The following is a 116,281-nucleotide window of genomic DNA, read 5'->3' as shown; positions in this document are numbered from 1 at the left end:
GAGGTTTTCGGAGCGCTCAGTTTCCATGTCGTGCTTTCAAAACGCTCTCAGGTTTCACGTCTGTGGTGGTAAACAACGCCTTCACTAATGCATTTAGAGGAACCCGCAATTCAGTCAGGTTTTATTGCTTGTCCATGAGCGCTAAGGTGCAGAGGAGAGAGATAAGCAAGAGGGAAGAAACTCGACAAATTACACAGCTTTTTGGTCAGATGCTATCTGTGCAGCCTCAGCCACAAAGACCCCCATTGTACCTCCAGCTGCAACCCTGTGTGTGCTTATCATAAAACATCAGCACTAGGAGGTGGTGGTTAACTTACCCCAGCGCTAATGCCCCCCACACTGCCCTGGGAACCTGGAGGCCATTGTACTTCACCTTGACGCAGAGTTTGGTGAAAGCGAGATGGGACAAAAAGCCTTGCGGGTTTCTCATGCTGCGGCTTTGTAGTGCTCCATCAGCGAAACAGAGGACGGGGCCGACCGCAGAAAGTAGGCTACAGGTAAACTGCGCTCAGAACAAAGGGAACAAAACGGGAATTGTACATTTGAATGGCCAAACATCCATGCATTTGACATATGAAGCCTGTGGTTAGAGACAGAGCAGCAGGATCTCATGTCACATCACCAGCACAACAGACAGACCGTGTTTACCCCCGAAACCAATTTTTTATCATTCTGCCTTTAAAGGAACAGTCTCATATTTTGGGAAATGCACTAATATCTTAGCATAAACATTGGGAGAATGTGGTAACAACTAGCCTGACGCAATGACATTGCTGGCTTCCCTGCTTCCAGTCTCTATGCTAGGCTAGGCTAGGCTAGGTTAGGATAACAGTCTTCTGGCTGTAGCGTTACAACTAAAGAAATAGCTTGATATTTTAGGAAATGTGCTCGCTGAGAGTTATCAGTAGTTGACGAGGTCAATACCACTTTCATGTCTGTATGATAAATAGGTCATGTTGCTGGAACTAGCAGCCAGTTAGCTTAGCTTTGCACAGAGAGAAAAAGGTAGCCTGGCTCTGTGCAAAGTTAACAAAAGCTTTCCGGCCCCTGTTTGTTTAATCAGTTCAAAAGCTAAAGTGTAGAATTTATAAGCTGTGGTTTTACAGGCCGTTTTGTGCCAGTCTATTTCTTGGCCGGGTGGGGGGACTTCCTGGATTTCTACACTTTGGATTTAAAGGTGCCAGTTGGCAGATTTATTGGGCTAAGCTAACCGTCTCCTGGTTATTACTTTAATAAATGGACAAACATGAGACCAGTTTGGTGTGACTCTCAGCAAGAAAGCAAATAAGCAAATTTCTCAAAATGCTGAACTATTCCATTAAGATTAGACCTCTTCATTGTCAAAGCTACATCATTTTTGTACCTTCTATGTTTGCTGCAGCTGCGTTTGTAATATGAATGAACCAGCCTTAATTTAAAACTGAGGGCATGTATTTGAGCAGAATTTAAAATAGCACTCTGTATTCCCGGGCTGGAACTTAATAAAAAGTGCTTCACTGACTTCACTGATGTACACAAATAGAAAGAACATCCTCTCCAGTGTTCATTGTGTTCCAATTGGAGACTAGCTGGCCAGAGGGCGTGATAGATCGACTGCTGTTGGGTTTCATCCAGTCATCAAACTCAGTGCCAGATCCACTTATACAACCTGGAGTGGAGATTGATCCTCATCCTCTTAAACTTTCAACTACAGCTTTAAAAAAAACTGTGACTGAAATATATATCTTTGTATTGTCTGATGGGGGTTTTGCATGGAGGAGTGTTGAAAGGCTGTTTCACATAGCGAGCATGCCGTGCTCAGAGTCATTTCCACCTGTCCTAATCCGAACGCTGCTGGGCTTTGAACTTGGGCTTCATGTGATGTCCTAATCCAGCAAAACATGCTGCCACGAGAGAGCTCGTAATCTCTCTCCTGTTGAATGTTTGAGTCACTCTGGCAAGGAATTAGCAGTGAATGTTCATGCAAGTGCTTCACAAAAACTGAATGGCGGAAAATCTGGATGGAAAATAGTGAAATAAAGTTATGAACATGCATCAGAGAGCAACAACACACATAGAGGCGACGCATCAGCACCTTAAACCGTGCAGAAGACATGCATTCAGTCATTAAAGCAGATTACAGACCTACTACAACTCCTCAGTGAGCCTTGTTCATTGATCTGAAATCCTCAGTTTGCCATTCATAAAAACAACAGCGTGCTGCATGTGTGTCTCAAGCTGCACCAGCACTCTGCACAGAGGAGGGTGGACGGGTGCACTAACTCAAGTGGGCCAAATGCTTTTTTGGGAAAGTACCACAGAAACACAATCACTGTTGGCTCCTAACTTGGTTGAACCAGTAAAACATTTTTATAGTTTGCTTGTGAATTTTTATACACACATGTAATCCAGAAAGATACAGATTTGTGAGTTGTTTTTGTGGGAAAACAGCAAGTCTCCATATGTTAAATGCTTCGCTGGGAAAACTGAAGTTGTCATAATGAGTTTTAGTTTCAGATGCACAATCGCTCTTTATGTCAAATCAACAAGCTGCGGCATTAATAATGTGGTGTGGGTTTGATAAACAAATTGCATTAAGTGAATATGAACCTCATGTTATCACACAATGCAGAGTCCCACTTACATCAGTTTAAGTTCTCCATTGTCTGGATGAGGGTGCACCAGCTCCTTAGACAATAGCTCCTCTCTGAAACCAGGGAAACCTCACCACAGTATGGGTCAAAGGAGTCCTATTGTCCTATCTTCTATTGTCCTGCTGGAGTAGCCTGCAAACAGAACACTGTCAGCCTTTGTCTTTGTCTGGATCAGCTGTGCAGTGCTTTTTTTTTCATGCTCTGAGGAGTCCCATGTGGCTGCCATGCCCTAGATGTCACCATAATAAAGTTAAGGACACTGCTGTTACAGTTGATAATGGATAGGCAAATATGTTTCACCAGTTGAATGCTGGGAAATTGGAGGGTTCAGCGTATGTGCGGGCCTGAGTGCTTTTCCTCGCGTCCCTCAGTGGTGTCCCTGTGATTTCATTTGCTCACTGTAGAGGTCTGAAAGACCTAATGACAGAGTGTGGGAATAACGTGTTTACCAGCTCATGACGAGCTGATTATTGTGTGTGAGTGCGTCTCTGTGAATGTCATTAACACCGATCATGTTCCATAAGTAGTATAAGATGTATTCACACAGTCAAAATCTTACTGAAGCAAAAGTACAAAAATATCAAAAGCTAAATATTTCATGTTTTGAAAGGAAAAGTACTCATTATGCAAAATTGCCTTTATATAGTTTCATATTATTATGTAGAAAACTAAAAAGTACAATATTTCCCTCTTAAATCTAATGGAGTATAGAATATAAGATCTTTTACTGAAGTCAAACTGCCTCTGTGACTATTTTAAAAAGTCCTGTGTTGAAATTTCTGCTTGAGAAAAAATAAAATATCAAAAGGAAAAGTATTCAAAATGCAGAATGCTCCTTTTCAGACGTTTATATTGTCACAAATATTAAAATATTGGATCATTAGTATATAAGTATCATTGTCATATTGCCGCTGAAGCAAAGTTTAAATGGGAGTAGTAAAAAATAGAAAAACTCAAGTAAAGAACAAGCACCTCAAAACTGTGCTTGAGCACAGTACACGAGTAAATGTACTTAGTTACTTTCCACCACTGCAGTAAAGACCAAAGGGACCATGTAGGAACACAGTAGTGATTTTCAGCCAGTTACCAGACAGGACCAGCTTCCACACTTTATTAGAATTGTTATGTAACAACACCTCCAATTGGCCCGCTTAAAAATTCCAAATTTAAACTGGCCATCCGATTGGACGACGCCACGAAAGGGGGAAGTGGAGGGGGCGGGGTTTCGACTGAGTCGGGAGATTCGTCCATCTACCTACAGATTGTCGCGCCGCCAACCGGGACCACGTAGGAGTACGTTACTTTTTTGTTTGTATTTTGACTGTTTCAGCGTCGAATTGAAGCTCGGAAATGATGGGAAATGAATGAACATCAGAGGTTTATTTTTGGTGGGGTCTGCCTGATGAAGAAATGCACACTGAAGGGCGTTTACCGTGTTTTTTCCAGTGTGTTTTTCCTAACAGGTAGTGAGCCTCAGCGGTCAGTCAGCGTAGCGCTAAAAGGAGACTGAATATCCCGCTTTGTAATCTCTTGACAGCCCTTTTAACCCATATTTGGACGGACGGAGGCTTTTAACGAACACCCGGCTCTTCCCAGAAACATGGACAACGTGTTTGTTGTGTCATTTCGGAGTATTTCTTGATTTTGTAACAGGTAGGTTTCGGTGTTGTTCACATTTACAGCCCCAGCAACAACCTGTCGTCCGCCTGGTTAGCTAGTATTTGTCAACAGCTGCCCGTAGTAACAGCGCCAAGGGGGGATTTTCTCCCTTAAAACGACGGGAGAATTGAAGCAGATTGGTCGTTTTGCTGTATTTGTGTCACGTCTTAAGACTTTGGCATGTTATCCTGGCTGTGTATATTTAGCTTATGGCTTAATTCATGATGGCTGGTGCGCTTTTATTACAGCGCAAACCTGGATGTCTTGTGCACTTTCCCCTCACAGAGAGCCACGAATTCCGCTTTTACTCGACACGCACGTCTCGTTTTTTTCCGCCTTATGTGTGAATAATATTACAGAAATGTCACCTGTCAGGCATTTTATTTAAATTTGTGATCCAGGGTGGCTAAATAATTAACGAAAAGCCTCGACTGTGCCCACTTTTAGCCAAATGCACTCTCCCTTAATTGAAATCAAATATTAGATGAGCCATAAACATCAACTGGAAAATCAGTATAAGACTCCTGTCTGGTTTATTCATCTCAGTGTGTTTTATTTTTCAGGCCCCCTCCTTAATATTTGTCATAGTTTCAGGGTTTATAGTGATCTCCAGATAGTTATAATTTGTGAATAGCATCCCTCAGTCAGAGTCAGGAGATGCTGGGCTGTCCTTGGTTGACCAGGCTCATCATAAATTCATGGACTTGGAGCTTTGATGTGACGTTTAATGCCTATAGTATCTTCCCAAAAATGCATTTCACGTGTTGTCCTGTGGCTGTTTTTGGTCATGGTGCTGATATTTGGCTGCACTTGGACGTCCAGCTTACATTCTGGGTATGAATCTGTGATATTTGTCTCTGGGACCTGCGGGGACAGTCTGTTTCTTGCCTCTGTTGGACTGCATGTATTTCACTAACTTGTGCACTTTGTGTTTAGATTTCCGCCTCTGATGGACGTGAAGAAGGAGGACGGTGTGGATTAGGATCTTTTTCCTTTTCCTTTTTCTTTTTCTTTTTTTTTTTTGGCTCCGTCCTCCTCACCCCCATGTGGTCTCTAAAGGACTTCTTCCTCCTCTGCTGTTTGAAATGAAATGATGGCAGCACGTTGGAGTGATTCACCACAGGACAATGAAGAGAGTAAACGCAGAGCCGTAACTCCGTCTTGCGAGGTAGGTCTTTGGATGGGGATGTGTCTGGGTCCCAGACTGTTGGGGTTCACTGTGCAGTCTGTGTTTTTTTGCAAGCGTGCTTGGTTGTGTAGCGTGCATCTGCTGACATATTAGATAAGTAGATTGTGTGACCTTTGACAGTGTTGCAGACAGTAGTTATAATCCTAAATTGGTGTGCACTTTTGCCGGATTCCTTATGGAGCGTCTATTTTTGACACAATACGAGCCTTGTGCTACTTGACTTGAGTGGAAAACGCTTGCCTGTAATTCATTAGTTGTAGCCTTCACCTGGAAACATCTGACGCACCGATGAAAACCACCGGACTAATTAGCGACTGTGACTTCATCAGCGCTGTTTCAAAGGTGTTGTCAAAACTTGCGACGTGCTGCAGAAGTTGCAAAGTGTGTCGTGCACTCAGAGGGAAGCAGAGTGAGTGTGAGCTAAGTGTTGCGCAGCACATCGCATCTGCCAGCGCTCGGGGTGACTAAGTTCATTTTTTCCCCACTCTGACAACTGTTAAAGTGCACAAAGAGAGTTTTATACTTGCTGCGCTAATCTTACTGGGTCTTTTGTGGGTCTGCATGCCAACCTCTTATAAATGGCACATTGTAAAGCTCATCCTTTTCCTCTTAGGGTAGCTTCAGTGGTTACATCATCATAATCATCATCAGAGTCCAGCTAGGCTTGATGCATGTCATAACAGCATTGCAGCGGTGGCATGTTTTGGATTAATCCGTCATCAGAAAATGGCAACACACAAATCTGTGTGTGTGTGTGTGTATGTGTAATCCTCTTACAATGTCAGAACTAGCCGAGGATGGACGACATGAATCTTTGGGACAGAGGTAAAGCAGCAACCGAACGGTGCCGGAGTTTCTGAAACAGCTGACAGAGCACAGGACGCAGATGTTTGTTTAAAAAGGTCTTCGGGAGAAGTTTGAGCAGGATTAACGTTCGTCAGAGATGAGTTGTTTCAGGCAGTTTGGTCGTGGTACCGTCAGGTCAAGAAAGCCGATGAAGTCAGGCAGAGTCTCTGAGATGAAAAGACAGGACTGAGCAGTTTTCTGTCTTCTCTTCAGGCTGCTTAAAGTGCAACTGCAATGTGGTTTTCCTCACATCCGTCTCTGCAATCTAATTAATGTTTCCCGTAACATCACTTAACTCTCCATCGCTGAGCAAAACTGCATCCACCACAGCCTACCAGAATCCCAGCTGTTGAGCAGAAGCATCAAAAATACATCAATTACTCCCCAACACGAGCTGCTTCTCCGCTCACTTCTTAGACTGTGATGCTTTGGTTAGCGTCAAGTCAGCTAAACCCACAGAGGACGCCTGATTTTTAAGGATTTTTTCGGCTCTGTTGGTTGAAAATAGGCACAAGAAAGATGTGCAGAAGGACTGCAAATCAAAAAAACACTTTGCAGGTGCATGGTTGCACACCGAATCACCACGATGCCTTGATAGAAAGTGAAATCAGTTTGTTAATAACCTGAAGAGCAGATCAGTTTTGGCACCATGTCTGCAGCTGTGAGTCACCTGTGAGTCAGCGCTGATTGTTTGCAGCTCTGGGTTTGGCACAGGAGCGAGGCGGGTCTTTATCTGCCTGATGCCTCCTGCAACACAAACACAAATCTCACCCCAACTTTCAAGCTTCACTGCTTATGAACTGCTCTCCCCCCCGGGGTCTAATGCGAGTTGAGACCCCAGGCGGGACGAGGCTCCCCACTCCTCTGCATCATCTCGGCTCGCTAATGAGGGAGATTGCAAGGGGTGTCTTCTCTGAGACCACCCCCATCCCCCTTACAGACGTACACATACAGACAACATACAGACAACCAACCACGCCCTGCTGCCGCCAAGGCGAGGGCAGCAGCGCTGTGGTAATTTAGGCACAGCTGCCCCCGTCATTAAGAGAAAAACACCCCACGTGTATAATGTCTGCTTCTCTCTCTCTCTCTGCCTCATTCACATTCTCTACCTCGCTTGACCTCCTGTCACACTGATGCTAGCAGTTAGGAAGCAGCTGAGGCTCAGATCTATGCATTGTAGAGGAAGACAACTGAAAAAAGATTGATGAACAAAGTGACTTTCTTGCTGCAGCCACTTTGTTTTCATTATCAATTCATCTGCCATTAAATGTTGAAAAATCGGGGACATTTGTGCAACATCTGCAGCTGAAACTGAGGAATTTTGGGCCTTTTTGATTGAAAAACATGAGTAGAGTGGCTGGCTCTACAGCTGCAGTTGCTGTGGACAGTTAGCTTTAAATTAAATAATTTACACCTTGACTGAGATCTCGTCTCTGCTGTTGTGTTTACTTTCAGAATGGGATGCCAGCTTTTTTCAAGCATGCCATGAAATGATTATTTTATCGTATTAATTGAGTAAAAATGCGCCCATTTCCTCAATTTCCAGCTTCTCCAGTGTGAGGAGTTGCAGCTTTTCTCGGTTTTATGTCATCATAAACTAATATCTTTGGATTTTGGACCAAACGTGACATTTGGGCGATCAAACGATGAATGGATTGATCAAACAAAATGAAAATCGATTAGGAAATAATCACAAGTTGCAGCTCTGAATGGGAGTCAGTATACACTCCCTCCATCTCTTCCCCACTCAGTCTCAGTTTTAGGTTTTCAGTTTCAATCAGCAAAGCCTCTAATATAAACTTTTTGTTGTCAGGGCACATAGAAAAGAAAAACAGTGGATAAAGGAAAGGGGAGCTGTAAAGAAAAACAGCATTTATTGATCACATCACGTTGGGGCGGATGAGACCGTTGGTGGTGCTGTGAGTGCTGGTGATGCTCTGTGCTTGGCTCTGAATATAGCCCCTCCCTACTCCATAAACCTCTGCTCTTTTTTTTTTTTTTTCCTCCCCCGTCCACATGCTTGTCTTTCACCCGTCCTCTATTCCCGCGTGTTTTTAGTGGTGCTATATTTAACCCGTGGAAAGATGAATGCTGTGTGTGTCGGAGAGGGAAAAATGGAATCACTGTACTGGAATCGGCGTCCGTTTTCTGCTCTTACAAGCAGTGAGCATGTGAGCGTTGGTCGGGACGGTGTCATTTCAGGGGCCGGGGAATGCGACGGTGGTCAGTTTGTCCCATTTGAGAGCTCGTTTTTTCTGTGGAAACTTGAAAACCTCCACATACAGTAAACCCAGCTGGTGTCAAAAAGCAGCTAACATTTCCAGCATCACATCCCAGCCCTCATTAATCTCACTATGATCTCACTTTTTAAAGTCTGACGGTTTATTTTAGTCTTTGCGAGGAAACAAAAAAAAAAAACTGCTGCAGGAGAGATTACAGTGTCTCCAAAAGGAAATGACCTCCACGTTTATCAGCGTTTAGAGCCGTGGCAGTTCATCAATCAGAGCGACGACGAAACCATTTTCATTTGCATACATTTGAAAAGCAAATGTGTGTCGTGCAGCACATCAGGGCTCTTTCCCATTCAGCAAACAAGACGCTGACCTGGACGTGACCTGGATTCTGTTTTAGCACATGCACCCACTGAGCCAAAGCGTTTCGGGAATAACAAGCAGCATGCTATATGAAGGGTTTCCCCGGTTTGGAAACGCCAGATCTGCCCGACAGTTATCGTCAAACTGAAACCGGAGTACGTGTTTTGGCATCTGTTATCGGAATCAAACTTCCCAGCTATTGTGGCTATTTTTTCCTGGAAAAGACGAAAAGGGAAATCTGTACGTTCGCCACATCGGACTCAAGGTCACCCGAACTGTGTGTGCATTTGTGTGTCGGGCGGCCCCCTTATCTCTTTCCTCTCGTGGAGAGGTGACGCTCACGCTCGGCACGGCTCCTCGTGTCACCCTCTAGTCGTCTAAAACACCCAGATTGGCTGCAGTCACACTAGATGCCATTATTCCACTGGCCACAGGAATGGGTGGATGATTGATGGATGGATGCTTGCAGGAAGAGGGCAGGGGTGTCGATGCAGATGAGAGTTTAACCACTGGAAAAAATGCCTTTTTTCTTTTGCTGCCCGTCTTTTTTAGCTCTCTCTTTTGCCAATTGGCTCAATGTTCCAGCCTCTTCTGCCTGGATGCCCCCGTCCCTCCGAAAAATAAAGGGAGGGCAGAGGAAGATGGTGAGAGTCTGGGGGGAGGTGGGGAGGGGTCTCAGACACAGGCAGACAGGCAGAACAGAACCAGTCTAATGCTCAGTGAGGCTGAGACGCTATCCATTACACATGCCCAAGGCACATCCGTCAAAACACTCGCCAGCTATCGGCCTCTATCTTTGGCTCCAAGACATGACAGACAACAGCCATGAGTGTGTGTGTGTGTGTGTGTGTGTGTGTGTGTGTGTGTGTGTTACCATACTAATACCATCTGCATACCTAATTTCTTAAGGTGGTATTTATCATCCTTCACAAATTTAGTGATGCACTGTGTATTGACTGGCAGATAATAAATACAGTGTAGACCACATCCATTTCACCGTACGTTTCACATGATTTGCCTTCTTTCAGCCTGTCCCTCCAGTGTTTTCCTGTGACTCCTGTTACTTTTTTACTCTGCACAAAACCACGTGTGGACGAGCGGCATTTGTTTTTCATCGTCCCTTATATAACAGGGTGTTATCAGGACATATCTTCACCCCGCGATGTTAGTGTGGGCTTTGAGGTCTTGGCAGGAAACCACATTATTTCCTGTCAGCGTCAGCAGTGGAAACGAACAAGGGCACCCTGATGAAGGAATGATTTCATGAATGGATGGCAGAGAAGCCACGGAATGGCAGGGCCACTCTGTTTTTGGAGCTCCCGTCTTCTCCGATTAGCGGTGGAAGCCTCTCGAGTTCAAGACTTAAAGTGAGTCATTTATGACAGTAAATATAATTCCCCCAAATTGACCACAACTGCTTTATTGTAGGCCGGCAGTTATTGCTAGAAAAACCACTGGGTTTATGTCGTCTTAGAAAACGCCAACATGCTGTCAGTTAAAATTCTCAAATCTTGGGTTATTTGGATCCAAGAATCCTAAAATATAATTGTACACAGATTTGGAGTCTTAGAAATGTAAACTTTGATTATTTTCAGAGCTCTCGAGACGGTCGAAAGAGTATCCGACAGGTAGGAGTGTGGAAAGGGAAATGCCAGCAACAAATTTTTGAGTCCCTCGGTGCTAATGGGAAGATCACTACTTCTGAAACCAAGAGATTCAACAGTATATCCTGCTTTTCTCAGTTTTCTATTATTGGAAATGTTTGCATTTTGGATAGCTGGTTCATAGAACAAGCAAGTTGAAGACATAATGTTGCGTTCTGGGAGACTGTGATGGGCTTTTCCAGCATTTTCAGTCAACAGATTCATCAATAATGATGATAATCTTTAGCTCAAGCTCTAAAAATAGCAGATTGAATCCCACCAACAGCTGATGGACACTTAACTCCCACCTGCAGTCTGAATGAACTGGACTGCACTGCTGTGGAAAAAGCTGTTGACTGAAATGTCTAATAACTGTTCTTCTTCACTGGATTTAATAACCCAGCTCCTCTGTCACCCCCCCCCCCCCCAATAAGCTTCAGGTCCCCACATGACTGTCATGGAGTTACATTTCTCAGCCTGACGTCAGTGCGATGATGTAACCTCGAACATCTTTAAAACATGCATGCGCTCTCTGTTGTTTTGAATGCTGGGGGACTGGCTGACCACGAGATCCATAACTCAGAATTGATTGGATTATATTGGCTTCGGCGTGGGGGTAGGGCACATGCTTTTACTTGGCTTGTGATGGGGGAGTTTTGCAGCCGCAGCTTGTGCACATGTTGCTGCATGATGTCACAGGGGTTTATTGTATGGATGTTATTCACAGACACTTGTATCTTATTAGGTTTTCATGTATCTCCACATGAGATGTATTTCCAGCACGAGGTCATTTGGACTGAAGTGAAAACTTGCAAGCAAATCGTTTTTGAGAAGAGAAAGCAAGTCCTCTTTTACACACCGCATCATGGGTATTTTATAGATTCAATCATAATGTTTTGATGCTTTTTCATCTCATTTGAAAAGTAGTTTATGATATTGGAACATCGGCATGCTTTAGCCGATTTGTTGGATTTGCCTGGTCGACATGTTTTGTGTCGCTGTAGCAGATCTCGGTAGATTTGCTTGTATTAATCCCTTTGACTTCTTAAGCATTTGTGATGTTTTGTAAGTGTAAGATAGCAAAATGGGGACTTGATGTGCTTCATTTTGCCAAGAGAAATCTGGCACTCCGCAGACAGCTGGGCGGTTTGGACTGACGTCACGCTCTAAGCGTCTTGGGTCTTTGTGAATTTGTCTTGGTCATGTCTTACATGTTTTTCCCTCCATGTGATGAATGCAAAAACGAGGTTTTTGATTTGTCCTGCTGAGGCTGTCTGACAACAGCCAAGACGTCCTTCTTAACTTCAGTATGAGAATAATCACAATTTCCAGTGAATCATTCACACCGAGGGTCTGGCCTCACAAGTTAAAGGAAGCACAGAGGTGTTTTGTTGATCATGGGGAAACACTAGGTGGGTTAACAGTTATGGAGGGCAAGCAGAGGAGAGTCCCCACCCCATCTGGTCTGTTGATAGTGTGTTGTGGGGCCGAGGTTTGCCATGTCTAGTCACTCAGTATGGCCTGTGGGACATGGCTGACCTTTCTGACCAGACTGTGTGCGTAGCCTCCCGACCTGACAAAGAGTCTGGTGTCTCTATTATCACTCAAGTTGTCTTTACTCTCCTACTTGTGATATATCTTTATCTGATATATGTTTACAGTTTTGCACAGAAATACTTTGCATGACAGTAAGACTGCTGCTGAATGAAAGCTTACAGCTACATGTTGCTGAATGCATGTAATTACTAGCCTTGTCACAGTGGTTTTAGATGACCTTATCCATAGTGTCTATTGAGCTTTTGTGGTTAGTTGATCTCTGTGTTTGGAGAATCAGAAAAAAGGCTGGAGTGACACAACGTACTAAAGGATTATTAAAAATGTATGGGCATCTTTAACGCCACTTCAGGCGTCTCCTTGCTCCGAAGTGATTATGGCATTTCTCATTTGAAGTGAGCTCAGAGCATCTCACTGATGATGCCGCCTTACAGCTAATGCCACAATCACAACCATCTGGACATCATACAACATCAAAGGGTGGAAGGAACATAAACAATCCCAGACAACTATTTACTGGCATCCAGTAGTTTCCTAATTCTCCCTTCGTGCATTTCCGGCATATTTTCTTCCCTCAAAAGCTTGATTTCTTTGACATCCCACGGAGAGAGGAAGTCTTTAACTTGATGTGCATTTACTTACTGAAAGAGAGTCGGCTTGAGTCTTTGCTTTGCAGTGGTGGTGGGGGGGCTGCGGCACACCTCTTGCCTTCTGTCGGGGAGTCTTCCCTCTGCAAAGAAGGGTGATGTTTTTTTTTTTGCAGAGTAATGAAATAAATAACTCAGACGGGACAGAGTCCCGCATTGCCGGCAAAGTGAAGGTTTGGGGTGAGAGGCAGAGAGCTCACACAGCCCTCTGCAGATTTTCACAGGATCACAGAGATGGCTTAAAACCTCTTGAGGCGCTCAAAGCCTCAGGTGCATTTTCACTTTAATGAGAGACCTTTGCCTTTCCCCCGGCTGTGTGCAGGAGAGTCAGACAGAGGAGAGGGAAATCCGCTCTTCATCGTCTGTCCTGCATTGCGGCCTGATGCGTGATGATTTAGAGTGAGCCTTTGCAGCTCCGACTCTCAGGCTGCCTCAGCCTGGTACTGCTGCAGAGACGAGCACCGGCAGGCACAGCCAGCTGGGAAGAGGCACCGTCACAGGAAGACACGCAGAGGGAATCAAAGAGAGGCAGCGTTACCAATACGCAAAGGCAGATGACAAGAAAAAGTACATCGTCTTTTAGTCTTCTCCTCCAGCGGTCAGTCTGCAGTCTGCTGCGTAAGCATAGTGACGCCTCTCCTGGATCCCTCTCTCACGAAGGAGGCTGATTTTTTTTGGTGCTCAGATAATCCCCTGAGTTTTTGCGCTGCACCAGTCATTAACATACTGTTAATGAGGCGCGGCTGGGGCGATGGCCACGGCAGATAGGACGCCCGCTGGGCTCGCAGATGGGCACGGAGATGCACCCTTCGCCTTCTGCTGACGATTCCCTCTCGCCTCCTTGCACCCTCCTCTCCGTCAAGGTGGCATCGAGGAGCGTCGCTGCCAGCAGGGCGCCGCCGGGCACAGCGGGGTTTGGTACACACAGCTGAGGGGCAGGTGTTTGGGCGACTTGGATTTCTTCAGTGCAGAGTAAAAAATGGCTCATCTTAAAGTCCTCGATTGTATGATCAACAACAACTGGAGTCTGATCTGTGATCTGTACTGCGCCTGGAACAATCAGGTCAGTTTTCTCTTTGCTTTTAAGCATTTTATTGGAGGACTGACTGGACAGGTAGGGGAGTACTTTGTTTTTTAACATTATTTTGTCATCTGTAGCCTTTTATTAATGGTAACTGTTAAGTCTGCAACATAGCTTCCTTTGCTGAAATCAGCTGCAGATGTTGCAATATGCATCCTAACCATTAGGCCTCTGCAATGCCCCATTAGTTTCTTATCATAAGGCAAACTGGCAACTGTCAGGACATCAGAATAATAACCTCCTGGCTGCATGACAGCCTCTCTAAACACCAGAGGTATCCTGAGGTACCCCCTTACAGAGGTAGTCATAAAGTAATAATATTGTAAAGCTTCAGCAGCTGGATGTGCAACAGGTTTTTCTACACTTTTCTACCTTTTAGTGACCCCTCCTCACCCTTTTTATGAGCTTCCTCCCCGTCCACTGTTTCTCTGTGGAGATCTCCAGGAAAGGCATCCCTGACATCTCGTGTATTAATAGCCAGCATTCATTCAGTAGTGCAGTGTGGAACTGGAGACTCTGGAGTGCGAGGCATGCTGACCTCTGAGTGTCCCTCCTCTTGCAGACAGAGTGCCTCATGCAGCCTCGGGTGGCCCGAGACCAAACTTGATTTTAGAAAATCAGTCTTATCGGGTTATTTAATGAAGATCCTCGGACTGAGCTCTCTCTGTCTGTTGGCTCCAGTTCAAATCGACTTTGTTGTATTAAATGACTTCATTTAAACGTCTCTATTGAAACAAGTGTAAGTGCGTCGAAAAAGTGGTGAAATTATTCATGCCGCCGGCAGTTTGGAAAGCTGCTACTTTTGGATCAAAGGCCGGCTGGTAAAATCTAGTGGAGGATGTTCCTTGTTAATGTGACGGGATGTTAAGCGCAAGGGTGCAAAGTTCAAAGCCTGTCTATGTTCAGAAAATGGCGTACACGCCTGTGAATCTGAGCTATGAATGTGGACGTTCTCTCGGTCATACAGTGCTCTTTGTGGTTCGTTCTTGTGTGTATCCATTTGTCTCTATATGCACAGAAGTCAACTTGGCACCCGTACTAACGCTTCATATCTCTGACATGCCTTTTTGGCGTTCTCCCTGGAAACTCGCACAGACAGCTCATTGTTTCGTGCATTTTTTCCCCTCTCCCCTTTTTCGTTTTGCCATGGAATGCCTGATGTGAGGAGTAAAGAAGTCTTGCCGTGTCAAGCATTGCGGTGGAGCTGCTCTCTGGTATGCCCCTTCCCCTAATTTAATTTTAGCAGTGCTGAAAATTGTTTGCGTCTCAAGCCGAACTGATAGGCCTCTGTTTCCAGAGAGCCTCTGCTGTTCGAGGCGCTGAAAACGGCCTTTGTGCGCCAGTAGCACAGCACAGAGGCCTCATGAAATATTTACAGGCCAACACCTGGTGTGAGACGGAGAGAGAGGAGCCAGGGAATCAACAATACTGCCACCAATAACAGCCAGGCCACAGCTCTGTTAACATGCTGCCCTGACCAAAATATTTGGTTTGTTATCGTTTGAGCTTTAGCAATCCCATGAACGGCAGCATTCGTTTATGTCTCAGTGGAACAACAACAGTCACCAAATGATTAGTTGATTAATGGATTAGTCCATCAGCAGAATGCTGATTGTCAGCTGTTTTCATAATTAATTACTTGTTTCTGTTGGTTTTTCAGAAAAAATAGTGAAAACAGTACCAAACTTCTTCAATGAGAGGGTCCGCTGCTTGTCTTGGCGACATCATTGTAAATTGAATATCTTTAGGTTTTAGACTTTAGACCTCTGTAAAACCTTTTGGCCTTGGAAATGTTTTCGTTTTTTCACCTTTTTGTCACATCAGATTAAATGATAATAATCGTTAGTTGCAGCCCAAAAACTAGAACTCCCCAAGAAACAAAGGTCATATCATTCTGCCCTAACAGATAAAATCTCATCCAGGTTTTTGACTGATTGATCCCTCATTCAGAAAACTATGCCTCTATTTTAGCAGAAAATTTGATCAATATAAGACTTTCCAAGGGTAGCATTATCAAGCAACAGCATTTCAAAGTTCCTGTTGTGGAGGATGTTCTTTATAGCTAAAACAGTCATAGCCGGGGTCAGTCCAGCCCTGGTTGTTGTGTGTGTTCGTGGATATGTCTGAGTGTCCCCACTTTGTTCTGACGAGTAGTTTTGACACGACGCTGGGGGGTTAAACAGGAGACTCGGGGTCTCAGAGGGTACACTGTCACGACCCCACTCTGTCAAAAACCTCAAAGAGCAACCAGGATTAATAATTCATAGATGAGGAAACCAATTATACAGGGCTTCTCTCGCATCTGGGTGGGGGGACCCTGGGGACTCTAATTGGCCCACCTGCTCTCTGTCTCTGAAGGGTTGTCGGGCCGAGGTGGCTGGCTGGATGTGAGGGTGTTGTGTGTGTGTCCTCTTTGTTTCGGCGCCTCTGGCTCTGAGCTTTTGAGGTGGGGGGATGGCCTCCTCGCTGGTGCATCGGTCGCCACTTCAACTGACATCCCTGTAGTGATGGACCACACCCAGCACAGCGGGAAGGGTTCACATGTGCCCTGCAGTGCTTTTTTTAAATCTAAGATATAATTATTATAAATTAATAAAGCATTATAATAGGAGGGTTGTATGTAGTGGTTTCTTCATTGTTATTTAATTTGTAGAATATTTCTTTGACTAATCTGTTACGTGTTTCTGAAGCTGAAACAATTAATGAATTCATAATTTCAGTCATTTTTTAAGCTGTAGCTCCAGCATCTCAAATGAGAGGATTTGCCGGTTTTCTTCGTCATGTTGTTACGAATTGTGTATTTTTTGGTGTTGGAATTTTGGTCGAACATAGCAAGACAATTTGTAGATGTTAGCTTGGATTTAGGAAGTTTTGATGAGCATTTTTTCACTATTTTCCAACAGTTTAAAGAGTAAACGATGAGTGGATTAATCAATATAATCAACAATAAAAATAATCATCAGTTGCTAATTGCTTTATCTATAAATGGCCAGTAACTTGTGACCTACCCAACAACCAAAAACCCAAAAGTATTCAGCTGACAGTGAAATATATTCTGTATTGATAGATTAATAATCTGAATGTTTCCATCAGTAACGCGACAGAGAGTCATCTCGACGTCTTTGCTCTGACGAAGACTTTCCCAAACTTGCTGCCTTCAGCCTTTTCTGAAGCAAAGTGCGTCTCCCTGACAGTCAGCCATCCCTTCGATATCCTCCATTGTTCCCGTGTTTGTGGCGTGTTGAGGATGATGTCACGGTAGTGTCATGCAGCGTTGCTGTGGCGATCAGCTAAGAATCCTGCCTATACTGATGGGGCACTAAAGCTGAGTCGAGAAAAGTACCTGGTACCAAAAGTGAGTTCAGCTGAGCCGTATGATGCAGTGGAAATACGACTTTGGTCTTCTGTGGTAGCATAGGTAATATCTTCCAGTTCTGGATTGAGATTTATGTTATTTTGGGTTCTGGGAAGTTTTTTTCTATATTATATAGACTGAATATTAGTGATTATTGGAGAAAGTAAGCTTCTAATTACTACATATCTAAAATAATTGTTTATTGCTTCCCTCAGCAAAACTAAACTAGCATAGCGCACTGACATGCACTGGAAATACACTGGAGTAGAAAGCCACCCTCGGGCTCTTTGTACTCTTGTAGCAAACCCTTCTTTGGACGGTGATTTGGGCCTCTGATGTGCATCAGCCCACTTTTGTCTGGTTTCTCTCTGTCTGTCTGTCCCTTTCTCCCCTCTCTCCTTCCATCTCCATTTCTCCTTTGTGGAGAGGAATTCCAGGCTGTTGGCCCACACAATCGCCCGCCCATTAGCATATGAAAGCAGCCGAGGGGCAGCGAGCGAGGCGGGAAAAAGGGAGGGAAGGGGAGTCATAAAACTTCTAAATCAGTACCAAGCAGACATCCGAACTTTAATCAGCCTCATGCTGGCACTTCTGCTAATGTGGCACCTATTTCCCTTAAGGAAGTCCTTTATACCTTAATGCAAAAAGACATTATTCTGTGTTGGACTGTTCTGTCTCACAGTTCCAGCTTGTCACTGCTAACTGACAAGCTTATCTCGTCAGCCCCGGGCAATGACGTGCTTGTCTTCAGCCCAAGATGTACGGGCTTTGAGGGTGAAGTTGCTGCTCCTTATACTCTTCTCTCAGGCACAAAATCAATCAATCTAAAAGATTTGCTCTCTTGAGATCTTAATGTGGGCCCAAATGAGCTAAACACGTGTGAGGTGGACGAATCTGAAATTACATATCCATAAAAGTGTTTTCAGGTCATTTTTGGTGTCATTTGGTAAAAAGTGAGGCTGACCTGGTTATTCTGCTGAGTCTCAGCAGTTTGAACCTCTGTTCTGTCCTCAGACTCTGTATGATGAGTGCTGTATTTCGTTATAGCAGAGCACACAATTTAAAAGTACTGATTCATGCATTTAAAGCAGTGCTATTTTTAAGCCTTTATCCACCAGAACAGAGGAAAAGATGCTTTTTGAAGTGAGAGCAGCTCGCTGTTGGCCAGACCGTGAAGCATGTGTTGTGTCAGTGAGTTAGGATGTACTGAGGCATGAAACTATGAAGTAATACCTCCCACTGAGACATGTTAATGTTTGCACACAGAGGGTAGATTTATCTCGAGATAGCTAAACCTCTGACCTGCACCTCTAAGCATTTTGACAGGATCGTACTACAAGCAGCAATCAGCTGTCACTGATTTGGTTCATTTATATTTTACAATGACTTCAAGCAGATGATGCGTTATGTAAACACTTCGATCCAGAAGAAATCTAAATGAATGTGAAGTCTGGGGTAGGAAAACAACAAAAATATTAGGATACCAGATATTGTGCTGAGCACCTTTTGATGAATCAGCTTGTAGTTTTTACTCGACTTCAAAAATAGGTCACATTTGATCCACCAGCCCCAAGAAATGTAAGATATCCCTCCTGTGGCTACTACTGCTGTGTCATTGTCACTCCATACAGCTGCAGACTCCAGGGGTTTCTTTGCCGGAGGCTCAGGGCTCGTCTGCCTGTGGTCGTGAATATGAGCCGAATTGTAGTCCTCAGCAGTTTCGGCTGAGTTTGTAGTGAAAGGCGACGTGAGCAGAATGCTGATTCACCTCACGCTGCCACAGTAACCCCCCACTCCCCCCCTCCCAGAGAGTGCATGCACATAATCCCTATGACACATGTGCACAAGCTGCAGAAAGCATACAGTGATGCTGTTTGTAAAGGTTGGTCTGTATATGGCAGAATTTCAGCCTCAGCAAAACCAAGAAACACCTTGTCCTTGCAGCGTACCCTCGCTGACACAGAAAAGCACGGCGCATAAAGACGCCTTTCTTCCACAATATTTCAAGTACGCTGTTCTCTCGAAGCCGGAGACAAGAAAAGGAGGGAGCGAGAGAGAAGACAGCAGAGGATGTGAATAAGAAGTAGCTGGATGCTGCTGAGTCTCCTTGGCCCGGATGGTGAAAAACTGGCTTGGAGAAGATGCAGCTCTCTTTGGTGCAATGCAGACAGGGCTGGGAGGAGCCTCGCCGGTGGGTGGAGCTGTGTGTGCATGTGAGTGTGTGACTGGGTTTGTTAGAAGGTGTTTTGTTTTCATCTGTAAGTGTTTACACATTTTGCCCAACCCCCTCCCCCCCAGGATCCCTCTCGAGGTGAGGTTGTAAATATCACCGACATGCAGGAAGAGGAGGGTTGATATGGTGATTCTTTTTTTTTTTTTGCATGTGTTTGTTTGTGAACCACTGCTGTGGTTCATCTAAACTCCATCAACCTACTAAGAGCAGTTACGTCATGCAAGACAGTCAGAGGGTGGAGCTGGGGCAATGCATAATCCCTCTGCAGAGCCCTGACAGAGAATCCATTGATCACTGGTGTGTGTCGGTCACCCCTTCTATACTCTAACCCTCTCTGCTGCCATCACAGCTTGTCCTCAGCAATCTCATTTAGCTCAGATGAATGGATCAATAACTTTAGGAGAATAGCTTGCTCGGGTTAGATTTTAAAAATCCTCCTCACATGCTTCCAGCTGCTTCATAAAACAGTGAGTCTAGCATATTTTCTTGTTTTCCTCACACAGCCCTGAGACACCCCAGTGAAAGTGTCCGCAATTGGCTGCCTGTTCAGTGCCAGAGCGCCCGATTGGCCGGGCAGCGCAGGCTTCACAGCGGTTCAGACAGCGACAGTGATGCCCTCCGTCCTGTCCTGTATCTGTCAGCGTGCGCACTCTGCTTCCGTCTGATGCTGATGAGGTGACACCACATTAGCATTCGGCGCACCTCCGACACCTATGGTCCTCTGACAGCGCGACAGAGGCACTCTGAGCGCAGATTTACTAATCAACAGTGATGAACTAGAAGCAAAACCGATCCGACAGTGCTGCAAGAGAGGTCACCAGAGGAAGACGGTGCCATATTTGCCATTTTTTGTGAAACTGCATACCTCGCCGCCCGCCCTCGGAAATCTATTCCGTTGCCATTGTCTGTCTTTATAACACAAATGACATCCATCTGTTTCTCCCTCGCTGTTTTCCTTTGCCTTTTATTTTTTAAAGGGGCCTGTGCGTGCATGCCAGAGAGAATGGCTCACCAGTTGAGTTGAGTGTTTACTGTGGTGATGGAGAATGCGGCGGACACTCCCTCTCTGTTGTGTGGGTCCCAGGGATGATTAGAAAACCATCTGATAAAGGCAAACAAAGGGGAAGAGAGAGGGTGGAAGAGATTTGAAGGTTGAGATCCTGAAGCTGAGGGTTTAAAGTGCTGTGAGGTGCAGTGAGAGGGGTCAGCAATAAAGGACAGGAGATGGAGGGAAGGAGGAAGAGATGAGGAGTATGAGGATTTTAGTGTTTCCAGCTGGTTCTGGGTGTGGTCATCATGGCCTGGAGACCTGCTGTGTTCAGTTCTGCTCAGAGTCCTCCTTCACAGTCTCTGACCCATCTGCCAAATGGCTTCTCCGTGTTGTTTTGTTTCAGCATATGGTCCTGCACGTGTTTGGCTTAACGATGATTTAATTGCACTGCTGTGTGATACTATTATTATTTCACGGTGAAATATTTACATTTTAGGGGTTTCTGTGCAAGTCGAGGCAGCGCTGGGCTGGAGATACACGTAAGCTGCTGCAGGAATCGAACTGGTGTCGTTTCAATTACAGGATGATCTGTTGAAGTAGTAGGAAACCCAGCAAGTGGAATATGTGTCTCCCGGCTGTAAATCGAATTGGACACTTCATTTTTTTTTATTGTTTGCTGTGACTACCGACAGTCTCTGACATGTTTTATTTTCTGTTGAGAGTCAGCTGAGGTAGCGACAGGGGTCTAACTTAGTCAGCACTTCCTGTCTAGGTTGGCATATGTCCACATTGTCATCAGTGTCTTCTCTTTGTAAGACTGGGAGACAAATTGGCAATACGTTTTTAGCACTTTGCACATGAGAGCGTCACATGACATGCGAATTAATCAATACTCCAACATTAATTTGTCTGGAGACATTCGCTGTTATTGTGTTGTGCCACATTTTTTAATTTAATTCAACACAGCGTACAAATGGGATGGAAAAAGCAGCAAAGACATCCAGAACAGTCAAACATCCAAACAGTTACGGGAAGAAAACAGGCAGCCAGATGGACTTTGAAACGGCTCCATGGTGAAAACGCCAGTTAACATGGCTTGAATTGGCTTTTATTAGCCAAACTAAATTATAAAGCATGGATTTAATTACATAACATGATGCTACACTTAAAGCAGTTGCTTTTGTGATCACATTGATGGATGGAGTGTGACAAAAAGGGTCAGCTTTTTTGCTCCTTGCCTGGTTTAGTTTTGGCATGTATGAAAGATAATGTAAGCGTCACTGACAGACATGTAGCCCCGGCGCTTATAAAAAGGCTGTTTTAAAACCAAAGTATTCGGCCCTCACCGCACGATCCTCCTCTGGCAGCCTTTCGGTGCAGTCCTCGGCCGTGTGGTTTTTCCTCTTCTCTCATCGCTTCATTATTCAATTAAGCAGTAAAACACATGTTAAGTCTAACATTAACCGCACAGAGGATCCCCTGTTGGGACCAGAGTAGTAAAGATCAACCGTGGGCTCTTGTACCGTGCTCCATCAGCAGCGATGAGACGCTCAGCCTGGTTTCCATTTGGACCTCCAGTGGACAAGGTTGATGCTGCACGACGGGTGCACCTAGTAAATACCTTCTGGTTTGGAGGGTGAGAGTGCAGAGAGCCAGGTTGCCAAAGCTGGAGATGGATGGGTAGAAGGCCAGAAAAAGACATTTTAGCCGAAGGGGAGGATACGTTGAGTTTCTGCTAGTTGTGGTTACTGTAGAGGTTGGTGGCTATAATCCTGAGCACTATATCTGTATTGACCTTTGTGTGTGTTTGTCTAGAGGCTAATGGGGTCAAGAAACAGTAGAGCACAAAGCTGTGATTCTGTGCAGAGATGCTCCCATCCAACCAATCCCATCAGTCCCAGTGGGGGCATCCATCAATTGAGCTCCAGGGCTTTTTCTTCTCTGATTTGATTGATTGCGAATGACTTAATGGATATGTGGCTGCGTGCGCACATGTGATACAATACCCACAAATGGCCGCATGCACACATCAGCGTGCAGAGTATCCCATGCACATTGTGGAAATTCACACACCTCTCAGACACACTTATTCTGGGCCTTTCCACAGTCTCAACATTCCTCTGGCCGTATCTCACCGAAGGCCCCAACTGCTTTTAATCAGTTGGGTCACGAGGCACTCCAGATGGGCCTCAGCGTTGGGTGGGACTGCCGCGGACGTGGTGGAGAAGGAGGGGTGCTCGAGCTCGTAATAGTCAACATATTTGTGCCCCCTCTCCTCTATCCTCAGCATTCCCTCCCGTCCTGTATTGCGTCACCCTCCTCGGAGACCTGTGCTGGACAGCTTGAGCTACGCTGGCGCTGCCGTATTCAGCGCACATTTTCTAAGGCTCTCACTTTTCCAGCGTTTTACTAGCTAACATTTTCCATCGTCTGACTGCATGCTCCGAGTGTTTTGAAAGGAGCACTGTGTGCTTTTGGAGAGCGTCACCGCAGGATGTGCTTTTTACAGTCTGAGGAAAGATGTAGGTGTGCGTTGCGATTTAGTATTTCTTTTACTCAGATGTCTGTAATACTGAGTTCACTGAGTACAGAGCGTCTTGCTCTTGGACATGCGGGCCATAAGACAAACTATGTGCAGAATGTACATGGAATCCCAGTATGTGTCGGCCTAATCACACTTGGAATAAGACCTCATGGATGTACTGGGATCATTTTTGGTCCCACATGTCCTGAATAGTTAACATTGGGAAAGTGGAGGAGGTTGGGAAGAAGAAGAAGGAGATACTAAAGGAGTCCTGAATGTGAAAGTGCAACCGGTCCAAAAGCTTGATCATGATGGCAGGAGTCTTTTTGGCAGGTGTAATAATCAATAATCTCTCTTGCCTTGCAGCCAGAACAACACACAGCGTGCACATGAGTAATTTCATCTCTTGGGCTGTATAACGACCACAATAGCTGTTTTTTGTCAGCATGTCGTTATAAAGTCTCGTGCTTCGATTCGCTCCATGTTCAGGCTTGCTTTGACAGTGTTTACGACCGTTACCTGGATACCGTCGGTCTAATCTCCCCTTTCCTCTCTCCCCTCGTCACCTCTCCCACCGGCTGCTGAGGTCTCGCGTTACAGGGGCTGACGTCGCCTCGTTCTCAGCGCCGGCCTGCTGGGTTAATACTCACAGGGCGCACACCCTGGGTGAAGGTCACCACGCATCCGCACCGCAGGAAATGTCTGGGATGGCCTGGAGTGTGGATCTGACATAGCGCTGAGTTGTTCCTCAAAGCTCATCCCCAGCAGAGAGGTTCCTGTCTCCATCCTGAGAATGTGGTTTTGTGAAATAAATGTGGCACGGACAGCAGCCCCATGACGCTCCATTGGCAGGCAGAACGAGACGAAAGAAAGGCATGGATACAAGAACAAGGGAGGGACTTGGCAAGCTTCAGCCAGATCTAAAGTCATTATGTGTACGCTTTCTCTACACAGTTCTATGACACTGTTTGTGTCACGTTTCCAACCTCGAGCCAACATTTGGACGCCTTACTGTACAGCATGTATATTATTGTTACCGTACCACATTAACAAAGTAGTCATTTTAACTCTAAACTAGTGTTTCCTTAACCTTAACAAAGTGCTTATTTTAACCCAAATTGTTCTCTTTCCCTCAACATAACCAAGTTAAACTTACCCAAACCTTCACCCCAGCTTTGCCACATCATTCGTTTTCAACCGTCACTTGTAAAGTTTTGCAAATTGCAGGCAAATGACGTCCTGCTGATGCTCTTCTGCAGCATGTCGTTCCAAAGGGTACAGACAGGGTGTTTTTTTGTTCAATTTGCAGGACTTGTACACTGTTTGGTCTTTTAATTGCAGTCGGGTTCAGTGCAGCCAAGTTGTCATGCAGCACCGCAGGGATATAGAGTGACCTCTGCCACTATTCCTGACTCCATGGTGGAACATTCCTGTCAATGGGATTGACTGAGTGAGGTTTGCTCAGTTTAGCAGCTGATCTCAGCTCTCCTAAACGGATTAGAGTGGTTGCACCTATAAGGTAGACACCTGGCATCCCTTCACGGCTGCTCCTGTGGCTTAAAGGCTGCCAAGCTGTCTTTCTCTCACCTGCACTCTTGCCCACATACTTGATTTTTTTATTTAGACTGGCTGAACTAATGAGCTCTGGATTTAGCTAACCCCCTGCTACTCTCTCTGTGTCTCCTACACTTTTCTCCTCGCTAGCCATTTAATCATGACTTGCTGCCGTGTCAACAGTCCCCAGTGCTCTTACTGGTGTCACTTGGCAGGCGATGGCCACCTCACAAACCATCATTGTGCTCTTGATAGGATGTGAACAGCTTGTTTGACTCCTCCAGCTGCTTCTCCGCTCTCATCGCCTTTTCCTTGGCTGAGGAGTCAAACAGGTTAAAGGCAGGAAGCTCTTTACTGTGATGTAATAGTACTTTTTATGGGGGGGGATACATTTATAGCCAGGCAGAAAAAAAGACGCCCTCGCTTGACGTCCAGGATAGATCTGATGAGTCTTCAAAGACAAAGCCAGACATGTTCATAATATAAAAGAACACATTTGTGGTTTGAGGCTGTTGCAGATTTATGACCTGCGGTATTTCTTTTTTTTGCTACGTTGCCCGAGAAGCAGCAGAAATACTGCAGGTTTCCGAAATAAAAGGTGTGTTTGCTGAGCCCGCAGACTTGCACACACCCACCCACCTGGTCTGAGTCAGTGCAGCGTTACATAAAGAGGCAGCGGCTTCATCTGTTCAAGTCTCCATTAAGGCAGAGTCTTGTCTGGGGTTACTCACACGTAACCCTTCACCTTTAGCCCTAACCTTGAAACCTAAATCCATTTTACTTGCCAGTGAAAGCTCTGTGTGTGTGTATGTGTGTGAGTGTGTGTGATTGTGTGCGTTTTCCACCTCTGTTTTCTCTGGGTGTCCATGCATGAGTTTGTTCGTCCTCATTAAAAATCATCCACTCTCCCGCCGACAGATTAGAAACAGATTTAATGTTTCATCAGTTGCTCTAGTTCAGCCCCACCACCACCATCACTGACTTCTTCTCTACATGGCACACACACACACACACACACACACACACACACACACACACACACACACACACACACACACACACTCCTGCCCCTCCTCCCACCCTCATGAGCAAGTGGCAGTCAGTTGAGTTTGCTGGTGAAGCCATCTGGCCCTCAATCTGGGCTCGCAGTACCACCCGCAGCCCTCTCTCCTTCCCTCTTACAGTAACACTTAAGCTCACATGTGTGTCACATCCCAGCGTAAACAATCGCCGCTGAGTCACAGTTTTGGAGACCTTTTGTTCATCTATTGCATGTGATAACTCTGCATTGTTAGAAGTGGACATTTCAGGTTCTTGTTAAGGGTAATTTAAAGTTTTGGCCTGTGGATTTTCAGTTTCTTTGTGTTGACAGTAGCAGTTTCTTTAGGAAACAATTTGTGTTTATTTGTATTTATTATACATTATATGTTTGTTCTGCGTGTGGTTTTATATTTAATGACTGCTGCATTGCGAGTTTCCCTCCATGGACAAGAAGTGCCTGCAGTGGTTCAAAATATTTAGGATATTGATTTAAGAGATGTTGTTTGCAGCACTGCTGAGATAGTAAATCTGACAATAAACGGATCTGGATCTCTCTTTGGATGCAGCTGTGCAGCAGAGCATGTGATGGGCTTTAGCTGGTGGTCTTAAAGATGTGCCACAGTCATGAGGACTGCCTTGTGCATGTCTAGCGCTGCTCTCCAACTTATTTACTGCTTGTTCATTAAATGCAACAGAGAGTAACAGCAAAGTAGTTTGCTGGCTGATCTAGTTTGGACCCAAAACTCACAATTAGTGCATGTTTTTTCCTGCTGTGGCGTTTATCTACGGAAGCCCTGAATGGCTGTGTCTTTAGCTGTTTTTTAAATGCCATTTTCTCGATATAACGAAGCTTGTTTTCTCGTGGCAATTGGCTGACTTATCTTGTTATCTCGAGAAAACCAAAGGCCGCTTTCTTCAGATAATGAGATAATTTACCACAAGAAAACAACTCGAGAAGATTCAGAAGAGTGGACCGTGAATTACACACTGCTCTGTGGGGTCGGTGTGGGAGTTTCAAAGCAAGCCATTTTAACTTCTCATGAACGTCTGCTCTTTGTTCTAAGGATGTTTTTGATGTGAGGGTATCTGCATTATGACTGACTACTGTAAGGGACAAGCTTACATCCAGCATTCATCTTGAATGGCATAATAAAGTATGAAGTAAGACTGAACTACAGTCTCAGAAATGGATGCTCCCTGGTCTGACGTTTTCTGCTCGAGTCATCAGCTGTCGGCGTCCGTGCACGCTGGCATGCCGCTCCAGATCCCCGATAAACATTATTAGAAACAAGAGGAAATGACCTTTTGTTTTCTCATCATGACCAGTTGATTATCTCATTATCTCGAGATAACAAAGCTCATTTTCGTGAGATAGCAGAAATAATTAGCTCATGATCTTCAGATAACAGCATTAAAAAACAACTACAAGTACAGCCGATCTCAGCTTCTGTATTTATCTTTATCTGTCTCCTTGAAATAGATTTGAGGCGTAAAGCTTCTCACATTGTGTCTCGTGTGAGCAGGAAGTGTTTATCTTGTCCTCCCGTCCCCTTTAAACGCCAGTGCTGTTGGCTGTGTCTTTTTTCCTCTGTCTTGAACAAAATATCAAACCCCAAACGTCCCAAACTAGACAGAGAGGCTTGATCAGTGTGACACATATCCATGTGAGAGGACATGTCAGCGCACGGTGTTTCCCTCCATGTTGACAGGAAAACAGGTGGAGGTGAACATACTGCAGTATTTACACCTCTTTGCACATTACCCTCAAGTCTGAGGGCAACAAAGCATGCATGCGACAACATACAAAGGGAGACGTGCTCATTCATTTTGCAGTAGTTCTGGGAGAAAGCAGGTGGAGAGCTCATAATGAAATGTTAAAATCCTTCACAGTTAATCCAAAACGACTCACAGTGACGTAGCAAGTAAGAGCTGAGTGTCATATTTAAGGACATATGGCAGTTTATGAACTTTTTTTGCAGCATGTGTGATGATAAACAGCCATTTTTGTTTGCTTTTTTTCCCCCAAAACTGATATTTATGTGTATTAAGATGCATAGCCTTGATTGCCGTCTCATGACAAGCAAGACAAGACGCACCCTTGATACAACACTGATGTTTTTTTGACCCTTGAGCGCTGAGCTGAAGGGTGTGTGTGACCGGAAAATTCATCGGTAAGGACCACTGGCTCTTCCTATTAAGCGATTCCTATAAAAGGTTACTCATCAGTCAACTCTGACTCCAGATTAAGAAAATCCAGACAGACAAACACGCTCACTCAGAGCACTGATTCGTCAGCCCTGCGGCTTCGGGGTCTCAGCCCCCCTGGACAAACATGGGAGGGAAACATTCCAGCGAATAATGGCTGAGCTGCTCCACGCTGCGGGGAGAGAGGTGGAGAGCTAAATAGTCTTTTCTTCAGCTCATCTGGCCCAGGTCCTCATTACATAACCGGGTTTTGTTGGACAGACACACGGAGAACAGGCTTAAGAAAAGCAGGGACTGTTGTGGCTGTAAAGAGCCTCTGATGTCAGCCGTTAAAAGGAGATGCTGATTGGGTAAACAGTCGGCGCTGGAAGAATGCTTTGATCCAATTGGATATTTGTGCGATGTGCTTTTTCAAATGAAACAGGACGACGTCTGTCAATACCTCACGTGTGTCTGGCTACTTGTTCACACGCAGGCAGACATCAAACGTGGTGTAGCTCCACCGCCATTCTCCGCTAAGTGACGTCAGCGTTCAGCTGAAAGACGACATTCTTCTCCCCTCGGCTAAGACAGGACGTTACTGTTCGGTCACACCTGCCCCGCCCTGTATAAATCCCGCGTCTGTCGGTATGTCTGCAGCAGGTCACATGAACTCTCTTGAACCCCACCCTGAACGGCAGTCCTGGCTGACGTTAGCAACAGCTACGCGCCGTCCAAACCATTTTTTCAGCCGAGTCCGTCATCTCTCGGGGCTCTCAGATTTATCAGCACTCCCTTATTTCGCCCTGAATCTGCGGTTATCTCACGACTTCTCCTGGCAGCCCTTTTCTATTACGGACACTGACCCTTAGTGTCCTTTTTTCTGTATTTCTGCATTCCCAGCATCTTATGTCAAGTTCTTATCCCCATCTTTGTTCCCACCCACAAGCCCAGTCCCGCCTGTGACCCCATGCCCTGACCCCAGACCCTGCACTGACTTCATTGAGGAGCACCAGCTGATGTTGGACAGCAGCTCAGACGAGATGTAAAAAGAAATTCTGATTACAGTCGTGCTGATCCACAGAATTACTTTGGCCGTAAATCAGACCTGAATCCTTTCCGAGATGCTGCCAAATGAACTCAGAAGGAACGCCTTTCCCTGCAGCGGCACGAAAGCAGCCTCCTGACATGTCAATACATCTTCTTCCATGAAGCCGAAACAAAACTGTGGTCCTGTCTCGGGAATGTTGTTGATGGTTTAGTTTTTCACTTGCCACGCCACAACACGACTATTTCCATTATCATTTAATCCGCTGGTTATTTTTTCAGTCTATGAAATGTCAGAAAGTGACAAAAAATATTGTCCATTCAAGTTTCCCACGGTCCAATTCGATGTCTTTAAATGTCTTTTTTTGCCCAACCAACTGTCCAAAACCAAGATATTTGGTTGACAACAATAGAAAATAGATAAAACCACAAAGCTTCACACTGTAGAGGATGCATAATTATTTTTTTCTTCAAAATTTTTGCTTGAAAATGACTTGATTATCGGAATAGTTGCTAATTAGCTATTTTTTTGTTTGGTAAGAGACACTTCAGCTTATCTGCTGGACTGGATCTTAATCTCTAGATGACCGTGGCTTTGCCGCACGGTCTTTACGTCCAAACGCCACCGTGCTTCACTTGATGCGACGCAGCACGATGTCGCTGAGCGAGTTTCTGGGCATGCATGTCCACGTCTTAATTGACAAAGCTGCTGCGGTTAAACTCGGAGGTCTGATGAAGTGCAGCAGAGGGCGCCTGCAAAAAAGGGGGGGGAGTTCAGAGGACACACCCATTGTCAGGAAAGTGAGGGATGAAAGGAAGTGGAGACTGGAGGAGGGGAGGGCAGGTCTGCAGTACTCTGTGTGCTCCAGCTCAGTCCCTGTACACAGAGGAAAGCACCGTGGTGTTTTCCAAGGACCATCATTCCTCTGTCAGACACGACGGGCATCCTCAATGACTCAATGACTTTCTCCAGCTCTTCCTCTTACTTTTTCTGTCTGTTTCTCCCATTTTCTCTCTCCCCCCATTCTCGCTCACACTCCCTCTCCGGCTGGATCATAATCGCACTGTAATTTACAGCTCTCGGTCAGCCCGGGGCTGTGTGTATGTGTGTGTGTTGTTTAAAGGGTGTGTCCCACAGCCCTCATCAGTGTTGGCTCTGGTGCAGAGCGCCTCTCTTCATAACCAATACCAGATCTGTCCCATACCAAATCTGTTACAGTCCACTGAATGCCTTTGCAAAAACGCAACAGCATTAGCATCGCCGATTAAATTGTTGTGTGTTTTTAAGTGGACCAGAACCAAATGTATGCAGCATATCCATAAAAACCAGAGAACCCAACCGCTGTGGTCCTTTAAAGAGAGGTGGAAGGTCAGAAAAGAGTAAAAATGCCCATCACGATTCCCCAGAACCAAAAGTCATGCCTTCCAGTTGCTTGTTTGTCTGACCAACAGTCATAAACCAAAATATGTTCAATTAATAATGATGCAGAGGAGAGAAATGCAGCGAATCCTCACACCCAAGAAGCTGGGACAAACAAATGTTGGCTTTTGTTTGATATAATGCCATCAAAGCGGCTTTTGATTAATTTTCTGTCACTTCGCTAATCAACTTATAGCACTGCAGGAAACATGAAAAGTCAGTGGTGAGACTGCTGTTTGCAGGCCCTTCCTCCCTCTGCAGAGCTGTGTGTCAACCCTCCATCGTGTGGGATGAGTTTCTACGCCAGTAATTACCTTCAGGAGAATAGCAGCTGCTGTTTTGGCTGCAGCGCTCAGCGGCATACGTTAACACATGCTACAGCCGCTGCACGTGAGGGAGGTAAACACGAGATGGCCAGACATGGAAAAAGAGTTCATATCAAGATGAATATTTCATATTCCATTACGCGCGGTAAAGAGTATTTTTAGAATTTGGGAGCATCTCTCCAGTCGTTTATGAATTTTAAATGGCAGTTGTGAATATTTCACCAGTCGACCAGAATAGCCGCGCTGGATGCAGGAGATGGCATGTTCAGAGTGTCCTGGGTGGATGCTGTCGAAGGTGGTCGCACATTTCTCTGTAGCTTTTGCATGTATGTAGGCCTGATGAGGATTATTAATTATGATTCAACTTTTGACCACCTGAACAGTCAAATGCAATGTCATGTCATATGTTTTTGAGCATTTAAAAGTCAGTCAAAGATAAGTGCACATGATGGGAGGTCTGAAATGCGGCCTGTTGGCTGACATATAATGCTGGGCTACAATATGGCAGCACATGTATTTCTGTTCAAATCAATGAAAACAAATGTGAAAGTGAATAAACAACTGCAACAGCTCATAATAAATCCGCAGCTAACTCCTGCATCAGCCTACCCGAGCCTCATGTTTTACTCGTAAAAGGCACATTTTAATGCCTTTTCTTCGTCATCTGTGATGTGAAAACACAAGACTTCCACACAGTCAGAGAAAGTAAACATGTTCGTCCTGCTGTTCAGGCTTCGGTATGAAGTCCCAGCACACCACGGAGCGTCTCTCCTGCTGGGCCGCTGACAGCGCTGTCAGCCGAAGAGTCAATCACGATGGACCGCAGAGGAGTTTGAACCGCCATCTGGTTCAGAAATGCTTTAGCCGCCTTCGCTGACAGTCATCGCCGGAGAGAGCGTTGGAGCAGCCAACAGGCTGGAGTCAGTCTGCTTCATCAATCCACTAATCCTTTCAGCAGCACATACTGTATGTGGTCAGGTACTTGCGTCAATGTTAGGTAACAGGGATGGGTGAAAAACATCGTTTCACACAAGAATCTTGTTTCTTGTCTTGATTTGATTCACAAATGCCAGAGTAGTTACTTAAAAAGGTCCTTAAACAGGCAGAGGACTGCAGCGTGTTTCCAGATAAATACGTGCAGTGAACCGCCGAGACAAACTGGACTATTTCATCCATAAACGCACCTGAATGAGCGCTGTTCTCCCGCCATACGTGTTGTCACCCATTAACCATAATTATGCGCCCGTCAGGTATGCGTCTGGAATTGTCGGACCCTCCACCCTTTAGCCTTCCCCCGAGTCCACAGCGGTCCGGTCTCAAACCTCAACCATGGGAATTCCGAGATCAGCTTACACCGCTGCTATATGGGCTCTTTATGAAGCACACATTGGTGAACAGCAGTGTCACAGTTTCTTAAAGGGGCCTTTCAGACGGCTGGAAAGCCTGAGGGACTAAGTTTACATTCAGGGTGGACAGGTTAGTCTATATGTCCCGCTCTGGCATTTTAGTGGCCCAGCGTCTTGAATCAGTCGTTTGTCCCAGTGTCTGATTGATGATGTCTGTGGACTTTCCACACGCGGGCGGTTTATGCCGTTGGGTGGGTTCTGGATGGAATAGTGGTGTCTTCTGTCGGGTGAATCCTGCTTCATTCAGGGTTTTTACAGCCTCTAGAATCACTGTCTGACCCATTCATAGAGACAGCTTTCAGGGGTTCATCTCTGGTCAATCACGCAACACCTGCTGCTGCAGTTCAGACCCCTGCTAAACCAGGCCCAGTGTACGCACTGAATATTTGCTGTAACGGTTTATTAAAAGTGGCCGCTGCAGTGCTTAAACTCAAAATAGCATTAAGCTGGCAGTGTGAATGAAACTGGAGGAACAGTGTAATGATCATATCCTTCACCCTTAAGCCAGGCGATGTTACGGAAACAGGGTATCGAAGGCAGGCTGGATGATGCGTGTTGACCCGCTGGTATTGACCTCACACACGGGGCTTATCTGACATGACCGGCAGCCTGACAGGAGAATAACTGTGTCTTCATTAGCGCTTTCTGATGATCTGAGGCTCTGTCTCGTCTCACCTCTTCTAAACCATGTGTCATCTCCCCGAGGGAAGCCGTCTGAGTGATGAGGACGGATGCAATAATTAAACACCGTCAGAGGGAGGTTTTCTTTTTCATTCAGGAGGTGTTTGGGATGCGTCGGGGTACGGCTGTCATCAGAAACCTATTTGCTGCTTTTCTGGCTGTCTGAGAGCAGCTGCTGAGGGCTGAATGAGCAGGCTACTGAGCGTTTGATTGGCAGAGGCATTTGTCTGAAAGTGTCAAGGGAGCTCTGGAGACAATCGTCCAGATCAAGCAGTGCTCCTTCACTGGGGAGCTCATGCGACCCCCTCCTCCTCCTCCTCCTCCGGGCTCGGGGCTTTTGTCTCGCTCGTTAGTTTTTGGGTGAGCGTCCAACAACAACCTCTCCTTGCCGCAGCCACAGCTCCATCTCGAAGGAAATCCCCTGTTTTTTGTCTCCTGGAAGCTTGTTGCTGTCGTGTGTTTCTCCTCCGCCCCGCACAGACGGTCTCCATAGCAAACTGTGAATTTTGATGGTTGTTTTTGCCAATGGAAGAGAAGCGATACACTGGCTCATAAATATGTCGTGGGCATGACTCACAGCGAGTTAAACTGGGAGCTTTTCGGAGCTGTTGCGTCATGACTTATGTTTGAGTTGGATGCTTCTTAAAATGAAAGGAAAGCTGGTGCCAACTTCCTCCTCACAACAAAGGCATGCATGAGAAAAGGCAGTCATTGTGTTGTTGTAGGATTTGAATATGAGGAAAACTTTCTCTCCTCCCTGAAATTGCATATTAATACAGTTTTGTCATTGCCATTCTAGGCTCTCTGTCCTCGCTATACTGAGTCATTAATTAACTAATATTGCAATCTTGGAAAAGAGGAAACATTTTCTGCATTTCTGCATCTTGGAAGCAGGATAATTGAGTGACAGTTGCAGCTATTGAACTGATTACACTCTCTATCTTACAGTACTCCAGTGCATTGAACATTAACATCTACGGAAGAGGAAACTGTGGCTGCAACAAAGCGATTAGGATTTTCTTCTGTGATCCACTGATCTGCTGATTATTGTCTCGATTCATCATTGAGTCCACAAAATGCCAGAAAATAGTGAAAAATTGCAGTTTAGGGTGACTCCCTCAGAGCTTCTTTTTGTCTGTGTTAAGTGGTTAAAAATGCAGATCACGAGCCAAAGACAGCCAATCAATGAGCTGAAACTCAAACTCTGCAAAGCTGAGGGGAGCTGCAGGTTCAGGTGATGCGTCTCTGCAGGTCCATCATGACGAGCTTCCTCAGTGTCACATTTGATATATTGTTATAATAAAAATGTCAGTTATGGACACTTTAATGTTCTGTCACAGCACTAATTGATTAATGAACTGTGGTAATGTTTCCTCACTGCCTAAAACATGAAACTGCATGAAACCTCATCAGGATGTTTTGTGTTGCTGCTACAATTTTCTTTTCTCCTTGAATCGTCCCACGGGAAAAGCTTGGCATGCAGCCTCTCTCCAGATTTCCTTTTCCTCTCTTAAGCAGACTTTAGCGGACTTACGTTTATGATATTCCCAAATGCAAACAGCTTCTCGCGCGCTCTCTTTTCCCTCATTTACTGTCTCAGCTTCTTCCCTCCCCTCAGGAAAGAAAGTCTGGCTTTGTTTGCATCCACCCGAAACGCCCACCCTTGCTTCTGGTGTATTGGCAGACGAGAATGCAGTAAAATTATATTACAGCCCCTCATATGCAGTACCTGACTCCATTATTGCCTCCTACGCTCAGATTGAGGCACTTATCTGAGCCTGAAACAAGATCAATCTGCTCCTGTATCTGCCTGATCAGCTCTGGGCAGCCCGCTGCCTCCCCAGGGTCTTCGACTGTGGGGCTCATACCCCTCGGTACCCCCTGAGGGCCGTGTGAAGAAGGGCTTTATGGGCGTGCAGTGGTGTGGGTGCATAGTGGGAGCAGTCTGTTCCCTGGCCCTCATTAGCCAGCCCTTTGTTACAGTAAGCCATACCTCGCGGAGCCCAGATGCAGCATGTCCAGATTAGATCTTACACCCGCCAGGAGTCCTGAAAAGCCACCCCGAATGGAGCCTAATCCTCCTGAAAGACTTTCTCTTTTCTTCTACCACACACAGACGCACACACACACACACACACACACACACACACACAGCCACAGCCACAGATACATAAAGTTGGTCACACACGAGCACCGAGCGGAGACTTCAGCATTACTTATTGTAGTCTTTAGAGCCCCGTCGGTGCCTTGTGTCTTTAATCCCCATCCAGAGATCCTGTCAGCTGCTTACAGACCACGGGCCCTTTTTTTCCTTTGTTACACAAATCAGAGCCGCAGATAATCATCTAATAAATCCTAGACTCCAAGATTTGAGTGGATTAAAATGAAACGGCATCATGAAACAACCTGGTTTTCATTGTGTTGTGTTCTCTAGAAATGTAAACATCTGAAATGAGTTTCACAGCTCTGGCTGTTAGCGTTCGGATTTTGAGGATTTTTCTGTGGCGACAGAGCAGCAGCTTTTCCTCGGCCTTCTCCGACACGCGAGCCGGGCTCGTCTGCGCTGCTGTTCAGCACCACCGCTAATGTAATTTCATCTTAAAGCCTCACGAGTGGTCGCTTGTCGATTTCTCCATCCTTGCCTTCGCTTCACCGCAGCCGCAGTCTGGATGTTGTCTTTGGCCGTGCATGTGGTGTTGTGTGAAGCCACAAGGCCATTTGCTGAATTATCAGCAGGGGGACTCCAAGACCAAATTGCACTGTGTTGGGTCCGGCCGCGAGTGGTGACGGTGCAGAGAGAGCGACGAAGAGCTCTGCATGTTACAGCACATACATCAGTAAACCCTCCGCCTGCCTCGGTCATCCAGCGTGCCGCCCTCCACACCCGCTGGTAGAATTTCACAGGCCATGCTCGAGTTGATCTTATCAGTTGGTCCTGCTATTTGTTATTGCTGCTTTTCTGGGATGGACAGCGTTTTGTACAATTTACACCTCCGTGTGATCTCATAAATTTCTTCAAAGCATTTTCCTAGCTGGCGTTAAAGAGCTGTGGCCAGTTTATTACGTGTTTGAACATGGCCGTCATCCCACTAACCTGCTGCTGCTGCTGCTGCTCGTCTCTCTTTCATATCAAAGTAAGCTGAATGTGTTTGGGTTTTGTGCTGCTGGACAGCCAGAACAAGCAATGTGAGGATGTCACGTCACACGTTGTATTCAGAAAAGAAACACATGCATGCAGATTAATACACCTTTGTTTCCACTTGTTTCCTCATATGCGTCTCGGTTGGCGAGATCACAGATCTGATAGCAATCCGTCTCGGTTCTCACAGGCAACATGCAGATCAGGGTCGGCCCTCCTTCAGTCCAGAGGGAGGTGATAACGCACCTCAAGCTGTTTGGCAACTGCTAAAAAGAAGAGAAGAAGAATAACTCAGATAAACGCTTCTTTATGGCCGCATGTGTTGAAATTACTGCAGCCGATTTCGCTTGAGACAGAGAGAAAAGTCTCTTCAGTGATTGGATTTATTATAAGAATCTCCACACACCGTCATAGTTGTTGTACAGCGTGTGTGAAAGCCATCTTATACAGTGTACACACATCAGTCATTTTCAGTGTTTCTCTGATCCTTCTGTTGTGTTCAGGTGATGAATTTTCCCACGACACGTCTCTGTAAACAAAACCTTGAATTATTTGCAGTAATTCCTTAATCGCTTACTTCACCCTGCAGCTGCTAATACCTGAGATGACCCGAATTATCCTTAAAGCTCGACTCTGCCCGGACATTAAAGCACGATCCAGCTTCCCCGCTCGGAAAGCAAACCGCTAAATCCAGAACAAACGTGTAAATCCTTTTCTCGCTCTGTGTTTGCACACGGAGCCGCGGCGTGTCCTTCCTTCAGTTTTAGCTTTAATAACGTGTGACAAACCCGCAGGATTGACACGGGGGGAAAACACCTCCTCGGCGCCCTGAGACGCGCTGATCTATGCATAAACACGCACACGGAGACACACAAAGCATGAACTCACACGAGCGCCCACGGAGAACCGCCCGGTCCAGTGGTCGACATTGTTGTGGTCTGGTGTGTTGCCTCGACAACTGCATAATATTTCTGGGCGGCGTGTCTAGTTTTTGTGTCTGCATGGCACCGAATCCACTTCCTAGCCAACAGGAATTCCATTCAGGGACCTTTTTTTCCCCCCTTATCATGTGTTTTAGATTTAGAGGAATTTAGAGACTATATGTGATGTGGTTTAAAAACCCCATCGCGCTCTGACACGTAGTAGCTGAGGTGAGAAGTTTCGCTTTGCTGGAAGTTCACTCTATATAACCTTTCTGGTGAGACCTGATCCTTGTTGTGGCTCCCTCAAGTCAAGTGTCTCAGCTGGCCGTGTTTGGCGACTTCTATTTCTGCCGTCTTTTCCGTACAGAATACCACACACTATATCGAGCCGAGCGAATGTGGTAACAAGATGCTCATAACAAAACGCTGAGAGGGAACATTCCACGACTGGGTTCCTGATGTTGTTTTCACGCTCGCCGCTGTCTCGGATGGCAAATATTCCTCAGAGTCAAAATAGACTGGTATTTACGCTTTCGCCGTTCAGCAGGCGCTCTCATCCGGAGCGACTTCACAAACCACGCCGGCTGCTGACGGACGCTCATTTGCACAGTTGCACAGTCTTATTCAACATTTAGCAACAGGCCACATCCCAGCACGGTCCTGATGGTGCTGATGGAGCAGCACGGAAGCTCTAGAGAGACCCGAGATGAAAATGTGATTAAATATTAAATTGATGTTTTGGTCTCCACTGGAGAGAGTTACTGAAAGGTATCAGGGCTGAGCCCATCCTGCTCCCGAGCATCTCGCTGCTCCTAAATTAAAGGCAGCTGCCAAGCCTCCGCGGGGTTCGTTTACCTCGATGGATTGAGGAGGTATTCCCTGGTGGCATGGCTGACCTCTTACGTAAGAGTGCCAGGCGAGTGTGGAGGGAGAGTCGGTGGTAGCAGGTGGTGGAGTTTAGATTTACATGTCCGCTTAGTGTCTGATGTAGAGCATTTTTTCCCGGGTTGAGCCATGATGGGACAGTTATCTGTTTTTTTGACTGTGGTCTGGATTTGTCCCCATTGTTCCTGCTGGCATCTGCACACAGTCAACATTATAAGAGTCGCCAGACCCGGTTTGTAACTGAGCTTAAAGGAGGTGAATTTGGTCTAAAGTTTGTTATTCTGCTGCGCTGAAAGGCCAAATAATGTCAGTTAAACTGAGCCAAGAACAATGACGACAGCGTACATCGTCTCACACTAACAGATGCATAAAAACAGGTGGGGGAGCTGGACACGCTGTGGGAGGACTGCAGGTGTTTTAGGTGTAGGTGTGAGCAGTATAGATGCTATTTTATGCTGTATTGCAGTATATTTTTTCATATGGTGAAGCATTGGAATGAATACCATCATTATTGATTCTGCTTATCAGACTGACTCTTCATCGAATCCCTTATTGATTCCTGATCAGTTTTAGAGGAGCTGGCTGCAGCGACCGTCTGTCTGTCATCATCTAAAAGGGATGAAATGAGATGAAAAATGTTCTCACGCCGACTTGAAATGATCATTTTACAGACATAACAGTTCGAAACCGTCTTCATGACATGAAGTCACGCTTTGCACCTTTTCTTCCTGTCTGTCATGAGTCCTCCATGTTGCAAGCTGCCGCACAGACTCATAGACACAGACTCATGCCAGCATCGATAACAGGAATTGATAAGCTGGGGGGGCCATACGATTCAGATGCACAAGTTTCTGTAAATTTGGTTGAAAAGTCACATTACTATGTCTGTTTTTTTGCTCATGTAATGATTGAATCTAATCAATTAAGGAGCAGTTACTCTCATAAGCTTCAGCAGAACTTTGGAACGAATCCTTATGCAGAATGAAGACTATTTTTCGTATTTTTCGCCCTGATCAGTTACGCTGAAATTGCTTTAGAGAGAGGTCTATTTGCAGCCAGTGTGGACAAGAGAAACTATTTTTTGTGTCCCACAGTGTTTCCAATGTGTCTACAAGCTTACTTTGTAGGGTATAAAGGAGCAAACTCTTCACTGGCTTGCAAATCTGTCATCTGACTGTGTAGTTTATCAGCACACAGCAACCTGCTTTAGGCTGTTTTTAGCATTGTAACACACACACATCATCTTCATCATCTTCAGTCTTCTGTTGCGTTCCTTATCCTTAAGTACAGTGTTTATCTTTATGATCCTCGTTGCATGAACAAATATGTAGATATATGCAGCTTCTGTTAGTCTCTGTGACCACCAAGTCTGCCACCCAGGCATTAGCTCTTTGTAGATGCCAGATGAGCTGCAGGCTTGCAGGTGGGTGGGTGGGCTCTACGTTTTTATGCCTTTATAGTTTTTACTGAACCCATATGTTTCCTTATCTGTATTAGCCCCACTCGACTTCCTCCACTGGCTGTGAAAACAATCCACGTTGTTCGCGTCTCCCGGCAGATAGCAGCTTTGTACATCCTGTGCTTCCTCCTGGAAAAACTTTCGGAGTGTTCCTCGTGTTTAGCTTACCTTTGGCTTGTGCGCGCGTTTCCTTCTCCTTTCATTTGTTCCCATGATTTATTGATCAGCCTCGACACGTGAGCCTGTTAGCGTGCCGGCGAGCTGGACGTTTTAAAGGTTGGCAGCGGGAGAGGTGAGTTAGAGATGGAGGAGAGAGGAGAGAAGGAGAATTCACTTCTGGCCGCCCGGTGTGTGTGTGTGTGAGTGTGTGTGTGTGTGTGCATACTTCAGAGGGAGTTTTGTGTGGTGAGTGGGTGGGTGCGTCAGTCAGTCGGCCCGGGCTCTCTGCAGTGCACTCAGCCGCTGCGCTCTCCTCTGGGCTGAGTGGAAACATCATGTGTCTGTGGGACGCCCAGAGAAACAGCCCCGTTTCTCCAGACTGAGACCAGAATAGACCGTTAAAGGCGGACTGAGGCAGGAGGATGGTGCAGCAGGGACTCAAGTAGAAACTCGGAGTAGACTTTTGGAGGAGAAAAGAGGAACAAGAAACGCTGAAACCGGAGCATTTTTGTGGATTCTCGTCAGATCTGGCTATGCCATGCTGGCCCAGAGGAACGGGCTACCTCCGGGCTGTAAGCCAGTTCCTCTGAAGGATCACCCAGACCTGCGGGATGTGGACGTGAACGCTGAAGGCTGCTGCTCCCTCTCTCCTTCCCCGTCATCCGGAGGCTGTCCCTGGGCTCGGCTGGCCGGGGTGGACGGCTGCCTGTCAGAGCCGTACTGTCTTTGGTTCCAGCTTTTGGCCCGAGCCTACTGGGGTGAGGTGGAACTGGGGCTCACCAGCCCCAACCGCAGCGTGTCCTGGGCTCGGCTCAGGGAAGCCTCCAGGAAGAACTGTGTGCGATCTCGGGTAAGGACCGTAATGCATGAGAAAGATGGAGAGCATCCTCGTGAATTGAGGACGTTCGGCAAGTTGTGTCACAGTTCTGAGTGTTTTAGGAAAAACCTGCGTGGCTGAAATATGCATTTGGGCGATATCAGTCTCTGGCAGAGGCGTATAGGTTTACATAGGAAGAATCTGAGAGGGGGGAGAGGTTAGGGGCAGCTACACTTTGTTGTGCTGTCTGAGGAATTTTGTGTGCGTCATCCTGCTCTCCAGCGGCAGGCTAGTCCTGTTTCATTGACCAGTATCTTTTGTAATCGGAGTGTGTCGGCGTGTTTTGGTTTCAGGTTTCGTTTTTTGATGGTCCCTCGGTGCCTTCAGGGGACACTTTGCCGTCTGCTGTCAAAGGAAGATGTTTGTTGTTTATTTTCCAGCTGTGCATATATGAAAAAAGTATCCAAAAACAGCCATTTCTTCTTACTCATTACGGACAGACGGTTGATTGAATGAAGTCATTGTTCAGCGATGGACCAAATTAGGTACTTGAAGGCATATTTTCCAACAGTATTGTGAAAAAGGGTGACTAATGTTAAAGCCTGTGGTCGGAGAGAGGGAGAGAAGCTTGGAAAGAAAAAGGCGTGGAGTGAGAGCGGTAGATCCATGAGGTACGAAGACTCAGGGGTGACTCACAGACTTAAAAAAAAAAAGCTGAGTCCACAAGTAATGCCATTCAAATTCCTCATCTCATATACATAAAGAAGCAGGGGCGGGCATGCAAATGCAGCATCCCGCAGGCCACGGCGCCATATGGCAGCACCCAGATCAAACCCTCAGCGTGCACATAATGGTGACGGCTCTGATGAACAGATTGCATGCATAATTGAGTCGTGTTTATCAGGTAATTGTCTGAGCTTGTTTGGAGCAGATTTACAGTTTTCTGCTTTTTGACTACGACTCTGTTTTACCTTCAGCAGCTGTGATTTCCCTGCTGCAGCTCCTCTTCCTGTATAATTCAACATGTTATATATAGAGAGAGAGACGGAAAATGTGTGTGCGCGCCTCAGCCGTGGAGCGTTCGAAGCGAATGGCTTAGCTGTTGCATAATACAACAGCAAATTTTAAGCATGAAATCAAAACAAACAGCGTCAGCTCTCCTCTCTCCGCTGCGCTGTGGACTGTGGCTCGCTTCCAGCTCCACTCCACTCGGGTATTGGTGGTGATTTCACCAGTCATACCATAAGGCCCACACCCATCCCGCTCTCCAGAGGCCCCTACATCTGCTGCTCCCAGACAGGCGGAGGAGAGGTGCGGATAGAGAAGCCAGAGGGGCGAGTGGGGAGAACGTCTTTGTTTTGGATCCACACCTAAGATGTATTTTGGTAGGAGAAGAGCCCGTGGAGAGATCTGGGTCGAGGCTGAAACTCTTGGCAGGCCCTCGTAGCCCGGAGTCAGTATGGTAGTGTTAGCAATAACCGCTAACGCGCGCCCTGTGGTGCAGCGGTTCAGCTCCGTCGTTACTTTGATGATGGATGTGACAGAAGTCTTACTGCTCAGACGGCTCACAGCGGGAGGAGAGGTCAGAGTGTTTCTCAGCGATGGCGCAAGACGGAGTCGGCGTGATTAAGAGTTATAGAATATTTCCTGCTCTGGGTTTGTGGCAGGGCTGAATGATGTGCGAAAACATTCCCATCGGGATTATTTTGACAGATTTCAGTGGGATTGGTCATTTTTGCGTTTCATTTTCACTGAGAAAGAATGTCTAAAAATGACGACGATGTGATTTTTGCAGGAGTTTGTACCAAACAAGCACATCTGGAGAGTATGATTTGGAGGCAGGGGCGTCTTTAGCACCAGAGTTCTTCATCGAAAATGATGTGTTGTGACACGTTTTACCTTCGATGAATTGCAGCTCCTGAGATTTTGATATTACATTTGGCCATACTGCAATTTCGATAATGTTTTGATTCATTAGTAATCCCTAGTTTATGGAAATGAAAAATCTGGGTTGGAAAGAAGAGTTTAACAGAGCTGAAGTCCTGGATAATGTACTCTGAGAGCAGGGTTGTTTTCTTGTGTGTTTCGACTGTTGCAACACTTGAAGAAAGCAACTATCAATCATTTCCTTTATTTCTTGATAGATTATTTGCACATTTGATCTCTAAACTGTCACAAAATAATCAAATAAATGCCCATCAGTTTTCCAGAGCCCATTGTGACCAAATAAAATTGATTGATTTGTCAAACCAACAATCAAAACTCAATGAAATTTAGGTTGCACTAAATTACAGGAAGGAAAAGCCACAAATCCTTGAACTTCTTCTCGCCTTTTTGTGCCTAAAATGGATCAAGTGAACAGTCAGTTCATCTGTTAGTCAATCAACAGAATTAATCACTTGCTATTTTAGTTTAGTAGGGGGATTTTTTAAGCAAAAATGGCAAAAATATTCTCTGGCAGCAGCTTCTGCTCTGCTTCCAAATGTGAAATCTTGCTGTTTTCTTTGATAATAAACTGGATGTATTTGATTTTTTTAGACAAAACACAACATCTGAAGATTATCACATGTGCCTCAGGGAAGCAGTGATGGATGTTTCTCACTATTCTCCTGACATTTCTTAGAATATTTCCTCCATGGATCAGTAACGAAGGTTGTTCTGCAGCTTTTCATCACAGTCCGGCCTCTGAGATGAGATCGAACACGTGCCCACCCGTACTCCGTTTGCATGCATGCATTTATGTGTGTTTCCTCAGGTCTCCGAGCGTCATCGTCGGGAAACGAGGGTCATGAACGTACACTAGAGTGACTCGCTGGTCTGATACTGGTCTTCTCATAAACACGTCTTTGTTACAGAACATTTAAAATCAGCCATTTGCAGCTGATGTGGAGCATGTGTTGTGCTACGCAGGCATGAACGTAAAGTTACACAAGCCGAGAGCTGCCAGCATTAAGGGCTGTTTTTATCCCGTGTTAGTCACAGTAGGAATGCCGAAGATAAGTCTGTCATCATGTAAACACGCCAAACAGCCCTGCAAAGCCCCAAATGTGCAATAACTGAAGCCATATGTATGGGTGTGCGGAGCCCAGGCCAGAACAAATGACAGCCCTGATTATGCTGACAGATATCGTGATCACTGACATGAACCACAACTTAGCAACAGAATTACTTGGCTGATGTTTCTGACCTCTGTCACCAACATTTTGACAGGTTTCATCGAGGAATACGGCGAGTGTGCGCAGTGAAATGGCTTTTTCTGTATTAAAAACAGCACAGCTCACCAGTAGATTGATCCAACAATGAACGAACAGTGTGGTGGGATAGTTTTATATGTTGTTCGTGTGCTTTCAGAAAGGTGATTCTCACCTGTGGGCCCACTTCGCCAGCCTGTGTGTGTTTAGATTAGATGTGTTGCCTTCAGGTGCTGCCACCTTCATCAGTCAAACTTTACATTAATGTCATCAGGTTCCCTAAATGCAGCTAAAGTGGGCGCTTTTGGCCCGCCACCATCTTTTCCATCAGCTCTCGTCGCGTGATAAGTGAATCTGTAACACAACTGCTGTGACAAACCTGCACAATACTGACATTTCTGACATTTAGCTATGAAATCGTCCCCTGTGGTCGCATCAGTCCGTCATCGTGTCTGTTATGACAGAGTCTGAACTCAACATGTAAATTTATCCATTATTACTTATCACACAGAAGCAGCCTTTAAACAATAAACCGTCTTGTTTACTCTCTCTTATTATTCCCATAAGTGTGGACCTTGACAAAATGACACCTTGTTAGTCAGTAGAAACAACATGACCCAGCCTGACAACTGTGATGAATCACCAGCAGGGGATTCCTTTAGTGTTTTTAGATGAAGTTGATTAATACGATCTTTGCTTGGCCGTGGGCTGTTTTCATCTGTGAAAACACACTTTTCTTTGTTAAAGCAAAACCCCTTTCTTACACAATAAGCAGAGGTGTTCTCAGCAGTCGACACGTGGAGGTGACTGTTTTACTGTCTTGATCTCTGTGCTGGGGAGCATCATCGACAGCAGAGTTCTCAACCTGGTTTGTCAAGACCTTTTGGGTCCCAAGATGGATTTTGAGGGAGGTGATAGTGATTTTTTTCTGCTACACAAGAAAATCTTTGTTTTGTTTTTTTTTTTTTTTTACTTCAATCAAAACTATCAATGTTTTTTGTTAAATAGAGGATACGTTTACGCGATAATGTAGTGAAAGTCCCGTAAATTCAAAGAATATGAGAAAGAAAGATGATTGAACCGCTTACATTTTTTGTGCAAAGCTGCTGACCTTAATTTGTTTTCCATTTTTTTTTTTGCATCTTGGTTAAGATGATACGATCAACGCCACACTCATGTCTGTGCACCTAATACAAGCTACAGCTAGCAGCTGCTTAGCTTAGCTTAGCTTAAAGACTGGAAACAAGGGGAAACAGCTAGCCCAGCTCTGTCTCCTCTCCCCTGTTTTCCATCTTCATGCTAAGCTAAGCTAACTGGCTTTGGGTAGCGGTAGCTTGTATGAACATACAAACATGAGAGTGATATCTTCTCATCTAACACTCAACAAAACTTCAAATAATTTGCACACTGTCCATGTTCTGAAATCAACCCTAACGTTCCTGTTTTTTTGTCCTCCCTTCAGGCCAAGCAGAAGGATGGGCGCGATCAGAGCGAGGCATCGGCCGCCGCCTCTCCCGGGCCAGAGGAGGAGCCTTTTTCCTGGCCGGGGCCCAAGACGCTTCACCTGCGCCGAACCTCCCAGGGCTTCGGCTTCACACTGAGACACTTCATCGTCTACCCACCGGAGTCTGCCGTCCACAACTCTCTGAAGGTGACAGCACATCGTCTCTTACCCCTCTGACGACACTAGGACCTAAATATGACAAAACGAAACAACCTTCACGCCATCTGATGCAATTTGGAGCTGAATCATTTTTAAAATTTGCAAGAAATTCTGACAGCTGGATAAAGAAAACATGCAGACATTTCCAAAGCCTCAGGCCAGCAGGATAATCTGACTTCATTTAAGACTCTGTCATGAAGATCTTTGCTTAAAGAGACATTGTATCAGAAACAGATGAAATAATCTCACACAACAGGCAGTTTTTTCAGCTGTTTAAGGAAATAAAACTTTATTTTGATGTATAGTTGGAGGAAAAATCCTCTGTAGCAGCTGTACTGTAATAAATGCTGTGCACGCTGCAACCAAACAATATTAGAAAGTGTATGAGGCGTTTAAAAATGTGATTACAACTTTAGAAATTTCTGTTGAATCCCTCCGGCCTCGCTGCCAAGAGAGCGAAAATTATAACTACTGGTCAGTGTCATCATAAAATGTGGCTTTATTTGGCTTTTTAGTGTCTGCAGTGAATATCAAACACCAAGTATGTAGCGCTATTGGGGCATTAGGGATCCATACGACTGAGCACTGAGCTTACAGTATGTAGTTATTATCATAGCATGCTGTTTTTGCTGAGGTATTTCTGAAGCTGTTTCACCACGAGTTATAATTTCTTCCAGCTGTGAAGAGCTCAGACTCTGTGTTTTCCCCCGTTCTGTATCCTCATTTTGTCTTTTATACCCTTAATGTTAGTTAACACAGAAACAAGGGTCTCTCCTAAATAATGCAGTAATTGTAGGTTTGTGTTCAGTCTTGGTCGTCGAAGAGGCCGTTTGGAGGTGTGAATCAGAGCGGGAGCAATTTCAGGAGGCTTTATTGTCGCAGCTGGGAACAAAACACGGCGCCACATTTGCTGAATTCGTCCAAAATTGACCCAGAATTCACAAAGTGAAGCAGGTTGTGTTTTCAGTAGCTTCTGCGCACCATTAGCAGCACATGCTAACTGAGATTTAAGCCCCCTCATTGGATGTTTCTCACCAAAATGCACTTTGGGAGTCGTATTTAACTTCTACACCGTAGCTTAGTACTGTGAAGAGTTTCATGCTGATCCAACTGTGAGTCATTAAAAACTCTGTACAAAAAATGAAAGAGACTTTCACTTCCAGACCCAGGGGAGCCCAAAATATCTGCTCCCACTTCAAATCTCCGTTCACTGTGGGATGGCAGCAACAATTAGTCCATTAGTCAGAAAACCAAAAAGCAACTTTGGTAATTGATTAATGGTTTTAAGTCGTATTTCAAGCAAAAATAAAAGCTCCAAAGTTCTCTCGTACCAACTTCTAAATTGTGGGAATTTGCTGCTTTTTTCATCTTTCATCTTGTCTCATAGCAAAGTGAATATCAGTGTTTTTTTCTGGTGTTTTAGAACAAAATAATGTCCATCAACAGCATATATATAAAAATGAAGCACCAATGTGAACATACTCTATAACCTGTTAGAATTAGTGCTGTTTGCAGTGTGGAATGGGGATGCAGTGAAGGTTATTTAAATGTTATCCAGTGCAGCATAAGCACTTAACAATATGATCGATATTCAGTCCGTTCAAGATGTTATTGAATCTGTTTAATTGTTGAGTCGCCATCTCCAGACTAAAGAGCAGCGACGTTGCAGTTGAGCTGTTAGCATTAATATGCAGCGTCAGTAATGCAGCGAGAGCCTCTCTCTCTCGTATCATCCCACCTGGGAAGTCGGCCAGCCGTCCTCTGGATAACATCAGTACCAATCTGCCCTTTGGTATTAATCCTGACGTTACAGCACATCCGGCTCCTAATGGGCACAGGCTAACGCAGAGTACAGGGCTTTGGGTAAATACCACAGGGCTTCTTTAATGGGAAAATGTGCTGGTGTTTGGAGTCAGCGCTCTCAAAGCTTATCGCGGCCTCCTGACTATTAGTTTTTGTAAGTGATAATTCAGGATAAGTTGGGTTTACTTTTCTCTGAAGTGTATTTTGACAACCTCCTCAGTTTGCACAGAAGGATTTCCGACAAAGTTAGCATAGCGCTTTCTGTTTATAGCTTTTGGCTGCGGCTGTGCGTGTTGAAAGAGAAACTGTGGCGCGACAGTTAGGATTTTTAGACATTTGTGTAATCAGAAAAGATAGACAGGTTGTCCCAGAGGTTTTCTTAGGATTCACGGTGTTGTTTTGGCCACTATGTGCTTCTGTGATGTTCCTGTAACTTAATAGACAAATAAGAAAGTTGTGTGACTTCAGTTCAACTTACATTAGCAAGTTTGTCCTCTTAAAAGCAGGGAAAGACACATGTTGTGCAACATTAAGGCAGTAAATTCGTCTTAAGACACAACACAAAGCAGAATTCAGCCTTTAGTCTCCTGCAAAAGAAGTTGGCAGCGTTGTCGTTTTTTCCCGTAATGAAATCCTCGACGTTGATTTATAGATTCACGTGACTCAGACGAGAAATGTGTTTGTCTTTTCGCCGACCGCCTTGAGGCTGCTTTGGCGTCCTTATCATAAGACGTGATTCTGGGAAGTATTCAGACTGAAACCTTCAATTTCAATCCATCAGGTCACACTCACTGTAAACCCCAACCAGTTCTCCCATTACGTAACCCAGAGCGAGGAGGGGGAGGGTGAAGGAGAAATCCTCATCCTCGTACATTCACCACATTTCATTGTAATTACTTTTAGGGCTCTTGATTAAGTGCAGTTTGAGGATATTGGGGTTAGCTTGAAGAGGGTCAGGCCGTCTTAAGGAAAGCCTTGGGAGAGCAGGGAGTCTTAAAGACTACATGGAGAACATATGTGTCACTGAGGGAGGTGGATTAAAGCAGGAGTGTGTGGATTTTAGCTGAAGCTCGGAGGGAAATGAAGGTTTTATGTGTTGAGGAAACGGAAAAAACACAAACACGGCCCTGAAGTGGCTTTCTTTGTCCCGGCCCTGTTTTAATTATATTGCTGTGTTAGATGATAATGAACGCTCCTCTGTCTCTCTGTGGATCGTCGCGTCCTTCACTCACGCTGACTGAGTCCCTCCAGGGCTGTAACACACCATTAGTTTGATGAACAGTTAATCTCTTAATTGTTCTGATGAATCGGTTCATTGTTTTTGCCACTCGGGGGCAACGAAGACGAACTGTAAACACAACACCGACGCGTCGTCATCACCTTTAAACTCACAAACTCGTCCGTGACATTATCGTTCATTTGGAGTTCACGTTTGTGTCCTGATGAATCAGAGTCGGATATTCGCCATGTTTTAACTCTGTTCTTGGTCTCCACCAGCTCATGAGGAGCAAATCTTCCTGTTTATGCTTCGCTATGAGCGCTAACTGTGTCGAGGATGAACCAGAACAGGAAAGTTGTGGGATGGAAGGATAAACAATGAGCTTAAACTTGTTGTAAAACTCCCTAAAGCTGCAGATTCAGGAGCAATGCCCTTTCACTTTATTCCACTGTTTTCACATATTGAATATGGCTTATTGATCACGTAGTTGATGTGTTGTTGAGTGATGTGTCGTAGGGCTGAGTGTAGAAATAGGCCTTAGTTGGCAACTCATATTTCTTCTTATTCTTTATTTACTTGCTCTTTTCTAACTTGTTGTAAGTCAGTTTGGGGTGCTTTGATGATTCATCCATTATGAAACTTGTTGTTTGCTTACTTTCTGTTGAACAGCTCATAATGCGATGAGTAGATTGGGAGCGGAGTGATGTATTTAATCTGTTTTTATTTACCACCTGATATACAGTAAAACAGTCTTTGAGCATGTATTTACATCATATTCAAATTAACTATGATGCATCTGCCTTAATATACAATAAATGGTTCCTAAAAACGTGAAATCGTCATAAATCATCTAACATTTACTTTGTCTCTTTTCTTCTAGGATGAAGAAAATGGCAGCCGAGGTAAGTGTTATGAATGACCTTTTTATTTGAGCGTTACGTCGTCTGTATAGATGTGCGCTGTGATCTGGGACCTCAGGTGCTGCAATAAGAACAAAAGGGAAACCATTTACTCTCAGTTATTCTTCAGTAACACCCCAGAACAGGGAGCAAATTAGGACTGACAGTCCATTACTCCAATGTATTCTCACTTCTTAAGCAATTCATCCCCCTTAATAGCTTCAGTAAAGCAGTGATTCGGCTCAGGAACGGCACTGAAGTCAGAGTAAACAACGTGTTGCAGGTGAGGCGGTCCTTTCTGCAGGCTGTCAGGCAGACACTGTTTAAAGCTTTAGTCCTTCCTCTTCAGAGCGGCAGTCAGAGCTGCGCTGCTCGCTTGGCAAGGCCTCAGCATTCCTCCGAGCATCCAGCTCGTCCTTCCAGTCCCTCAGTATTCAGCTCACGTCTGCAGCCCAGCGTGAATGCAGGAGGGTTTCATCAGAAACCTTCTCAAGCAGCCTGCGTCTCATGTCTGAAGCACAGAGCGCGTGCACGTGGGCTCAAACAACATGCCTGAGGACCGAACAGCAGCAGCGCCGTCCTGAAGAAATAATCCACTGCATTTTTATTTAAATCCGCTTTTTGTGTTTTCAAGTGATGTAACGCAAAATGGATGTTTCATATACGCCAGTTTATGTGTCTAAGCTCAGCGTTTGGTCATCTCACTTTTTAAAAACAAACTCCTAACATTTCTGGCAGAACAACCGCGTTTTTTTTTTTTTTTTTTTTACTCTGCCTGTAATAAACAGGGAGAATATAATCATCATAAGCTGTTTGTTTGGCTTGTAATGAACCCAAAGCTCTACCAGGTGTGATTCAGAGAATTGTTATGGCATTAGTGTGCAGTGAAAGTGAAGAGGAGGGCTGGAGGAGGGCGAGCGCAGCACTTTGTGATGATTCTCACTCTTAAACGGCTCTCGACGGGAAATTGAGAGATTCCTGTAAGTGTCCCTCATCATCCGCCTTGGCCCTCGGTGTCACATTCCTCATGCGGCCCCCTCCTCACCCATTTTAACCCCTCCGCGTTCGCCCGCCTCATTCAACACAGGCCTCAAAACATTAAACAACACACACACACACACACACACACACACACACACACACACACACACACACACACACACACACACACACACACACACACACGGGACCCCGCTGTGGCAAGAGGACACCCCGCAGGGAATCTGCACATTCTTACACTTTTATGAACTTGAATTCCTTTGTGTGACTCTGCCTGAAAGAAGTCGTGTAAAACTCGTGTGCGCCTGTGCCATTAAGTAGTATGCATTAAGGGCATGACAGCCATTCACTGCTAAGCTCAATAGATGATGAATAATGATCCTAGCCTGGAGAGCCCCCCCCCTTGCTGCACAGGAAGTCACTTGGCTTGCTTCCAGCCTTTCATAAATCCGTCTTTGCCTCTCAGCAGCGGTGATGATGACACTGACAGGTAATAGGGCGTCAGAAAGCCAAATCAGGAATGACAGGAATTTCTCTGCAAGGCCACAGCAAAATTAGTCCAGAATGAACATTTTAAATAGGAATAACAATCAGATGATACCATTAATGTAAATGATAAGTGTTTGGGATCTTAAACCTTTAGAAACCAGCTGTATTGTCTAAAGAAAATGCACTGCTTAAAGCTGAAAATGGCAGTTTTTCTCATGAAAAGCGAGATACAGTAACTGGATACAGAGCTGGATTTTAGAATGACGAAACTTTTGATGAAGTCCTGCAGATCTGAGATAGAGACAGATCCAACAAACCTCTGTCCATCTGCAGCCAGCTGGAGCTCAGGCGTCAGAGCAGGTTGGCCATTGATTAAAGGTTTTCTTTCAATCACCAGCTCCTGCCTAAATGTCAAAGTGCCCAAACTGCTCCTGATGTGTAAGGGAAATACTGTACGTCCTGTCCAAATGTAATTCAATGACTGCCTCTTATGCACAGCACTCCCAGTCTGATGCTGGCTCCATATCGTATTGATTAACTGTTTTAAAACACTCATTTATGAGCTACACCTAATGCAGTCTAATGCAATAATCCTGCAATAAATCCCACCTTTGTGGAGGTTATACAGTAGAATAGAAATGTCAGTATAATGTGTAAACTAGTGATATGTTCCTCAACTGAACTGGTTCACGCCACAGCACAGGGGCTGAGATTGGAAACTGCAGATGATGAAACAGTCTCACCACAGGCTCCATTCAGTTGCTGTTCTGGAGCTTTTGATCGTACTCTGTCATAGTATAAACTCTGCAGGTGGAGGTGTCGTAGATTAGAGGGTTGTCCATGTCAGCTCACAGAAATGAGATTGAAAGTTCGTCCTTGACCTCCTCTGTGTTGTGAAGCAGCGTGTCGCCAGAGCCTGAGAGAACCGCCGACCAGTGCAATAAAAAGAAAGAGCTTTGACGTGTGTTTTCACTTTTAGACATTTGTCATTTCTTACTCACGCCTTTACAAATTGTTGCTATGTGTCAGCCGAACACACTGCCAGCATCCGCCCTGAAACATCATGGAAGAGCCATGTGAACACGCGGGGTCTCACACAAACCCAGACAGATAATAACAGCCCGAGCGCGTGGTCCTTTTGATAGATCTTAAAAAATTACGTTCTGCCGTCGGGGCTGTGATGTTCGCTGCGGCCTCCCGGCGCGCCGCGCTGCAGTTTATTTGCTTGACTCCGGGCCAGTGTGTGATGAGGCTCTTGGTGTTTGGAGTGGGGGGGCTCTGACCGCATGTTGACTAGCTGGGTGTTGCCGCTGGAAACACTTCAGACCTCCAGAAAACACACACAGACAGACAGACAGACCCACACACACACACTGACGTGGATACGCAGATAAACAAATGTAAACACTGACATACAGTATGGAGGCGCATAGTGGAAACATGGACCCAGAGGAATTGTGTGTGTGTGTGTGTGTGTGTGTGTGTGTGTGTGTGTGTGTGTGTGTGTGTGTGTGTGTGTGTGTGTCTGTTTATTGCCTTTCACAGCAGTTGTCTGCATACCAAGCGGCTGTTATCCCAAATCTTCCTCTCTATCTCACTTCCTCTCTTCTTCCCTCCCTCCTCTGCCTGTGCTTCACCCTTTCCTGTATCTCCGCCTCTCCTCAGCTGTGTATTTTAGTGAGTTTCTGAAGGGTAAAATCCGAATGAGGCGTTTCGTGCTGCGCTTATGAAGCCGCGGTAAGAGAAGCGGCGCAAGAAAAATTCACCATCTGTCCAAATATTTGTTATTTCGTTCAACGTGAAGCACTTTTCTCTGCAGATGCCGGCGTTATTTCGTTCTTTCTGTCAGATTTTGGTCCGTTCCCACAGAGTCTGCAGAGGGGACGTCCTGCAGCTCAAGCAAACAGAATTCCCCTTTATCCTCCAGCGGGCTTTTTAATGCTCCACCTTCTTTAACTAAGCTGCGTCCAAAGTCTCGTCTTTCTCCTCTTTTCTCCCTCTCTGTGCTGCTAATTCTGCCCTTCTTCCAGTCTGTTTGCATCTTCCTCTGTTTTGTCACCATCGGGCCTCAAGATAAACTCTGCAAATCTAGATTAATTTAAGTGCGGATTACTGCAAGTAGATTTCCAGAGCAGTGTTTTGTACACAGAGTAATTCTAACACTGACAGTGCCTTTATTATGAGATACACCCAATAACATTAACATTAAGACTGAAGTCTGAAATGCTTTTTCAGTCAAAGATCCAATTGCAGTTGACCCCCGCCTCGCGTGGCACATCTTAGTGATAACTGGGGCAAATTTACTGCTGCAAAATTTTTTAAATGAAAGGTCAGACAGAGACACAAAAGCAGGCTCCTTATTTCTGGTTGGCAAAGTCAATATTGCTGAAATCTCTTGTAGCTATCAAGCTAATTAAGCTAACTTTAGCTCCAAACCCAAAACTCTCTGGTGAAATTTGCTGCGGTTGCTGAAGTGCAACTTGCACAAATCTGCTAACCTTTGCCTAAACTCTGATAGCGTAGCATCCAGGACGGCCCCCCACACAGAGGAGAAACACCACAGAGTGAATGTGCTGCTGTGAACGAGGCGTCTTAACCTGCAACCCCACAGACTGACGTTGTTATTGTTAACGATGTGCTGGTAATTAGCCGAACATGCTAACGAATGCGGCTGACGGAGCAGATAAACACACAGTTGAATCCGTTCTTTTCCTTTTTGCTGTTGTGTTTGGGGTTTTTGGAAAGGCTAGAAAAAACAGACACCACCCTCCACACTCTGTTAGAGCCAGTTGGCTTGTTTGACACATTTCTTGAAGCGAGAGACAGTATTTTAGGCAAAAATCACCCCATCTGTTTCCAGATGTTTGTCACTTGTTCCCTCAGTTGAACTTAAACTCCCTTGGTAAATAGTTTGGCTTGTTTTACAAAACGAAAACAAAACACTGAATCAACCTTTTTTTTTTGTTCTCTCGCTGTGGTCAGAGCGATGTCAGTACATATCCTCTTTCCCCTGGGTGGATTTCGGTATTTGGAATTCCTAGAAGAAAAAGTGATGGAAAATACGCCACCACCTTCCTGTGTGTGGTGGAAAAAACACCAGGTGTATGTGTGTGTGTGTGTGTGTGTGTGTGTGTGTGTGATGAACGGACAGATGTGTGTTTCTACGTCGCCTCGTCTCTCCCACAGTAGGAATGTTGCAGTCGAGGAAGTGACTTACTTTGAAATGATGGCCGACTTCCAGGAGTTCAGCCCTGCCGGGTGTTTCAAGCTGTTGTGGGTTGCGCACTTTGAGTCCATCTTACCTGAACACACATATATTAGTGGTGTGTTTGGCAGCCAGCAATGCTCTACAGACACAGTTTGACAAAAAAAATCACAAGGATTGAACCCCTGCCTTGGCGAGTCGGTGATGACGGGCTTCGCGGCGTATTGACCGTCCCTCCCTCAGGTTTCTGACATGAATCTGTGGCTGTTTACAGAGTGCAGAGATTAGCGAAATGAGACCTGTCCGTCTGAGACTGGCACCTACAGATCGTTTCTCCATCTGACGAGCTCTGTTGACGCACTTTGTGAGGATGTGGGTTTGTTAAGTATTCTGCGGAGGTCAGGACTGGGCTGCACAGGTGTTTCAGCAGAGTTTAAACTTTCAAAGCGGAGTTGTGTTTGGACTAGTTTGTGTGTGAACTGAACAGAGTGTTTCTTCGTGGGAATGGGAGAAACAAAGGCAGAATTACAGTATTTGTTTTCACGATGGCTTCATCTGCTGTCTTTGAGCAGCCCGGCTTCTTTGAGCCGAGGTTTGAGAATGATACACGCTGTGCTTTTGAAGGAAGTCGGAGTTTATGTATTTATGTGAAGTGTGCTTGTGCTTTGACCTTCCCACACTATGGGGGAATACACTATGCCAGGATTATGTGCCTCCTATTTTCATATTTCTCTGCTGACATAGATAACCATCTAAACACATACACGATCCTCCTCCTCCTCTGTGTTTGAAGTGTTCGGAAAGAAAAACACCTCTTCAGAGCGAAGAACAAGCAGCAAACTGCATAGGTTTCTGTATATCGTGTATACTCGTGCATCAGTATTTTGGTGTTTGTACATGTGAGAATGACACATGGTCCAGATGTAAAGAACAGCGTGTTGGTGGAGAGGTATTACACCAGGGTTAATGCAGTGAGCGGGCAGCGGGCCCGGCCCTCTGAAGAATAACATTATCTAACCCAAAACAACGGGGGAGCGGGGAGCTGGCCGACACAACCGGGCCCAGCTGTGCAGCCAGGGACCGCAGCCAAAACCAGAGCTCGCTGAGGCCAGAGAGCAGCTCTGACGCCCAGCCAGTGGACGGCCATAGACTGTTCCACTGGACCAGATGCATGAAACCTGAAGTAAGGGAAATAAAGGCCATATTTCTTGCTTCATATATAATCGGAATGTGGTTCACATAGAGGCATTTTCCTGTGCTTGAAAACTCAAAAGAGTAGCTGAGGTTACTCAACTCTCCTCTGTGCTGTGGACCAGCCAACGTCAGTTTGAGGCAGGCTGATGTATTTCATTAATCCACACAGTAGTTTATGCTTCGGTAAGACAGTTGGGAGCATTAAAAATATCCAAAGCTTTAGATTTCCACATTTAATCCTGTTCATCCAGCTGCGGGGCATGGAAACTTCCAGAATCCAATTTGTGCTGCAGAGTTGGAGCCCGGGATTGGGAATTTGCCTCGTACACAGAGGGGGGGGGGGGGGGGGAGGGGGGGGCGAGGCATCTGTACCTCCACCTCGGGTCAGCCGTGTCCTACATTGTGTCAGTGATGTTACACATTAATGCATCAGTGCACTCCTGTCATCACGCTCACCGTGCTGCAGCAGAAATCTGTCATATTTGAAGTTTTTGTCATCCAGTAAGATGCCCAGTGTTGCCACTAATGATTATACACTGTTCCTCAGTGAGAAACAGGAGTCATTTTAGGTGCTGCACTGCCTTCTGCTGGACCAAAAACAAGCCTACAACCGTTGGCAACATCCCAATCAAAATTTGTAGACAACAACCCTGATTCTAAAAAGACTCGAACACTGTGTAAAACATGAATAATGCAAACAAAATGTGACAGTTTGCTAATTTTCAGGACATATACACAATTGAAAACAGTACAAAGACAATATATTTAATATTTGAGCTCATCAGCTTCATTGATTTTTGGAAATATCTGCTTATTCTGAATGAGTTAAGTTGGGACAGGAGCAACTAAAGACTGGGAAAGATGTGGAACCCTCTAAAAACACCTGTTTGGAACATTCCACAGGTAAACAGGTTGATTGGTAACAGGTGATAGTATCATGATTGTGTATGAAAGGAGCATCCTGGAAAGGTTCAGTCATTCACAAGTGAGGACGGAGCGAGGTTCACCACTGTGTGAACACATGACTGGATGAAGGAGATTAATACATGAGCTCAGGAACACTTTGTGAATGAGAAGGTTGGAAATACACTTGAAAAGAGCTTATTGGCTTCAGCTGGTGTCAAACCTGTGTTTTTTGTTTGTAGAAATATCTTTCTTGCAGAGTTTTTGGTGATTACGTCTTTGTAGCTCACTCTGGTGATGTTGTTGCTCTTAGATGTTGTCATGTGTGAATCAGAAAATCGTTTGAAATCATTTGCAGTAACATTTTCAGCCACAGGAGGGAGGCAGCAGAGCGTACAGTCAGATGCATTACTGTCATCCCAGAAGGAAAAGGACATCTGAGGTGACGTTCTTACAGGACGGCAGCTCGTACTGGAATCGTTTTCTTGTCCCGAAATATACAGATGCAAGCTGACGTTATCACAGGTTTCCAACTTGATCGAGCTGATGATTAAAGAAACTCTGCCCCCTCCTCACCTTTGAAGTTGCTCCTGAGCAACACTTTAAACCCACATCTGCTCCAGTCCAGCTGTTCAGGGCTCTGCAGAGCGTACATGTGAAGCGGGGCACTCGTGAAAAGAGCGTGCTCACTCAGTCAGCGTTCCCCGAGGAAGGAGCAGCGCCACGCTCCGATGTTGCACTTCCTCAAAGCCTGTGGGCTCAGAGAGGCAGCTGAGGCCAGCTGAGAGTGAGGCTCGTGGCTCCGAGAAAGACTGCACAGAAACACATCTCATCCATGCATTTTAAGTACATTGTTAGTGACTTTACTCCGTCTTAATGGGCTTGACTTCCCCCACCGGCTTGCCCCATGCACATCACACGACATGGCGTGCTGCCCCGTCCCCTGCCATGTGAAACCAAACTCCCTTGTGGCTCGTTCGCATGCGGCCTCGTCAGCATACGCTGACCTCTCCACGCTGTCCCGTTCCGCAGCTCGGGACACATCTGACAGCCGAGTGGAGTCGATGGACGGATGAGCTGAAGGACAGTGAATGTGATGGCACGAGGAAACGAGGAGGAATGAGTTTCCCCGTTTCCCATAAAATCTTCTCTCAAATTACCGCCGTCACTGAGGAAGAGTGCGTGCACTTAGCTTAGAAATCCAGCATCCATGGAGAAGGATGAGGATGAGCTGTAAGTCCATTGACAGACAATTAAAAGGCAACTATTTTGATTATTGATTAATCATTTAAGAACATTTCTACTTCTCCCTTGTGAGGATTTGCTGCTTTTCTTTTTCTCCTTGTACAGTTAGTTGAATATCATTTTAATGGAGACGCCATTAAGAATAAGTGTGAAGTTCAGCCTGAGTGTGTAGGTCCATGAAGTCAGACATGAGTGGATAATAAATTGGAAGTTTTTTCCTCATAGGCCAAACATTAATAATTGACAGATTAATTGATGATGAGCATAACTATTAGCTAACTGAGTCGGGTGATGTCAAACTCAGGCACAATGTGGAGGAAGAAGATACATAAAGGTCTGATACTGTATGTTTCCTTTCAGCTATGTTGAAATGGTAAAAACATAAATAAAAGATTTTATGCATTTTATCAGAGAGGCATTGTTCCAAGTCCTCATTAGTCTCTAACAGTCTTTTTTGTCATCAATTAATCTGCTGACTGTTAATCATTTCATGTTTTGCTCAAAAGTGTCAGCAAATTCTGAAAAATGTCCCAGAATAATGTTGTTAGATAGCACATTCAGCTATTATGGAGTTATTATGTCAGACAAAGAAAAACAGCAAATCCTCACAGCTGTGGAAAATACAGAAATGAATTAAAAACAAATCACTGACCAAAATAACAGCACATTACTTTTCTGTTGATTATTCGATGAACTGATTAATCATTTCTGTTTCCTGTAGATGAAACGCAAAAATGTCGTCATGTTTCGGCAACAGTCGCCCATTAATTTGACTTTATAGCCAGAAAACCTGCTGCATTTGCATTGTTTGAGCGACTGAGCGACGTCTGCGTCCTCGGACACTAATTTCATAATTCAAAAAGTGGAAAAAGCCTGAAGGACCGCAGACGATGTGAGCATCGATGCCTTGGTGTTGCTGCAGCTGAGTTTCCAGTTCCAGTGCGATGTGGCCTAATTCTGCTTCTGCTGCTGCTCTTCGCCGCCGTGTGACCAATCGCCTCGGTGCATGTGCTCTCTCTCTCGTTGCCAGGGAGACAGAGGAACCGTCTGGAGCCAATGGACACCATTTTCGTCAAGCAAGTGAAGGAGGGAGGCCCCGCCCACGGAGCTGGACTCTGTACAGGTACACACACAAACACACACACCTCACACACACACACACACGCGCGCGGTCTGAGGAAATCACAGCGCCGCGTCTGATAAGCGGCAGATCTCATGATTAACTCTGCCTGTCTCACATCTGACCTCAAAGCGCCGTTTGATGCCAAGATTTCTTCACGTTTGTACTGTATTCCACTTCCTCGTAACCTGCCAGGCAAAACAGATCCCAGTTACAAAATAACAGATGGCTCCTTTGTGGGAGGTTGAACAAAGTGTAATGTGCACGCTGTTATTCCAGCCTTCCCTTCATTCTCTGTCGCTTTCCTTTTTCTCCCGTTAATGGCTCAGTCGTTTCTAATTTTAAGCAGCGAGGATAAAAATACTTTAAGAAACTCTTCTGTGGTCAAACCGCCCTGTGAGACGGAGGCGACAGCTGAAGCTCTGCTCCATGTGCTGTCAGCATTATCGCCAGGTTAGCGTACAGGAGATGTTAAGTTGCCTGGACAGGACTTCGAAGCTGTCTGCTTTTATCTATTAGCTCTGCTCTCCTGGGACGGGGGAGTGCAGTGATTTCCCACAATTATCCAGTTTCTCTCCTGAGCTCTCTTCCTGTAAGATGGTCATCTTCAGAAAAGCTGAATGGGGATGGATCCTCACACGGGGCCCTTCAAATAAACAGCTACTGGTATTCTCCTTTTGATCTAAACACGGGTGTTTGTGCTGGAAGGAGCTGGTTTTTCTTGGTCAACAACCGTATTGACTGATCAGTTTTCTGAGCAGCTGAGTGCAGAGTTTATTTGTCATGTTGCTGTTTGCTGTGAACAGCGGGTTTGTAATCTGTTGTCTTATTCTGTCCAGGGGACCGGATAGTGAAGGTGAATGGAGAGAGCATCATTGGGAAGACCTACTCACAAGTCATAGCCTTGATCCAGAACAGGTGAGACTGCTGTGAACTCATTTTACGCTTCATTTTAAGGGAAATATTTAGAGTGAATGAGCCTCAGAGCAGTTTCTGTCTAATCCCTTCACTGCCGACACAACACAGACTGAGACAGAGTCATTGGGAAACTTTTGGGGCTTTTCCAGAGTATTTCCTTATCGCCGACAACACGCACACGTGCAGCACTCATTCACACTTCATTAAAGTGCAGCTCTTAAAGGTTAGACTTCACAAGTAACGCTTGCTCTCCCGAGATGTGCCATGTTTACACAGTCCGAGGCCCGTGTTGTAACAGCCTCTCTTTCTCTCACATCCACCTCGTTCTCTCTCGTCCCCCACGCCCTCGCTTCCCTCAGCGATGCCTCACTGGAACTCTGTGTGATGCCAAAGGATGAGGACATTTTGCAGCTGGTAAGCATTCATTCATCAGTAAATATCACAAGTGTGCTTGAAAATGGTCTTTTTTTGTTTATATAGTGGCCAATTATGCGAACAAGATTTGTGGTCATTTGCAGTCTGAGCACCAGAACCCTTTTTAAAATGTAGTCTAAATCTTGGCTGTGTCGCCTTTCTTTGACCTGGACGTGCACTGGAAATTTTATTTTTTTTGTATGTACAGTTTCTGGTTTTATGGAGCTACTTTTTTGTGGAAATCTCTGTTGGTCTTCTGTTGTGGAAAGTTTATAGTACCTGGAAAAGTACTAGGAACCGAAGGTGAGCCAAGCAGAGCTGCACCATGCAGTGGGAGCCGGGCTGAGGGCATGCTGCAGCACGCCGGTGCTCACTGAGAAATAGTTCCAGCATCAAACGCCTCCGAAAACCACAAATTGTCACTTTTGTATTTCTTTTTTGTGGGCAGGTTAAACAAACAATATACTGTCCAGTGTTGAGGCAGGTTAGCTGTTTTCCTCACGTTTCCAGGCTTTATGTGAGCTATGGTTGAACTTACTTTACCTAATTATTTTGCCAAAGATCACAATGTGATTGGTTTTACACATGTTGCATTTTTATTTCCATTTCCTGTGGCAGTTGGTGGATATTTAAGAATGATGGAAAAGAGAAAGAAATAATGGTTTGAATTAAAATAACTTCACACAGGAAGCAAACCTTTTCCTAAGCTTTACCCGTAAGTAGGTGTTGTGCCTAAACCTAACCGTCATTCTTTAACACCGGTAACATGATGTGAAACATAGCAAAAAGCAGGTGTGGACGGTGCACCGATGAACAAGCTCCACCGTTGACATATTCTCAGGCTCCGTGCTCTTGGTTCCTGACGCACCTCCTTTATGCTAAGCAAAGCTAAGCTAAGATAAACACCTCCTGACTGAGTGAGTAAGGATACTTCCCAAAAAGTGAAACTCGTGAGACTTGAGAGAAGCCATCGACAAACTGTCCATACCGTGTTTTAGCTAACGTGGTCACAGCGCAGCCTGATATTTAGAGAGTCACATGATCAGACCCGAGGGGATTCAAGGTTGGTCTGTCCAATCGCCTGCTCATCCTGCCAATGTAGTTCTGATCTTGATCATCAGTATTGACAGTGATTGTCTCGTGTCAGTGATGCTAGCAGCCTGCATCGCTCAGGCTCCAGAACCCCACAGATGATAAAACAGCACCAGTCCACGTCAAACCAGTCGCCACACGTTTTTCCACCTCCGTTCGGGAAATTCTGTCTCGGAGCAGAGAACTGAGTCAGATCCCACTGCGTCGCTAAATTCCACACATAGCGTTAGCTTGGCCGCAGCTCACCAAAAGCCACAGAAACTTGCTTTTGGCATTTTGGAATGAGTCTGAACACTCACAAGGCTGAGGGATTCAAATGAAGCAATTAGCTGTTTCTCCCCGTGGAGGAAAACACGAGTCCAAATTAAACTCATGTCTTACTTCACAGCTCTTAAAATTCTACCTGCTGTAGACAGATCAGCACCTCTGCATCAACATTAAGGATAGTAGAATACAAGTTGTGATTTAACTGCTTAAATGTCTGTATAGGATTTGGTGTGTTTCAGTGCTACCGCTCTTGAAAATATGCATAGTGAGAACACATCAGCCGTCTGCAATATGACATTATTTCAATATTTATTATGATTTTTCAGAATGAGAGAGTCCCTCCATGTTGTTTTGATGATGGTGAATGTCAGAGGCACATGGCGTCGTCTGTAGATGAATCTAAGCCTGTTTGTAAATGTGTGCATGTTTGTCTGTTTTGTGTTTTGGGAGACATTGAGCCCACTCACTACCGGAGGGAGTGCAGCTGCAGTCAGCTGACTCCTCTCAGCTCACTGTTTACAGGAGCGAGTGAGGGAGGAAGCGAGTGCAGATCGGGCAAGCGTTCTGTTATGCTCACCCAGAAGTGAACATATGACAGAGCGGCGTCTGAACAGATGAGCGCGAGGCTGTCAGAGGAGAAGAAGGAGGCTAGGAGAGAGAGAGAGAGGCTGAAATGCTTGAGAAGCCAGAGAGGGGGAGGGGAGGTACCACAGTGAGCAGGTGAGAGTGACAGAGCAAAGGAAAGAAATGCTGAGCATGTTGGGAGACAGAGAGAGCCAGCAGAATATGTTTGTCAGTGTGTTTTAACAGCAGCTGTGTGGTGGGTAAGAGGGGGAAATAATGGGGATGAACACCAGCTCAGAAGATACTCAGGTCTAAGGAGACCAACACAGCTGAACTTCACCTCTATTCTTCTTCTTTCTATTTGTTCCTCTCCGACTGTGATGCCTCAGCTCAGCGTCCCCACAGCGGAATGTATTTTTAGCCTTTGCTGAAGTCAGACAAGCTGCCTGTCTCACCTCCATCGTTGCCGTTGTGCCTCTCGTTTCTCTGTGCTCACCTGTTTACTTCTCTTTATTCCTTTTTTTCCTCTCTGCTTGCCCTTCTCTAACCTGTGGACTGCAGTTTTCCAGGGATATCACTGCTCTGGTAAGAAGGGAAACTATACTAACTAATAACTTTCCTTTAAGCTTTCTTTCCTGATCATTCACAGCTGTTTTGACACCACCTTTAAAGCTTGTATTTGTAATCTGGTAAGCACCTAAAACCCTAAATATACTTCCCCTCCTTTGCAGTATGTGTGCCTTGGTTTAGTTTATGCAGGTTCATTTTTTTTGTATTTTCCTGAATAGCAGGTTGAGAGAGAGATGTGTGCACTGGAAAAAACAATGCTCTGTGTTTATATGTCAGCAGACTTCAAACATTTCGCTCTGTACTTTCCATATTCAGGAAATTGGTTTCTGTTTAACTGTATGACTTATGCAAATCCAGAGGGAGGCGCCAAGCAGCAGGCCCACTGCAGCTGTGGTTTGTGCAATTGTAACCTGACACCTCAGGTAGAGTCATATCGATCAAAATCCAAAGCCGCAACTCTCTCCCTTTCATTTCCTCAAGAGCTTGTTGAAGGGAAGAGGGAATATAATCAGTTCGATATGCAACCAAGAGCTTTTTTCTCCAAAGCCGTGTGTGGTGATCATTCACTGGAGAGTGCTCAGGCTTATGAGTAGCTAGATTTGAGTGTTTTTCTTCAAGTTTTAATCAAATAGGTTACCTTAGTTGCTACAGTGACAGTACAGTTGTGGAGCCATGCTGACAGAAGTAGCATTAGCTGGCAACAACAGACAGAGGCGTCCCCCTTTCACCCTCTCTTCATGCCTGAGGGCACACTCTCCAGTACCAAAGGTGGGTAAGCCCCTGCCAGCTTAATCCTCACTCTTGGCTCTATGGTGTTATTCTGGACTCTCTAGCCTTCTTTCTCCACTCATTTGTCTCTCTGGCGATCCCTCTTTTCCCACTCTTCCACATCCATAGCATCTCAGGGTAGTTGATTTCTATCATGGCATGCTGTAACATTTGTTTGCAGTCTCCAAGGAAATGATTGAGAAGCTGCCAACGCAGTGAGAGTTGTGTTTGGTTTGGAGAAATAGTACTGTGTCTACTTTTAGCATCATGCTGTTGTTTTGTTGTTATAGACAGGCTGAATCCAGTTGTCTATCAGTCATTTACAGTCCTCTGAGGGAATGCAGTAATAGTGTTTGTCTTGCTGAAGACTGATGCTGTAGCTCTAGCAGCAGAGGAGGATGAAAGTCATAGGTGTGATGTGGCAGTAATGTTGTCATCTAGTGATAGAAGAGGTTGCCACAAAAGTCAGTAGTATTTTCACAAACAGGTCTGCAGTGCTCCCTGATCTGATCTCTTTTTAAGGACAGTCTAATGTATCCTGTTCCTGGTTCAGTGCAATGTTCTCCCGGGGTTTAATGTGATCTATTTTAGCTCTCCAACCTCTCAGCAACTAAAGTGACATAATGTCCTATAATCTCTTGCAGGCGTATTCCCAGGATGCATACCTCAAAGGAAATGAGGCGTACAGCGGAAATGCCCAGAACATCCCTGAGCCCCCTCCCATCTGCTACCCTCGGATAGAGGTTAAAGCTGTGGGCATGGCTCAGACATCAGAGCCTGCCACGGTCAGCGAGACCCCCCGGGGGCCGGCTCAGGGACCAGGAAGACGAGGAGGGGCCACAGAAAAGAGCTACCGGGTGGAAATCCCTGTTCCCCCATCTCCTCCATCCCAGCAGACGTCAAAGTCTCAGACGGTGGTGTGTGTCTGTAATGAGAATGTGAGGACAGTGGCCATGCCTCTCGATCCAGTTGACAGGGGGTTGCGACTGGCTCGGGCTGGACCCAGCCACAGGACAGAAGAAAACCGGTACAGTCCTTCAGGGGATTCTGGCTCAGCCAGACCCAGACCCCTTATTTCCTCAGTACCTGGGGGTGCACAGTTGCAGTACCCCTCTTCCCACCCCACAGAAACCCCGGTTTACTCCCCTTCCTCAAGTTGTAGACCTGGCCCCACCTATCCTGACACGTTATCTCCACCTGTACGGGCCCCTCTCACCTCTGCCTCACCAGACACGTTCTCCACTGCCGTCTCACCCAGCGCCAACCACTACTCACCCTCTCCCACAGCCCCCTCCACCTCTCCACACCAGAACATTGACTGGAAGAACTACACCACCTATAAGGACTATATTGACGCCAAGAGGCTGCACACATATGGCTGCCGCACCATCCAGGAGCGCTTGGACAGCTTGCGTGCGGCAGCCAATTCCAGCTCTGCCTATGCCCAGCAACGCACACCGCCTCCTCCTAGCACCAGTCAAAGAGGGGCACTGGGCTCCCAGATCAGACGAAGAAGCACCTCCAATGACCGCGGAGTAGAAGCAAGTAGCCAGGGTACTGCAGTGACTCCGTTACGTAGCGTCTCCCAAGAGAGGCTTGGAGGTGGAGCAGAGAGGACAATACCAGTCAGGAATTGGCCTCGGAGTGCCTCTGAGGATGCTCTACCTTTTTCCACCCCCACAGGAGTCACCAAACCCAGGGCACGATCTTGTGACTATCTGGGGCAGCAGTCTGGAGAGCCAGGTGGGGCTGTCTTTGGAGATAGGGCAGGGTTGGAGGACAGGCTACTGCTGTCCCGGGGAGAGGAAGCCAGAGCTAGCAGGCAGGGAGCAGGCCTCAGAGCTTTACCTCATCTGAACAGGAGTCTCACTGGACAGCAGGAAGAAGGGCGGGGTGGTGGATTATTCAGCTCGCCTTTAGCTGCTCCTGTGTTTACTAAAGGTACGACGGATTCTGTATTAACATCAAGGACAGACGGTGTCATTATGAGACCATCACGTCTGCCTGTCAAAAACTCCATCTTGGACCCTTCACCTGCCTTATCCTCCATTAAAACCACAGACACTCTTAAAGACCAAAGAGCTAACATCATGGGCAACCACCTGGGCTACCCCACCCCTCTGCACCTGCAGCTCAGAGGCAGGGCCGACAGTCTGAAAATGGAGAGCAGGTCAGAGGCTGGGTTGGCAGCCAGGTCCTCCTCTTGCTCTGGTCCTTCCTCTAAACTGCCCATGCAGAGACAGCTACAAAGTGTAGCTGCTGCCTCTTCTCCGGGTTCCTCCATCACTAATGGAGCTGTGACTCAAAAGCCAAAAGCCAACGCCCCCATACGGACTAATGGCGGTCTTGCAGAGGGCGTAGAAGGACCGGATGCAACAGTTGTTGTTCTAAGAAGGGACAAAAACTCTGCACCTCCCCACATTCGCCCTCCATCATATGTACTAGCTGTTAATGACAACCAGAGAGGAGTGACTAGTAAGTCGCCGCCATTGGTGAAGGCAGGTTCTGCAGATGGAGCTATGTGCTGGATGTCTAATGACAGCTGCAGGGACATGCATCTAAGACGGCTTGGAGACACACGGCAAAAGTCTGGCTCCAACAACTTGGACGACTCCCTGGATTCAATCCCCTTCATCGGTAAGACAGCACTCGTCTCTGTACTGCCGTCCTTTTGAACTCTTCCTGTTTCTATAGCAACAGCAGTGACAGTTTAGTCCTGTGAAAAAAATGACACAGCATGTGTTTGTATGAGTGGAAAAGTATGTTTATGCATGAAAGTATGGCAGACTCAGACAGTTTGTACCAAATTCACACCATGTTTTAATGGAGATTTAGCTGATAATGCTACAGTAAATGCTGAACGTTCTGGAATATCCAGCTGGGGCCGGGCTTTCAACCGTGATCATTCTCAGGAATCAGGAAATTTTAGACTGTGTTTTACTTTGGGAAACCCCGTGTTTGACAATACAACACTGCATCAAGACGTTTTCATAAGGGGGATAATATTTCCATGGTGTCTATCTGGGGTTTTGCGCTCTCTGATACCTCAAACATTCAATAACTCAGCTGCAGTTGCAAAGGAGAGGGTGTGTGTCTGTATACTGTATATATACAGCATCTTGGAGGCAGTTAGGGTACCTTTAATATGCTATTTTCTTCATGCATGGTTGAACTGGTGCGATTTTCATGCAGGGATCAGACTGTTGTGTTCACAGTGTACTCTATGTTTTAATGTGGCCTCTGCAGTATTTCTGTCCAATATTAGCCATGTGGGGACATATTTTCAATATCTCGCTGTTACTTTACAAAATCTAGAATGAATGCTCCTCTCTCGATGGGAGCCGAATTTTATAAAAGAAAATTGGAAGCTCTCTTCTGTCAGGAGTTGAGGATTCAGCCATAAAAATGCATCGCAAACCAAGTGTTAAGCCTGTCCATTGTTGCCCTATTCATCGCTCTCAGAGGGAATCTACTGTGTCCAAATGTCGTTGTGAATATACTGTGGATCATCAGAAGCAATGGGTGGGTTATCTCTAACAGGAAATACTGCACCCTGGGAATTTTGTTGCTTGTTAGAATAGTAAAAAACTACAAACCTGTTTAATTCAGTGTGCTGCCAGTGAAACCACGTATCCCAGTTCATGTAGGCAGAGTCATTTAAAGTGCACTGTACATTACTCAAGTTACAGTCACAGCAGATGGTGTTATATAGGTATTTAAATGCTAAAAGAAATTGGTTCCTCGTGGCATTTGGAGGTCAGGATGACATAGTCAGTTGTGTGATTACGTGACAGAGCGACACTGTACTGCAGGCGACCATGACGTACTCACACCACCCTTTGGCATCTGAGTAGGGCAGCATAAGAATATAGAGTCTTTAGGTACACACACGCACACACACACACACACACACACACACACACACACACACACACACACACCCCCACTCCCCCTCCCACTCCCTGAAATGTCTCATATTTCCCCCAGTGTTGTACAGCAAGAGAAACCCAAGAACGTCGTCCTAATGGACTGTGACATAACAGAGAAATAAGAGCATTCCTGCAGCAATCTGCTTCATTTTGATTTCATAGTCCAGTTCCAAACAATAAGTGGAACGACTGCTGTACGTTAGGCGTCTGCCAAACATTTTGCACTGCGAACAGAGCACAGCTGGTGCTGCTGAAATACATGCAAAATGTCACGTCCCCTCTTGTTTATCATGAGGAGAAATCCTCGCTGCTTTTTTAAAATGACTCATAACAAAGCCAACATGTCACAGTGGAACTGAGGTCTGCATTGAAGTTACTATGAATTTTATTTTGTGTGTCCTTTCACAACTCTGCCAACTTATCAGCTGACGTAACTTCACAAGCTCGAACTTGACCTTGCATCCTCAGTTGTGTTGTCACTGGTGACTCATCACCAACCAATGGGAGCAGCTCTTGTGCTTCTTGGTGCCCTAGAACCTGCAGGGGTTAATCGTATCCTGTTCCAGCACCGTTTCTCACTGTTTACTCCCTTTTTAGTTCACTACATTTAGATCTAACCCATACATGTATTGCAGAGAGTTAAGATCGATATCATTCTCATGTCTGTATGCTAAATATTGAGCAACAGTCATTAGCAGGGTAGCTTAGCATAGCATGTAGACTGGAATCAAGAGGAAATAACTAGCCTAGCTCTGTCCAAAGGTAGAAAAATCCACCTAACAGCACACCTGAAGCCACGTTTTCACCAAGCAGCCTCATTCAGTTCAGCTCCTTTGCGCATTATAAAGACTGTTTGCACTTTTGCATTGTCAAAAGTTGTGGATGGTGCCAATAAAACCATTCCATCCCATTTTTTCACTACCCCTGTGTCGAGGTACCTAGCGCACTGATCCCGTACTTAAAGGTGGTCTAGAGACGCTGTAGTCCATTGATTGTGAGAGAGAATCAGAGCAGCCACAGTCTTTGTCTTGTCTCCTTGTAATAAACAACTGCATACCGAAAAGAAAGAACACAGAACTTGTGAAAGTAGCTTGGCGTGACGGCGAATGAGACCGTCTAGCAGCATGCTGTCAGTCTGGATTAGATGTACAGTAGAGATTGAAGTGTGTCAGGTCATAAAACACTGCAGCTTTTCAAGACCAAGAACGGGGTCTGCCCCGAAGCCCCAGTAACAGCCCCACCTGCATTTAGTATATCTGTCTGCGGTGGATACTGTGCATGTAGGTGCATGTGGGTATGGGTTACATATGGGTTTCAATGGTACTATATGCAAAGTGTTTGGTTAAAATGCGGCTTGAAGCTCACCAATTAACATACCAAGCAAAAAATGTGAGAGTGTAAGTGTAAAAGTGAGACGTCGTGCTTTTATACGCCGCACTCTTTCGTGGCACATTGACTTTTTTTTTGTCACTGCTGGCTGCCTGGCGCCGACACACTAACTAACGAATGCCAGAAAGTCATCTAAGAAATAGTCCAGCACATATTTTGGATTTTGTTACCTTTGGGCTGAACCAGGCCGGCTGTGTTTCCAGTCTTTACGCTAAAGGAAAAAAGCAAATAAGCAATTTCCCAAAAACGTGCATCTGTCTGTTTAGATCTGCATCTTCTGTTCAAAGCTAAGTCGATCTTGATGTCTACAACTGACATCCCCTGAAAAACAAATTGCAATTGTACGTGTCAGCCATCAGTGACTGCCGCCGTCTTCCCAGAAACAGGATTGCAGGTCTATAAACAAGTGATTAAATGAAATGGGCATCTGCCTGGCTTGGCAGAAATGAGGTTTGTAGTATCATGGGAGATGTTTTCAAGGTTTGAGGAGAGAGATTTCACAGCAGCGGTCTGCACGCAGCAGATCAGATGTTTCATATTAAGCGGTGCCATTGAAGGTTAAAGAGTTGCTTCCATGAATTGGCAGTTGGAGGAATTTAATCAGTCAGATCTGTTTTGCTGTGGTTCCTTTTGACAGCAGTGTGAAAGCACGGTGGGGTTTCCATGAGGTTTAACTAACAGTTACATTTTGTGAGATTAATTTATAACTATTGTAATCTGAAACCATATTTCAAAAAAGGTGTCTGTTGAGATGCAGTTTGCATCACCACAGTCACAGGTATGATTCACTTCTGGACGTGTTTGTTCGTCATACGCGTCTCTTCATTTGTTTTTAGGGCTTGCCATCTTGCTGATACTGTATATCAGACATTATGACAGTCTTGTCTGAGGTGATGTAATGTTAGCTGACTGCCCTGCGTATATGTGTTTAAAGGGAAAGGTGTGTACCAGATTATCGAAACACCTGTCTGCTGGGCGACATAAAGCCCTCGTTACAGCATTTTACTGCCGTCTGCTGAAATGTTTGCTCAGGCTGAGATAGCAGAGGTGAATTTGACATTGTTTTTGCATGATTTGATATACAATATGATATTTCCCGGTACCGCTGAACTTTTAGCTTGTGTAGGAGTTTAGCCGGAGTTGAATGGTGCTTGTCCTGTTAATGTCAAGCTCAGCTCAGCAAACGCTGTTCTGCAGAGGAGTTTAGCTAAGAGCCCTGCGACTGAATTCCTCTGGTTTGCGTCCTCAGATGAACCATCTAGTCCCAGTACCGACCAGGACAGCACACACATTCCTGCCTCTGCTGTCATATCTGGAGCGCCCATCATCACCACCATCCCGCCCAGCCCCACTTCTCCGTCCCCTCTCATTCGACGCCAGCTGTCACATGACCAAGGTATTGTCACGTTACAGCCGCAAACTAATAACTATCACTGTTCTGAACAGCTGCAAATAATTGTTTAACCCTCTCTTAATAGATTCTCTCCGTCTTACAATTATTGAGTCAGATTCTGGTACTAAAACGGAGCGGTCCAAGTCGTATGATGAAGGCCTGGATAACTACCGGGAAGAGAGCAGAGGGTGAGTTATACCCACAACATGCCACACAGGAGCTAAGAGGAACAGGCTGTTTGCAGTCACGCGAGTCACGTTAAATTCAGATGGAGGGCAGGAAGTGAAAACCACAATGGACGAGAACTGACAGTTTTGCTGCTATTGAGACAGAAGATATAACAAACGACCTGCTCATTCATAACTTGTTAGCGGTTGGGTCCACGACCTTTGAACCGAAGTGCTCCGGGAAGACTGTTGTTTCATTAGGGTGCGTAGCTGTTGTTTCCCTGTGGAACAAACATTCAGCGCCGCAGTCCTCAGTGTTGATGTTTATGTTGCGGTTGTTTGCAAGGTTAACCACCTGCAAATGTCTGGTGAAACTGTTTAACAAGTGTTAATTGTGTTGCTTGTAATGTTGCACAATTTCGACCATTATCTGACTCTTCCAGACAGGTAACAAGCCATTTTTTCTGGTGTTTTTCCCTCAATTTCTTACATTTTTCACCCTCATGAACAACTTTTGGTACTCAATAAAAGCTCCTTTTTTTCTCAGTTTGATTGATTTGAGCAACTGTAAACAACGGAAAACAACACATTTCGAGTGTGTGTCATAGTGCCTCCCATGCAAAAAATCACTTCCTGCCCTCCATCTGCAGTTTGCGCCCCAACAAGAGTCACATGATGTCAAACAAAACCTGTATTTCAAACATTTTTGTGATCCTGAAGCTTCTCTCGCTCACTCTTTCTCTATCGTAACGCTTTTTCCTCTTTCATTCAGGCGGTCTCTAATACCTGGTCTGAAAAGTCTTAGGAAGGTGAGTCCAGTCCACACTCATATCAAAGGTGTGCTCAGTGCCAGCTGTGCTCACCTGCAGCATGACTGGTTTATCTGCATTTCCCGTTTGAAGGTTTATCAGCTCATTAGTTCACACCCAGAAGATAAAACATGAATCTATTATGAAAAGTAGGGACGTCAGTAAAAGCAACATCAGGCTTCTCTGGTAAATAATTGATTCCTAAAGTGCAGAGTTTAGTTCTGTGTTTACTTTATATCAGCGTTACGGTATTTTTCTTATCTGTCGCAGGCTGTGGACCGGTCGTCCGAAGATTCGGGCTCCAGGAGAGACTCTTCGTCAGACGTCTTCTGTGACGCCACCAAAGAGGGTCTGCTGCATTTTAAGCAGCTCAGTACAGAGAAGGGCAAGGTGTGGACTGACTACATACATAATTATTGCATTGTATAACTCACGCTGGCACAGAGAGCACGGCGCTCATCCTCAAGCATTGCTTGACCCACTGTTTGACTTGGTTTGTAAACGGTAGCAGAGCTGCCCTCATTTGTCTCACTTTGTTACTGTACAGGTACGTTTCACCTGTTCCACTAGTTTGAACTCACAGCTGCCTTTGACCTCCTTGTGTGAGGTCTCATATTGTCCTCGGGGCAGTGATTATGTGCTGTGAAGCCAACAATAGGAACATTTACAGAAAGATTACAGTTTAATTCCCTCCATTTAGCTTCGTAAAACGCGTCTCTTTCTCATGACCTATTTCCGCAGCGTGTCGGCGGGGGTATGCGCCCGTGGAAACAGATGTACGCCGTGCTGAGAGGCCACTACCTCTGCCTGTATAAAGACAAAAAGGAGGGGCACGCTCACGCCAACTGCCAAGCAGTGGACGAGCCCCTGCCGATCAGCATCAAGGCCTGTCTCATCGACATCTCGTACAGCGACACAAAGCGTAAGAACGTGCTGCGGCTGACCACCTCGGACTGTGAGTACCTGTTCCAGGCCGAGGACCGAGAGGACATGCTGGCCTGGATCAGAGTCATACAGGAGAACAGCAACCTGGATGAGGAGGTGAGAGTCATGCATTCAGACTGTTGAGGCAGTGATCAGTTATTAAGCCTCATGCAGACAGATATGTGTTTACTGAGTGGTTTGGCAGCATCGCTTTGTATTTTGGGATTTATTGGCATATGTTAGCTTAGACAGTTCTCACCAGCCTCATCGTCTTAATGCAGGTCGCTGTCCAGGTGAGTGTCCTCTGTTACAACACCTGACGGCGTAACATCACCTGCTGTACGATTACCCTGCTGTCCTACAGTGCCTCCCGTCCCCTCTACCTCCTCCCATTGAAGTCGCGTCCGACTTTGCTTTAGCATTTCGCTTTATGACGTTTCCCTCTTGCCGCCTCAGGTCCCCTCATCCTGCGACTGACGCTGCAGATTTGTTTGATAAATTTGTGATCTGTATTTTTTGTGAATAAAACCTGCAGAACAGGATGCCTGATTATGTGAATGATTTGAGCTTTGGCGATCGATCAGCTTTTCAAATGTGAATATTTGCTGGTTGTCTTGTATGACATATATATCTATATGGGCTCTGGGCTTCGGACTGGAATGAGTCAACATGGGCTTTGTGAAATTCTGCTCAGCGTTTTTCATAATTTTCTGACGAGTCGTGAAAGTAATTTGCAGATTATTTGATAGTAAAATAATTGTTAGTTGCAGCCCAGCAAATTATAATATCACATGAATGCTCACCTCATCATGAACAGGTGAGTCTCACTGGGTTAAAATGAGAGATTTATGAAAAGGTTAGCATTATTGATTATTTAATAAATATATGTATGTTGTCTTGAAGGAGGTGAGTCCCCTCTCATTAGAAATTTAAGCCCATCTTTCCCCTCTTTTTAGGACATAACCCCTCTGTCCATACTATGACATTCCAATGGCCTTACCTGTGTCACCCGATAGCAGCAAGTTATATAAAGATCCATTATGGCCTGTTGGGGAGGGGGCGTTAAGGGAACTGGTGCACCTGATGCCCTAACCATCACCTATTGTGTCCCATTGTGCCCCTTCACTTCCTTCCTTCCATTTTCTTTCTTTTTTTAGAACGCGGTCTTCACCAGCCATGACCTCATCAGCAGGAAGATCAAGGAGTACAACACCTTGATGAGGTAAGGGAAAGGGGGGCAAGGGGGAGGGGACGGAGAGGAGGGAGAGGTTCACACAAAGTGCTGGATAAGTCGGCTCTGACCGGAAAGCTCACTTTGCGTTTTTACGCGTCTCGCTCAGTCCGACAGGCAGCAAGACGGAGGCGTCGCCTAAACCCTCACGCCAGTCGCTAAGTATCAGACACACGCTGCTGGGAGGTAAAGGAGAGACCAAAGCAACAAGTCCACACTCACCCAAACCTGAGCAGGAGAGGAAGAACATGCACAAAGGTAGGAACGGAAACAACCCTCACAATCCTCTGTCTTTTGCAAGGAAAAACCAACCAATCATATTATATTTTAAGCTCATGATGTGTGTATTCATGCATTCTCATGTATGCTGCGTGCAGATGACACCAGCCCTCCGAAGGATAAAGGAACGTGGAGGAAGGGCATCCCCGGGCTGATGAGGAAACCTTTCGAGAAGAAGCCGTCTCCTGGAGTGACGTTTGGAGTGAGGCTGGACGACTGTCCTCCTGCACAGAACAACAAGGTGTGAACGGACTTCATTGGTCATAAAACAGCAAAAAGAATGATTTTGTGGAGGAAAATTAGAAAATCCTGGTTGCTTGTTTGCATCTGTGTTAATCACTTTTCTCTGCTCTCTAGTTTGTGCCTCTGATTGTGGAGGTCTGTTGTAAGCTGGTGGAGGAGAGGGGGCTGGAGTACACAGGCATCTACAGAGTCCCAGGAAACAACGCTGCCATCTCCAACATGCAGGAGGAGCTCAATAACAAGGGCATGAACGACATCGATATCCAGGACGATGTGAGTCACTTCATCGATCGCCGTTGCTTTAATTAAACTCTCCTTCAAGTCTCACATTGCAGCAGTGAAAGCTACAGCACCTTGAGGGTGGATGTGATGCATTGTCGTGAGCCATCGTGCATGTTGAATGGACGCAATTACCCATCATACCCTAATCTCATCTCTCACAGAAATGGAGGGACCTCAACGTGATCAGCAGTTTGCTCAAGTCCTTCTTCAGAAAACTTCCCGAGCCGTTGTTCACCAATGGTAGGCTGCTTTTTCACAGGCTGTGCCTGCCATCTAGTGGCGGAAAGGGAGAACTACAGCCCAGTTAAACCATTGAATGTGTTTTACCTCCAGCCTTTGCCTGATTTCTCATTCCTTCCTGCAGAGAAGTACACAGATTTTATCGAGGCCAACAGAACAGAGGACCCAGTGGAGAGACTCAAAGTGCTCAAGAGGCTGGTGAGTCGCTTTGACAGTTCAGTTCAGCCCTTTTTTTTTGCAAGTTATTCATTTATTTTCTTTTTTCTAAGTGAATTTTCTTATGTACAACCTGGTCACGTCACATATTGGAGCTCTGTATCCTGATGAAAGTCTGTTTACTTGCAGCTTCACGAGTTGCCGGATCATCATTACGAGACTCTGAAGTTCCTCTCCGCTCACCTCAAAACTGTGGCTGAAAACTCAGAGAAGAATAAGGTTTGTAGCTTTAGAAACGTCTGAATTTCCAGTTTTGATCAGAGAATTGCAAATGTACAATAAAAGCTTGTTTTCCTGTTTGTCAGATGGAGCCGAGGAACCTGGCCATCGTGTTTGGTCCCACGTTGGTGCGCACCACCGAGGACAACATGACCCACATGGTGACGCACATGCCAGACCAGTACAGGATAGTGGAGACCCTCATTCAAAATGTAAGCACCAGAGATATCAAACCAAATTTCACATGTAAAACAAAACAAAAACATCATTTTAAATGCTTTTTTCTTTCCTCTAGTATGACTGGTTTTTCACTGAAGAAGGAAACGGGGATCCAGTGGTGGGTACAGGCAGCACTGCCATTAAATTAGCTTCTTCCAGCTCTGTCCTCTGTCATTCAGTTCAATTCAACATGCTTTATTCGGCCCCATAAGCGACAATTTTTAAGTCATTTTGCAAAGTACAGTACAATTCACACACACAATTTAAAATGCATTTCAGTGCAATGCAATGGAGGATTAGCCCCCAGGTCAAAAAGTAGTACACTTCAGTGTATTAGAAATATAATTGAAGTACAGAAAAGTCATTAGAAGTATGCTTTTACTTTTTATACTGCATTTAATTGTATTTGACTTATACTTTATTGTAAATGTATTTCAAATTGTACTTAAGTGTAAGTACAGTTTAGTCAAAGTGTACTAAATTACAAATACTTGTAAAAGTGTACTTACGAAAAATACAAAAAGTCCTTTGCAATACACTATTTACAGGTATTATATATATTTACAAGGATCTGATACACAGTACATTTAAGTATATTTCCAACATATATAACACTTTGAGTTTGGAAAAACTCAACTCAAGAACTACTTGAGTACACTTAGTATACTTGAAGACGACAAAAGGCAGGATAGGGTCGAGGTTTTTATTGTTAAAGGATTTTTTCAAAGCTGTAAAAGGAGGAGTGTTGTAGTTTTTAGGATGCAGATTTCTCTGAACCGTCCCCGTGAACCTGGTCCTAACTGTGCCCCCTTTGCTCCCTTCAGACTGTGTCCCAGGAGGAGAGCGCCGTGGAGTCTCAGCCCGTCCCCAACATCGACCACCTGCTCACCAACATCGGCCGCACGGGCACGTCGCAGGGTGAAGTATCAGGTAACGCTCTGGCAGGCCGGCTCTTTGGTGGGTTAACCTTTCTCTACCCTTTGTGTGCTGCGGTCGAAGGGGGACCGGCCCGTGAACGAATGTTGATGATAACGCTGCTTCTTCCTGTAGGCCAAGCTTCCCCTTTGCTTCTTTGGCTGTTGCCACTAGATAGAAATGTCTATGGCTAACCTTGAGTCCAAACGCCTGTGTGGGTTTCAGTGTACAGTTTACTTGCATCTCTGGAAGTTGAACGGATGCAATAAATTGTTACGCTTCTTCTTCATTTGCTTTAAGAGATTTATCCCCTCCTCCTCGGTATATTTAACAGATTCAGATGTCCTTTTCCTTTTCTAACTCCCGTTAACACCTCATTTTGTTAAACTCCACACCTGGGCTGTGTTTTCTCCCCATCCTGTATCCTGCCTACTGTTGCACTAATACTGTTCCCACGTCAGAAATAGATGTTTTTACAGTGAAAGGCGACCTCTGATTCCTCTGTCTCTAGTGAGGCTCTGTCGGGTGTCCTAAAGGCTTTCCCAGCATTCACACATACTGATCTTGACACAGGCCAAGTGGGAGGAGTCTATCACACCATGATGACACTGATGGACTCTATAATGTCCGTGATGGACAGCTGGAACTGTAGGAAGAAGGAGGATTGTTGCCCCCAGTGTAGCTGCCTAGTCTGCAGGAACCCGCAGTTCTTTTAAGCGCAAGAAGAGAAACAAAAGCATAAAAGCAAAGGAACCGTGAGGAAAAGGGGAAGCGAAGCGGCTACACGGTACTGTGCAGCGTCCGGTGTTGTAGGTTTTCAATCAGATTTACCTAACGCAGGCCGGTGCTACTGTCTGAAAGGCTCTCCGCTGTCTCTCCTCACTGTCTCGCAAGCTTGCCAACAGGAGAGATAGCATGGTATGGTTCCTACGTCACCAGTCAGTGTGCACTTGCATATCGTGCCATCATCTGTATTGTGAGGGGTGTATAGGGGGGCTTGGCTATGTCACACAAACAAACCAAATCAAATTTTAGCCAGAGACGAAGGATGATGAGAGTAGATGTGATTACAGAGCAGGTGAGGACTGATTGTAGGTTTTCCTTGCTGACACTCTCTTTCTCATGTAGTGTCCTCTCTTCTCATATAGCTAGCCCCTCTGTGACCCCCCCGTCACTTCTCCTTTATTTTTTGGTTTCTTCCATAGCTGTCTTTGTCATCACCGTGTCACTGTTGTCACCTCACGTTCAGCTAAAAGCAGCGTCAAAAGCAAGATGTTTACAAGGTTGAGTGTCAAACCTGTCTGTAGCACAGACGACCGACAGATGTGAAGTTCATTTTCCATCAGACTCTTCCTGACCTGCATCAAAATTCTGTCAATTTTAGGCTATTTTCTTCAGGCTGCTTGTGTTTAAATCAGTGGTTCCCAACCTGGCGGCAAATAGAGGAATCAAAAGGGTTTTATTACAATAATCAGGGTAGAAAACAAGGAAAAATATTTCATCCACACGAACTTATGTTTACTTTTAGGCCTTGACAACACAAATGCAGACATTTTTCTTTCAAAAAAGTTGTATTCACCTTTGTTTAAAACAAAGTTCTGTCCACTCGACCTTTGTTTTACAAAATATCTCAGTGTGAAGATGCAAAAATGAGTCCAAACACCCCAACGAGCATGCTGTCCAGTAGGTGGTGGTAGAGTCTAGCCTAGCCCAGCAGCGCTAACCAAATGTAAACTAACCAGCAGTCCGCTGTTGATGTTGTTTCAGACACAGAGCAACAATGGACAATCAAAAATTGAGATGACGACGTGAACACACAAATACACAGAGGCCATTTTGAAAAATCATAGAAAATCTTCATTTAAGTGGCAAATGTTTGACAGTAATGTTCTTTTTTGTTCTCTCTGTGATCTTTTTCTCATAAAATACTGCAGAGTTTTACGTTCATGCCTCTAAAAGTATTCAAATAAAACAATCTGAGAAGGGAACGTCGCTCTTTGATTGAAAGGACTTGGTGCTGTCAACAAAACCAAACACACAACCAAGTGTTTAGTGTTTTAAGATTTAGTGTTAAGCAGAATCTCCTCATCTTAACCTCAATAAACCTTTTAAAAGCCTTCTGGGAGATCCGAAAAATGCATTGTCACAAACGTGATGTTGTTTTTAGCAGCTGGAGAAGAGTAGGCAGATGGTTTTCATAGGACAGCGATGACAGGATGAGAGATGAGGTTTCTGAAAGCCAAAAATGTTTGGAACCACTGGTTTATTCCACATTTCACATCTGAGAAATGTGGCTTCTTTTGTCACAAGAAGAAAAGTTTCAAACTTAGGCACGACAGAAAAAAGCATTGTTAAAACAAGCTTCATCGATTTGTGTTAGTCGACAGATCTCACGACAGGGTCCACGTCTGCATACCTGGATGTCCCATTGAACTCAACATCAGCATCCTCGTGTTGCATGGCGCATATCTGCCTCGCTGTTCTGCTGCTGTCACATGTCCATCGCTGAAGTTGCACTCAGTATCACTAAGAAACTCGGGGAAAAGATCAGCGCTGATCGTTCCCGGCTCGGACTGGACGTCCGGCTGCGCCTCAGAGTCGCGGACAGATCGCCGCCCGCCGTGTAGACGTGGATCTGAGTGTAACGTAGAGCTCGTGTGTCGCTGTGTGAAGCATGGCCTGTCGCCTCATGCCTGTGCTCACTCCTCATCAGTCTCGTCTCTTCGGTGTTTTCCACTCTCCTTCTCATCAACACGGTTCTCTCCTCCTTTTTTTTCCTCCCCGATTCATTTTCCCACGTTGCACCTCCTCGCCGCGTTGTTGTAAAATCACCTAACTTCTCCCTCTCTTCTCTCTCCTCCCCGCAGATTCACCGACTAGTGACTCAGCTAAATCAAAGGTGAGTGTGTGTGTCCAGCGTTAACGCTCTCAGGCCAGTGGTAGTGTAGGATGAGTGGAGGTAGGTGAAGAGCGGGAGAGATTCGCCTCCACCTGCAGCCAAAACCAGCATCAGATAAACTTAAAGCAACCTACGCTTAAATGTTGTTTCACCCAACTCACCAAAAAACAGCGTTTCTTACTCACCTCTTGTGGTATTTGGGTCTTTCCCTCACGTGTGCACCTTTTCTGCATCCACCTCAATACAAAGGAATAGAAAACAAGTACATTTAATGGTGGTGATTGTTGGATGAAGCGTGTTGTCCGACGAGCTGTGAGTTAAAATTAGAGTTTTTGTTAATGGAGTCTGGTGGCTTTGAGAGGACTGAGAGAACGGCTGTTTCTAGTTAGGATGGAGGTGTGGCTGACACACTGGTTTGTTTGCCTGCTGGTGCTATCAGACAACATCCAGAGGCAGTGAATGTCACATATAGAACCTTTAAGAAATCCAGCAGCAGCATCTCAGAATGACACAGTCGGGAGATAAACGTGGTAAAAATCTCAATCCATCAATTAATCGCCCAAAGTGGAAGCAGCTACAATCCACAGCTTCACATGAAATGATGGATACACTTAATATACACAAATAAAACTCTCTGCATAAGCGAGTCCACCAGACTTAAGTAAGAAAATGTGCTTTTTTTGTGATTTGGGTGAACCGACCCTTTAAGTTCAAGCAGTGAGTCGTCTGTCAGGTCCGAGCGGACAAAGCTGACTGTACATCCAGTGAGCCAGAACCTCTTTTCGTGGGATTTCTGCTTCATGATATAGATCACGCGGTTGCTTCTTATGAGATGTCAGCAGACGCAGGTGCTTTCCATCGCTGCTGCTGCGATGTGGCTGCTTCCCGTCATGCAGAGCTTGTGCAGGGATGCTTCAGTTCACGCTGCGCTGCTGTCTCTCCCGCTTCTGCTTTAAGGCCGGCATGGAAACAACAGTGTGCTCCTGTCAATGACGCCTGTTAATGTTCCTCTCTCTGTCCACTTTTCTGGTTTTGTGGTGCATCACGGGAGCAGGTGGAGTACAGGTTTAAGCTTCCAGGCAGGGTCGAAGGCTTTTTGTTCCCTCCTTGTGTTTCTTAGCATCAGAAATACTCATTTTGGTATCTTCCTGCTCTCTCTTCCTCCCCCATCGTCTGCAGGGTTCCTGGGGCTCAGGGAAGGACCAGTGCAGCCGAGAGCTCCTGGTCTCCTCCATCTTTGCTGCAGCCAGTCGCAAAAGAAAGAAGTCAAAGGAGAAGCCGCAGCCTAGCAGCTCAGACGACGATCTGGATGCCGTGTTCCCCAAGAAGGAGATCCCTGGCCAGAAGCCGAACCACCACGGCCTCCAGACTGAGGTGCAGAGCGAGGCTCGTCCAAGCCCCAACGTGAAACCCAACGCAAAGCAGCCAGCACGAGCAGAGGAGAGGAAGGAGAACGGGAGAACTGTCGAGCTCACGCCTAAAGCCAAGAGGGAGCATAGAAACTCCTTATTCCTGAAGGAGAAGACTCCACCCAGACAACCCTCACCCTCCCCGTCCCCAAATATCTCTGGCTACCAAGCAGCCCCTCAGGGGAAATCGTCCCTGTCGGATCCTCCGTCCCAGCTGGATGAAAACACCTCAGACCTCGGGACCATGAGCTCCGGAGCGTCGGTGCCGCGGTCGAGACCGAAAAAGTGGGTTTCAGGGACGTCTGCTGATCTTCCCGCGGGAGCGTTTGTCGGACTGGTTGCAGGTCCCGGGGCGTCCGCCGGTGCAGAGGTGAGCTCCATCACCTCAGACTACTCCACCACTTCCTCCATCACATTCCTGACAGGAGCGGAGTCCAGCGCCCTCAGTCCAGAGCTGCAGGGCGGCGAGGAGGCGGACGACGAACGCAGTGAGCTCATCAGCGAGGGACGACCCATGGAGACGGACAGCGAAAGTGACTTCCCTGTTTTCGCCCCGGGCGGGGGCAGCAGCCAGTCTACACCCTGCCCAGAGCAGACTCTGGAAAAGAGCGAACCAAGAGGAGGTGGAGCGGCGGAGGGGAGCACCACACCAAAACTGGAAGCACGGCGCCTTTTTCCGTCGCACAGGATGATTGAGTGTGACACCCTGTCCAGACGGTGGTCTCTGAGACAGAAAACGGACAGTGAATCATCGGTGGAGGGTGTAGCTGGCAGCGGGGAGCGCAGTGAGGGCAGAGCGGAGTCTTCCACACGGCTCTCTCGAGTCCTGGAGGTGATGAAGAAAGGGCGGTCCACGAGCAGCCTCAGCTCGTCCTCACGCAGCGAGTCGGAGCGTCCCGAACCGGCCTGGCACCTTAAGATCACCGAGCGGCTCAAATTCAGGTTACGCACGTCTGCCGATGACATGTTCACCCAGAAGAACCGAACCCCAGACGCCCGCGGGAAGAAGAAGAACATCCGCCGGAGGCACACCATGGGCGGGCAGAGAGACTTCGCAGAGCTGGCGGTCATCAACGACTGGAGGGAGCAGGGCGGCGTGGACCAGGCGGCCGAGCTCTCGGCTCTGGACCGCCTCAAGCCCAGATGTTCCTCTCAGGACTTCTCCATCCGGGACTGGATCGCCAGAGAGCGGAGCAGAGGCTCCGATTCCAGCGTCGAGGTTGCTCCCAAAGCCGTCCCCGAAGACGACCGCCCAGATGCCCAGGACGGGACTCCCGAAAGACCTCCTCCGTCTGCGTCCCCGAGCGCACAGCCGCCGCCGGGGGAGCACGTCAACGGTAGCGGGCTGCAAAGCAAAAACAAAGGCAGCCTCGGGGCCGACGCCCACCCGCACAAACTGTCTGGAGCGCAGGTGGTCCGCTCACGGTTCTACCAGTATCTGTGAAACAGCAAGAGAGGCTTCGTCTGGTGTTTGTACGGATTAAAAACAAAAAAACAGAATGAATGCGTGAATGTGCGAATGTGGGTATTTTAGCTGAGGTTACTGCACAATATTTTTTCTACAAAGTATACTTTATGTAATCTACTGTACATACTGTGTATAGGCTTACGTGATCGTTACTGGAATAATGCTGAAGAGATGTTTATGTGTAATTCCACTGACTTGTCGGCCATACTGGAAGAGACGTGGAGAAAACTCGGACTTGAACGCAGCTTCATGCGAGAATGTGACTCTGCTGTCGGCGTGTGGCGTTTAAGGGACAGACATGGACTGGACTGGAGGAACCGGTGCGGTTCTTCCTGTTATAAGCGGTATGAAGAATGTATTACTCCTATGGACTAACACTAGTTGCTTGTGACAATATTGTCATCTTCAAAACATGTATGTGTGTTTTTTGTTGCCTGTACTTGAAGTAAGTGGATGTAACTGAGGGCTGCGTTCTGAGCTGAGTGCTGTGGGAAGTTTGTTTTTCACAGCACAGACACAACAGCCAGATATTAGCTTGAGGGACTGGAGGATTATTATAGTTTTATCAAATAAAGACTGAAAAGAAACCGTAATGAAATGCTGATACTATAGTATGTAATGCTTGGTACAGTAGTTTTTATTTCCAAACTTTGTCCAGTTATAGTCCAAAAAGTAAGTTTTTACATATGTGCGAAAAAGTGCCTCTTTTCTTTTCCCTTTTTTTAAAAACTGTTTTTACCAACAGTTGTCAAGACAAAATAAATTTTAAAAGCGTTTTTAGAGAGAGAATAACCTCACAGGCATTCCAGAGTTTTTTGTTTCGTGGTCTTTCCTGTTTTTAGTTAAACTCACGGTGACATCGGAGCATTCAAAATCATGTCTTTTCATCATACTTTTACTTGCCCCCCTCCCCCCCCCGAATTTTTCATGTGCAGTAAAATGCATGGGCGCTTGAAACCTGGGAGTAAAGAAAAAAACAAAAAAAACACACACTTTAAAACTGCATGAGACAATGTTTTCTGGACAGTGAACATCTCGCCTGTGTGCAGCAGAACATGGGTGCATTGCCCTCCCTCAACAAACACTGGAAATAAATAATCTTTATTAGATCCTCGTGTCTGTTTGGTGTCCTTGTTTTATACCCTCGAAACATTTGGAAAGAATAAAAGACGTCTTGATCTTTGCCAAATTGCCTTCGTATTTATGTTTATGCTTTCTATGTTTGCTGAGGAGGTCACATTGATTGATTTAGTGAAAGGAGCCTGTTGCGTCTACTCGAAATGTTAGAAATAATAGATGAGCTAAAGAGATGAGTGCAGTGTGATGTGCTGTATGTAAACAGTATTTTAGTGTAGTATAGTACATGTTTTAATCGATCGATCCCTTTGAAAAACAACAAAAATCCATCCAATCTGTGTCTATTTTGAAGGTTTTGGAGCAATAAATCATGCCGAATTCCAGGTGGCGTAAATGTAAATTATATAAAGGATCATACATTTGACAAGTTTGGGTTTGATTTCTTAAAAATAAACAAATTACTGCTATATAGAATAACCTTTTCCCAACATAACTAACGTAAAATAAGGGACTCGTGGAGTCATTTTGAGTAAACACCTGTGTGTTTACCTTCCAGGAGATCTGAGATGCGGTTTCTAATCAGTGTGTGAGGCTGAACTGGCTGCACTCGAACCAGGTTTTATATCTGGTTCACAGTCTGCTGACAGCATTTTGCACCTCCAAGAGAAGAAAAGTCAACTGAGGTCGACATCAGAGGGAAGAAGCTAAGCGAGAGCAGATGAATGTCTGATTTGAAGCCTGTGTGTGTGAGCGCGCTGAGGCTTAATGAGCACAGATTTACACTGGAAGCTGCTTCTGACACTGACTTGAATTATCTACAGAGAAGTTACAGCAGTTAGCTCATCCTGCTGGGAGATGACATTCCCAGAAAACATGACTGGAAATAGTATTTCTAAGTGGCTGTTTGCCCAGTGACAGATTAAGACTTTTTATTTATGTATTTATTATCAGTTGGCAGCACTCTGGCATCATTCAGCACAGACTTATGTATAAAAAGTAAAACATAAATAAACATACCAATAATCTAAAGTTACTATTGTATGTAAAGAAATGTTTTTCTTACTTTGGCGCCATCTGCTGGTGTCAAGAAGAAGCCCGGTGTACAGCAATGCACTACAAGAAAAAAAGAAAAACTTCATTTAAATCACATCCTTAATATCCACTTTACAACAGAAACACTAAATTAAAACTATTACATAAAGTCCAGCAAATAAAAGTACAGAATGAAAGAGTAACGATAGAAGTAAGATAAAGTAGAATAGAATAAAATAAAGTGGGACCACACACAGTGGAAAACGCTGGAGTGGAAAAGTTTTACCCATCAGATCAACAACAGAAAGACATCAACATGAATTTCAGCGAATAGTTTATGAAATCCCAAATTTAGTAACTTTGGGGTTAAAAAACATAACTGATAAAACTTTAATCAGGTGAAACTCTGTAATGATGATGAAGCAAATAAAGATTAAAAAAAAAAAAAAAAGGAGATGAACGAGTGAAATACTTCCTCACAGCCTCCGCATTGTCACATCGTGGGAATGTGCGCGTGATGATAATTTCGCCTAACGAGCAGCCTCGTGCTGCCGGAGTGACGTAACGTGAAGGTGAACGCGCGGTCTGTCGGGAGAGCTCGAGACACTTTACCCTCTTCAGCATCGTCATCGGCAGCAGCTGCAGCGTCTGCCCTCCACACCTGAGGTAAGAGACGTTCACTGCGCGGCGGAATTATCCCGACGTGAACAGTTTTTAATGAACGCTCCTTCGAAACGGATAATTATCTGAAGTTTGTTTCACTTTTATCCTCTGTGGTCCTAAATTAGTGTTTTTCTGTGATATTTCACAGCCGCAGCCTTAACTTCAGACTGAAATCCAATGAGAAACTATTAAATTTATATGATAAATATATGTATAATAAGTGTTTTGTTATTGTTATGAAGTCGTTTCACCTGCTGAACGAAGCAGCCTATTGGCCAGTTACGAAGCTCTTACGTGAAACCAGAAGAACAGGTGTGGCGGCATGTGAATGTATGCGAAAAAGACAAAAGAGAAGAGACAAAAGACAATCTGATACTCAGCTGTCCAATGAGAGACGTTTTCTGGCGTGTTTCTCACTCTGATCTTATTTCAGAAAACCATGAACTCTCAGTCGAGTGTTTCACGGCTCTGTGAGGAACAACAGGAGATAAAAATCTGAATACTTTCAAGTGTTAAAGGTCAAGACAACACCTTCTCTAGACTGCTTTGTTCTCTAGAACTTTTCAGGAGAATTCATCTAAAGCTTTGGCATAAAACACTCACTCTCTCCTCTATTCAGGCCTACATCTAACTTTATTCAGAACTGCATTATGCTTGTCTCTTATTTTGGACATAACAGCTGCAAAAAGACAGATTTGTGGTTGTTTTATTGGCTGGTTTGTCTCGTAGAGGTGCAGAATGGGGACAAATTTAGAGGTAAAAACCAACATGTGTGTCTCAGTAAGGTGTTGGACCAGGACTGGATTCAGGACTGCAAACCAAATCAATGCAGCAGAACCAGAGATATCTTTTTTCATTCCATGCATTCTTCTCACTTGTCAACACCTGGTGCCTACATTTCCCACAATGCAACCTGAGCGTTGACAGTTCAGTTTAAGATATGTGTTTTGTGCTAATAGCAGCTAATGTAGCTTCGAGCTGGTAGCCTCAAACACAGATGAGGCTGCAAATAAATTGCAATATTATATCAATAAAACTTTATTGATCCTCAGGGGAAATTCATCTACCCAGCAATATATAAAGTAAAATATGTACACATTAAGACATTAATAATTCAACAGTCTGAAATGGAGCATTCTGCATAATGAGTACTTTTACTTTCAGTACATTAAGTATATTTTGATGATATAATGCTGTTTTAAATGCAGGACTTTTACTTGTTGGGAGTATTAATACATCCTGATATTGCCACCTCTACTCACTAAAAGCTCTGAGCACCTCCTCCTCTGAGCAGCGGTGCTCCTCAGCTCCTGAACGTGAGCTCCTCTTTAGCTGCTTTAACCTTCCCTCCTCTCTGAAGGAACAATGGCTGCTGTCTACCTCGTCCTCCTGCTGATCCCTCTGGTGTCGGCACAGACCTATCACTGGGGTCCCTGTCCTACTCCGGTGGTGCAGCCCAACTTCAACCTGCAGCAGGTAAACACACATAAAAACGCTCATTCAAACACACCTGACCCGCGCAGAACTGACGGAGCCTGTGTGTTCACAGTACCTGGGCAGGTGGTATGAGATCGAGAAGCTCCCGGCTTCCTTCGAGAGAGGAAAGTGCATCGAGGCCAACTACTCCGTGAGGAGAGACGGCACCATCCGGGTGCTGAACTCTCAGTTCTAGTGAGTACTGACGATGCAAAGTAAATGCAAAGCTAGGGCCAGTTAGCTTAGCTTAGCATAAAGAACAGGGTAAAGTAAGGGGAAACGGCTAGCATGGCTCTGTTTGAAGGTAACAAACTCCGCCTACCAGCACCTTTAAAGCTCACTCATTAACCCTGTCGGTGGCTAACATCATGAAACCGTCACAGTTTGCTTTGATTAAGGCACCGAAACCACTCGGAGGTATATATCATGGTTTTACACCTGGTTTTCTGGTGAGGTCGGGTCATTTTCCACTTATCTCTTCCTCACTTGAATATTTAGCATGTAGCTCTGCTTTGGCGCATTCTTCATATGAGCTTGATAAAGTAAAAACGTGATTGTTTCTTTCTCAGTAAAGACAAGGTGAGGGTAGCGGAGGGGACAGCAGTGGTTCAGGACCTGAGAGAACCTGCCAAACTCGGGGTCAGCTTCTCGTATTGTAAGTACTCTTCATCCTTACGCTCTTCCTATTTTTTGTCATCTTTGCCATCGTCTTCCTCTTCTGTCGTCTTTGAAAGCGTTGATTTACTGTTAGAGGAAGTCAAGCATCTTTGAGCGAGTCGTATTATTAAAATCGTGATGTGGTTCCTTCTAAAGCTGTAGAGACGTAACTGCTTCATTCGCAGACTTTGCACTCATCACTTAGCTTATCTGAGGACAAATACTTTGTGAATGACGATGCATCAGCTGACACATGATGCAGGGGCCTCACTGGATTTGTAACGTCAACGACAACGAGCCGGTCTGTCCGTCTGTGAATCATCTGTTCTGGACTAACGAGGCATCAGTAGATGTTTACGTCCTTTTTCAGCCGACTTCAGCATTACGACACTGACGCAGAGGTGTCCAGGTTCAAGCCTGACCCCTCAGAGTGTGAGCCACAGGGAATGATGTTGAGACCGTCATGGACGGTCCAGCAGGCCTCAGTGCTCGGTCGTTATATTTCCAGTCGTGCTAGCAGTGTAGCTGCAGGGATGGCAATGCTGGTCAGTCCACTTTGGTCCAAGCGGTGAATATCTCACAATTACTTGAGGGATTGCGATGATGAGTCCGACCATATTGTGTTACACGGATTTATTTTGTAACTGAATTCATAGACTCTGCTTTAGTACTATGATGTACAGTCAAATAATCCAGATCATCTCCCTCTTACGTCTTTCCGGCTTTTGCTCCCAGTTACTCCCTACAGCCCCTACTGGATCGTGACCACTGACTACACCAGCCTGTCCGTCGTGTACTCTTGCACGGACATCCTGCGCTTGTTCCACGTGGACTACGCCTGGATCCTCAGCCGGTCACGCTTCCTGCCTCCAGAGACGGTGCGGTACGCCAAACAGCTGCTGATCAGCGAAGGGATCGACCTGTTCAGGATGAAGCCGACAGATCAGACGGGCTGCAAGGATAACTAGGGATTCGTGGTGGCTTCCACCCACTCTGCATCTCACTGTTGCTGCCTTTTCATTTTTTGCATTTTAAAGATGCTGAAATAGAAATTTAAAATAAAAAATAAATGCACTTAGTCAACTATTAATGACATAATGTGAGTAAAACATTAGCTTGTGGAATTTAATTCAAACACCATCCTGATGTTGATGTTGTTGTAGTTCAATCTGCTGTACAACAGATAAGGAAACACTTGTTTTTTTAAAATATATTTTTAGATTTTAATTCTGTAGTAACTGCTCAGTGCCTACATTACATCAACACCAAAGCTCAATGAACTTACTTACTTTTCATTGTGAATGTGTTGGATTCATTATTCTCTTAGATGATACGAACAAGCATATTTGTGGTGATGGCATAAAAAAAAAAAAACATGAAGGTGAGTTCTTTGTTTATTAAAGCTGTATTCATTTAACTGTTGTTTGGTCATTTATCTGCTGAGCTTTGGACTTTTCTTTTCATGCTACTTTGTACTAATATTCCACTACAGTTCAGAAGGAAATGTATTTTTACTACAATTATTGGACAGTTTTAGTCACAAAATACTTTACAAATGAAGATTTTTGCACAAAAAAAAACATAAAGAGCTCATAAAATCACAACCCTGAAGATTTATTTTGTGACCCCTTGGAGGGCTGGACCCCTAAGTTAAGGACTGCTGGACTAAACTACAGAACTTCACTGTAAGAGGTCCTTAAAAACAGCTGCTGACTGCAGGAGCTGGTTTAAGTCTTTGTACTGCTCTGATTGTGAAACCGAGTTTGAGCACAAAAATTCTCAAGTGGCAAAGAGTTGAACTAAAATGGGTGTGTCTGAAATTTACCTCTAAAATTAAGACATGTAATGTGATACTGACAAATACATACCAACAAATGGGTCTCAGCTAAGTGCTAATCAGTGCAGTGAGAGGGCACTGCATGTGTGGACAGAGATTTATTCCACCGGAAATAAAAAGGAAGGGCTTCTGTGTCAACGCAGTCTAATCTGGGCATGGCTTGGCTGTGTGTGTGTGTGTGTGTGTGTGTGTGTGTGTGTGTGTGTGTGTGTGTGTGTGTGTGTGGGTCCACTCTTCCTCTGCTGAACCCCTCACACACCACAGACCACAGTGGACCAGCAGATGAACAGCAGCACCTCTCTGCACGCCGTCACAAGCCGCTTACAGGTAAACATCTGCTGCAATCTCAGCCGCCTCGATCGATTTACTCTTAATGTTACGATGAACTTCAAGGAGAGAGAGTGTTTTTTTTAGGAATGAGTGAAATGTCCATGTTTATGCAATATTTGATGCATGATAGACTGAGCTTTGGGTTAAAACCTGGAGGCATTTCTGTTGGTTTAGGAGGGCAAGATGAAGCTGCTGGTCTGGCTCAGTGTTCTCTTCTGCCTTGTTGCCTGTCAGCTCAGCGGTGAGTCTCTATTTTCACTCTGTAAATTATACTTCAGCTTTAAGGCGACAGTTGGCATGCTGAACCAGAGGTTTAGTCTGTTTGTGCAGTGAAACTGTGTACTGGTGAAGTACTGAAAGCCAGTTTGATGTATGCATGCAGTAGTTCTTATTAACTATGAATCATGAGTGACTCTCCCACACGTGAAGGTGCTGCATCTACAGAATATGTGTTTCTGGTGACTGCATGTGAACAAAGGCGGCTGTGTGTGTGTGTGTGTGTGTGTGTGTGTGTGTGTGTGTGTGTGTGTGTGTGAGAGAGAAGCTCAGTAATAATATTTGAGGAGGGAGCAGGTATCCTGCAGCCCTCTGGGAGAAAGCTCACTTTTCCACCCTTGAATCCCGTCTTTGTACTTGGGAAGCCTTGGAATGCCTGGGAATGTTAATTTCTCCTCCTCTCTCTCCTCCTCACAGAGGCCAGAGTCATCCCAGAAGGAGGTACTGTACATAAATAACCTTCTCTCCTTTTAGATGCCTTCATATTTTGCAACCAACACCAAATACCTCAGATATCACAGTTTTCCATCTGTCGCACTTCCTCTTCTGTTTAATTCAACTTGAAATCCAAAAATGAATGAATCAGCTTTCTCTTTGACTTCTAACATTTTGGCAGTCTTATGTGGTCTCCTGCTGATCTCTGACCTGCTGTGTGTCTTCAGTGCCGTACGATGAACCACCAGCTGTTCCCTACTGGCCTTACTCCACCTCTGACTTCTGGAACTACATCGAATACTTCAGATCCATCGGCGCCTACAACCACATCAACGAGATGGCCCGGGCCTTCTTCGCCCACCAGCACCTCGGAGACACCCTGGGATATGAGACCAACGCGGGGCACGAACACTGAAAGGGGAGCTGGATGGAGCCAGGAGGGAGCTGTGGAGTTAGCCCACGGAAATAAAAAGCAATGCGTTTTTTATCCTGACAGAAAGATTATGAGGAAGTTATTGTAGAAGCAAAATGAGCTGAAGAAAAGGTGTAGCATAGCAAGTGTATCACTGTTTGTAGTGTAGCCATTAACATAGAACACAAAAGCAGAGTATGTAGCCCTTTTGTAGGATTGAATAACACCTTCATGTAATGTGCCATGAATAAAACATTTTCCAAATACGAAATGATGTCCTCTTTCTTTGAAGGAACCCTTGTGGTATGAAAGGAAATACAAAATACTCTGTTAAAATTCCACACTGAAGCATCGGTATTAATAATCTAATAATGTCACATATAATAATAAATCAGTCAGAGGACGTTTTACTGCAGAATGAGTACTTTTGATATCCTGGCTATATTTTACTGCACTTTTACTTAAGTAGGGTTGAAATGCAGGAGTTTTAAGTATTTTTAAATCGTTACAACGTTGTTGGTACTTTTACTCGAATAAAAGGTCTGAACACTGTTTCCACCACTGATATGGGCAAACATTTCCATGGCTAATATGACTAAAATGTAAGTTGGAGGTAAAAAGCGGACCAAATGAAAAAGCTCGAGGAGAAAGCCGGACACATTTTCGTGTTGCACACGGTTGTTTCGTTTCTGTGTGCTAATAAACTGGCCGGGCTAGCTACGGACAACATCTTTTAAACCACTGAAGCGCTGCTAAACTGAAGACACAATGAAACCCGCGGTGGATGAGATGTTTCCCGAAGGAGCTGGACCGTACGTGGATCTGGACGAGGCAGGTTTAAGCGAAAATACGAACAATGGCTCAAAAAACTGGCTGGCTGGCTAATGCTAGCTAGCGCAGTAACGTTAAAGTAACGTTAATGTTCTAAATATAAGACTCTCAGATAAAAAAAAGGATGTGCAGCCTTTCGGTGACAGGTGTGCGAGGTTTTAAAATAGATTAATACTCAGGTGGAATACTTTATTCATACACTATGTTTATTGTAAAACAATTAATTAATTAATCGATCGATATTCAGTTAGACAGCGTTTTTCCTTCATTAGACATTTTAAATTGCGTTATCACGACGCTATCAGGCTTCAATATTAAACTTGTATTTACGCCACTACTTTCCGGTAGTTAAAGTAGTAGTCAGCTTATTCACTGAAGTAAATGTTGCAGTACCAGAGTGTAGAAATACTCTGTTACAAAGTTTTATTGAGGAACAAATGTTTTTAGCATCAAAATGTACCAAAAGCGATCTGCATGTCTTTTTTTTTAACTGCGTGTGAAACATTAACCCTGCAGATCTGCTCACAAAGCCCACAAATATACACCTAAAAATGAGTAAGATATTTCGCAGAAATCCTCATCCGATCCTGAACTTCTTGTACTTTAAATCAAACGTTTTGTTTCTACGTGCTGAGCTGGCTTTCAGTGGTCTGATGAAGAGAAAACTGTGACTGAAGGGTATCCACTCCTCTGCTGTATTATTCAACAGCGGTAGTAGCTTCTCTATGCCTGTTTACATTAATGTAATGTGTGTGTGTGTGTGTGCGCGCGAATGCATTAACACGGGTTGCACTGCTGTGTGTTCACAGGCAGGAGGCAGCAGCGGTTTGCTAATGGACCTGGCAGCCAATGAAAAAGCAGTGCACTCTGATTTCTTTAACGGTAAGCCACAGGCCTTTACAGAACAAGTGTACCATTTAAGTCACTTGTTCTTTTAAATATAGTAGCCGAATATGTCAGCAGTGCTGCGCACAAAACTAGAATCTTGTTTTATCGCTTTTATCCAGTATGACAACCAGTCGCGGCGATAAGCTTAAACGCCTTGATCTGCATTACGACTGGAGCTGAAATGATCAAAACTGCACGCAACAATAGAAGCTGCAAAATGCTCATTTGCCTCTTTCAAAGGTCAAATCTGACAGAAGTGTGAGGTGAAGAAGTTAAACCCTTGTAGTGCTTCCTTACAAGTTGCTTTATTACGCAGATTTGTTAGCAGACAGGATTTTAGACACGACCGGCTGTGTTCACGTTTATTTAAGTTATCTGAGCATTCCTGGTTTTGGTGGTAATGTTGGGACAGGAGCAACTAAAGACTGAGAAAGTTGAGGAATGCTTCAAAAACACCTGTTTGGAACATTCAACAGGTAAAGAGGTTCATTGGTAACAGGTGATAGGATCATGATTGGGTATGAAAGGGGCATCCTGGAAAGGCTCAGTCATTCAAAAGCCAGGATGGAGTGAGAGTCACCACTTTGTGAACTCATGACTGTATAAAGGATATTAATACATGAGCTCATGTTTGACGCAGAGTCTGCTTTCTTGGAATCAGGGTTGTAAAAACTGAATGATCTAATGATCGACAGAAAGCTGGTTCACACACACACACACACACACACACACACACACACACACACACACATTTCTCAGAGAAACCTGATCATTCGGCCACGTTAAGCTTTCTTTTAAAGTCAAACTGAACGACGCTAAGCAGAAACACATGACTGAACTGTTCAAACAGATGTAAACAGTAAAGTCAAAAGCTCAGCAGCATCATATCAGTGGGAAAGTGTTTTATGGAACATATTAACTTAAATGCACTTCAAATCTTTCTTTCTTTTTTTGCCTTAACCACACCGTCGTCTCAAAGCGACGCTCAGAAATCCTGTTGCTCTCCTGTAAACATCAGTTTATGTGCGAGCGGGCGCGCACAGAGGACGCCCTAAAACACTAACCTAATCTGTTTTCCGTCTTGCAGCGACGGCTGCAGGCAAAAACAATTTTGGCTCAGCGGCACATGACCTAGAAAGAAAAGAGCTGATTGTTAAAAAGAAAAAAAAAAAAGAGAGAGAAGAGGAAGATGGTAAAGTGAGTTTATAGCTGCTGTCAGACTGAAACTCAGCAGGACACCTCGCCAGTCAGCTGCTTCTCTCACACACACACACACACACACACACACACACACACACTTCTGTGAATTCTCATGTATGGCGCGTCCCAGCTCGTAGCACTAATAAGGATTTGACTCCGTAAGGACCCTTCACGCTAATCACGAATTCACTTTAAGTGTTGCGATGCCTGATGCAGACGCAGCTTGTACACGTTTAGAGTGACACGGAGTGTGTGTCCAAAGTGATGCAGCTTAATGGTTCGTAATGTAATATTCAGTGGTGCTAATGGGACTCTGATGCTTTACACACTCATCTGTTCATATATGCACATGTCGTGTGCTAAAGTGATCGTTTAAGTTAGATTTCAGAGAGCCTTTGCCCTTTAATGTGGCTCAGGACGCTGTGAGCTGCAGCTGAGGCGTCCTCTGGCCCTGACGTGGACATGACGATGTGATGTTAAGCCGTGTTAAAAGGTCACCTGGACAGTGCGACACGTGGGCAATTGTTTTTAGACCGCGTGGTGAAAATAAGGTACATACAAGAAGACTTGCCTGATGCTGGAGTGGGCTGCGTGCTATGCTCAAAGTTGCAGGAGGTTATGGGTAGCCAAAGGGCTCGTACTCTGTCCCTTATTAGGCAAAACAGGAATGTCCTGTTCCTGGAAACCACAGAGACGGAACAGACAGTTTCTCAGGGTCACTGTCAGCATAGATTTATGTAGATACAGTACGTATGAATGAAGTCTTCAGAAACCACTTTTAGCTCATTTTGAAGCCACAAAAATGAGGCAGGAAATACTTTCTCATCAGTGATATTAAAAAAACAGGAATAAGGGTTGAACTAAAGGTTTATGAACACACAGTCCTAAAGAGGCAAAGGTAACATAGTTAGCAACTAAATATGTGACCTCCAGTTTTTACCATTGGAACTGGGAATCAATAAGTGAGGCTGCAGTTAACAATTGTTTTCATGATTATTTACGGATTATTTTCCCCATTGATCGATTAATCCGTAAAATGTCAGCTCTGATCAGCAGAGCCTGTGATTGCAGTGTGTTCATACAGCTGGAGTCTTTAGGTTTGGTGAATACAGAAACAGTCTGTGGTCAGCCTGTAAATGAACTCTGGATCTGGAATAAAGGATTGACTGAGAGTGCAGGAGCTCTGGGAAACAGCTGGACTAATTCTAACCTTCACATGTTTTGTCTCTTTCCGTCCTGTTCCGCCTGCAGACTTTGAGGATCTGTTCGACGACGATGACCTCCAGTGACGCCAGCGTCTGAACACCTGCGTCGAAAGTATTCACTCACCCATCCTCAGGTGTTCCAATCACTTCCATGGCCACAGCTGTATAAAATCAAGCACCAAAGCATGCAGACTGTTTCTGCTTTGTGAAAGAATGGGTCGCTCTCAGGAGCTCAGCAAATTCCAGCGTGGCACTGTGATAGGATGCCACCTGTCCAACAAGTCCAGTCGTGAAATTTCCTTACTCCTAAATATTCCACAGTCAACTGTCAGTGGTATTATAACAAAGTGGAAGCGATTGGGAACGACAGCAACTCAGCCACAAAGTGGTAGGCCTCGTAAAATGACGGAGCGGGGTCAACGGATGCTGAGGCGCATAGTGCAGAGGTCGCCAACTTTCTGCAGTCATTGCTACAGACCTCCAAACTTCAGGTGGCCTTCAGATTAGCTCAAGAACAGTCCGTAGAGAGCTTCATGGAATCGGTTTCCATGGCCGAACAGCTGCATCCGAACCATACATCACAAGTGCAATGCAGAGCGTCGGATGCAGTGGTGTAAAGCACGCCTCCACTGGACTCTAGAACAATGACACGTTCTCTGGAATAACGAATCACGCTTCACCATCTGGCAATCTGATGGACGAGTCTGGGTTTGGCTGTTGCCAGGAGAACTTGTCTGACTGCACTGTGCCAAGTGTAAAGTTTGGTGGAGGGGGGATTATGGTGTGGGGTTGTTCTTCAGGAGCTGGGCTTGGCCCCTTAGTTCCAGTGAAAGGAACTCCGAATGCTTCAGGATACCAAGAGACTGTTGACAATTCAAATGGCCCCTTCCTGTTCCAAGGTCTCAAGGTTGGACAACACAGAGACAGACAGACACATTAACATAATAGCAATTCCAGCAGACAGCAGATAGGAAGTCTCAACCTGTTCTTACTACGGAGGTAGCCAAGGTCATCTAGATAAACTGCACAGACATAGACCGGACCAATTCTAGGAGGATTGCTCAAGTTCACATTTTAATACGGAATTAGGTCAAAGTGTCTTCCGTCAGAGGGTTGGAGGTCAGGGCGTACATGAGTGTGGCAGAAGCTATTGTTTGGTTTTGACTGTCCAATAGAGTACCACAAATGTAGAAGGTAGGTATCGAATATCCATAATAGGGAATAGTTTAAGGAGTAGAAAGGAGAAACATGTGACATTGAGGGTATTAATACACCCCATCAGAATTTGGGGTGGCACTACCTTGGTTCACTTGTGGACATTGTGTTGCTCATCAACGTCTCCTTGATGCATCGAACCTGCAATAAATACTTCTGCATAAGACATCTGAAGTCTCCTGGTGAACTCCTTCCTCCAGCTTACGAGAATTTCCACCACAATAAATATAGTGTACATAAGAAAATGAAAATGGGCTCATTCTGATGATAACTTCTCTCCCCTCCTCCCACGTGTCACTCACTGCCATACTGAAATAAAGTCTTTTTGTTTTTACAAAAAAAACCAAAAAAAAACGGGCTGTCTTGGTGAACCAGGTGTCTGTGAATACTGAGAATCCCTCACATTCCAGCTTTAGAGAAAATTATGAGTATGGTTTTGCCGTCGTCGTGTTTCAATCTGCTCCCGGCTGGATTGTAGGTTTGTGGGCTCTGAGAAACACCTGTTGGCAAACGTTAATTATATACGAGATACAGTGTTAACATGGCCGCTAAATGTTCGGTTGGGGCATGATGGGACAGGAGAGGGGCTGCAGAAAAATGTGGAAATGCAGAAAAATCCGGAGCAGATGAAGCGTTGTCGTTCAGTAAAATGCTGTCAGCTTCATCTTTTTCCCTGAGACTTTACTTTCAGATCAGAATCACTTCTAATGTGCCTTAACTGTCCTCAGCTGTTTGTTGTGACGCGTATCAACTTAAATTTTAACATATTCATTGATGATTTTCCCTGAGATGACGCATATTCACATAAACCAGCTGCACAAGGTTTCTGAAACTCACTTTCACCACGCATGCACATCACAAATAGAATAAATAATAAACAGCATTTCTCTTGAAAAGTGCTTTACAGACAAAGAAAAGGCAGATAAAAACCAAAACTACAGTACGCAGACGCACTGTTGTGCAGGGTAAAACCCCGATCAGTGTGTAATTCTGTGTCAATGTGGTCCAATATTCAGAAATATATGAGTTATGATATCAAACTCTGCGACTGTTCCCCAGTTTGGTTTAATTATAGTCCACTCAGGAACTTGAGTCCATATTTCAGGGATAGTTGAGGCTCTGGGGGATCTGTATGATAGATTCCAGTGTTCTTCTCTTTCTGAGTTTTCCTGGTTCCTGCACCTGCAGTTGAGATCATCAATCAGTGGCCATGGAGTCCCCCATGAGGGTCAGCTTTAGCCTCTCGTGGGTCAACCCCGGAGCATCCTCAGCTGGGTTAGCGTCCACCATTTCTATTGAGTTAATCTGTAAAAATGTCAAACCTCTGGGGCTGATTGATTCCTGGAAGGGTGACCCCGAGGCACTGGGCCTTGAACTTGACTGGGACAATATTGGGTCTCACGTGTATCTTCACCCAGAACATCTCATTCGCTCGTTCACGTGTACGTTTTCAACATGAAGCTCACAGATCTGCTCAAGCCAGAGGACTGTGGGGACGTGCTGCTCTGTGCTTCATCTGGACGGTGGCTAAATGTCCTGAAAACATCCGGGACTTCCCAGTTCTTCAACGATGACTCCGCCCGCAGTGATCACACCAGGTCGGCCTTTAGGAAAATTACATTTGTAGGTTTAAAAAGAGGACCATAATACATGGTTCTGCCCTGAGCTGAGGTCGAGAACAGCTGCATTAACTGATCTCAGGTCTGTATACATACTGCAGGATTTACCACAGGGACTGAAGGACAGCTGCTCGGGACACATGATGACACTTTAAAAAAGTTATGGCCAAAAGTATGTGGACGCCCCAACATTACACTTACACAGGTCAGAGCTCGGTCAAGTTCAAAGTACATTTACTCAAGTACAATTCTGAGTTACTTGTACTTTACTGTTTCTATATTTTATTCTACATTTATTTGCCAGCTTTAATCAGTTTGTTGTTAGTATTTTGTATTAATAATCTGAAACTGCAGATAAATTCTGATGTAGTATTACAGATTAAACAGACGGAATAAACAAATATATTTGTATACTGTAGTACTCACAGAACTTAAAGGGCCTGAAAATATTTTTTCATCTGAAAGATTCCTGCATGAACACAGAAATATCGGCTAAAATGAGAACAGTTTTGGTTATTTCACCTCAGATTTCTGGTCTAATCTCTCTGGTCTGAGTGGTTGTGAGCTGGTAATGTCACATGTTTCCACGCACCAATCAGAATCAACCAACATTTGGATCAAACGTGACGACAGATGGCAGGTCGTTCGCGTGACTTTCGAGTATTAAACTCCTGATACTGTATATAAAAACTATGTTTTTTTTCAAAACTTTGTTGCTTATTTAGTCATAAATGTTTAATGTTCAGTGAGATTTTCTCATTAAACATCTCATTAAGTTTTCAGGGCTTTTAAGATTTCCCTTGATTGAAATTAAGGGACAAAGTATATATGTAAAAAAAAAACTAATGTTACACAAAGCACATTGACTGTACTGTAATAATGTGCCTCTGTGTGCATGAAATAAAGAAGTTTGGTTCACATGGTGGCTGAAATTCAATACATCCAAAAATAATAGAAAAATGTGTCCTCTCTCTAAAAACGAACTCTCAAACTCTATTTTGTCCTCGACAAACAGGATTTATTCTGAGGTTAAATCACTTTTGGTGTAAAAAAAAAAAAAAAGCAGTTAAAAATCTCACTGCATAAGCTAATAACGCCTCCTGAGAGGAACCGCTGAGGGTCTCTGAAGGCTTTTCCACTCGCATGTGCTGATATTGCATCACACTCTGCAGCTACATGGCCTTTTCAGAGAGCCACTAAAGGCTGGCATGCCTGAACACAGTTAAACTGTGGAGGAAACTGTAGATTATCAAATTCCTCATGTGTAGACCAGCTGTCCCCGTGTGTGTGTGTGTGTGTGTGTGTGTGTGTGTTCAGGTTCAGACAGAAGCTGTGGTTTGGCCCTCATTGAGGGTCTTTAAGAAGTTGCTTATGTGGCACCTCAGCCCCTCCCTTCATTATTTCCTGATGTTTTCTGTCTGTACCTTTCTGTCCTCTGTTTTCCCTCATCAGGAGTGATGGTTGCGTCCCACAAACAAACATCCAGAGGCTGATGTCGAACTTTAAATGTGACTCATGGAACTGTTGATTTGGTTAAATTAAAAAAAAAAAAAACACACCTCGAGAAAACTTCTCTCCACGTCTCCATCTCTGCTTCAAGCCCTCCCACCGCCTCTCCTTTCCTGCCTTTAATTACGGTGCCACCGATTGGTCCGATCTCTCAGCAAGTTTCAGCCAATCAGGCGTCTTGTTGAGGTGGCCCTTGACCCCCTCAGGTGGTCCCTGCGTGCGTTTTTCCGTGTGAGCGCTAATGAACGCTTGTTGCGTGTGTGTTCGGTTTAAAACCTTGGCCGATCTCTTCTTCAGGGCAGTCTGTCAGAGGGGCTGCAGGGACAGGGCGCATCGGGAACCTCACACCCACACACACACACCTAGTGTTTGAGCCCAGGTGGACTGAGTCATCCGGCCCGCGAGGCTCCACTCGAGTCCACATCTGGATCCGCGGACAGTCACGATAAGATAAGGACAGGTAAGAGACTCTGTGCTGACTCTGCACTGCTGTGTGTTTGCTTTACCAGGGATCCAAGTTCAGGCTGAAGTCAAGTTTGACATCCGGGCAACACCTGGTTCTGTTTTTACGATGACAAACCAGAAGCTTCCGCCCAGCCGGGGGCTTTGTGGCAACATGTTAGTATAAAGGCTCCAAATCCAAGCAGCAGGGGTCACTTCAGCGGCCTCTCCGGGTGAAAACTAGCACAGGTCTGCAGTGTCAGGCTGCCATTGGAGTGGAAACTTAACAACCTCCACCGGGTTTGTAAGTAACTACTGGCCACTCGTGCATCTTTTGGAGCTCTTGGTCTGAGAAGCAGCTGCCGAGGGAATCAGTGAAAACAGCTTGACTAGTGCTTAAAAATGTCATGTTGGCATTTGTGAATCTTAAATTATCGACAAAAAGTTTATGTCAAGCTAAAAATGTGCAAATGATGGAGTTACGGGAGTAAAGCATCACTTTGAATGTCGCTGTGTTTGGCGTTGGCAGGAGAGGAGGAGGTGAAGTCATGGCTGGAGGGAGGAGAAGCAGTTTCTCCGGTGTGTTCATCACAGCTCTGCTGGCGGTGATGCTGCTGCCTGGTGAGTACACAGCGGGTCTCCAGACAGAACACGGCTTTCATGATCAACTGTCTAAGCAGGGGAAGAAGTACTCAGATCCTTCACTCAAGTAAAAGTAGCAATACACGGTGTAAATACTCCATTACAGGTTAAAGTTTCTAAGTATTATCAGCAAAATTGACCTCAAAAGTCAAAGTATAACAAAGAAAAAGGGCCTGTGCAAGTGGCTCTGCTGTAGAGATGGAGCTAATTTGAAGTATTTTATTTACTGTTAGACTGTTTAATCAGTTAATGGAAAAAAAGAAAACAAAACAGCTCTAAATTAATCACTTAGTTTATAAGAGAGTTCAATGTGACAAATGTCCTGTTTTAGACAGATATTAAGTTTGTTATTATACAAAAACTGCTGACTCGACTCATTCTTTCAGTTTTATAACAATCAAATCTATTTTATATGCATGAAAAGAAAAGACTCAAGTATAGTGCAAGTACCCCAAATTTGTAGTAGTACAGCCTTTGAGTAAATGTGCTTAGTGACTTTCCCGGGCTGGTCATCACAGCTGATGGTCACACTGAACACAAACGGCCACCTTGTTTCTGACACTTCCTGCCTCCAACATCAACAAAAAACAGAAGAAAACAGAAACGCATCTTTAAGGCTCCTTCATGCTGACTGGACGGACAGAAAACGAACCGTTAAGTGAGTAATTAGCACTGTCGCACTGTACTACGAGTCAAGTATGTACCATTCCAGTGCTGATGATGCAGGGACGCTCTGATGAGAAACGTCAGCTTCATGCTTCTAATTTAGAGCCTTTACTTCAGGACAATTCCACAATGATCAGGTAATCTCGTCGCCATTGAACGATGAGCTCACGTAATGATTTTTGAATAAAAGGCTGCGTTCAGATCCATACGTGCAAGCCCAAAATACTGGAGGAAAACGTAGCGTGATCATCGCGAACCGGTTGTTATTTTGAATGATGTTGATTGAGCCATTCATGCCACAGAACGCATCCCATAATCAATCTTCTGTCTCCTTTTCAAAGCCGCAAGCCTCTTACAGCAGTTAAAGCACAAACGTGTTGGAAGCAAGATGTACTTACAGTATCAGTGGTAAAAGTACTTATTAGGTGTCGGTGTGATGTTATATTATATATATATTATTATTATGACCGTTTATGTTGAAGTATTTTATACTGAATTAGTGGATCATCGTTATTTTGCTTGGAAAACCTTAAGCTTCAGTATTTAGCTTATAAAAAGTTGGAAGGTTTCTTTCCTTCAGCGCTTCATTGACACAGACTTACGCCATGATTGAGTGGTTGTACTTTAAACTGTGCTTCATGTTCATCATAACGTGGCCGGCGGCGTTCATACATCATCTGTTCGACTTGGACGCGAGGAGAGGCTGCTCCTCCGCCACCTGTTTCCTGTTCGCTCTCCACCTGATTGGCATATTTACAAAGGAGCAAGGTCTCGTCTTTCCTCTAAAAATGGTTTTGAAAATTGCACCGTGAGATGGTTAAAGGGGGAAAAGAGAGTGGGAGGAGGAGGAGGAGGAGGTTCTTTCATCATTTCTGCTCCTGTAAAAAATTAGTACCTGTCAGCATCACCTCCTCCTCTGCTCTCCTAAAGCTCTGCTGTTTCCAGATGTGCCAGCCAGTTTTTTACAGGCTTGTAAAAAACAATACGGCGGATACACTGAGGCAGCATCATTTAGCCCACCCTCCTCCTCCTCCTCATCATCACCTCGGGTCACCTTCAGCTTGGTCTTTCTTTGATTTCTCTTCAAATTCGTGCCTTTGCCTCTTCATCTGTGACCTTGCACGCTGCAGTGCACATCTCTCTGATTAATCCATCAAAGCTTATCAAAACTCTTTTCTTAATCAGGAGATTGATGCTTTTCCACATCCGACACGCGTCGCATAACCCTGAATTATCCCCACTGGATCTCTCTTTTAAACCTGCAGTCTGTTCCCTTCTCATTCGCTCTTCCTCCTCCTCTTCCTCTCCTCCTGTAAGGCATTAACACCTTTTCCCTGTGGAGATGAAAGAAAGCAGGGGCAGAGCTGAATCCGCCGTTTCCCTCAGCTGCATGGGGTCAAACTGTGCACATACACACACATATGAAACACACACACACACACACAAGTGCACACACAGCTCTTTGAAAGCACAGCAGGGGTTTGATGTTACAGGCTCAACTATAAAATCTACAAAGAGCTGCAGTCGCCAGCGCTTCAGGCACAGCCAATTACCCCTGTCCCATTTAATGAATAATATCTGCTGGTGTGTTTGAGGTTTAATGCCGTAAATTATCACTTATGTATTACAGACACGTTAAAAAGTCAGAATAGGAAGAGTAAGCGATTTCCAGGACGTAATCTTAACCTCAGCAACTTCTGGATTTTACATCTGTTTTGTGTTTTCTCTGTTTTCTAGCATTCTTGTCTGCTGGACCGATTGTGCAAAAGCGCAAAGGAGATGGTAAATATGTGATTTTTCAGCTTAGCATACACTTAGGCTTTGCTACTGCCTGCTTTCTAGAAACAAACACCAATTTGCCAGAGGTGAAAGACCATGAAAGGTGTTGAAAAATGAGTCCATGAAAGCACTTCCTGATTAAAGAGCAACAAATTCATCACCGCACGTCACCTCGCTTCAATGTAGCATCAACACTGACCCCCATGATCGATATCTAATGTGATACAACCGCAATTTTCTCGACAAGTAAAAACAATTAGAGCTTAATGATGTCCAGCCCACACATATAACAAGTTTGAGGCCTTGAATATCTTATTATAAACTTTAAAAGTCATTAGAAAGTCCTTGAATTTGATGTCCAAGTGAGCACAGAAGCCTCTTTTCGCTCTTCTTTTCTGGCCTCAGCGGGGGAAAGTATCCAGGAGAGGTCGGCTGCTGCAGAGTCACACAGGAGGCTGATCCGCAACCGCAGGAACATCAGCTGGTACAAACAGCACTCTGACTTCTGGAGCTGGTACAAGTTCTTCACTGACAACGGCAACCAGGAGGCAGTAAGTAAATCTTTTCACTACATTTGCTATTTCATCCAGTGAGAGTCTGAAGTCTGTCTTTTAAGAGTGAAAAAGGTGAAAATGGTTGCAGTTAAAGCTGGTAGCTTCCTCCGATAATTGGACTTCATAAGTTTTTAAAGCTGCTCTGATCAATGTTTTTATATTATCAGTGGGTCAGATAGTTATTTATGATATGACAGAGGTTGCACTGAATTAGCTAATTGTTAAGGTTTTTACGGCCCTGGTGTCGTTTTCAGACCAAGCAGACAGCTGTTTTTTGGTGATAAAGCCACTGTACGCTAGCTGCTCAGCTTTAGACAGCAGCTGCTTCTTTCCACAACCCTGAGTAGTGTCTGTAGGTATTCCTTTCAGACTGCATACGGCCCAACCACCTCCACCAATAAGGCAGGGCAGCCTGTAAGTAGCCTGTCAGGCGAAAAAGGCCCACAATGTCTATCATTTCAATGCACCACTTGCTCCTGCCAGCTAATCAACTCAACTCAGCTTGCCTCCTGTTACCCCCAGAATCAGTATTTTTTGGGTAGGGTATCATTAGGGAATCGCTTCAGAGTCTTTGCTCTTGTGTTTGTTTCCGAACTCTGACAAGCTCACTGATAATCTCCTCCTCCCCTCTCAGGTTCACGAGATGGACAAAATCTACCTGGCCTACCTCCAGAACAAGAACCGTGCTGAAGGACGTCGCTCCTACAAGGCCTACTTGCGACACCTAGGGGAAATCTACAAGTCCTGTGCCGATTCTGATGACCCAAACTGTGTGGCTTCCGCCACCATCAGGCCCAAACCTAAACCAGAACCCCCCAAACCTGCACCTGTGAAAACCTGTGATCCCACCAAGGACCCCTACTGCTTGTATGCTGCTTTGATCCAGGGCAAGAACCCCTACCTTCCCCTGGTGCTCCCAGCTGCCACTCCTGCCCCGGCACCGGTGAAGGCCCCAGCCCCTCTTTACGTCCGCTCTGCTGCTCCAGCCAAGGACCCACAGTCAGGGTATTACTACTACGCTCCATCTGCTGTACCTTTCCTTTCCAAGGTATGTTCACAGACAGCATTTATATTATACTGCAAACTCATGAAGATTTTAGTACGACACACTTTTCTGGAAGGATATGATAGATGAAATGTGTTTATATTTCTTTGCATGCAATGTACCAAAGTGTTTCTCAACACTACTCTTAATATTAAGGTATACATTTTCAGTGTTTTGGTATATTAACTAGTTAGTAGATTGAGGTTCAGCAATTTACCTAACCTCACGCTGTTGCAGTGTGTCGTATCTGTACCTGCAGTGAATCTTATCAAACTGTAAGAGTAGATTCTCTAGACTTAATCCGATCAAGGTACAATGTCTGCCTGTTTCTCGTGCTTCAGGAGCAGAAGGCCGAGCTGCTGCGTATCTGCTCCTCTGATGATGTGGAGTGTCTGCAGTACCACCTGAGAGCAGCATATGGGCACGCACCCTCTGCTGGACCTCTGCCTTCCTATGCTCACCTCGGCTGTGACCCCAAGAAAGATCCCACCTGCAAAGCCAAACTGGTGCAGAAAGCCCCCTCTGGTCTCTACATGCAGTACCCCAACTGTGACCCACTCCGGGATCCCCTCTGTGCCTATGCTGCCTCCCTTGTGGTATGCTCGATTATTGTGATAGATTTTTTAAAATTCAATCTAACAGCTGCTTCATTTTTAACATTTTCACTTGCATCGACACCTTGATTATCATGACTTGTGGTGTTTCTACTGTTATGTGTTCCTCCAGGCGCCCCGTGCCCCCAGCCCCCCTGCCCCTGCTGGCCCTGGATCCTGCAACCCTCTTTTTGAGGAAGGTTGCAACCCTCTTACCGCCACCAGATTTGCTTCTCCCCCTGAGGCATACAACAATGAGGAAAAAGAAGAGGCTGCTGCTATTCGTGCTGCCCCCCCTTCTGCTCAGCAGAACAACCCGTATGCCATGTTTAGAGATGCTTATGCTAACAGAGTTGTTGATCCCTATGCTATGTATCACCAGGCTAGTGCCCCAGCTTCTCCTCCAGCTAGTGACCCATTTGCCATTGTGCGCCGATTCATGGCCCAGGCTCAAGTTAATGACCCATACGCTCCACGTATGGAGGCTCCAGAGTCTAACCCCAATGATCCTTTCTCTGCAATCCATGAGGAAGCGGCCACCATGCAACGCCATGGCCGTCCTACCCCCAGGCAGCAGTACCCGTTCTCCATTCCCAATTATGAAGAGCCTCCACGGGAGGAGCGTCATCCTCTAGGGCCCCCAGGTAAAACCAAGGAGGGATATGACTGCTACATCGGCTACGATCGTGAATGCTACCCTGTGAAGCCCAGTGAGCCACGCTCTGGAATTCACCGCCATATCCCCTATCTTGCCGAAGCCTACGAGCCCCACCTGAACCCTGACGGCACCCGAAATGGGGTCCTGGAGCCTGCCAACCCACACTGTGACCCTGAACATGACCCTGACTGCCGTCTGCGTCGCTATGAGCCTGAGCAGACCCACGCCGCGGCCCAGCCTGAGCGCTACGCTGAGGAGGACCACAACCAGGGGGCAGCAGAGCGCGAGCCACAGCCAGAGCAGCAGGAACAAGACCCATATGAGGCAGAGCCCTACCAGAGCGGCCAGGAGGAGCCTCACATGTCCTACCAGCCATTCTCACAGGGTATGCCCAGCCTCCAGGACATACTGAGGCGCTACGGAGACCAGTACCCGGAGCAGGATGATCACAGAGCCTATGCAGATGACTATCGCAAGAAATAATCATGCCAACACACGCATGCAGATGGACATGAATACACACTCCCATGCCTTCTTCTCTAGCTTAGCTCTTGCCTGCCTCACACAGCACGCCGTAAGCCCGACGTGGACCCGATATGGGACTCGAGAGAAATCCATGGACCCAGTGAGCGAGTACATGCATGTACATCCACACAGAGCTTCCAACTGCAGGAGCGTGTTCAGAAAGCAGAGGGTGTTCCAGTTTCATCTCTTTCGCTGCTTTAGACCTGTTGCTCTGGCCTGTTGCTTTCCAGTTTCCAGCTCCTCAAACCACTCGAATGTGTAATGACTTCTCAATGCTCAGCTTTGCTTCTGTATCTATGCATCTCACCTTTTTTTATTTGTTGCTTTTTGTCAGTGATGGATTATGTAAAGATTTTTTTTTCATTTTGAATGTCCTAATAAAAGCTCTTGAAAGCTGTTTTTGCATTTCATGTGATGAATCTCAACATTTAACTTAACTTGATTGACTTGACAGGGGGCATATATGTGTACAAAATGTTATGGCGATCCATGCTATAGTTGTTGAGATATATCAGTCTGGACCAAAGTGGTGGATGAACCAACACTACCGTCCCTAGAGCTATGCAACTGCAGCAGAACTGCCCTCCAGAGGTGAGTTTTTCGTATACCAGGACACTTTTTGGGTGGAGCAGCACCTTAATAAAACTTCTCACTCATAAGCAAAGGCTAACATTCATCCTGTAAGGAACTTAAACACACAGTACTGTTATCTGTAGTTAAAGCTCATTCAAATCCTCACATGGTGACGTCTGAAACAAGCTGGTTTTCAGGTTGACTTGTCAGCAAAGTCAAACCACACTGGAAGCAGGATGGGAGGTTTGTCGACCCCTCTCACTTTACCCTCCTCTGACTTCATCTTATGCTGTGCTGGCTCTCTCCAAACACAAATACACACAGCAGGGAGAGGAGGCTTGACTTTATTGATCCAGAGCCTCTCAGACACATTAACAGCAGCAGCCATTCAGAAGTCCCGAGGGGACGCTCTTGCAGTGCTCTGAAAGCTACAGAAAACTTCATACTTTAAAAGAATTTGCCACCGTTGTCATGTATAAGTATTCCATTAACAAGTAAAAGTCATTCACTTCAAATCTTAAGTAAAAGTAAAGAAGTATTATAATTAAAATGTTATAGTGTCAAAAGTAAAAGTACTTGTTATGGGATTTAAAATCACAAAATAAAATTGCTCTCAAAACAAATCCAAAGGGTCGCGAGACGATCGATGGGAGAGGAAAGAAAAAACTATTCAGCTTCACAAATTTCTGTTCCTATTTTGGAATTTTCTCAATATTTGACTTTATTTACTTCATTTTATTTATTTTTATTTCGACCGATTGCTCCAGCTTTCCATCACCCCCAGAGCCTTTATGGAGGGGGCCCATTGTGGGCTTGATACCTTAAAAAAGCTGCTCCCAGACCCTCAGAGGAGGCCACTGTACTCAGGATTGGCAGTTTATTTAAATGAGGTCCTGGTTCAAAAGAGGAAAAGTTGCCCCAGCCTTCCTTCCCCACGCCTCCTGTTCAGAGAGAGGCACCCTGAACGGAGCTCCAGCTGCCAGGGACGAGGAGGAGGACGGCCCCAACGGGTCTTATGTAACTGAATGATATTAAAGTGGACTGGGAGAGAAAGAAAAAACAAATAAATAACAAACAGCTTAGAAAAAATGGATACAAAAAAAAAGGTGAATGTCAAGGGGTGACCACGTAAAAAAGAATACAAAAGATGGGAGATATAATTACGTATGACAAATATGATTTCAAGTACTTTAGAATAATTCATGAGAAGTATGAAAAGGTAAATAAGTGACAAGAATGAATAAACATACTGCACGTGTTGTCTCAGGATGAGGGCGCTGCCTGTTCATTAAACCTCTTATTTACTCGAAATCATCAATCAAAGCTGCCGCAAAAGGGTTAAAAAAAGCTGAGTCTAGACTGCAGAGCTAAAAAAAACAAACAAACATGAAGAGAAAGAGGAGGAAGAATAACACATTTTTAGAAAGAAAACTTTCTATTTCATTATCTGAGATGGAGGTTGTACAGTTTTGGAAATGCCAGCCCAATCTTTGAGGCCGTTATAGACATTTAAAAATGTCAAGTCTGACAGTAAATGACCTTCTAAAACAACTGAAGATAAAAAGTTGAAAAATAGCTCCAACTTTTCTTCAGTGTCTTCACAAAGTTGAACCGACATGCACTTTGAGAGCTGCTGACACTGACTAACATGAGTAAAAACGTCAACTGAGGAGTTTTTAGGAACAGTTTCAGGAGGTCAGGAGAGACATGCTGTCGAGGTACAACTTAATTGAGCGCACAGAAAAGAAATAAGATAATACTGAAAGACAAAAGGGTTTTGTTTCTGAGATGTCAGACGTATTGTTTCAGCTCGGCAGTTTTGTTTCTGTAGCTAAAACTTCCCGTAAGTGTATTTTAATCAGCGCTGCTCGGATGTACTCGATCCCTTGTCTGTCGTTACTGAAGCGGTTTGTCGTCTCATCGCGCAGAGCGTCGCTAATCCTCTCACTTTGTGTGGAGGAGCGCAGCAACGACACACAATAAAGACACTTTTCTTCCTGGACGGAGCTGTGAAACTGAAAACAGTATCGGACAGAATCACTCACACTGACGATAAATGCTTCTTCTACTCCTCCACATTTTCAGAGGGAGACGTTGAGCTTTTGACTCCACTGCAATTATCTGACGATGTTAGTTACTCATTAATATTAAAGGACAGCTGGAGGTTCAGATAATGTGAACTATAATCTTACATGTTGCTGCTGCACTCGATGACAAGAGCATCAAAGCAAAATCTCACTCCACTCGCACTGAGGGTAAAATTCAGAGTCCGAGTAAAACGTCAAAACCTGGACACAAAACCCACACAGCAAGATAAGCGAAGCTAAACGAGCGAGAAGAGACGGCAAACAACAAACTTCACCCATAAAAGCATCTGTTGCTCAGATATTTGTTCAATGTTTGCTTCAGGCTGGACAACAGCAAAATGAAAAGACCCTAAATGAAACTTGTAATTACTTAACCAAACAAAAACAAAATTACAAAGTGCCAACCTAATCTGCAAATTCAAAAACCAGGCAGACAAATGAGGAACGCGTTTTCCTCCGAACCCTTAAACACCCTGAACTCGAGGTGATTTTACATCTTGTGTCTGCTGTCAAACACTGAGGGGCAGCATAGAGTCCCAGTCAGAGGAGATAAGGGAGCCGATTACAGCAGACTGTGTGACTCCCTTTGGACATATAAAGTACAATATAAACATTAACTGTGTGACACTAATGGTAGTCACTAGATGAAACAGACGAGGGCTTGTGGAGCATAAATTAAAAAAAACAAAAGCTAAAATACACTGATTTACAGAGAGATCAGGGGCCTCCGTCTGTACCTCTGTTTGTGGACTCCTGCAGGGCAAAAGACAAGAAAGACGGAGTCATGAGAGAGACGGCGTCCTGGGACGAACTGCATGCGAGCGAGTGACGCCGTGTGTCTCATCTGTTCGTGTGACAGCGAAAGAGACGGAGACTCCTAAATATATCCCAGTCAGTCTGCCTGCAGCTGCTGACAAAGTCATACCCCCCGCAGGGCTACCGAGACACACACACACACACACACACACACACACACACACACACACACACACACACAGAGTCAGTCAGCACTCCCTCTTGTGGCTGCACGTCTAAAGAGAAGACGAGGCGGACGTCAGTCACTGCTGTCAAAGCTGATTATTTGCCAAAGACTGACAACAGATCACACTGTCGGCTAATTACTGTACATCCTTAACACCTCTGTCCTGTCATTAGCTGTTAAACAAACGCACTTCTTACACACGGGACACGTAATCCTCCCTTACATTTGAAAACAGTGGCCTTAATTTACCTCAGCTGCACACAGAAACAAGCTTTTACTTGAAGATGACAACTGTCAGGCCTGAGCGCATTTTATCATATTTTATGCAGCATATTTATATATTGTAGGGATTGTACGTATATCATGCCAGTTAAAGCTTCTCTTTTTTATTGCTTCTGATACCAGAGCCCTTTTTATTGAATCTTACTTCTTATTGCTGATATCATGTGTAAGGTCAGATGAGGCTGTTGTAAAGCTCACAGCATGTTAAAAGAGCTAAAAATATACAAAAATGGCCATTTACATGCATCCCACAGCAGTGTCTTTGAACTGTAGGTGAAGCAGGATTCACATGCAAACATGTGTAGTAGCGCAAATTATGGCAACTCTTCAACAACTCCAGTGCACAGCGAAGCATTATCAGCTACTGGTTATCACATTTCTGAGACTCGTCACCGCACAGCCTATTGATCTGCAGCCCACAGAGGTGAGAGACTGCTGTTCTGTATCTTGGTTTGTTTGGGAATTTCTTGGTTTTTAATCCTGATCAGACAGCAACAACGTGAAGAAACAAAACCATTTCAAATGCAATAAAACACGAGCCTTCACATTTCTATGAGCTCAACAGATGATATGACACAGTCCCCCATAGTAAATGTGTAAAGATTTTTTTCCTAGGATGGCGAAGGATTAACCCACCCTACTCTGCCTCTAACCCTAACCAATCATCACTCCTCATGCCTTAACCAAAATAACCAGTGAAGGATACGACTACTCGTCAATCAATCACAGCAGGATGGGCCTTTCCTTCGCCATCCTAGAAAAAAAAGTCAACTAACTGGTGAGAAGTAGTAATATGCGTTGCTCCTCAGCCCAAGTTCCTCCTCCCGCCTCGTGCTATTGGCTGGCGATTCTGGAAACCTGCAGCCAATCAGGATCTATCTGGGCGTGCTGTGTGTTGCAAGCGATGCGTTCAGGGCCACAGCTCCTCTGGATGTTGGTGACAGGTTAAGCTCTCAAACGTAGTGAATTAAATTATTTTCCCTGATGTTACATTCAAATTCAACACGAATCCACTCTCCATATTCTTCATCTCGTTTTATGTTACTCCGCTCTCCCCCCGGACCAACCCCGGCTCGTAATGCGTCCCTTAAATGTTTAGCTTGTGCAAACTTTTCTTTCCTTCAGACGTTATTACAACAAAAAGACAACTGGAAAACAAACAGAGCGGGCGCAGCGGATCAGAGAGACTACACTGTATGTTTCGTATCCCATAAAGAGATGAAGGCACATGGTTACAAAGACGGATGAAATACTTAAAAAGGTAAAAAATGGTTCGAAAACAACAAAGTTACAAACTACAACAAAGCAGCGCTCTGGTTTCCGGGAAACTTTACTAAGCCAGCATTTACAATAGCAGGGTCTTCAAACTGAAGCAGCCATCACTCAGTTCATTATTTACTGCTATGCGTCTCCCACTCGTCTCCCACTGTGACACGTCAAAATGTCTTCTGTTGTCATCTCACTTCTTTTATCTTTTCAAGTCTGTGGCTCACCAGCGGTTTTAAAATCCAGCTGCCAATCACAAACAAGTGAACTGTAGATGCTTGTTGGTCTTTGGCCTGCTCAGATTTGACATAGATCAGTTAAACTCAATTAGGATGAGAGTTTAGTTTCATGTGTTACATCAACTGAAAATGAATCCTGTGTCATAAAATCTGAGAAAAACTGGATGCTGCACAAGATGGACAGCAAGAAACCAGCGATGTTGACATGATGCACCGCGTGAAGTAAAAAGGTGTTACTTCTGTCACCTTGTGTTCAGGCACCTTTCCTCTTCCTCCACTAACTGATCTTAAAGAGGTAAAAGAGGAGACAGTGGAGGAAAGGAGGTAAAAAGACAAAAAAGACAGTGCGAGTGGGCGACTGATGATGAGGACACCGGTGAGAAACGGAGGCACGCAGCAGGCGTCTTGTTAAAAGCCGGCATTGGCAGCGTCTCGATGCACAGAAATATTCCAGCTCACGTCACTGATTATAGACGTCATGGTGTGAAGGATAAGTGGTCGGGTATCGAACCATCGCTCCCTCCTCTCTGTCTTCTCTGAGTCAGAGATGTCACACAGAGCAACACATTCTCCCAGATCGCCACATATGGACGCTTGGTCAGGAGCCGAGGACGTCACCGTAATCTGACAGACCGACAGGCAGCCTGGTCTCACTCTCAGTGCATCAAATGATGCAGTTAGCCTCACCAATAGCTTTTTAAACCTAATCAATATGCGGCCGTTTCACAACATTAACCATGTTTGTTATTGATCTCAGTGAGTTTTACTTTGAAGGTCTAACTGGACATTGCATATTTAGTATTGCTAACTTGACTGCAGAGCCCTGCACGTTGAATAATGACGCTAAAGGAGTACAGCGTGCCTTCAGAAGTGACACCGGGGGGTCGTGACCACACGGCCACACATGGTGAGCTGTGGGTGTGAATGTGAATGAATGAATGAAGGTGTTGTACAGACACATGCTGCACTGTGTCATCTGTGTGTCAGAAGAAGAGATGCTCCATGAGCTTGTTCTGATCAGCAGAGGAGGGTCAACAAAGGTCACACATCACTAAATGACCTTTAACCTCCTGCTAAGCAAAGACAGTTTCTCTTTAATCCATAGCCAATTCTTTCATTATCTTATTTTAACTTCCTGCAGTCACTTTCATTAAAGTCAAGAAAACAAGTGAATGGAAAATGGAAACAATTTTTAAAGCTGTATATATGGTGTTGGAGAAAAAAGATATGCATTTCTAAAAACATAATAAATTACTTCTTTAACCTTTCGCTGCCCGCTCCTCCAGCCACCATTTAGAAAGCTGATTTTCATTTTAGCATCTTATTTTGTGGAAGCCCTGAGAGGCAAGCGGGAGAAGAAATTCACACAATATCTGTACCCCGAGTTCAGAGCGCAGGAAGAAACTACGAGCTGCCTGGAAGAAAACATGAACGCCTTCAGGCCTATTCAGAACATGGGGCAGTGGTGCACCACAGCCTCTTGTGGCCAAAGTGATTATTACAACTACACGCACACAGAAAAATGATTCAGACTAAAAATAAATAAATAAATAAAATATATTAATAAAACTAAATAAATGAATAAAATTAAGTCAAACATTTTCGAACAGACTTAATTAAAACATAATTTTGAGTATGAAAGGCGCTACATATACTGTAGAACTGCTCTGGGTCCAGATCAACAAAAAAAACTGGACTGGTCTCATAACAACGATGACTGTCCAAACTGTTACAAATCATAATTATTATCTACATTGTACTATATTACACTACACCAATATTATTCCATATTATATCTGACATTTTAATCTATTGGTGCTATATTGCTGTATTACACTATATACTATATGACCTTTCACCTTATACTACCTGTCATATCCCAAACTATATCATAATTTACCATATTAGAGAATATTCTGTTAATATGCAGATGTTTGCATCAGATTCTCAGCTGAACTTCTTCACATCACCTTCCATAAAGGTTTATGTTAACTTTATCATCATTGCAGTGCTATGAAGAGTTACATGAACAATATGAGTAGGTAGATTAGACCCAACTTTTTTCTGCCATTTTAGTCATTTTCATAACGTTTTTGGTTTTCTAGTTTTCATGTTGGACATGAAGCCATTTCTGTTAAAAAGATTTGTTGGAAAATACTCCCTCACCCCACGGATGGACCGTTTGAACAGTAAAGAGCGTTTCTTTACGTTCAATTTTCTTCCGGTGTACTGACGCAAACGCTGCGTTTTCTACTCATATGCGCCATTAGGCAGCTGAGATTCTCCATCCATGCAAAACGTTTCAAGATACAATAACAACAGGAGGCAAAGTAAACACCAACAGCTGACAAACATTTTTAAAACGGTTTCAACATATGGGCAACTCACCGATTTGGTCTCAGTGATCCACGGATCGATAATACTCCGACAAAAACGGTCTGGTAACATCCACAAAGGTCCAAACGTCCACTGTAGTAAAATATTTAGTCCAAAACATGATAATAATCCACAGAAAGATGTTTTCTTCTTTAATTTTAGCAGACCATGCGCTGGTCTCCACTTGTTTTCTGTGTTTACGTTACTTCCGGGCACCGTCCTGCCTCCGGTCGCTCTGTAGACTAGTCTCAGGTTTGAAATGACTTCTTGACCAATCACAGTCTGTCACATGAAGTCAAGCAAAATGAGAGCCAGTAAAAATCCGAGTTGTACAGAGGTCCTCCTTCTCCTCTTTTCTATGAGGCTGAGCCAATAAAAGCCACGTTCGTAGATGACTGACGTTTTCAATAGCCAATGAAATGCTGAACACGTTAATATGAATACTTCAGGGACTTATTTCAAGCTCCGGCACCTCAAAATCAAGGATTTCAGTGCTAATGGGGATATTGCACACATTTGAAGTGAAAAATACAGTAAATGGCCTCAATATAAAGATAAATAAAGAAACAGGTACCTTAAAGAGAAGGCAAAAAAATAGATTTCATGAATATAAACAAAGGTATTTATGTAGACAGATATATAGTAAATGAGCTTTTTTTTAGAGAATGGCTGGAAATACCATTCATCCTGGGTACAAAATATTTACACAATAATGTGAGCTGTGATGTAAAGCATTACTGAAATTTTAATTTTAGAGTCAAGTTTTCGGTGCATCTGAGACTTAATTCAAGAAAGTTTCGAGGAACAAGAAAAACTTCACTGGGACCAAAGGGATTTATTTAATCAATTTAATGTTATTCTTATACGTACACGTATACTTTTTGTTTTGACACTTTGATGAATGAGACCAAAAAAAAAAAAAAAAAAATCCAATATCTAAAGTAAGAAGACTAAAGTTAATAATGGTGCTGTTGGTTGTGTTGGTGTATTACTTTAACATTCATGGATATGTGAGAGGCTCATGCATCATCACTGTACGTAGACTCACAGTCAGAGAAAGGGAGGTCAGAGGAGCTCAGAGTCAGCGCTTTCCACAGGCACATTTACATCGGCTCTATATCTCCAGGATTAGACAGAGGAAGAGTCCACATTATTAATATGAGGGGATTTGAGGGAAACTTTTATAGGATTCAGTTTTCTTCGTTTCTTGTCCCCCCCACTCACCAACTTTCCTGCTGCCTAACTTCACTTTTGCTCTTGGTCAAAGACATCAGAGACAGCAGTCAAGCCCTTTTTTATACTTCGGGCTTGTTGCAGTGAAATTGTTGACAAAGCTGAAGTTCAGTTGCATGTAAGCTCCTGCTATCGCAATTTTTAGGGTGGCTAATAGTTTTCCTTATCTCAGAGATTTAATCTTATTTTTTAAGTGGATTGCATGGTTGTCACAGGACGCTCTGCCTCCTGCTGCCTCTGTCAGGGCCGTGGGTGCAGTTTTAACTCCTAAAATCTGATGAATTCAAAATGGTTTAAAATGTCTGAGGTTTCATTGCTTATATGAAGTATTTCTAAAGCCAGATAGTGTTTCACAGTGATCAGATTTTTATAGAAATCGTGCTTATAGCCTTTAGCGATGCATGCTCCACCTATTAGAAACATACCGACTGAAACTCAACTACGGGAAGATTGAGCTCCTTCAGTCATTTCGATCTCTCCTGCAATTTCTGCATTCTTGACCTTGGAAACAGAGGTTGAGTGGTGCATATTATGCTCATTTTCAGGCTCATGCTTTTACTTGGGCATCTACTGGAAAATGTGTAAATGCTTTAAACATTATTTTTCTCATCCCGTCCATTGCTGCAGCACCTCTATTCACTCTCTGTCTGAACACTGCCTGTCTCTTTAAAGTCTTTCCGTTCCAGTAAAATGAGCCTAAAACGCCTAACGTAGGCATAGCAGAAGTAAATTGCTGTTCTTGAACCATTTGGATCACATGCATGGTTTTATTCCCAGCTGTCAGAATCACTTTAAGCACTACTGAGTCATAGAAGTTTGAACGCACTGAAGTAGAAGGTTTTTATTTCCCTGTGAATATTTTTTGGCAAATAGATGCTTGCAGATGACTGTATCTGGGCCTTATTAGCTGGAAAACACAATGGAACCACAGTATGAAGCCTTACCCTAAATAAATATGGATAGCTACCACAGAAACTGAATATTTTACATGTTTTTGTAATGGTATATGTAGGCGTTCTCCAAAAAAAGGCTGTTTATTATATTTATCTCAATAAACATGTTCATCTTCAAGCAATTTATATTTAGGTCGTCTTTACTATTTTCAGTATCTGTACTCATATTTAGGCTGAGGGTTAGGGTTAAAGCAAAATGAGTGACAAGCTCTTGGCCTACACCACAAGACCTCTGCATTCTTGTTCACTACGCTGGACTCTTGTTGCAGCTTGAAACCAATTCAAAACTCTGGTGCCACTGCAGCCTTTGTGGCTGTGCACGCCCGGTCGATGAAGTTGCTGTTGACACTGTGGAAGAATCAGAGGGAATCACACACGATGGCCACTCTTGAAGTTGCAGCAAGAAAAGCTGCATGTGACATCGCTTTGCTAAAATGTTTAAATTACAGTCACTCTGTTGTTCGCTTTTTGCTTGTTGCTGCATTTCTGAGGAGGCAGGAGACGAAGCGAGTGGCTCAAGGGTCCAAGAGACAAACGAGCCCATCTACAAGGAGCTGCACAGTGTTGACTGCGATGTTTCAAACTTTGAAAGGCAACCCGTCCATGCACCAGCCGCAATTACTGTGCATAATTTCTGAGGCAGGAGAACCATGCTGCAGGCCTTATGCTGCATTTAAATCTACATTTCAGCCATGTTCTTTTCTTAATCATCTCATGCATGTTTGATGCAAATGAAACTCTTCTATTTTACTCATAACAGCTGTCTACATGGACCACGTAATGGCTCCACTTGCGGCATGCACTCTTAAGCAAGACTGAGTGTTGGTCTGCAAGTGTTACGTTTCCCCTCAAAAACAAAACTTAATGGCGGTCGCTGGTAGGGGAAACTAACAAAAAACAAACTGCACTCAACACAAAATGGGTCAACTTGGGGTCTAAAAGGTGATGGGAAATAACTTATCCACATACACCCACTAATTCTATCAAAATGATAGAAGAACAAAAGAAATGAGCCCAAAAACAAAAAACTGGGAGTCACTAAAAAGGAGGGAGTGAAGTTCTGGAAAAGAAAGAATCACTACAGTTTAAGAACATTCACACACTCATTCACAACGCCACACACAAAACCAGGAGAGCCAACTGAAGGTGTTAACCCTCCAGTGTCACACAATCAACTAAAGCACAGCCACAAGCCTCCTTTTGTAGAGCAGCCTGGCTGATTAGCTCCAGCTGCGCTAATGAGTGCAGGTGCCATCAATAGGTGCACATCATTGAAGGGGTGGAGCTTACTGCCTACCTTCCACCGTAACAGCAAGCACTGTCAAAACACAGCGACATACACTCAAAAACGGTGCCTGAACGCATCGTGTGTGGACACAGATGGAGAGCTGAGGGTGCTGCTAACATGCTCTCACTTTGAGGGCAGCCTCTGGTGCGTTGGCCACCACGTCACACCAAAGGACCATGTGAAAGCTCTTCTCTGTTCCACATTGGTGGATTAAAGAAAGGACAGCAAAGTCACGCCGGCCTGGAAACCCATCAAACTACAGCTAAACACTCCATGCTGACTGTACTTATGTCTCCTTATTTTAGAATTTTTTAAAATATAATGTCACATTTCACTATATTACATTATTTTTGCAGAGTGGGCTTTTCCTGCTGAAGACAGGATCTTGTCTCTTTCTAGTTCATTCCTCTTGTTCCCCGAGGAAACAGAGAAACTGTTAACAAGGACAAGGAGGAGGAAACTGCAGAGAGACGGAAAGAGACGTGGGGTGGGGTGTTGTCTTATCGTTGTGAAACAGGGTCGCTCACAGACAAAAAACCATGAACCAATTTCATACCAAATTTACATGAAAATTACTATTAATTACTCAGAGATATTAGGTATGTTGGAAACAATTATACGATCCGCGTGCAGACATTATTATGTAAATGCAATTTTGTTTCTGTTCCCCATGTGAGGCGATGGATCATC

General features: G+C 44.9%; 5 protein-coding genes across 9 annotated transcripts; all 5 read left to right on the top strand.

Moving 5' to 3' along the window:
• The first annotated feature begins 3,870 nt into the window (after positions 1-3,870).
• On the top strand, positions 3,871-81,856 carry arhgap21a (Rho GTPase activating protein 21a). 5 transcript variants are annotated; one of them, XM_076761398.1, is made up of 26 exons: positions 3,871-4,286; positions 5,229-5,460; positions 44,647-44,835; positions 48,750-48,771; positions 57,834-57,926; positions 58,763-58,841; positions 59,201-59,255; positions 61,740-61,763; positions 63,161-65,153; positions 69,084-69,230; positions 69,313-69,415; positions 70,167-70,203; positions 70,474-70,593; positions 70,945-71,244; positions 72,285-72,349; positions 72,468-72,616; positions 72,736-72,878; positions 72,995-73,153; positions 73,324-73,402; positions 73,527-73,600; positions 73,748-73,837; positions 73,924-74,049; positions 74,133-74,174; positions 74,881-74,986; positions 77,839-77,870; positions 79,050-81,856. In XM_076761398.1, exons 2-26 carry the CDS (start codon positions 5,383-5,385, stop codon positions 80,721-80,723), a joined length of 5,979 nt encoding a protein of 1,992 aa, XP_076617513.1. In that variant the 5' UTR covers positions 3,871-4,286; positions 5,229-5,382; the 3' UTR covers positions 80,724-81,856. The 5 variants fall into 5 exon arrangements, with proteins under 5 accessions (XP_076617513.1, XP_076617512.1, XP_076617514.1 ...); XM_076761397.1 differs by lacking the exons at positions 3,871-4,286; positions 5,229-5,460 and adding an exon at positions 13,692-13,831; XM_076761399.1 differs by lacking the exons at positions 3,871-4,286; positions 5,229-5,460 and adding an exon at positions 39,617-40,026.
• A 3,015-nt stretch (positions 81,857-84,871) lies between these two features.
• apodb (apolipoprotein Db) lies at positions 84,872-87,030 on the top strand. The gene is made up of 4 exons (XM_076761644.1): positions 84,872-84,995; positions 85,069-85,190; positions 85,565-85,650; positions 86,388-87,030. Exons 1-4 carry the CDS (start codon positions 84,885-84,887, stop codon positions 86,618-86,620), a joined length of 552 nt encoding a protein of 183 aa, XP_076617759.1. The 5' UTR covers positions 84,872-84,884; the 3' UTR covers positions 86,621-87,030.
• Positions 87,031-87,715: 685 nt separating this feature from the next.
• Positions 87,716-89,177, top strand: otos (otospiralin). The gene is made up of 4 exons (XM_076721379.1): positions 87,716-87,816; positions 87,994-88,060; positions 88,513-88,536; positions 88,758-89,177. Exons 1-4 carry the CDS (start codon positions 87,772-87,774, stop codon positions 88,943-88,945), a joined length of 324 nt encoding a protein of 107 aa, XP_076577494.1. The 5' UTR covers positions 87,716-87,771; the 3' UTR covers positions 88,946-89,177.
• Positions 89,178-89,569: 392 nt separating this feature from the next.
• Positions 89,570-94,449, top strand: cops9 (COP9 signalosome subunit 9). The gene is made up of 3 exons (XM_076760964.1): positions 89,570-89,777; positions 90,587-90,655; positions 93,113-94,449. Exons 1-3 carry the CDS (start codon positions 89,711-89,713, stop codon positions 93,148-93,150), a joined length of 174 nt encoding a protein of 57 aa, XP_076617079.1. The 5' UTR covers positions 89,570-89,710; the 3' UTR covers positions 93,151-94,449.
• A 1,287-nt stretch (positions 94,450-95,736) lies between these two features.
• On the top strand, positions 95,737-104,270 carry and1 (actinodin1). The gene is made up of 8 exons (XM_076721582.1): positions 95,737-95,879; positions 98,380-98,471; positions 100,896-100,940; positions 101,343-101,488; positions 102,126-102,539; positions 102,878-103,132; positions 103,263-103,472; positions 103,659-104,270. The coding sequence occupies exons 1-8, from the start codon at positions 95,737-95,739 to the stop codon at positions 104,268-104,270; spliced, it is 1,917 nt and encodes a 638-aa protein (XP_076577697.1).
• Positions 104,271-116,281: the final 12,011 nt, after the last annotated feature.

This window comes from Chaetodon auriga, chromosome 21 (genome assembly GCF_051107435.1).
Source record: "Chaetodon auriga isolate fChaAug3 chromosome 21, fChaAug3.hap1, whole genome shotgun sequence".
Taxonomy (NCBI): Eukaryota; Metazoa; Chordata; class Actinopteri; order Chaetodontiformes; family Chaetodontidae; genus Chaetodon; species Chaetodon auriga.
The sequence above is the reverse complement of the archived record's forward strand: the minus strand, read 5'-3'. Positions and strand labels throughout refer to the sequence as shown.

Bases quoted from the DNA above. Each gene is read 5' to 3' on its own strand.
- arhgap21a (XM_076761399.1), top strand. From the start codon at position 39,715: ATGCTGGCCCAGAGGAACGGGCTACCTCCGGGCTGTAAGCCAGTTCCT. The intron at 73,403-73,526 runs GTAGGCTGCTTT...TCCTTCCTGCAG, and splicing joins CGAGCCGTTGTTCACCAATG to AGAAGTACACAGATTTTATC. The intron at 74,175-74,880 runs GTGGGTACAGGC...TGCTCCCTTCAG, and splicing joins AAGGAAACGGGGATCCAGTG to ACTGTGTCCCAGGAGGAGAG.
- apodb (XM_076761644.1), top strand. From the start codon at position 84,885: ATGGCTGCTGTCTACCTCGTCCTCCTGCTGATCCCTCTGGTGTCGGCA. The intron at 85,191-85,564 runs GTGAGTACTGAC...TTTCTTTCTCAG, and splicing joins GTGCTGAACTCTCAGTTCTA to TAAAGACAAGGTGAGGGTAG. The intron at 85,651-86,387 runs GTAAGTACTCTT...TTTTGCTCCCAG, and splicing joins CGGGGTCAGCTTCTCGTATT to TTACTCCCTACAGCCCCTAC.
- otos (XM_076721379.1), top strand. From the start codon at position 87,772: ATGAACAGCAGCACCTCTCTGCACGCCGTCACAAGCCGCTTACAG. The intron at 87,817-87,993 runs GTAAACATCTGC...CTGTTGGTTTAG, and splicing joins CCGTCACAAGCCGCTTACAG to GAGGGCAAGATGAAGCTGCT. The intron at 88,537-88,757 runs GTACTGTACATA...GTGTGTCTTCAG, and splicing joins CAGAGTCATCCCAGAAGGAG to TGCCGTACGATGAACCACCA.
- cops9 (XM_076760964.1), top strand. From the start codon at position 89,711: ATGAAACCCGCGGTGGATGAGATGTTTCCCGAAGGAGCTGGACCGTAC. The intron at 89,778-90,586 runs GTTTAAGCGAAA...GTTCACAGGCAG, and splicing joins CGTGGATCTGGACGAGGCAG to GAGGCAGCAGCGGTTTGCTA. The intron at 90,656-93,112 runs GTAAGCCACAGG...TTCCGCCTGCAG, and splicing joins GCACTCTGATTTCTTTAACG to ACTTTGAGGATCTGTTCGAC.
- and1 (XM_076721582.1), top strand. From the start codon at position 95,737: ATGAAGCTCACAGATCTGCTCAAGCCAGAGGACTGTGGGGACGTGCTG. The intron at 98,472-100,895 runs GTGAGTACACAG...TCTGTTTTCTAG, and splicing joins GGCGGTGATGCTGCTGCCTG to CATTCTTGTCTGCTGGACCG. The intron at 100,941-101,342 runs GTAAATATGTGA...TTCTGGCCTCAG, and splicing joins GCAAAAGCGCAAAGGAGATG to CGGGGGAAAGTATCCAGGAG.